Source organism: Schistosoma haematobium, chromosome 3 (assembly GCF_000699445.3).
Source record: "Schistosoma haematobium chromosome 3, whole genome shotgun sequence".
NCBI lineage: Eukaryota > Metazoa > Platyhelminthes > Trematoda > Strigeidida > Schistosomatidae > Schistosoma > Schistosoma haematobium.
The window spans coordinates 16,876,045-17,020,223 of NC_067198.1; the positions used below are offsets into that span (position 1 = coordinate 16,876,045).

Consider the following 144,179-nt stretch of genomic DNA (forward strand, 5'->3'; position numbering starts at 1 on the left):
ACACACCGAAAACTAATTTATTTTGACGTAAATATTTACAGTTTTCAAGGCTCTCTCTTGAGTTAGAACAATAGATATACCTAACAAGGTATCTAAAGATTGAATAGATTAGAGTGTGAGTGGTTTACGAAATTGAATTTTTCCAATCATTTAACATGTAATCATTTTAGATAATGATGTAATCATTTATAAGAACATTTGTCTTAATTTGATTGAATAGTTTCACAGTATTTGGGCGCCGAGTTGATGTAAGACATTAAAGAGAAAGAATGTATTTGTAAGATCTCAGCAAATGAATCTAAAGTAAATCCAACGTTTCACCTGGCAATCTGGTCTAAGCTTTTTCAAGGAAATATTTATTTATTACTTCAAATTCATTCGCTGAGATTTCACAAATATATTCTTCCTCTTTAAAGTAATCATTTAAGGGAAATTGTGATATATTCATTTATTGTAGAACGATAATGCTTATGATACCATAGATTTTCAATTATATATTGTTATTGATTGGTGAATATTAAGTGCTGCCAAATTTATTCTATAAAATACTGTTGTGTACTGTTAATAAATCATATAAATCTAAGATATTCAAAATTTCTAGTTTATTGTTAGTATCAAATAAAACTTCATCTATAGTCAAAGATGGATAGTGGCTAGAAATGGAATCCAGGATGCACGTTTCATGCTATTTGTGACTCGTCAGCTGGATGTACCTGCATCTCAGTGTTGATTTTTACTCTGGGACTCGGACCCAATACCGTTCGCTAAAAATGCCATCGCGTTATCTACTTAGCTACTGGGTCCTGACTTAAGGCAACTTAAGGCACAGAATGCACATATACCAACATGATACTTATCAATTGCGGTCCTAAATAACAATGGGAAGATACAAATAAAAAACACCAAGTGAACTCATCTATAGTCTTTGCTTTTTTATATGTATCGTGCTATTCTCAGTTTTCATTTGATAAGTGTAAGTTTTACAAACGCTTTATCAAAATTCACTTGGTATAGATATTAATTATTTCGACAGATCATCTTTCGTATTGCCGAAAAATTCTACTGTAAGAGTCTGGTGATTTATGGTATCATATAATTGATCTAGACGACTATTCAGTCTGAACAAAAAATGAGATTACAATGTTTTATGACAAAATTTTATGCTTATTTCGACAAAAATCTCAACTATATTACCAGCTAATTATTTAATTTATTAAAGAACAGTAAAGAAATACAATTGTATGAATATTCTTTTCAATAATTTCTCATCAGCTTCTACAATTCTAAATCCAGATTTAAGGCCAGTGTACATCATTTGGAAATTGTAATATGTGAATTGAGAATTGTTGTTTGTTATATCAAATCAAATCAAATCAGATCGTTAATGTTGGAGCTGTTTAATATAAAGTGTTAACTTGAATCAGTTTATAGGTGAAATGTAATTGTGAGATAAATGATCAGAATAAATATGATCAACATGGGGTGGGAGAGAAAATAATGGGAAAAAATATCTAGAATAATATGAATTAGATCAGATATAGTAAGTTTAGGGGTGGATACTGAATAAATTCCTCAAAAAGGTTATTAAGTGTAATGATAATAATAATAACAATCATAAAGGTGATAATCACAGTGGTAAAGATAATAATAATAATATGATAAGTTTGGGACATAAAATGAACATTAATCAAATCACCATATTATAAAATTGATTATAAACTAGTTGGCCCCAAATTTGGCCAGGGTAAAAAGAGTAGCTGAACATATTTCTTTTGGATGCAAGGCTCTGGCTTTTCGATCCGAATAGCATGTGCTTCAGACGTCTGTAGGATTCTCAGTCTGACGGAATTAGGTAGACTGCTGTTAACACGATATATTATTGTGAAAGATTGCTCCATGTTAGCTGTATGTCCCGCCTGAATTAAATGGGTTAAAATGGGGCTGTTAACCGTTTTGACTACACCTTTGCCTAACCACACTAAGAGGTGCTCACGAGCTCGAATTCCTAGAACATCTGACAATATAGCTTGCTCCACAGGAGCAATTGAATTGATAGACGCAGAAAGAGGTCGCTAGTGTAGGCAATTTATCTTTCAACCTCGGAGTGATTATTGGTCGTATGGAGAACATTAGTTGTAGTTTACCCGCATTAAAAGTCCTTTGAATTGATCTGCTTAACTTAAGTCTTAGCACTTCACTCAATGCATCGCCTCTGAATTGTAATCGTATATACAGAGGCTTTTTACTCACGGTTAAACATTCTCTATGTTGTCTTTTATTGGCTATGTTTTTATTTATAAATTTCTTGAGAATAAATTTCTCAAGAATATAAACTCATTTAAGTGGTTATTACAGTAGGAATAAACTGAAGAGAAATTAATGAAAAGAATATTCTTCATTCATACAATTGTGTTTTAATATAATGGGAATTTTTTAGATTACAGGTTTTCCACGGTGGTCTAGCTTCAATTGACTCACGATTTCAACACGTGAACTTTCTAAGATCTCCACAAAACCTATTCTGATAATAACAATCACCTGCTCACTAGTCACTGACTTCAAGAGATACTCCTGGATTTCTAGTGAGAAGTCGTTACCAGTGGAATTCAACCAGGTCTGTTGTGAGATATCAACTTACTGAAGACAATGGTGTATGGTGGCGCAGCTTCGTGGAATGGTTGGAGTTAGACATTAACACCATTGGATGCCGGCTCAGTATTCTAGTTGGTTAAGCGCCTGGCGCGAGACTGGTATGTCCTGGGTTCGAATCTCGCGTGAGGGGTTTGGGACCGTTGATGCGTACTGCTGGGGAGTCCCATACTAGGACGAAACGGCCGTCCAGTGCTTTCAGGTTTTCCATGGTGGTCTAGCTCCAACTGACTCATGATTTTAATCAGTGAAAAAAATAATAAAGAAGTACGGTAGATAGATGTTTCTTCATTTTGAGAAAACTTTCAAAGTTGAAATCACAACCTGTTTGGAATTTCTTCTCAATTTACTTAAGTAAATAATCATTGTAACATAATTATATTTTCTGTAGGTTGTAGAAAGAGATCAATATATTGAACAAGAACATACTATCAATATGTAGGCCGGTAATTTTAATTATATACTTATTTAAGATATCAGAAAAGAATATATCAATAAAAATGATATAACATAAGTAGTATATACTTATCTCATTGTAAATGATAACGTGTTTCATAGATACATTATTTGCTATTAGAATGAATTGGAAGAAGAAAAAAAGAACAAATTAAAATACACTGTTGAAACATATAACATAAATATACAATTCGTAAAGTATGAAAACTCTTCAATTTGGTGATTTAAAAAAAATTTTTTTGGTCCTCGTGAAATTATTCAAGAATTCAAGCAAAACAACAATTTTAGTTCATTTTATGTTCATCAATTTTTGATGAGTAGGATTTTTCCTTTATTTCAAAGCTGTAACCAATGTAAACATAAATGATATATGTGTAGGACAGTTTTACTATGATTATTCAATGTTAGAATATTTAAATAAAAACTAAATAATACAAAATATTCATTTACACATTTTTAGAAATAAAAAAAGAAAAAAAATTTTCAAGGATTACAATTTACAAAAAAAAATTGTTTTTCAAACTGATTAATCTGTCTTAGTCACGATCATAGATTTTCAAAAACAAGCAAACGAACAAACATGAATTCTCACAGATTGAACTCATTAGTCAATTGAAGCTAGACCACCACGGAAAACCTGGAAGCACTGGACGGTCGTTTCGTCTTGGCATGGCGCTCCTCAGCAATGCGCATCCACGATCCCGAACCCCGCGAGATTCGAACCCAGGACCTATCAGTCTCGCGCCAGGCGCTTAACCAACTAGACCACTGAGCCGGCATCCAACGACGTTAATGTCTAACTTCAACGAAGACGGATAGGGCCTGGGTTCGAATCTCACGGGGCGCGGGATTGTGGAGGCGCACTGTTGAGGAGTCCCATAATAGAATGAAACGGCCGTCCAGTGCTTCCAGATTTTCCATGGTGGTCTAGTTCCAATTGACTCATGATCTCAACTATTGAAATTACTATTACCTTCACAAAACCCCTTCTGAAAATAATTTATAATTTAGTAAAACAAAATAATTGTGGTATTTCAAACTAATGAAACTAGGAGAAATGCAAATAATAATTTAAAATTGTTTCCTAATATCTTTGTTTAAATTTAAGTTGATATTTTTATGAAAAGATATTTAACACTATCATAGTTTGTTTGAATCTAGTATATCTCTCTACTAACAGTTTGTTGTAAGGTGTTTTCTGATAATATTAAAATCATTACAGTAGCTTCACAACTTTTAATGGTTGATATACTCAAAAAATAGCTTGAACTCAAAGTAAAAGTAGTTAGTAATTGAATGAAACGGATATATTCAATATAACAAAACCTGAAGAAAATGTAAGGTGGAACATATGATATGCTGTCAATACTTTAGCAGATAAACTAAAAAAAAATAAATAAACATAACGTTTGTTTATCTAGGATAATAATAGTTTAGTGCTTGAGATGTATTTATGTCTTATTCTCTCGATTTCACTTGTAACATATCGAGTATTGTAATATATTTTAGTGTATGCTACTAATGCAAACAGACATAACAGGTATTTGATGTATGGTTTTCACATTTTACGAAAGAACTATGTAATTTCACATTAAATAATAACTTGGTTATATCCACCTGTGTTCTTATTCATTTCAGATATGACAACTTTTAACGTCACTATTTAGCCCAACTTATATGAGTTTGTATTCTATTTATTAATTGTAAACTATTATAAAATACAATTGAATGTGTAAGAATGAATGATGCATTACACACTGGAGCCTGATATTATTTTGTTATCATTTATTGGAATCGATATTGCCAATTTATTTGTATATATAAATTTAAAATGTACTAATAGTACAGTTTTTTTTAAAAAAAGACCATTTTTGTCTAAAAATGTAATTTATATTTTATTCCAAACGATTTAACTATCAAAGGATGTTTTCAAATATTGTTTGGAAAGCCATATCAAATGAATTGTTTCCAGGCACTGCTGACGAGTCCCACAATAGAACGAAACGGCCGTCCAGAGCTTCCAAGTTTTCAATGGTGGTCTAACATCAATCGCTTAATGATCTCAATCAAAACTTAACCATCTCCACAACCCCTATACTGATAAAAAAAATAATAATAAAGCTTTAAAGTATATTACGAGTGGAATTATTACAGAATGCATAGTGTACTTCACTTATAAAAAGAATGCTTTGAACATGAATAATTGTTTAACAAAATTACACTTTAAATACAAACATTCCAAGTGTATTAAACAAAGATATTTTCGATTTGTTTATTGCCAATAAATATCTGTTGAAATACTGGGATTAGATTTGAACTGAAGTCGTCATGTTGACCGAAATAATTATTTTAAAATAATTGAAAACACTATAAAGTTTCGTCTAAATTTGATTGAATAGTTTCACAGTATTTGGGCGCCGAGTCAATGTGAGGCATTAAAGAGGAAGAATGTATTTGTAAAATCTCAGCGAATGAAAAAGCTTGAACCAGATTGTCAGGCGAAGAGTTGGATTTACTTCAAAATTCATTCGCTGAGATCTAACAAATACCTTCTTCCTCTTTAATGTCTCACTTTATAAAGTTGTTTAAACTTCCTATTGAGGATTTAAATTTTTGTTTATTAAAAAGAAACATCCAACGGCTAATGACATAACAAACCACGTATATTTATATTCATGCTGCATTTTATACAGTGATCATATAGAAACTCACTAGTTAACAACAAGGGTTGATATTATTAAGATTGCTCTTTAAATCTAGGCAGGACTCGATATCTGTTTTATCGTGGTATGAGGCTCATCAGTATTTCACACCAACCACTGTGCAGGACTTGGACCTAAGAACATCAATCTTTTCCGTGAGTACTTCACTGTTAGACCACCAACCTGACATCTAATAGTTTTAATTTTTCATTTTAGTCGATTTCAGATAATGTGAACTCAGCTTTTAATACTGTTGATAGGTAACTACTTGAAATACGACATGTTTGAATTTTATTGGTTACGGCTTCTCTCTAAATTTCCGAGAACTGACTGAAAAGTTTAGTTACTAATGAGCTTATGTTTATCAATCCTACTGAACGTTTGTGGGAACCGTTGGGTTCCACCGTGCTCTCAGTGGGATTTGGACGTTTGTGTACGATTACCTGTGGAGATAAAAATGCACAATGTTGAGAGGTTCCATACTAGGATTAATGTGTTGTCTATTCCTCCTTGTTTTTTTAATGGTCGTCTAAATGAAAACAGTTTGTGAGATAAATAAAAAAAATTCTGCATTCTTCACACATCATTTACAGTAAGAGATTTACCATTAGTAGTATTGTAGTGAACATGAACACAAGTGGGGACAATCGGATGTATATAACACTAATTACAGGACTTGTTAGTATAATCTAACAATCATTAGGTAAATGCTTAATTTGCGAAATGTCCACTAATTGTTTCAAAATGACTCAGACCTCATTGTTCTTGCATTTTCATACAAACTGCATCTTGTTTCCATTCTTTACTGTTCGATCCTCTTGTCTCTCTGCTGCTAGTCCTTCTGTTCACGAATAACATCATATACTACTTATGTCAATATAAGTAGCACACATCACAGTATGAATGCATCTTCACGCAATGTTATGGGTTTGAAATAAGAAAACAAATTAAAAAATTCTGAAAAAAAACATTATCAAATATCAATAAGTTATCAGAATGACTATACCACCATTAACCTATATTTTCATTTATTACATCAACCTTTTTTTAATATTTATGTAATGTAGAGCAGTTTTTTTAAGTTTTAAATATTATCCAGGAGACTGATCTTGTCATATCATGGTTATAGTTTATTTTACGAAATTAATCAAATTGTTCTGTGGATCATAAACAAATAAAGATCAATTTTATTATGAATAGGAATTTCAATCATATGATTAAGAATAATCATTATTATTCATTATTTTCACTTCAGTTTTTTTTAATCGCTACTATGGAGATTATTCTTCAGTAGAATGCAAGTGAAAGTTTCAATTGGATTGTCAATTAAATTAAATTATTTTTATTTTATTTTACTAAATGACGGCTAGTTATTAGATTGTTTATTACATTTTAAGCTTATCATTAATTATCAGAATAGGTTTTGTGGAGATTTTATAAATTTCACTGGTTGAAATCATGAGTCAATTGAAGCTAGACCACCATGGAAAACGTGGAAGCACTGGACGGCCGTTTGGTTCTAGTATGGGACTCCTCAACAGTGCGCATCCGCAATCCCGCACCCCGCGAGATTAACTGTTTTATTTTCAACATCTTTTAAAAAATTTTATGAATAGTATACGGAGCTGAAGTCTTGTTTATAAGCATAAACATTAATTATAAATAGTGAAAATTATTTTGGCACTTTATTAAATTAAGAGCAATTCACATGGTGTACTGGAAAGAAGAAAAAAAAATTTTCTTACAGTTCTCTGGTTAAATCATATCAAAAGATATGATTGTTGAAACAGCTTCTTAGAAGCACGACGAAACCTCCAGAGGCTCTAAAGGAGCCGAAAAGTTTCTGTTTAATTAAAGTCGTGGCATGCTACGATTGGATGGTAGCATAACTTGACTCCTTGCGGATTGACTAAATTATAATGATTTTATAACCAACGTTAATATCTATAAATACACATGTTTTTGTCCGTACATTTTTGGTTTCTTACTCACCAATTACTACTCCTTCTTCTTCGGTTTTCTGATTTGTGACTGTGGGGTTCTATACGTTCGAGTGCCGTTAGTTATATATCTCGTTTATCTGTGTTCATCAAGTAGTGAACATAACAATGATAAACAAATTTAATTGTTTCACTTTGTATGAAGTAATTAAAGATAGCCTATGAGAAGTCTAAAAACTTGCAGTATGTATGATTGATTTTTTTTTTGAAAAACTGAACACTTGAATTTAACAATTTTTAAGATTTCTGAATTTGATTAAAAAGCAATCTGTTCTTGTTGATATTACAGATAGACAGTTACAGAATGAAAATCGTGCTCTCTTTAATCATATCAAAGAAATCATGCTTGAAAATTGTTATCTATTTTTTCATCATTTCTACTTGAACAGTTAATTCATTATTTAGTGAACCATGAAAAAAAAATTTAATTTATTGGAAAATTAAATATGAATTAGGTAAATTTAAACAAACACTGATTGTTTTACTTGTTTTTGTACAGTCAACATGATAATCGATAAATACTATCAGTAACTTTTCCTTAAGAATATTTGAACCTACCGAGAACTATATTAACATGTTATCTTTTATGTGACATAAGAATTTTTCTAGAAAAGATAGAAAGCTGTTTCTTCTATTTTGAGAAATTTCATACACACAGTTCCCTTTATTATCTTAAATAGAGCAAGAACAAAGATTGGTGCAGAATAATATGAATTCATTTTATTTCGTTAGGTTCTCATCAGCTGCTTACAACCTAAATTATTTGAAAATCAACATTATTACAGATATTGACATATTTATACATAAAAGGGTAATTAAGAATGAATAAATGTATCATGGTGTAGCGAAGATTCCGATAGAGTTAATGAGGTCATAAAATTTTGTCTCGAATAAATAAAGTTTGAGAGGGAAAGTTCCGGAACATTGAAATAGTGGTAAGAACTCATGAAAATAGATTAATAGTAATAAAGAAAATGGGAATTGAAATCAGTCAGTTATGTATGATGTAATTTAAACTTCAGAACGAGTTGAAGTAATGACGCAATAAATAAATAAATAAATACACAGGGGGTTATTGTTACCAGGGTAAAGAAAGATTTATTATTGTCTCTTTTTGTATACATAGATCTGATTTTAGACGTCTGATTGCTATCGCTTCAGTAAATTTCAAAAGGTTGGAATTTGATTGTTTGTTAATTACCTTGAAGGACTTCAGTATATAAACTTCATGTCCTGTATCAAGTAGATGTCTTGCGATGGCACCGCTGCATGCTTTTAATCACCTTGAAAAACTTCAGTTTATCTAATTGATATCCTATACCAAGTAGGTGTCTCGAGATGGCACTGCTGAATGCTTTTAGTCCATTTGACCTTAGACTTTTCGGAATATGTTCTTTGAATCGGACGTAGGCTCTCTTCTCTGTTCTACTAATGTAACTGCTTTGGCAGATACATGTAAATTCGTATACACAGTTGGTGGTGAGCATTAGCCACCTATACACCAAAGGATTCATTTGTATTTGCTGACGGCATGAATCACCTAAATATTCCTGGTAAGTTTATGGTTTCTTATGACGTAACATCATTGTTTACCATTTACAGTTAAGTTTGTATAATGTTCCTTAATTTTCAATATAATTCTATCTAATCAAGTAAAACTGTTGCTATGAAGACTAAAGTAATTTATATACGTATAACTGTAGTGAACGAAGTCTTGGTGTGGATAGCCAATTTATTGTTTAATACAAAGTCATAGTGTCTTCATAGAATACGAAAACCATAAATTAAATACATCATTTGTATATCATCTATCAGTTGTCTTTTACAAACTTCAACTTTCCTTCCTTATTTTGATTGCGCTCAGTTTTCTCCTCTGTTCTGTTCATTTTATTCTTCTTAATCTTCCGCTCTCAGGAGTCCAATTTCCGATTGCTGCTACATACAACTACATAAGTAGCATACACTACATATAATGACTTAAATAAATGTTTGAAGACAAATGCGTCTAACTATTGTTTAATTTATAACTCATCGCAATTAAATTTCATTTATTTCATTTGTGTCTGAATCTCCTCATTATGATTGTTAAGGGTTGCATTTGATCAATCTTTTTGAGCAGATTGCTTTGATATCAGCATTTAGTTACAAGTTGACTAATGGTTGGCAGTAGAATTCAAGAAGTGCATTTTATTCTATGTCCAAAGAGACTGATTAATTGCAGTCCCTAAGCAATAACAAGAAGATTTTAGAAAAACTTAAAATACATAAACGTAGCATAAACTTGTAATTACGTAGATTTATTATCTCGATAAATAAGACGTTAGAGTCTGAAGAAAAAGGCATTGAACTTAAAGTTCGCTATAAAAAATCAAAGTTGAACTTTCAGAAACATACATTCAAAACAACCGTCCTGGATTTTACTGCCATTCACTAATAAACTTCATAATCAATTAACATTTTATCATAAAGTCTATTTTGTTTAAACAGTTCTTGCTGCAATAAATTTTGTATGTTATCCTACAGTTCAACACTGTCTTCACAGAAATTTATTTTATCTAAAAACTATAACTGATCTTACTTTTGTTATTACTAGGTTATTTTTGAATAGGTAAGCAGATGAATTAAACCCCGATATTTTTCATAAGACTCATTACAATAACTAATAATGGATTATATAATTATTAAATAGTGAAAACATAGTTTTAGATAAAATGCGCAAGCTATTGCAGATAGTCTTACATTGAATTCATATAAATGCATTAAATATGCTCCCATAGTGTCGCTGTATTACATAACTTTTAATAATAATACATTGATTGCTATATTACATATTAATAAAGATAGAATATAAGTTGAAACAGAAAGCATATCTTTGTTGGTTGAAACAAGATTTATTTTAGTATAAAACTAGGAGATTTAAAAATACTTAGTATTCTGTCGAGTAATTAAGATAAAGGTTTTTGCAGTTTTCCAACCTTTTGGGGGTCCGTTTAATAAATGTTAGATAGATGTTACCGATGAAATCAAAGACAGGAACGTTTGTTCCCATTTAGAACTCTCCAGATAAATATACCTGCACTTCAGTGTCGGTGTTCATATTAAGACTAGAAATCGGTTTATTTCAATGCGAATACCAGCACATTTCCCAATGTGCTTCTGAGGAAATGTAGTTGAATTTTAACAAAATCTTGTGACTGAATGACGGCATTAGGTTAATTCGATCAGGATGCCTATATACAGTTGTAGCCCTTAAAGTCAAAAACCATAAAACACAAAAGAATACAAACAAAAGCGACTTTCAGTCTCACAATAACGGTTCAATAAATTTCATTGGTAACTTTTAGAACAGTTTCATTTTCCTTCTTTGTTGGTAACCTGCTATTATTTCAAAAAAGCTTTGGACTTTCAGCTTCTGATTAGAAAATTAGATTTACAAAATTCATGTACTTCTTCAGTATTGAAGTTGTAAAAAATTGTTAGGTTTTATTGAGATCAAGAAAAACTCTAAGTTTGAGAACTACTCAAACATGAAAGTACTAAACTGCTAGTTCATCCTAGTGCGGAGCTCTTCAGCTATGCTCACCCACGAACATATCTCAAGAGATCAAACCTCTAGGTCACTGATTCGAAGTAAAATAGTTTACAAGTTTATCTTCGATCAGTCTTCGAAATTACTTGGCTATCCCTCATTGTTTCCCATGGTTGCCTTCCTCACACTCAGCACAATTGAACCACGACACTATCCGCTTCTCGTAAGAACTCTGGAAGTTTTCTCTCAAAACTAATCATTAGTGAGCATATTATAAGTATCAGTGTGAGGGTTGTGGAGATGATTGCATCTTACTAAAGAGTTTCATTCTCGGACGTCACAGTTATCTAATGCTTCAAGTTCTTTATCAGCGTTATGAAAAAAGAATAGTACAAGATCACTTTTTGGGAATAATCACATCAGAATTAAGTGTAAAAAACTAGCGATGGGATTAAGCATAACTGATTTGTATAAATTAAGCTTTAACTAATCCATCTTAAGTGTTGTAAAAGAAAGATTTTACAGATGATGGAATAATCTGTCAACTCACATAAACAGTTGTATATCTTTCATTAACACATATTATTGTCACGAAACTCTTCTCATATTTGTTAATATATTTTATATACTATTTCTACACTAATATATATAATCATAGTTTACTTTTACTTATAGGTATAAATTGTTCATTATGTTATAGAGATTTATGGCTTACTTAAATATTCTCAATAAATCAACATTAAACAGTGAGTTAAACAATGAAATAATATTACAAACACATGTAATAGATTTATGGTTTTTATAGTATTGGAGAATGCTGATCGACGGCCTATGCTCCATTGAGAGTAACAGGCGTAAGTAAGGAAGTAAATATATTTTTAAAGTTTCATGCTTACTTGCATTTAAGCCTTGAACGTATAACTCACAAATTAGATCTATAATATAGGAGATTGTTATATGCATATGTACACAAAAAAGAAAAATGAAACAGTTACGGATTATGTAAATTAAATATATATTTCTTAAAAGTATAACAGCTTTAGAATGTCACAAAGTAATGAACAGGGTCTTCAATTTAAATTGACAAACAATGGGATAGATTGTACAAATTATTTTCAAATGAGCACTTAGAACGACTAATAAGTGAATGTAATTTTGTTAAGTTTCGTTATTGCTTGAATGCTATTACTGATGCGTCTTACTCGAACGGAACGAAGGATCAATGTTTCAGCGACTCGATAGCTATTCTGGTTCGTTGTTCCCGACTCTGCTAACTCGATCGAGAAGTCTGGGCAAGTTGTAGAAAGTGTATTCTACAGACAAACAGCAGATAATAAGTCAATCAAACACACAAATCAAGCGTATTTATACAATTATTTACAATCGATATTGTCATAGAAAATTTTTAAACATTAATCAGCGAGTTCATTAATTGACCTATTTGCGCATTTAATCGATAGTTCATCAATTGACCCCAATAAAAATATCTAACATTTAATCGATAAAATGATCGATAAGATAAAATTTAAAAATATGAGTTTGGGGATCTATCGTTCCCAACACTCCTCCCCTTTTTTTAAATAGCGGGCTTTCCTGGGGTCAACCTGCATTCTGACTGTTACTCGCCGTTCTCGGATAGGCCACCGTCTGGGACGTGTTTCAGCTTGTTGTTGAGGTTTTTCTTTTGGTGGGGTTGCCGGTAAGTTGAATGTGTCTAGCAGGATGTCAAGAGGAATATTTGATTCTGTTGATGGGCGGTCTGGGGCTAACCGTTTGCATAACTGATTCCGATGGCGTTGCCACCTGTCACTGCCTACCTCAACTTCGTACATGACTCGGCCAACTCTTCTGACCACTCGCGCTTCTGCCCATGGACCATGGGTCGGTCTGTAATCACGGGCAAACACCGGACATCCCACTTTCTACGTGGATCGCTTTTCAAACTTTGTCCGTACTGATGTCGGTGCATTACTTGGATGCATCAGGCTGTGGATCGTCTTCAGTCTTCTTCCCATTAGGATCTCTGCTGGGGACTTTCGCTCCGGCAACGTCTCATTTGGTGTTGTTCGGTATACATTTAAGAAATTTTGCAACGCGTCTGCTGGCGTCCCCTCTCCTTTTGCCTTAGCCAAGGCTCTTTTAAACGTATCCACAAACCTTTCTGCTTGCCCATTCGACTGCGGGTGGTATGGTGGTGACCGAAAGTGCTTTATGGCTAGCCGTTGACAGAAAGACTGGAATTGGCTGGGGGTGAACTGTGAACCGTTGTCAGATACAATGGCATCCAGTATACCATTTCGAGAGAAAATTCCTGTGAGGATATGTGGTGTTTTAATCGTCGTTGGCGGTATGATAGGGTTGATTTCAGGCCGTTTCGAAAGGGCGTCGACTACAACTAGATACATGGTTCCGTTAATCGGGCCTTCAAAGTCGACGTGTATCCTGGACCAAGGATGATCAGGTTGTGACCATGAAACTGGTGGAACTTTGCCGTTCACTTTTGCTGCTTGCTGACACCGCACACATTTTCCGACCAATTCTGTTATATGTTGATCCATTAGCGCCCAATACGCATGACTTCTGGCTATGGATTTCATTCGTCTAACCCCCGGATGACCAAGGTGGAACTGTTTCAGCACTTTTGCACGAAGGGATTCCGGCACGACCACTCTCTCTCCGAACATCAAGCAGTCGTTTACAATGCATAGAGAATCCCGCCGCTGATACAGCTGTTTCGTGTCACCATCAAACTTCTTAGACGACCAACCGCTGGTGACATAGCTCATAGTTCTCTTGATAATGGGGTCGCTCTTAGAAGCATTTTGTATGTCCGTTGCAGATACCGGCAAAGTTCGTATTGCGGTCGTCAGATAACATTCGGCGTGGTCTTCCGCTAGCAGAGATGCGATTACCGTGTTTTCCTCAGCCGCCAACTGGTCACTAATGAGCCGTGATAAGGCATCCGCCTGACCGAATTGTTGAGTGTGTCGGTACTGGATTTCGAAATCATACCCCAAGAGTGCTAAGGCCCATCTCTGAAGACGATTTGCTGAATGAGCTGGAATGCCAGATTTCGACCCGAATATTGCGAGTAAAGGCTTGTGATCTGTGAGAAGCGTGAATCTCCGACCGCACAGGAACTTGTGAAAACGGCGCACAGCAAACACAAGCGCAAGAGCTTCTTTTTCTATCTGGCTGTATTTTTTTCTGCTGGGGTTAGTGTACGGTCTGCATGCATAATGGCTTTTTCCGACGCATCCGGAAACTGGTGGGAGATAACAGCGCCTAGGCCATACGCTGAAGCGTCTGCAGCTACGATGATCGGCATGGCTGGATCGTAGTGTGTCAACAGCAGTTCCGAAATAATAATGGACTTCAGTTTACAAAAGGCAGTGTCACACTGTTTAGTCCAGTTCCAAGAGCCGTTCTTCTGCAGTAAGCTATTGAGTGGAGCGCGAATATCATGCATCGATGGAACGAACGCTGAGTAATAGCTGACAAGTCCCAGGAAGGAATGTAGTGCCGAGACATTAGTGGGAGTGGGAATCAGTTTGATAGCTCGGATATTCTCAGGATCCGGCCTACGGCCGTCGGCATCGAAAATGAACCCCAAGTATTTTACCGACTGCAAATAAAACTGGCATTTCTCTGGGCGTAACCGGAACCCGTTGTCACTGATGCGTTGCAGTACCAATGTTGTGCGTTCTCGTAGCTGTTCTAATGTCGTTGCTACAATTAAAATGTCATCCAAATAAGCCGCGACTCCCGAGATACCTGATAGGATGGTATCCGTTAGTTGTTGGAAAATAGATGGTGCAGTTTTGACTCCGAAAGGTAGACGGTTATACTGGAACAAACCACGATGAGTATTGATAGTTAACAGCTCTCTTGATGCTTCATCTACTTCCACTTGCAAATAAGCATCAGCTAGATCCAGCTTAGCGAAAAATCTTCCCCCAGTCAGCATGGTAAATAGGTCTGCAGGAACAGGCAGGGGATAATGATGTTGTTCCAGAGCTGCATTGAGACCTGTTGAAAAGTCAGCACATACGCGTATCGTGCCATTGGTCTTCTTAATAACCACAATAGGTGCTGCCCATGCAGAGTAGGAAACGGGAGTGATAACTCCTTGTTGTTGAAGGCGGTTCAATTCTTCATCTACTGTTTGTAATGTTGCATAAGGGACAGGTCTCTTTGGGCGAAAAACAGGCTTAGTCCAGTTTTCAATCGAAGTGTTGCTTTCATGGCAGAGCAGCGACCCGATCCAGGTTGGAAAATAGTTGAAAACTGCGTCATTAAGTTCCTCGTATAAGCTTCCAAGTCATGTGGTTGTTGTCGTAGTTGGGGTTGTGATACCAGGTTGCATATGGTATTCAACGGGACATCAGCTAAATTCAAGTGATCGAACCAATCTGACCCGAGCAAATTTAGATCAGCTGGCGTTATGTAGCATACCCCAACAAATGCCAAATCACGGAAAGTAACTGTACATTCCATTTGTCCTAGCAGGTGAAGGCAATTACCACACGCAGTACGAGGCTTTTGCGTTGTACGCTTCAAGTTTGGGCTGCCCATTTTGATCCGTCTTACGAGAGATACTGACATCTGCTGCTGTATCTATTTGCAATTAAGATGAATGCCCACTAATGTTAACAGTAATAAATTTTCTCTGACTTGGTGATGAGCTTTGACGCGAAGATACTAAGCTCAATGAATTGGTGCGGGATCTAGAAAGGGTCTTTTTGGTATTTCTGGACTGACTTGGAGTCTTCTTCGTCAGACAAAAACCATCCTTATGACCAATAACCTTACACTTCTTGCATCGATGTTGATTAAATGGGCAGTTTCGAACGTAGTGCCATGCACCACATTGCCAGCAAGGAGCAGGATCTATCGTCCCCAACAAATTTCGAAGGCGCGTATGAAGGTTTTTGATTGAATATTATGAACAGAAAGGTATTATGTACAGAACCAAGGTGTGTAAATGGTCGGAAACTGGAACAATGACATTAACGCAGTCAATCCGTAACCATCAAGATTGTATTGACATCATCACTGAAGTAAATTAAATTTAAATCACTCCTAAGATGGCTACCAAATATTTATTCACTGATACTCACAATAAACTAAGCTCACAATGCCGGCAATTCATATGAATAAAGTATATGATATCAAGTGGTTAATTTCCTGATCTAAAAAAATCATTTCTGTTTTATATCTAAATGGCTCAAGATATTATGATATGTAGTTAATTTCCAACTAATATACAAATCTTTACATCCAGATGACACTTGTACAATCTCTCTCACTCTCCTTGATTATTTAAATAATTACACATTGACCCCCGTTTTCTTTTATGGATTATTTAACCAAATCTAATAGTTAACAGATTCCCAATTCAAATTTACATTTTCAGAATGGCTTTTGTGGAGATTTTTAGAAATTTCACTTGTTGAAATCATCCTAGGACGAAACGGCCGTCCAGTGGTTCCAGGTTTTCCATGGTGCTCTAGCTTCAATTGACTCCATTTGAACAAGTGAAATTTCTAAAAATCTCCACAAAACCTATTCTGATAATAATAATAATCACCTTCTCACTAATCACTGACTTCACGAGATACTCCTGGATTTCTAGTGAGAAGTCGTTACCAGTGGAGTTCAACCAAGTCTGTTGTAAGATAGTAACTCACTGAAGACAAAGGTGTACGGTGGCGCAACTTCGTGGAATGGTTGGAGTTAGACATTAACACCATTGGATGCCGGCTCAGTGGTCTAGTTGGTTAAGCGCCTGGCGCGAGACTTACATTTTTATTTGCCAATTTTTATCTCATCATCTTATGCAATTGAACCATTCTTAAAATGCTAAATTTCAATCTTAAATTCTTATGTAGTGATTAAGCATAGCTGAATGAATTTTATGCTCAAATCTTCAATAAATCATATAATAATCAACCAATTTATATTCTATATTTATCATTATTATGTTTGTTTATTTATTTATAATCATTTCATTTTATATTCAAATTTATAATTAGTTATTAGTATACAGCTAATGGAATAGAGATATTCTTTGTTCAAATGAGAATAGAGTTATTTAAGTTATTAAATACTTCTTAAGTAAATGTGACATTTTCTAATGGTAAATAGATGTTTGTTGTTACCGTCGTTGTTGTTTTGTTTCTTCTTAATATAATAATCCCTTATGCGTACATAATTACATTTAATAATAATGAATTAAATCTAATGGATTATTATTATGCTGTTTTTACATATTTAATATGAATAAAATTACAATTTACTATTAATTTAATTTCAATAAACAACATTCTATCTCATGTGAATTAATTTACTTAACTTTAAGTAAACAGTCCATAAAACCTTAAAAATAAATATGTAAATGAATCATGACATATAAATTAATGGATTGTCAAAAGAAACAACAACAACAAAATTCATTTATTAATTTGTTTATTTTTATTATAAAATAAGAAAAAATTCATTATTTTATTTAACTATGAAATAAATAAATAAATAATCAAATGAATAATGATTCGTAAGTTTTCATTTCATTTAATTATTTAATTCATGTCAAAATAATCTATAATATTCAAAGAAAAAGAAAAAAAGAAAGAAAAAAAACAAAAAAGTAAACAAATACTCATTTCAATTTACTATGATGTGTATCTAAATCTTCTATATTTTTTTCGTAAGCAATGATGGATAGTGGCTAGCAGTGGAATCCAAGACTCGTCATCTAGATGTACCTGCATCTCAGAGTTGATGTTCACCCTGGAACTCGAACCCAGTAACATTCGCTTAAAACCCCATCGCGTTATTCACTCATCTACTGAGTCCTAATAGACACTTGCTTGTGCGATGGGGCGAATTTTAAATTCAATTGGTATTGTTTGGCTTGTATCGTCCCATTGATGTTTAAGACTGCAATTGATCAGTGTGTTATTGGCATATTTGCTTACTGTGTGCATGCCTTGATATTGCCTTAATTCATAAGCTTTTTTGTAAGCAATGATGGATAGTGGCTAGCAGTGGAATCCAGTTTGACGGGCGTTTCGTCCTATTTGGGACTCATCAACTAGATGTACCTGCATCTTAGATTTGACGTTTATTCTGGGACTCGAACCCAGTACCATTCGCTTCAAACAGACTGATCAGCTGCAGCCTTAAACCTCAATGGGAAGATACAAGCCAAACAATACCAAGTGAACTATATTTCTTTATAAAAATAAATCGGAATCAAAATTATGCTTAAACTTTCTTTTTTTTTGTTTTTTTAGAAAAAAGGGGGAATTTTTTGTCAATTTTATATTTTATTTTTATCTTTCTCCTTTTTTTCTCTCTCTCCCTCTTTGTTCATTATTTTCTATACTCGGAATAAAGGTCATAATATAATGGAAATTAAAATGACTATTATTGTAAATGAATAAGGTTTTATAAACATATATATGATTATATTCATAACAAAATAATTTGATAGATTTATATTTTGCCCTGAAAGAAAGTAAAAAGAAAGAAAAAAAGAAAAAAAAAAGAAAACAAATTTATTAATTAATGATAAATTTGTGGATGTATGTACTTATATTGTTTGAGTTATTGTTTTCATATTATAATGTTTAGTGAAAAGAGAATAATTGTTCAATCATGAATTATCAATAATGAGTATCTGAATAAAATAATGGTTACTGTTAAATACATCATACATAATGCTATAAGTTAGCACCCTAAAGTAAGACACTAACAAAATCAATTATTTCAGGAGTGTAATAAGAAGACGAAGATTATCAGAATTATGTGAATTATATAATAGTGCAATACATTTCGAACAATCTGATTACACATATACTTTTTAACAACATTTATATATAAATATAAGAAGTCAAATAGATTATAAATGGAGGGTAAGAGACAAGGATAATAAAACATATTCGCACTAGTGACTAATGCTCAGTTGGAGAATAGGGTGAAAATCCGGAGGAGTCCCTATCAACACGTCATTGATCGAAACATGAGAGTTCTGGTCAGTCGGACGTCATATGTCTCGTATCGGGACAGACAGTATGCGGAATGTGCAATGTATAGGAACAAAGTGATGCAGATGCACTCTGGATAATAAGTTAATATTACCGGGGTAGGTTTAAGGTAAGAACAAACTGTTTTTGAATACACAAAGGGGATTTGAATTTTCATATGGCTAAGGCTTAGTAAACCTTAGCATACGCTTTTTTACACTTTTATACAATACCACAGAAGCCGAGTTAAGATCAATCTTATGGCCTGTTTCGATCACATGTTTGGCAATAGAGGATGGTGAATGTTTATCGTCTACTCTTATTGGGTTATTTGATTATATTTGTTTCTGCAACCATTTTGGTACATGTTCACACACACCATAATTTTGAGATCACGATTGTCCCTCCCTATGTATGTGTGACTACACACACATTTAAATTGGTAAACACAGTGGGATGTGATACAATCGTTTTCATATCTTTTAGGTTTTGGATGAAGCATGAACCTTGTTCTTTCCTTGACAGTAACATTAGCTGCGCAAAACGTTTTGTTGATGACTGGTTTAAGCCTTCGTTTCAATAAAAGGCTATTTGAATCACCTCTAAATGGTAAGGTGATATAGACAGGCTTTTTCCCGCCAAGGCTACAGTAGGTCTTACTGTACCATGAACTTTCCATCTATTTATGAATTTCAGGGGATAGCCATTTCCCACTAATGTTTTGTTTAGCGACCTAACATCATCATCAATGGCGTCATTTGTACAGATACGATCAATCCTGTTAAATAGGCATCTTATAAAACCCCGTTCGCATTGCACAGGGCAATAACTATAATAGCTATAGTATTGGCCTGCCTACGTTGGTTTTCTAAAAATGGATCGTTTGATTGAGCCAAGAGGGAAGGAAAGCTGGTCGTTCTTCTCTTCTTCGCATGAGAGACTGATATGGTTTTGAATAGTGTTGAGTTTATTCAATAAATAGTTCATATCTTCCTTTCTTTCACAGACAACTAAGATATCGTCCACATATCTCTTAGTTATGCCAAACAAGAATAAAATTATGTGTAATATGAGAAAAACATTTTTAATAAAATGGTATATCTTGAATATTTACGACGATATATATATGATAATGGATAAAATGCAAACAACAATGTTGGTAAGCCAATGAAGTAACATAACTTGTAATCAAATCCGTAGGATATAAAATATATTACAACATTGTAATTCTTCCTATATAATTCTAATAATTTAATGCTTTTAAATAGCATTTGAAAGTTTAGTTTGTTAATACAGTTACAAAATTTTTTGTAAGCAATGATGGATAGTGGCTAGCAGTGGAATCCAGGATGCGTATTTCGTCCTATGTGGGGCTCGTCAGCTGGGTGTACCTGCATCTCAGAGTTGATGTTCACTCTGGAACTCGAACCCAGTAACATTCGCTTAAAACCCCATCGCGTTATCTACTCAGCTACTGAGTCCTGATAGCCACTTGCTTGTGCGATGGGATGAATTTTAAATTCACTTGGTATTGTTTGTTTGAATCTTCCCATTGAGGTTCAAGACTGCAATTGATCAGTGTGTTATTGGCATATATGCTTACTGCGCGTATGCCTCGATATTGCTTTAATTCACAAAATGCATAAATCCTTTTTACCAAAGAATTCCAGTTGCATATTCATTTCAACAAAATATATGTATCAAATCATTAATCAACAATAATAGACAAGATTACAATTTATGGACGAACCAATCAGATATACGATAACACATCTTGGATATTGGTGAGAAATTCATTCATCCATTTGTCTAAATAGCGTTTTTGATGTTTTAGATGATATCAGTTCACGATGAAAATTTTAAATCAAATTCTTATCCTATCAACTGGAAATTATATTTCTAATTCCTCACGCTGTTCTATAACCCTCATTTTGGCTAGTTAGTTGGTGGATATTAGAGTCGCCCAAAGGTCGGTCATAAATTATAATCTTACTAAATAATACATAGATGTTAAATAAGTAACAATTATGTGTTTGTAAGTAAACATTCTTGAATAGTCTCTTTACGTAGCTGGCTTTGTTTTATTGTCCATAAATTACGAAAGAATGAATAGGATAAATATTTTTTTAGGGAAAAATATTAGATAATGATTAAGAACTAGAAAGTACTAGACAAATGTTCCGTTATCCTTCGTTCAAAAGTATACACACAAAACCTTTTCAGGAATTCAATCAAAGAACTCCATTCCCCGAAACAAATAAATGACCCGCAGATATTTGAGTTTGTATCCTTACAAACGTGAAACGTTCTTGATTATTTTACTATGTACAAACTAAATAGCGGTGCTATCATCTCACAATTAGTGAAAATACAAACTCAAAAGAGTATATATATGTTCATAAAAATTATAAACAAGACGAAATCTCTATCTTGAGAATAATTCAGAACATCACAGTTTGCAACAAAATTGAAATAGTACAATACATTCATAACATATTTGAGTATATGAGAATTTTGGCGTGCTTTTATAATGTTTCTTTATGTGATCACATTTATCGCCCCCAGGTAAAGGAACTTGTTTCTTTACGATGTGTTTCTATACAATTTGAAAAACCTTTTTTTAAAGAAATAGAATACTGCTTAAAATTAATATGAAAGTATTGTATAGTTAACAATAAACATGAGTAACTAACTTGACCTCTAAGTATTCTGTTTACTTGTACACAATCAGACAATCTAGACCATACCGATATCAAACACATGGCTACATGAATTGAGAAATGAATGCAAATATATTGATCAACAGTTGTGGATTCTTTCTTTGTTAAAATAAATAAGTTTGCAATAACAACTTATATGTTAAATAAAAGGAACGATTTTTATTGCCCATAATATTACAGTTTCAATAAATTCACTTGGTATTGTTTGTTTGAATCTTCCCATTGATGTTTAGGACTGCAATTGATCAGTCTGCTATTGGCATATGTGCATACTGTACGTATTGCCTCGATATAGTCCTAATTCACAAGCATTATATACAAATATGGATAGTGGCTAACAGTGAAATCCAGGATGCATGTTTCGTCTTATGTGGGGCTTGTCAACTGGATGTACCTGCATCTCAGAGTCAATGTCCACTTTCGGACTCGAACTCAGCACCGTTCGCTTCAAATGCTATCGCGTTATCTACTTAGCTACTTAGTTCTGATAGCCACTTGTTTGTGCATTAGGATGAAGTTTAAATTCATAATTTAAATTATAATTTCATTGTTTATCAATATTCTTTTAGAATTTTTAGTCAAAATAGCTTGCAATTCAGTTTGTTTCTATAATACAAAACTCAATGAATGTAGTTTTTAGTAGTTACAAAATACTAAAAAAAAATATTTTTTTTTCGGTTACTTTTTATTATTAACTCCTAGATAGAAAAGAGAAAAGAAGCTCAAAAAAAACAAGAATTCATCTTGACCTAGCAACTTAATAATGTATATTCAACATCAAATAATGCTTCATTTGTACAATTTTATTGGCTATCAACAATTAGGATTCAAAAGTTTAAAAATCCCTATAGAATATTCAAAAACAATGAATATTTGAAAAGTCATTGTTTCCAATCATTTTTCTTTCAGGCTCTTCATTCATTAGAATTCCATGATTAATGTATGAAATTAGATAAAATATTAGAATATATATATTTATATACATACATATTTCTTATCTCTTCGTGAATATGACCTCTTAACCTTACCATTGACATATTTAGTTCGTATATTTTGTTTAGTATTTATGAATTAATTAATTTGAAGTTTACGTTTACTAATCTATGTGACATTAATCTAAGTAGGACATTGGTATGCGTACGTTAATTAATTTGTTTCATGCAATAAAATAATTATGAAATGATAACTGCAGAACCTGAAAAATTCTTAATTCATTTTAAAAACTTAATAGCTTGTGTAAAATTTTTAAAAAAAGTTTTTCATTCCACTGTTAGTATTCCTTTCATATTTCATCATTAGTTCAGTGATTGTCGTGTATGTGGATCATAAGATACCACAACTTGAATTGGTTTTAATAAAATCTTTGAGTAAAATTTTAGAGTATTTAATTAGATTTTTTTTATAATATTCAGTATATTTCTACATTAGTTTACAGTCAGTATTTAGCTCACATCAATTCAGGGTTAAAAGTATACTTAATTCTAATTCCTACGATTCCTTAAATATACTTCGGTTAATTGCTGAGATCATCAGTCAATTGAAGCTAGACCACCATGGAAAACCTGGAAGCACTGGACGGCCGTTTCGTCCTACTGTGGGACTCCGCAGCAGTGCGCATCCACGATCCCGCTCGCGTGATTCGAATCCAGGACCTACTGGTCTCGCGCGCGAGTACTTAACCACTAGATCACTGAGCCGACTGGCATCTAACGGTGTTAATGTCCAACTTCAACTGATCCACGAAATCGAGCGACACATCCACCACTGTCATCAGTGAGTTATTATCTCACAACAGACTCGGTTGAACTCCACTGGTCACTGCTTCTCACTAGAACTCCAGGATATACATCTTGAAGCCAGTCACTAGTGAGCATATGTTGATTTTTATCAAAAGGGGTTTTTTGTTGTGGTCTAGCTTCAACTGACCCATGATCTCAACAATTGAAATCACTAAAATCTCCACAAAACCCATTTCTGATATTTCATTTACTCAAGAGAATGATGTTAAAACGGAAACACCGACTTACAAAATATTAATTATCATAGTAAACTTCAACATGCCAAAGTGTAAACATGAGTTATTACGTGGGACAACAACATTCATCATTATACTTCTTTAAGTGTTAAGTACCTTTTTCAATTCATCAAAAAGCTATATTCATTAATCATCTTTCCATTCACTTTCAGTGTGATTATAATCCTTTCGTTAAAAATGTTTTGAGTAAACTATACAGAATAACTGAACAATAAATATTTTATAGTCATAGAAAATATGGTGATACTGATAATGACAACAAAACTTACTCATTATCTTCAATTACAGTTATCTTTTATCAGCACTGTTCTCAACATAAAGAAATATAGAAATATTGATAATTAATACTAATCATTTTGTCAGAGCTAATTAAAATAATAATAATTAAGTCTTGGTAAGTAACTATTCAGAATGTATATCAAATGATTGATCATTGATCATTACACTTGTTACCCCTCGTGGAGGAGCACTTGCCGGCAACCAGCATTCTCCACCCAACTTTGTTCTGGACAATCCTTTCCAAATGTTTTCATTTCCTATTCATCCTTTTCATATCTGCTTCCGATTCTCGGTGCAGTGTTCTCTGGTCATCCTCTTTTCCGTTTTCCTTCAGAATTCGAAGTTGGAGCTTGTCTCGTGATTCACTTTGATGATTTGCGTAATGTATGTTCTATCCATTTCTATCGTCTCTTCCTAATTTCCTCTTCAAATGGAAGCTGGTTTGTTCTCTCCCACAGAAGGTTGTTTCTGATGGTATCCGGTCAACGGACATTGAGTATCGTTTATAGACCATTGTCTATAGACACTTGCACCTTTTTGATGTCGGTTGTAGTAGTTCTTCAAGTTTCAACTCCGTACAGTAGAACTGCCTTGACGTTCGTATTGAAGATTCTGACATTAATGCTGGCTGACAGCTGTTTTGAGTTCTACATGTTCTTAAATTGTGGGTATACTGTCCTTACTCTGCCAACCCGTGCTTTTATATCTGCATCTGATCCTCCTTCTTCATAGATGATGCTGGCCAGGTACGTAAAAGTTCCTACTTCTTCCAGAGCATCTCCATCAAGTGGTTAGGGTTCATGTTCTCCGTGTTGTACTCGACGATCATGCTATTTCCTCAGTGAATGTAGTGACCTACTGATGTAGAGGCTTCTGCTACACTGGTTGTCTTAACTTACATTTGCTCTTGTATATGGGATAAAAGTACTTGGTCATCTGTGAAGTCCAAATCGTATAGTTGCATGCAAGCTGTCTGTTGTATTCCGTGCTTCTTCTGAGATGTCGAGGTCTTCATAATCCAATCAACCATCAAAAGAAATAGAAAGGGTGAGAGTAACTAGCCTTGTCTGACTCCGGTCATCAACTAGAATACGTCTGTTATCTGTCCTCCATAAATGCAGTGTAGTTCATCGTATGAATTCCGAATGGTGTTGATAGCTTTCTCTTGTACACCATATTATCGAAGAATGTTCCGTAAGTTTATCCTATCCATACTGTCAAATGCATTCTCATAGTCAATGGAGTTGATGTATAGTCACGAGTTATATTCAGTAGATTGTCCAACGATGATCAGTAGTGTGGTGATTTGGTCTGTGTATGACCGATCATTACGGAATCCAGCCTGTTGACCTCGAAACTGGTCATCTACTGGATATTTCATCCGGTTCGGCAACACTCTATTGAAAACATTTTATAATACCGATAGTGGTATGATGTTTCTTTAGTTCTCACACTTGCTCAGATCTCCTTACCTTGGTATCTTGATGAAGTATTCTTCATTCACTTCTAACGGCACTTGTTCTTCCTTCCACATATCATCATCATCTAGGTAATAAATATTTATGTAACTATTCAATTTGTTCATATCATAAACAGTTAGTGTTTTGTTTTTCTATATTATTTTTTCACTTACATTTATTAAATAATCATATATATATATATATATATATATATATATATATATATATATATTGAAGACGTATGTATCTTGATTATGCAACGACAGACACATTACAGTGATGTTTACATGAATAATGTATATGGGTATATTATTCTCCAATTTCCTTTTCTTTCTCAAGTTCATATTTATGCCTAGTGGAAATTTATTAGATTGATTAAATAGACTAAGAGAAAATAACCACAAAGACGGATAAAACAAAACGTCTATTACATATAAGTAACAAATGTCATTGTGATTCATCATATAACGAAATTATTATTGTAGAGAATAATAATAATAATATTCATTTGAACAACATCTGAGTGATAAACAGAACTGAGTAAATTCTAATACTTTGAATATATATGTAGTTGTTAACTTGATCTCACCCACATAACAAATTATTTATTTACTAAGAGATGTTAAAATTAGATTATCATGTTTTAAAGGTTATTGACTATTTTGAAACTTTGAGTTCTTGATATAAATAAATATACTGTGGTGCATGTTACTTATATTGACACAAGTAGTATATGATGTTAGTCGTGAACAAAAGGTCTGGCAGCAGAGAGACAAGAGGATCGAACAGTAAAGAATGGAAACAGGATGCAATTTGTATGAAAATGCAAGAATAATGAAGTCTGATTCATTTTGAGACAATTGGTGGACATTTTGCAAAATTATGCATTTACTTTATGATTGTTAGATTTTATTAACAAGTCCTGTAATTTTGTGTTAAATACATTCGACTGTCCCCACTGGTGTTCTTGTTCACTACAATACAAACTTTAACATGAAGGGGTTATAGAGATTATTAGATTTTTATAGTTTACATCAAAACTGATCCTAATTAGATAAGTATTAAATGAGAAATGGCACTAGTAATCTATTTTGTCCTAGTATTGGATGCGTAATCTCAGTTTATTCACGATATTGAGCTTCTATCTTTAATTCCCCATAGTAAATAGTTGGCTGATATATAAAAATCATGGAATGCTGGCCTGGTAATCTAGAGCTTAAACATTCATATCGAGTCCGAAAGTTTTAGATTTGATTGTTGATAAGATCATGGAGGTCCACTACTGAAGACTCTTATACTTCGATGAAATATCTATATAATGCTTTCAATGGTTGTATGATAATAATCAATTTATGGTGTGATTATATTTTGACTTTAAGTTTTAGTCGTTCAGTTATCATTCAGTTTTATTAGAATATAATATGGAATATAATGTGGAATCCTGACACCCTATTAACTATTCGATATGTAAAAGTAAGTAATGAAATAATAAAATTAAGTTCATACAAAATTAAAAAATACTTTCAAAAATAATACAATACAGATTAAATAATCAGAAAAAGAATTAAATAAAACCTTTTCATTTTACGTTTACACTTTAGATAGTTGCTGAAATGAGTAAATAAGTGGTTTTCTTAAACCATAGATCATATCGAATGTATCTTGTCTAAGTGAACATGTCTATGTGATCAACGTATGATCATTGAGTTAATAAGTTGTGGAAAAACTTTTTAACCTTAATGTGTTTGTGTATATATCGCAAGAGTATCAAATGTATACTCACCAAACAAATAAGCTATGAAGTAGCTTTCTAAAGTGAGCTGATACAGAGAAGACACAATAACCAGTTGGAATTCATTACAAAGTTAATAATTTCTTACATAAATTAAATATATATCTTCAGTTAACCTGTTGTCCTATGATATTTCAGATGTTAAATAAAAGTGTTGTGAATTTAGTTTTACAATTAATGAAATTCCGTAAACGTATTCCTTATCCTGAACTTTATTTGCAACTGCGTTTTTGTCATCACTTTCAATGTTACACATTCCATACTACACTTTAGGTGTTCCCAATACATAAATGACAGCAAAGTGATATTAACAAAAGGTCATGTAAATCTACACTATAGGAAAATAACATTCAAATAAACATTATCTAAAAACAAACTGAATTTATGTTTACTCTACAAAGAATAAGTTTCATTCACATAAATCATAGTGATTTCTCCAAAATCTCCATTGCTATTCAAAATGTTTATCTTATATGATCAAAATTGTAAGTATTGATTAAATAAATGTCAGAAGGTAAATGACAACTTTGAATCACTTAACACTATGCATTATAAACAAATTAGTAATGTCTGTTATGGAAACGATTGTCAAAAACAATTTACTATCATAAAAGTAATTGCAACGTCAAACGGTTAAGTGTTATGTATTAACATAGGTAAAACGTTTTCATAATGTTCAAAAAAAGGTAACTATCTCAAGTAGTATGTTATTAATTTTCAGACGACTAATTATGATAATAAAAATGCTTACGTTTGTTAACAGTAAGTTTGGACATACGCATCAATTGTAAGGATTTTAGTTACACTATTGTGGGTAATTTTGACTGAGTTTTGATCCGTTTCAAATGGGATATGTACGTCCCGTGAAGGTTGCTTCAATTAAGCTATTTGTCACAAGTTTTTTTCATAAAAGGTAGATTGTAACAAGCAGTTGGATCCAGACGTGAGCATATATACTGAGATACAGGTATAGCCAGTTGACTAATCCGACATAAGGCAGAACTCGCATACAAAATTCCACTGCTAGTCAAAATCCATATACTTTACTTGCAGTTAAAAGTATACTCGTTCACATAGTTTTCAAGTTACGTATTTGTTTTTTGTTTTGGCGTTCAAAAACATAATAGATAAACAAATAAGCCCACAACTTCTAATAGACAAGGTTTGAAACGGAATCAACATTTAACAAAAATTGATACCGGATAGTAAGAGAGCTGTTAAAAATTAATCTTATTTTCAAAGACTTATTTACTAGTTATACTCCACATCTTGTTTCCGGTTTTGTAATCAAACCAAACTCGATGCATATGATATTGGAATTTGAAATTTGAAATATACAGTATAGTCAATTGAAAAATATAGGTGTGCAAAAGTTGCGAAGTTCAAACTACAAATTAAATCGAAGTTAGCTATGTTTTTCTCTGGTTGCTCAGAGGTGTAAAGTTTTTTCATTCCAAGTACATTTGAAGTTGCTTATTGTATACAACGGTTGAATAGGCTCCATTTTTAAATAGTATCATAAATCCGAGGTGAAATATCACAACTTTCGTATCTGTTGTAGTTATAAAGATGACATCCATTTATATCATGTTTAAAAATGGTAAACCCATGTGTAAATTACTTCTACTTCGGCAGTGAAGCTACCAAAAGTTAGTTATCAAATCTTGCAATTGTTTTAAACTAATAATTAAAGCATCATTGGTCTATTCACTACGTATTTATTCTGGATTTGTATCAAGATATGTAGATATACCATTTTTTCAATATCTCTAATTGATGCTCTTCAGTGATCTGGTGTAACCCATTATACACACAATATTTAAATACATTGGTTCTAAATAAGTTCATATATTTTTTAGGCAACTTATTCTCAATATTTCTGGAATACATTTTAAGCAATTCATTTATAGCTTGTTTCTTTAAGTACAAATCAATCTAAACCATAATGGATGTTTGTAGAGATTGTAGCAAATTTGATGTTTGAATGTAAGCCAGACCAACATTGAAAATCTGGAAGCACTGAACGACCATTTCGTCCTAATATGGTACTCTTGGGTAGTGTATATCCACAATCCCTCATCTAAGACTCAAACCTAGGACCTTCAGTCACACGTGCGATCATTCAACCTCTAAACCACCAATTCGGCGAAACCGAAGGTCTTGGGTTCAGGCCTCACGTGTGAGATTGTGGATATGCGCTGTTGAGGAGTCCCATACTGGGACAAAACGGCTGTCCAGTGATTCCAGGTTTTCAATGTTGATCTAGCTTAAATTGACTCGTGAATTCAACTATCAAACCGTAATGTTTATATTCAGTTCATTTAGCGTAACCGTTACAGTAATATACCCGAAAAGTATGCTTATAAATACCTTTCTTGATGCTATAAGATAAGCACAAAATATTCTAGTTTCCTCTAGTTCATATCTAGTACCCTGTAAATTTGCATATTATCACTAGGGATTATCGTATCTATATTCTAAACACCATAAAAATGATAACCTTTTCTCAAGGGATATGAAATTATCATTTCACATATCTTAAGTTTATGAGATATTAAGCTGATGATATAGATAATTATTCACCATACATTCGAACTCATTGGAATCAAATATTTTAATAAATGAACAAATACTAGCTAATTGATGATATTACTACTTATGACCTTAATAGTTTAATTGACGAAAACTATCTGTGTTGTTCTAAACATAACTAACAGTGGTTTAATTGAACTCGAAGTATTTATAAAATAATTGTATTTACTTGAATTATAAAATGTCCTATATCATTTTTATGTAACGATGACAATTCAAAAGTAACTATATAATACATGATTGATCCTTTTTCTTATAATTTGTTTTAAAAATTGAATTAATAACTATTACATACGGAACTATTAGCCATGAAATATCAGTTTTATAGAGATCTTATTTAGATTTATTTCAGAAATTATTCAATTGAACAGTACAGTATGTGGAAATTATAGAAGGTTTTATATGTAATCACATCATATTTATGGATCATTTATAAATTAATCAACAGGAGAATTCCAGAAAAAAATTTGTAAATTAATTGATATATGCAAAGATGGATGGTGACTAACAGTGGAATCCAGGACTAGCGTTTTCATCCTATTTGGGACTTATAAAGCTTGTGATTCAAGTCAATATCGAGGCAATCCGCACAGGATGAACATATGCCAACAAGAGATTGATCAACTGCAGTCCTTACACAACAATAGGAAAATACAAGCAAACAACACTAAGTGAATTTAAATGATATACGTTTAGAATTATTCTATAGTTCCGTACACGTATATATGATATACTTTTAGTTACTTTATGTGTAAAGGTTATTCAACTATCTAATTGTTAAAATACAAAATAACGGAGTTGAGTTACAACTCACAATTGACTGACATAGTACCTGTATATGTCCAAAAGATTGTTTATAGTCTATTTTCAAAAGAGCATATTAATTCTATGAATGATCGGATTAATTTCAACCGATTTCTTTTTATATTCTCAAAGAAAACGAACCGTTTTTTTTTAAAACAATAAACTAGGTTAAATGCTAGGCTGCACTATCGTTTACACTCAATCCTTAAATAATCCTTCATTTGCAAGTAGATTAAACAAAATATTCAGAATAATCAGTATAAATAGTGAATTTATATTAACAATACTTACATTTCAATTCAACTAGTATGTAATGAATATAGTTTGTTCTATCTAATTGTTTCTCACATGAATACAACGCTAAAAGACGGTATCTAGTAGAATTCTTCTAAGTAAAAATAATTGTATTCAATTATACTAACCATAAAATGAGTTATATGTAGCTGATTACTTAGGAGCTGGAAATTAAAATACCTTCTAATGAGTATAAATTGAACTATTCACAAATGACTAAATCTGTTTAAATTAATCCACTGAAATTTCCCAGGTTATTGTGAAAAAATTAATAATCTTTCAGAAATATTTAGAGGTATGTTAGAATATATTTTTGTATTTATTGAGATCATGAACCAATCAATGTTAGACCACCATTGAAAACCTTGGAGTACTGGAAGGCTGATTCGTTCTAGCACGACTCTCCCCACTAGTGTGTATCAACGATCTCGCACGCGGAACTCTAACCAGGAGCCTTCAGTTCCTCAAGCAAGTGCATAACATTTATACTACCTAGCCGACATCCAATAGTGTTGACACCTTATTTGAAGTAAGAGTTGAGGTTGGGGTCCTGAGAGAGGATCATGAATGCCCACTACTGATGATTCCCGTACAAAGACGAAACGACTGTTCAGTGTTTTCATGCTTTCAGTGATCAGTCCACGGTCTCAATAACAAATACACAATCTCCACTAGTCTATACTGATATTTGTGTAGAATATAACGAACACTTAAATTCTGTTGCTTTACTTAACAAGGTTCAAAATTTCATTAATACCATTTTAGTAATCTAACTTGTAGAATAGATCAAATTCTGATGAGTGCTGACAAACAAAATTACTCAGGTTATTTGTGATATATAAGTATATATTATCTAGTTTGATCGTGATTATAATTCATTTTGTGTTATCAGTGGATGACTATAAATTAAAGTCACATATAGTTAAGAGCCGATTCAAAGATTTTTTCTTAATAAACATTTAATAACAATCTTCGAGATACTCATTGTAAAACATACTAATACCTTCATAAAGTAATAAAGTATCTCATCAGTAAAAGGATTTTACTGCATCAGAAATTTATACACATGATTATTGGTATGTAAAACCATGCTTAGATGGTATAGAAATAAGTGGTTCATTTTTTAATAACTTTCATTTCGAACGATATATATTCCACTAAGTAAAGTAAGTTTTGTAACAAAATTATCTTAACTAACAGAAAGTATGCTAAACTAATACATTTTTTGATTTGAAATAACGTTGTCGAAAGGTTAATGCCTTTAATGTATTTATCTAATGTTGAACTAGATATTAATAGCTTTTATATTGACAGGTAATATTACTAAACTTCAAAGTATAGTTGGAAAATAAATAATGGTTTAGTAAACTTTAAGTGAAAGCGAATGTTTTCGTAATACTGTAAAAGTAACCTGATAGTGATAAAAACTAGACAGATGTCTTATGTTCATTTCATTTCTTCTTAACTACTTTCACCTATTTGGAATTAGGTAAATTAAAGCAGGATGAGGAATTATTTCATTAAAAACTTCAATGAAATAATTCACTTAACTAGATTTCAAGAGAAAAATAACCATTGTCAGTAATTGATTGGTATACATAAACGAATTATTTATTATTTTACTAAATAAAACTTTGCCATCTGCCATATACATTTTTGTTGTGCAGAATTATCATGGATTTTAAAAGTTAGATATAAACTTATTATTTGTCTATATATATATATATATATATATATATATATATATATATATATATGCCGATGACATAGTTCTATTTGGTGACACTGACAAAATGCAGAGTCTTCTGACCACTCTAAGCAACAATGCAAACATGTTCGGGATGCGATTCTCCCCCTCGAAATGCAAAATGTTACTTCAGGATTGGGTTACATCGACACCCGAACTAGTGATAGGGAGTGAAGTAGTTGAGTGTGTCGACCGCTTCACTTATCTTCGAAGTCTCATCAGCTCTTGTGGTCTAGTGTGTGACGAAATCTCAGCATGGATACAGAAGGCTCGACTAGCTTTTGCCAGCTTGCGTCATTTATGGCGTAGGTCAGATATCCGTCTATCAACCAAAGGACGAGTTTACTGCGCAGCAGTTCGTTCCGTCCTAATTTATGACAGTGAAACATGGCCGGTAAGAGTAGAGGATATTCGTAGGTTACTAGTATTCGATCATAGGTGTCTTCGAAGCATTGCCCGTATATCCTGGGACCATCGAGTAAGCAATGCAGTTGTTAGGAAACGGGTACTACGTAAGGATGGCAAATTAATTGTTGAAGTAGTGACATAAGCCGCTCTGGCTTTCACTATACGTGCATTGATTTCATCACTCACACCCCCACCAGCACTTATGCAGCTACCTAGATACACGAAGTAAGGACACCAGTCCTACAGTTTAAAAACATATAGAACTCAAAACAACCGTAAACCAATATCAAAGTCAGAATCTTCAATACGAACGTCAAGAAAGTTCTACTGTACGGAGTTGAAACTTGGAGAACTACTACAACCATCATCAAAAGAGTACAAGTAGTTATAGACAATTGTCTACCCAAGTTACTCATCATCCATTGGCCGGATACCATCAGCAACAGCCTTCTCTGGGAGAGAACAAACTAGCTTCCAACTGAAGAGGAAATTAGGAAAAGACAATAGAAATGGATAGAACATACATTACGCAAATCATCAAACTGTATCACAAGGCAAGCCATAGCTTGAAATCCTGAAGGGAAGAGGAAAGGAGGAAGGCCAAAGAACACATTACGTCGGGAAATAGAATCAGATATGAAAAGGAATAAATAACAACTGGAAATAGCTGGAAAAGATTACCCAGGACAGGGTTGGATGGAGAATGATGGTGAGCGGCCTATGCTCCTTCACGAGGAGTAACAGGCATAAGTTAATAAGTAATGTTCGTTATTAAAAATTTGCAAAAATTCATTCTAAGAAATTTTCTTTTGATGACTAAACATATTGATAAGCTCAATGGTTTACGTGATTTCAACACACTTTTATAGGTAATCTATTTGATTTAAAAAGATAATAGCTAAACTCATTGAAGTGAAAAACTTATTTACCATTATGATATCATTAAGAGGAATAATGAACTAAATACATTTTTAATCACGTCACTAGACGATATGATCAGTAAATTTAAACATATTGTTTACTAACATTCAAGTGAACTATTTTCGAATAAATAAGCAGATATCTGACCTGAAAAGCTATAAAATAAATTTTCTTGAAATAGTCTATCAAATGAAATATAAGGGCAAATTAATAAATCAAAGTGATTTTATGCATTTGTTTTCTTTCTTTTTGTCGTTGTTGTTGTTGCTGTAATAGTCAACTGATATCTACCATAAATCATCCCTACTCATAAGTAGTTTTTTAAACAAAAATGCCAAACAAAAGCAACAAAAAAAGTTTAGATTGTTAGTTTTTGACATTGCATTAGCAGATAAATCATGATAATATCTATTCGACTCATTTTTAATAATATGAGATGACCATAAATACGACAGTATGGCAAAGACAAACCCCACACAATGTTCTTTAAAAAAAAACTGCTGTGATTTTTAAATGAGAAAACGTCATACCGGAAGGTTTAGTGAATATTTATTGGTATACAAAAATACCTAGACTATTTATATACATACATATACAGTAAGTACTACTGTAGTGTCAGTTGGTATGTTAAGCTTACATAGTTTATTCTGGCTTCCGGACAAGCCAATTTATTCATTTTTCTTGAGTCACATTTTGACCATCTTAGTTATTCACTTACCAACCTTGGTTGTTTTTATGTAAGCGTATGTGTATACATTTCTTATCTTGATCATCACATGTCTGTAACTTATTATTGTCTAAGTATAAATATTTATTCACGCTTGATTAAATCGAGTTGGTTCACTCGTTTTCTCCATTGCACGTCATGATGTCTTGTTTCATTATCTTCTGACCCATTATCGTATTTGACTTATTTAGTTCTGTTATTCACTAAAGTCGATAATTATATGCAAAAATTGGTGATACGTATATTTCAATAACAATCATAGAATATTGTTAGAGTCAGAATAGGGTGAATAAACTATCATAGTCTCAATAAATTCTTCGAGTTTCTACTCAACTTTAAGGAAATGAAAATTTCTTACATATCATTTAAGCTTAAGTAAACTGGCATTAAATCTATCAGAATGTAAGAAGGTTATATAATGTGTGTTTCTGTCTCTTGATAAAAAAAAAACATTGTATTTAATCATCAAAAAGAAACCAAGCTATCTATTATTTATTCCTGTTATGAAATTGTAAACAATAACAATTGCTGAATTATATTGTTACCCTTTGTAAAACCAAAAAAGAAAACAAACCGCTTAAACATTCTCAAAACTGTCAAATTATGAAACCAGCTAATCACAATATAAATAATATGAGATTTTAATTGAACATTAGCTTTGTCTACATGTTTATACATTATACTTTTTTTTAAACGATTGTACTTTTAAAAAACTTACATAATGATTACTTCTATGAAGGGATTGTTAAAAAAATAATCAATACTTGATCGTTGAGATTCTTTACTTCTTTATGACATCTGTATAATATCCATTTACAAATATGTTTCCTTCATTTTTAAATGTTTCATACAGTGAACATGAATTTATTAAAGAAATCCTTATCAAACAATATTGAATTTTTATTGTTTGCTTGAATCTTTCCATTGATGTTTAGGACTGCAATTAATCAGTTTGTTATTAGCATATGTGTATAATGTGCACATTGCCTCGATATTTACTAAGAGTGCTTGTAAATTAAAGCAATATCGAAACAATACGCACATTATGCACATGTGCCAATAAGAGCTTGATCAATCGCAGTACTAAACATCAATGGGAAGATTCAAGTAAAACAATATCAAGTGAATTTCAACTTCACTCTATTGCATAAGCAAGTGTCTATCAAAACTCAGTAGCTAAGTGGATAACGTGATGGCATTTGAAGCGAGTACGAGTCCCAGAGTGAACATCAATTCTAAGATACAGGTACATCCAATTGATAAATCCTAAATAAGATGAAATGTATGTCATCGATTTCAATTTGCCTATAATTATAATCCTTCATGAGATTTATTTACTGAAGAATATGGTACACTTATCTATAAAGTTATTATTTATTCATTCAAAATGATCAAGTTAGAGATATTTTGTTACACTGATGTTTATTCCAAATTAAACTAAATAAGGCTTTTTTTTTAAAACGCATTCTGATATTCTTTTATAAAAATGTAACAAGTTGATTTAGATATTCCCTTTATTGTTCTTTTTTTTTTTAAAAAAATTATTTTGGAAATTGTCCAATATTGTTAAACATTTAAACAAATTTATTTTTATTATTCTGTATTAAATTTTAAATTTTTCGAAAAATAAATCTATTGTAGACTAACAATCAGATAAACAACAAACACAAAATAATACAGTTTACCGAAAGTTTTTATTTATTTATTTATTTATTTATTTATAATTATTATCTTGATTATATAAATAATATAACAAATAGATGAAGATTGATATGATAAATATTTATTCTAATAATTGATGTAATAATAGATCATCATTGAGAACCTGGGAACACTGGACAGCTGTTTCTTTATAGTATGGGACTCCTCAACAATGTTCATCCATCATTATACATATGAGGTTTGAACTTAGGACCGTCGGTCTCGCGCGTGAACTCTGAACTTTTAGACTATTGAGCCGGCATCCAATGATGTCATTGTCTAACTTCAATTAATTCATAATCTTGTAAAACCATTCATACACTGTCTGAAGTGGATAACTGTCTCGACCTAGCATGGACTAGACCTCATTGGTCACGGTTTTTCACTAAAACTTCAGGAAATCTATCTTGAAGTGCAGTGCTGAGGAGTCTCATAATAGGACGAAATGACTGTCTAGTAATTCCAGGTTTTCAGTAGTGGTCTAGCTTAAATCGCCTCATGAATTCAACTATTAAAATTACTAGAATCTCCACAAATCTGCACTCTGAAAATATTTATTCATAAATATAATTATCTTCTGCTTGCAGTTCGTTGATTAATTAGGATAATCATGAACGGTATAGATAAACGTTTTGTTAGGTCTCTGAAGTTTGACGGGAGGAAATCCTAAGGCCAGATTTCTCACTAATTTATACTGTTTATTGAAATGCATCTGCACTTTTGAGGTAACTTGCTCTCCGATGGGTATCTGTTGTAACGTGTGGACTGCAGGTTTCGATAAGCAGCGTTTTATTGATCGCTTCAGTGACAGTGGACACGTTAACACGTAAGGACGACCTAGAGTCTCGATTGGTCCTGCTTCCCTGTCTAGCTCAGTCAGTTGAGTCCAGAACACAAGTCACAACCTCTGAGATATGAATCATTATATTTCAAACATACTTTGTTTATATACCAATCAAGCATACCACATCGTACCATAAAATAGAAAACATTTACACAATATTTAACAAGTGAAATAAACATCGACCAATAGGAAATGTACATTTAAGGTCCAAGGCCACCATAGACTTAACACGATAATTATTGGTATATTTTTCCGACTATCCTAACACCTCCCCTTTTTTTGAAAGATCAGGAGTTAATATCTGGATTTTAAAATTTTCTGGGTTCATCCTCCCCCACGAAATAATGTTGGGTCCTCATATCCCCAAGTTAAAATTAACTTGACTTTATTTAACACATAATTGTCACATGGAACAGAGAAGTCACTAAAAGTGATTAAGTAGTGCGGACCAATGTCGCTTGATATGAGGTCATCAACGTTCGATTCTTCTGGAACATTATCATAGAATTCCTTGAAAACCTCATTTGTGGATAGTTGATCACTGGGATAATTAACATCTATCAAAATTGTATTAAACTTCTGACTATCATTTGGTGCATCTAACACATTTTCTGGTACAAGGGGATCTAATCTACATCACTCACTTTCATAATTTGAGAACTTCCCATTGAGCTATCTAAGTCATGACTAACCTGTATATTAAATGTAACTACTATGTTTAATGGTTACAAATACAGGCGAAAATACAAATATTTATAAAAATGTTAAAACAGTTTTTTTTTAATACAAAAATGGAACTGAATAACGTTCTTTATTATATTTATGAGTGGTGTAGAATACATTTTTTTTAATATTATCACATTATTATTAACTTTTGAATAGATTGTTATTATGTCCGAGTTAACCTTAAATTATGTAATCTACCGTCATAGTTTATTCATTTACATTATTCCTCACCAAACTTTATTTTTGCTCTTTCTAAGATAATGAACGAAACTATGTGTATGACATTTTCTCCTTATCAAGTAAAAAATAAACTTCTTTATGCGTTCAAAAAGTACTTTCTTACACGATTTTCAGATTTACTATTTTGATATTATTACATAATAATCATATTACTTGTTCATAAAAGGACTATTAAAACATGAATTTACTTTATAATTAATCCGAATCTTAACAATTATTGACTATAGAAGCAATTAAATTATTATATCTTGTTTAGGAACGCTTCATTAGTTTAACCATATATAGGAACAAAAGTATGCACTATTAAAACTTTTTTAAAATATACCTCCTGGATAACACTAATCTTGTACTTCCTGACTTTTAATAGGTTTCTAAATTATATCATATCGTGATGAAAACCATGACTGAAGCCATCAAATATTCTCTAATCTCCTATCCTAGTATCAAAAATATATTCAATAGTGAATTTATTATGTATCAAATAAAATTTATTATTCGAAAGCAGAATTTGTCAAGACAGTTCTATTGTACGGAGCTAAAACTACTACAACCATCGTCGAAAAAGTACAAGTAGTTCTAAACAATTGCTTACGCAAGATACTCAATATCTTCTTCACCGTTTGCATTCCGCCTATTTTCACCTTCGTGATCAGATATATAATTATAAACTTTCTAGGGTAACCGTTCTCCCTGAGAGTATTACGCAAGGCCTTTAGCTCATCTTCAACTATATCAGCAGAACATATAGTGCGTATACGGTAACTAAGGGTTTTGATCAAGTTTCGTTTGTACTGTAGAGATACAAAGCTAAGGAAATGCGTATACTGCCCAGTCCATGTACTTTTTCTGTTTAAGTTCCTTCTTAATGATCCATCCACTCTCTTAGCTAAGCCGACGTCCAAAAAGGCTGTTCGGCCATCACTCTTCTTCAGGTGTAAGCTGAATGGCTGGATGCGCTTCATTAAATCGCCCAAGAACCTTTTGCTCTAGCGTATTATCTTTACAGAGGGTGAACGTATCATCCATATATCTACAGTAAAATGTGAAGTTTTGAATAATCTTTTTTAATGCACCATTTTCTAGTTTGGCTAGAAAAATATCAGCTAGTATAGGGCCCAGTGGTGAACCCATTGCAACACCATCTGTTTGTTTATATATTTCACCGTTGAACTTGAAATTCTCATTCATGGTACATTTGAGTAATAACTTTCACGACATGAATAGGAATAGTAGTTTCGATTTCATCTCTCGTGAACACCTCCCAGTGTGGTTAAACAAAGGTTCGATACAGAAAGTGAACAGTTCGATATTGGCCCATTTATTACAAACTGGTCATAGTGCCAGTATAAACTAATATTTTTCAATTATTTATAAGGTCAGTAATTTTTTGCCAAAGCTTATCAGACTTAAAATCCTTCAAACGGCTGAAGCAGTAGCTACCCGGATGAAGAAACCGAAGCTATGCGTACAGAAGAAATATCTTCAGCCACTCCCTCTCCCCTGGCCAACATCAAGGCCAATTAATCAACAGTAATCTTAGCTACTGAATGATCTAATTTAACTACTACCTTTCTTAGTCAATTGTAATTGTCTCTGTTATCTTTATTCACAAATCTTTGTATTACCATTATTATTATTATTATTATTATTATTATTATTATTATTACTATTAGTTAAACATCAAAGTATTTTGATTTAGTAATCTTAAAGTATCATTCACACCCATCATACTTTATTGCATCGGATTTAATGTAAACTTGTTATCGTAGATATATTCCGTGATGAATTGATATACTTGAAGATAACAAGTTTTAAGATTTTCTGATTTCCAATAAATTTCCCACTAGATATCAGTTGGTGTTGAAATTTTCATTAAAATTTTAATTTGTATTAGTCAACAAAAGTGTTATTTTCATCGAAAATGTTCAGTACCTATGAATTTATTTAAATGCATTTTGATGGATGCTGATTTATTATTTTTTTAAGAATTCAAGTTATATATGTCACAAATAAAACCAATCTGTATAAAATAGTTTTCTACAAACAAGCTTAAGATTTTTGAATGATTACTATTAGAGGTGTGTTTTGTGGAGCCCATCATGAAAAACCTGGGAGCACTGGACGGCATTTCCGTCTTAGTATAGGACTCCTCAACAGTGTGCTCCACGATCCTTCTCCGCGGGATTCGAACCCAGGACCTATAGGTCTCGGGCACGAACACTCAACCGTTAGACCACTGAGCCGACATCCAACTTTTTCTAAAATCGTTGGATTCCGGCTTGGTGGTCTGAAGGTTTTTTTTCTGTTAAATATTATTTTTCAGTTCACCAATGAATTTTCTTAGAAAATGTGTACCTTTTTAGATATAAAATATTAAATCACATCTTTTAACTGCGTCATGTGTTACCAAACGTTCATCAAGAATGATACACACTATCTTGAAGTAACTATGTATGTATGTCGACCTCAATTTATCGTATAATTTCGACCTAAATTATACAGAATACTCGGTAATACAAAAAAACACCGTTGGAAAATGTTCTTTTAAAACTGAGTTTTTGCATGTTAAACATTAAATGTACTATTTGAGATATAATTTGTATATGTAGAAATAAAAGTATATAGAATTAGGTTAGCAACATTAGTCTCAATTTCATTTAGTAAAATGAATTGATGAACATTTATACTGTTGTAATGCTATCTTGTTACAAAGGTCACTTTAAGGCTGTATGAAAAAAAGAACATTATTGTCATTTGTTCGGAGATATCAATCTTATTCTCTATATAAACTTTTATGTATGACTCACTCCCCCCACCCCAAAGAAAACAAGAAGACGGTAAGTAATCAAATAAATTATCCAGTAGTATAGAATTACTTGTTGTCATTTATAAAATATTCTACATTTACTTGACCAATCAAGTTGTATGATAGAAGGTAATGAACTATTTCAAGTGAAATCATTTCATACAACTATAATGTTGATAACAATTAGATGTTATCGTGAATTTTACTCAACTATGGGTACGTAATTATAGTAAAAGAGTAAGTTAATGAGGTATGAAGTTGTAATAATTTTATGACACAAATAAAGTTGTGAGAGTTTCTTAAGAAACTATGTTTGAAAGAAGGTTCTAAAAACATAAGTTATCATGAAATATTGAGAAAATAGATAAAAAGTTTACTCAACTAAATTAACAGATAGCAAGGTTAATGATATTTAAGTATGGAATGTATCGAGTTATATTTAGTTGGTTGAAGTGAAAAACAATGAACTGGAAAAAAAATGGTTGAAATGTAGTTTAGACGGAGGTTTCAAGTTTCATCATATGGATTTCAAAATATTAATTTCACGTATATGAAATGTTCAATATGTCTTTGTTTGAACGAGCATGAAATCTATGTTTTTAGTTGTCTACCGGCTGTTCAGAAACATCAAAAACCAGATATCTGAATTGAATTATCTAACTTATGACGTTGAATTAACATATATATCTTAAATCATATAAACAAATGTACTCGGAAATGTCATTCCGATAACCATCTGATAATTATTATATTAGTTTAACAGTAATAATGTATAAATTGACAAGATAACTCAATTATGAGAAAATCACTTAAACAAATTAATATATTGATGATGTCACAGGTATTCAGTGTTTGACAACGCTTCTACCAGTAACACCTTCTAATATATTTCGTTCCCACCAAGAGAAATCAAAAGACAGAGTCGAGGAGATCGGAAGAGTATATTTGGCGATGACCAATATATCGGAATTCTCTGATCTAATCTGGCTAGCGATTGCGGTTGATGTTGAGCACGGCGTTACCACACGTGATCTGGTGCGGATGCATGACCGAGCGCCTTCAGCTAGATGAGTCCACTAAAACATATGGTCAGCATCCAATGTCGAAAACTTACAGAGCTATTAATTTTGGGGATTTATTTACCGCTAAGTGTAGCAGCGTCTGGTCGTCTTTCCTTACTATATGGGACCGAGGTACAACATAGTAAAAAAAAGAAAAAGTTACAACGAAAATTTCGACTCCTCGTAAACTGCATCGTTCTTTTCCAGCCATCCTGGGAAAGAAAGTGTAAGTGCATGTCGAAATACACTCGTATGTGCGTAAAAACACAGTGTCGGCGAAAAAAATGGAAAATAAACTCAAGCACACGTAATAGCGTTAAAAAAACAATTTTTTGTCTTTTGTTTTTTTTTATAAATAAAAATAAAAATATATAGGCATATTAAAATTGTTTTTTCTTAGATATTATATATCGTAAAAAGAAAAATCGAGATAATATAAAATGTCGAGTAGTGCCTTACGTGCAGTAGTCGTTTAAATGTTCTGGAAATCTTACTCTTCTTCCAGAACGCGTCGTTTTAGGTTTATTTTCAGATACATTCGGAGTATCATCGCTAGTGTTGGTTGTCGGTTGAGGAATTATGAGTGTAGGAGTCGTGTTGTGCTATTGTACCGAAGGAAAGTCGACGTGAATAGAATTTCCTTCTAAATACGCTGCTTTTAAGCGATCGATGCTGATGCTATCGTTTGTTCCGTTCTTATCGACTATATAGTACTTAGATTCACGTTGAAGAACTTTGAAGGGTCCTTCGTATGCTGATTCGAATGGTCGTCGATGCGAGTCTCGACGAACGAAAACGTGTGTACTATATCGTAAGTCAGGTTGAACGAAAACATCGGTTGATTGTGGTCGAGTGGAAGCAGGTTTAACTGAACACATTGCGTTTGTAAGCCTGTTCGTGTAGGAGGTTAGATCCATGTTCATTGAAGAGGATGAAGGATCCACGAATTCTCCTGGAAGTCGAAGTGTCGTTCCATAAATGAGTTGAACCGCCGTGTATCCAATGCCAGCTTTCACTGCATTGCGAATACCTAGTAAAACAAGTGGAAAAGCGTCGGTCCACTGTGAAACGTTTGCAGCTGATAGTGAAGCTTTTAGTTGTCGGTGAAAACGTTCTACCAACCCGTTTGCTTGTTGGTGGTAGGCAGTCGTTCGGAAGCGAGTGATTCCTAAAAGTGTGGTCAGACGACGGAAAAGTTCAGATTCAAACTGACGTCCGCGGTCTGTAGTGATGGTTGAAAGGCTGCCGAAGTTTGCTACCCATCGTTCGACGAAGGCGCGAGCCACTGTTTCAGCAGTGATGTCCTTGATAGGTACTGCTTCTGGCCATCGAATGAAACGGTCTACGCAGGTTAAGAGGTAAGAGTATTCATTTGAATCTGGTAAAGGTCCTACCAAATCCAGATGAACATGGTGGAAACGAGCATCGGGAGTCTTAAATGAGCCTAAGGGACATTTATTGTGTCTGATAACCTTAGATTTTTGGCAGCTTACACAGGAGCGTGCCCACTCCCTCACGTCTTTATTCATGCCAGGCCAGCAAAACCGTTCTGCTATAAGCTTGACGGTTGCACGAACGCCTGGATGAGAAAGTTTGTGCAATGTATTGAAGACATTGCGTCGATAATGTTTCGGCACGATTGGGCGATCCCTACCTGTAGATGCGTCACAAAGTAAGGTTTCCCTACCTGTTTTCGTCTGTTCAATGCGTAGTTTGAGGGTTGTGGTCGATAACTCGTGCTAAAGATCAGTGTCTTCTTTTTGAAGCTCGGCGAGTTTAAGAAGGTCGATTCCTTAAAAACTGTTCAAGGAAATTATGCGAGATAAGGCGTCTGCAACTACATTGTTTGCTCCAGAGATGTGTTGAATATCTGAAGTAAACTGCGAAATTTAGTCCAGTTGTCGAGACTCACGGGGAGAGTACTTGTCTGAAGGAGAGCTTAACGAGAAAGTGAGCGGTTTATGGTCCGTGAAAAGAGTGAATTCACGGCCTTCGATGTAGTGTTGAAAATGTCGTACAGCACAATACATAGCTGGGAGTTCCCTACCGAATGTGCTGTACCTTGATTCGGTGTCTAGCAACCTTCTAGAGAAAAATGCCAAGGGTTGCCAGGAGTTGTTAACCCATTGTTGTAAAACTCCTCCGATTGCCGAGTCGGGTGCGTCTACTGCGATACTAATGGGTGCTTCGGTGTCCTGATGAGCAAGCATTGTTGCTTTAGCAATCAGTTCCTTAACTGTGGAGAATGCTTTTCGTGCGTTGTCGTCCAAATTAATGGATTTCGCATTTCCACGAAGTTGGTCGGTTAGCGGTTTCATGAGTAATGCGCATTTCGGTATGAAACGTCTATAGAAACTTACGAGGCCGTTGAACGTGCGTAATTGCTTGACGGTGGTCGGTTCTGGGTAATCCAGAATGGCCGCCACTTTGGTTCTAAGAGGTCGGATACCTTGAGCATCGATAGTGTGTCCCAGAAAGTCTAATGAGTCGGTTCCAATTTGGCATTTCTGAACGTTTACAGTAATGCCATGTTTTTGTAATCGTTCGAAAACAAGATCCAGATGCTTGAGATGTGTTTCTCTGTCCGGACTTGCGATTAGGCAGTCATCAACATACGCATGTACGAAGTTGAGACCTCGAAAAACGTCGTCTATGAATCTTTGGAATGTTTGAGCAGCGTTCTTTAGACCGAAAGGCATTCGCAAAAATTCATAGAGTCTGAAGGGAGTTATGATAGCTGTTTTCGGTATGTCGTCAGTAGCCATAGGGATTTGGTTATACGCTTTAACCAAGTCGATTTTCGAAAAGACAGTTGTACCTTTCAAGGTAGCTGTCAAATCGTGAATGTGAGGCAACGGGTAACGATCGGGAATGGTTTTCGCGTTCAATCGCCGATAGTCATTTCCAATCCTTGTCAATCTTTCGTGAAAGTTCAAAGATGAATAGGAAATATGAGAACTTGAAAAAGACTAGAAAACTATTTGATATTAGATGCGTACAGTTTATCGAATTACGATTAGTGGATAAAACGGTACTTGTTCATTATTTCATTGTCGAAATTCGTTAAAATATTATCGTAAAACAATGAATGAGCTCAGTTATCAGACTTGCATATATTTAGATTATATTAGACACCTGTTCGAAGACCTTGAAATATATCTATTCAATGTGCTTCCTTGTGTACACAACCTGTTAATACGTAATGTCGACATCAGCCAACATTCATCAACAAAAATCATATACAGTTAAATAAAAATACATGCTAATCATCCTAGAAATCCACTATTTCATCTGAATTTTTATTGTGAGTGTCAACATGTTTGAAATGGGTGCACCAACATTTCAATTCACATGTGTGTTTCGTAAATTACAACACATTATTTCGTTAGATAAAACATTTTATCGAAAATTTATGCCACTAATAGTCTATCAATAATGAGTTTATTCAGTAGGTAGTATTGTAGATTTTATCACTAGTTCTACACCACATAATAGTCATTATAATGAAGTACTTATAGCAAAGACTATTCAAAGACATGTTGTACGGTTTTAGTTGAAAAATTATAAACATAAAAGTTTTTCACGTCTTCATGGTTCACCAAGACTAGTCGACTCTAAGTATTTCCATAGTTAAAATCATGAAATAATACTTCCGGGAAACGCATTTTCTCGAATGAAGTTATTTCTCTATTCATCAGTCTAACATTTACTGAAACTAGACGCTACATGAGTAATTATATTGTTTCTAACAATCTAGTTTTAAGTCTGCCAACTGACCAATTGAGAGGACTATTATAGCTAGAAAAGACACTTGTGTGGATCAATCCAACAACAAAGGCAAACACAGTTGAAAGATGAGAACTCACTTCACCATCCACAGACGACCAATTTCACTAACCTAGTTCGTTTAACAACTTACCATAACCACCCATTACTCTCTGTCTCTCCCATCTTCTCAATGTTCATTATGTGCAAAATCATAATCCTAATTCATTGGAAATAACATTGCGAGGCATAACTGTGAGGCCGGTTATACAGATCTAGAGAATGATGTTCCCCAACAGAAACATATATTTCGTTTGATCAATTTTCTCTTTTCTACTCGGTGATGCGATGGGCTCCGTTCGATACCCTCATATTTGTACATTAAGTAAGAGAATTACAGGGATTGCCAATTCACTCGGATTTATTTGATTGAATCAAGTGACCACACTTTTACCTGGTTCAGTATTTGCTTTGAAATCAAAAATATTATTTTTACAATAATAGTGCAGATTATCTGAGAGCGTGATAAGCAAATATTTCGCTTTTGACCAGGGTTTTTCGTAGAAATTTCAACAGATATACAGTTGCTTCTTCGCTCACCAAATTTTGTGTAATTATGCAAAAAGTATGGTATACTTTATTGTGATGTGCGTGTAATGTAAAACTTTTTTTATTTAATAATTGTCCTCTTCTAACTTTACATGTGTGTGACGAACAATCACTCAGGCAAATAGATCATTGATGGAATGGAACTGCCACTTTACATAAGGTTACTTTTGGATGTTGAAAACTAAATGAAAACAAACAATTTGATTGCCGATTAATAGAAAGTCCAGAGTCGGCTATGAATAAGCATTGTACTATATAATTGCAAGTAAGTTTAGTGGTCATTTTCTTTTACAGTTGATTGATTATAACGTCCTGTTCATATAATTTTATGAGACTGGTAAATTATTCTCATTACATAATCTTTAAGACCGTTTGTGTATATTTTAAAACTAATCACTTCCATTGATTATCTCATCGTTATCGAATTTCTTAACGTCGCGTTTCTTTGATTAGTAAATATATCTTTGCACGATTATCTTATTTATTTGGCTGAACACCATCATATTTTAAGGAATCGAATACATTTTAAATTGTTAATTGATAGTGATTTTTGATCATATTTTTATCAGCGACATCTTTATAGCTACATTCATTCATAATTGTTCATTTTTTGGCAGTAGGTTTATAAAACCATCGTTCATTTTCATGGTTATTTAATTACTGCATGGCAGATAGTTTCGACGTTTTTAACAGCTACTTTCTCGTAGAATCGCCTTAAAGCTGTAATCTAGCAACACTAGTATGCACACAAATCATCAGTCTAGACAACTGAGTAAACCGCCTTTAATCTGATAATGGCATGCTCGCAACTATTCCGGCGCTATCAACCATTAGCATTTGTATTGCATACATAAGTTTATAGTCACTCTCCTGGCAGTAACAACCTCTGTTTTCCATAGGCAATCAATGTTCTTTAAGCCCATTTACACGCAGCTATCGTTGTTTCCCATTTACCAACGACTGTCTCAACTGAACTTCCATCATATATCTGCAGCAATATGTTGCTTAGTTGATGAGCCTCGCTTTCATCGTTTACACTCATGATATTCCAGACGCTCCAATATTATCTGGTCACTAAGTAGTTTGTTCATCTTATTTGTTTGCTCACATATACATAACTGCATGCTTTGTCATTCACTGCTCCTAAACATCGCTCGAATAATGCAATTAGTATATATTGTCATCGGACAGTAAAACCAGAACATAGAGTTTAGAGCTGGTCTCTCAACCACAATACAAGAAACATTTCACTCACACGACACTTCTCGATAGATTCAATGATGCAAACTGATCACCTACACATCATTAAACGAATTTTTGTGAGAAGTTAGATTGTATTTTGGAAACTTGCGAATTGTTAAAATATATCTGATGTCTTCCGACTATTGTCTGACACTTAACTGATTCGTAAAAGTTTAATGTCTTTCAGTTGTTGTATGTGAACCATGGAATTTTCAATCCATTATAGATTATCATATTCGTACGATTATAAAATTTAAACCCATGCTTTTCCTTGTAACAACAAACCTACATGCGACTATTAACCGCTTGATAGGACAATACGATTTGCTTGAACCGGAACACACAGAACACCAACTAATGTATAATTGAAGAATTCGAGTACGACCGTTTCGGTCAGTTTTCAGAACAATTGAGATTGAAGTAACATTTCTGAGTAATAACTGGCTCAAGTGAGAGTACATCATTCTATGGCAATAGTAGAATTTCTGTAATGGATTTTATAGGGGTATAACCGGATTGATATTCGAAGACGCTGAGTCAACTGAGAGCCGCTGGAACCAACGTAACATAGCAAAGCATAATTCTCAGTTGACTGGATTGAAAGCTTCATATCGTTGAAATAAAAATGCTTAAAACTCCTTCATAGGAGATGATTATTCATTAAACTTTACCCATTCTTTTGAATCTCGGGGGAAAGATGAAAGCTCTTGTGCATATTATTACAAGTATGATCAATAATTTACATGGGTCGACAGATGAGATGTTACTCAAGTAGGGTTATAAGAAAAACAAAATCAGTGCAAATAAATGGCAGAATATTATTGCAGATATATTAACGTGCCAATAATCAGGTTTATGTATTATTAATTTAACATGAGTCCACAGTTTTTATAGTCTGTTCAGAGATGGCACTGGGTTTATTTTGTGACCTCGAGAATCACACACCTGGTCCAAACCCACCATTTGTGTGTCAAAATTGGTGTGCTGCTAGATATATATGCAGTAAAATTGTTTATTAGATTTATGGCTGTTATAAAGTAACTATTGAAAGGCCCTTGCTATATCCTGTAACCGCGATAAACGCGTAAATTGGGTTTGTTTCAGGTCTGTACAGAAGCTCTATGGTTGCACACTGCGAAAGTGATGCAGATTAATCACCGATCACGTAAATCGCTTTATAAGATCAGTTATTCACTGTCATTCATCTTTTGACTACATTGTCACTGAATATCAAATATTTCCTATATGTTTACCAGCAACTGGTAGGCCGAACAACCTGCAGACTATTAAGTAAGTTGGTGGTCAGATACACGCGTATTCCCACAGATCATTAGTCTGAGCAGTCAAGCGCATCTCATGAATGCCGACAGTATGGTCACAACGATCTCAATGCTGGTGATGGTTATCAACGCAATCTCAGACATAAATTTGCAGTCATACTCCTAGTATTGTCAATTAATGCCCTCATTATAAATCTAATGTTCATTTATCGCATCTCTATTCACTGATAGCCATTATTCATTCTTCAACTATTCAAACCGATGGTCCATCACATTTCTGCAGTCACTCGATCTTACAAATTACAAGCTTTGCTACAGAACTGATTTCTAATCGTCGAACTGTAGGTCCATTTAAACATGTTCACACATAAATATACTTTATCCTTATACCATGTCGGTACCACATTAATGTGTGGGCAAGAATGATAATGATTGGTTGTCTGCTTAGTCAGACATGTAGATAGTCTGACAGGTGTTAGATGAATTATATATTACCCTATCCTTATTATTATTATTATTATTATTATTATTATTATTATTATCGTGATCCACTTATTATTGATTGTTCATTGTTGTTGGATTGTGTCGGGTTTTGGTGTGGAAATATATTCACGTTGTGGTCAGACTAATCACGTGTTCTTGATCTGAGTTGTGTTGAAGTTCTGTAGAATAGACACTGGGTGGGAATCTAGTGTAGATATTCATCTAAGGTACACTAACGTCCCATGCGTGTAAAAGTGAAATCCCAACCATTATAATATTAGACGAAGTAAAACAGAGCGTCATAACACATACAGAATTTCACCATGTTAAAATTCTGCACTTCTCACCTTCTGAGGGTTATTAATCTTTTCCAAACATAAAACATAGACAATTTATCATGCTTTGTTTTCACACATACGAATTACACTTCCTAACATGTTATTTTTGACCATCACACATGCATGCTACCAACGACGGTTAATTTCTTTGAACGCAAATTAAACAGCTTATGATTATGTGCCCACTCGACAGTCAAAAGATGTCCCGCAAATTTTTTACTTAGTGAACGATATTTTAGTACTATGTACCTATCCTTCCGGTATTGTGGTGTGTGCAACTGATGTCGACAGGTATGTGTAGTATGTATCATCAGTCGAAAGTAAAATACCTGGTGGTAGGAGGTTAAGAAGATCAAAGAAAACAGAGCGAGAACAGAGGATGATTATTGTAAAAATGAGGGGACAACCAAGTATAAGACAGTTGATTAATACTTTGCAAATGAAGTGTTTACTGTATTCTTCTCTGAATTTAGTAAAGGATTCTGTAATTTTGTGTTCAAATGCATTCTATTGTCCCCATTTGTGTTCTCGTTCAAGACAGTATCATTGTAAGGCACTATTTCACCACCTGTCAAACTTTCTTAGCATATTTTTTGTGTGCATTTTATCTTTAAAAACGGTTACTTTTACTAAACCTTTGCATTTTGTAGGAAACTGGTTATAGCAGATTCTATTACACATTATTTATCCTAGCTTTTGAATAGACTCTAGTAATTCAGAAAATCTGTGACTATTAGATAAATTTTATCTTTCTAAGAACTACTTTTTTTCATATGAAATCGCGACGTCATGCACGTTTACCTCATATTCATGTCCTAGTAATTTGACCCTTAAACATGTGTGCTTGCGTGCATATCTGCACATTTATGATTTTTTCAAGTGCGTTTTCTTGTCTCACTATGCATTATCTATTTTAGTATATTTTCACCTTATTGTTAAGTGATGTTTTTAAAATGTCTGAGAAGCCTTTCTTCACGTTGCACATTTTGCCGTCTCTCTATGTAAAAGAATGTCCTAAATAGACTCTTAATCTCAATTTATATTTGGCTATTATGACCATTATTGTCCTACGGGGTTAGTCTAATAACATACGGAATTAAACGGAAGATTCATATTTTATGATTTATCATTTCATCATAAAATGGGGCTACACAGCAGAGTCTAGAGATCTTTTATTTCTTAGGTAACAGATTGATGTACCTTCAGAATAGACAATAGTGCAAAAAATGTAGGCCAATAATCATATCATTCCATAAGAAAGTGTCAGGTTTCTCCAAAGCTTTCTTTTCCAAAGTGGATTGAGTCCCAGTACGTCACGTCTGGATGTGTTACTTTCGACTGTGGCTCATTCCGTTAAACTCAGTTGCTATCGCATGTTCCACCATCCAATTTTCTCCGTAATCTAACGAATTATTTTTGTGGTATTATCCGTTATTTCGTTTGGCCATCACGAGCACTTACGAACAAAGTGCCCTGTCAACTACTGTGAGTTAAGGCCGACTAGGTGTTATGTTCGTTAAACTTGAATGCTACTACTGACTCGTCTTACTCGGAATGGAACGAGGAATCAAAGATTCAGAGAATCGATAGGCTATACTGGTCCGTTGTCCCCGACTCAGCTAACTCGATCCAGAAGTCTTGGTAAGATGTAGAATAGTGTATTCTACAGACAACCAGAAGATACCAGGTTCATCAAGCACACGAATCAAGCGTATTTATACGAATATATAGAATCGATATTGCCGTGGAAGTTTTTAAACATTTAATCGATAAGTTCGTCAATCGACTGTAATTGAAATATTTAAACATTTAATCGATACGTTCGTGGATCGACTATGTGCGCGGGTGGTAAGAAATGCCCAAGCGTACATCTCCATACAAGCTCCACATAGATAAAATTACAGAATATTAGTTTTGGGGATCTAACGTCCCCAACACTCCTCCTCTTTTTAATAACGTGCGTTTCTGGGGTCGACCTGCATCTTGACTGTTGCTCGCCGCTGTCGGAGAGGCCACCTTCTGGAACGTGCTTCCGCTAGTTGTTGAGGTTTTTCTTTTGGTGGGGTTGCCGGTAAGTTGAATGTGTCTAGCAGGATATCAAGAGGAATATTTACTTCGGTTGATGGGCGGTCTGGGGCTAGCTGTTTGCGTAACTGATTCCGATGGCGTTGCCACCTGTCACTGCCTACCTCAACTTCGTACATGACTCGGCCAACTCTTCTGACCAATCGCGCTTTCATCCATGGACCATGGGTTGGTCTGTTGTCACGGGCAAACACAGAAAATCCTGCTTTGTAAGTGGATTGCTTTTCAAACTTTGTCCGTTCTGGTGTCGTTACATTACTTGGACACATCAGGCTGTGGATCGTCTTCAGTCTCCTTCCCATGAGGATCTCTGCTGGGAACTTTCGCTCCGGCAACGTCTCATTTGGTGTTGTTCGGTATACATTTAAGAAATTTTGCAACGTGTCCGCTGGTGTCCCCTCCCCTTTTGACTTAGCCAAAGCTGTTTTAAAAATATCCACAAACCTTTCTGCTTGCCCATTCGACTGCGGGTGGTATGGTGGTGGCCGAAAGTGCTTTATGGCTAGCCGTTGACAGAATGACTGGAATTGGCTGGGGGTGAACTATGAACCGTTGTCAGATACAATGGCATCCGGTATACCATTTCGAGGGAAAATTCCTGCGAGGATTTGTATTGTTTTAATCGTCGTTGGTGGTATTATAGGGTTGATTTCTGGCCACTTCGAAAGGGCGTCGATTACATCTAGATACATGGTTCCGTTAATTGGGCCTGCAAATTCGACGTGTATTCTGGACCAAGGATGATCAGGTTGTGGCCATGAAACTGGTGGAACTTTGGCGTTCACCTTTGCCGCTTGCTAACACCGCATACATTTCTCAACTAATTCTTTTACATTTTGATCCATTGGCGGCCAATATGCATGACTCCTGGCTATGGATTTCATTCGTCTAACCCCCGGATGACCAAAGTGGAGCTGTTTTAGCACTTTTGCACGAAGGAATTCTGGCGCAACCACTCTTTCTCCGAAAATCAAGTAGTCGTTTACAATACATAGCGAATCCAGCCGCTGATACAGCTGTTTCGTGTCACCATCAAACTTCTTAGACGACCAACCGTTGGTGACATGGCTCATAGTCATCTTGACGATGGGGTCGCTCATAGAAGCATTTTGTATGTCCGATGCAGATACCGGCAAAGTTCGTATTGAGGTCGTCCCCAACACTAGGCAACCATTACTCGTTGTGAATTTGACGTACGTGACCTTACACAGTTCGCAGCACTATTATTTCATCACTAATGCGAATGTTTCCCCTCAATTTAGGCCCCATTCGAAACAATATGGTATATCATTCACGTAAATAAAAGGGACCTAACAATCATTTCTTGATGTATCTGTAGGGCCAATGAAGCGCCCTTGAGCCCTAGCCAATTAATTTGCGAAGTCGAGCCTCTTTAACGTCGACTTAAAAAACACTGGTCATTGAGAAATCCATTGTAGCGGTAAATAAATCCCCAAAATAAATAGCTCTGTAAATTTTCGACATTGGATGCTGACTACAGTAGTTTTAATGGACTCACCTAGCTAAAGGAGCTCAGTCATGCATCCGCACCAGATCACGTGTGGGAACGCCGTGCTCAACATCAACCTCAATCGCTAGCCAGATTAGATCAGACGATCCTCGATATATTGATAGCCTATCAAATATATCTTCTTTATTTTGATTTCACTTGGTGGGTGCGATTCATTTCAGAAGGTGCTACTGGTTAAAGTATTGTCAAACTCCAAATGTCTGTAGCATCTTCACCATCAAGCGTCGTCAAGGTCAAAGATAGCCAACGGTCACAGAAAAATTGGACGCCTCGAAGAAGCGCATGTGAGAATGGTTCAGGTTTCTCCTTATGTAATTTAATAATAGTTTGGACGACTAGTTTGGGCGATCTGATTCCATGATTAAGGGCTCTCCTGCATGTAGTATTACTACAGCTAATCCCGGTCAAAGGTCCAGATGAAGGGGGGTTTGAAATATGGTCAGCAACCACATCCCATACAGAATAGCCTCACTGGGAAACACTAACCTAAAATGTGGCTTGGGTCATTAAATCTGTACCCTGAGAGCTAAAGGACTTTCATTTAGAAACATTATGACGCCTTATGGTGGAAGCAAAGGTTCTTCGAAAGTCACGAGCTCGATACCCCTTCTAATTACCAGAGAAACAACTATTATAAGTGAACGGAACGCTCAGGTAATATGGGAGACCAGAAGTACCAGCCAGGTAGCTGCAAATATGAGGGAATACAGCTTTGACGTGCGCGGGAAAAATGAAATCCAATGGACCTACTCTGGAAGAAAAGAATGGCTTCGACGAAGGTGCTGTTGTACACTAGTCATAAAAAGATTTCACAACCACAGACGCAAGAAGCTACACTCATTCTATATGAAGAAGCGCAAAAAGCACGCATAAGATGTGAATCTTGTGGACCCAGAACCACCAAAGTATCCTTCGAAACACTGAAGGGGGAATTATAATGAATGTCATACAGTGCTACGAACCCACCAATAAACGTGAAGAAGACAGAGATTATTTTTATAAAAGGCTGCAGAAGACCCTGGAACAGTACACAGGAAACGACCTGACCATTCTGCCGAAGTCTGGATAGACAACACTGGGTATGAAGACATCATGGGACGACATGGGTTGGGAGAAATAAAGGAGGATTATGAGGCATTTGCAGATTTATGGGTATAGGTTGCATCGTATTCTCCCGTAAAGTTTTACAGAAAGCTATATGAGTTTCATCGTATCACACTACAGAGAACCTGGTCGATCGTATATACATCAATAAAAAAATTTAGATCCATGTAAGACGTAGGAACCAGGAGAGAAGCTGATATAGTTAAATGAAGCACTGACAAAACGAAATCTCACTACTGTGGCTACCAGTGTTGTTGAACTGCATGAAAGATTAGGTAGACGGCAAACTTCGAGATCGACAGGCTGTATTCCGTAACAATTAGCCGTGCACTGACCAAAATACAACATTACTTGTCATTGTTCAACAGTAAATTGAATGAAACTCATCACCATACAGAAATAACCTAGATTACGAGAAAGCGTTTGAAGGTGTAGATAAGAGAGCTTTATGAAGACTTCTTTGACACTGTTATGTACCTGAAAAAACCGTAAACATCATGCTGAACTCAATCGATAGACTATTCATCGATGCTGCACATTAGCGGTAGCCTATAGATGCATTATGAGTGAAGACCAGAGCCAGACAAGGCTAATTGATGGTTGATTAAATTATGAAGACCTTCACATCTCAGAAGAAGCACGGAACACAGTGGACTGATTGCATGCAGACAGACGATTTGGACTTCGCAGATGATCTGGCCCATCTATCCCATATACACCAACAAACGTAAGTCAAGACAACCAATGTAACAGAAGCCTCTACATCAGTAGGTCACTACATATACTGGGGAAACAGCATGATCGTCTAGTAAAAAACGGAGAACACCAACCCTAACCACTTGATGGAGATGCTCTGGAAGAAGTGGGAACTTTCATATACCTGGTCAGAACCATCGATGAAGAAGGAGGGTCTAATGCAGGTATAAAGGCACGGATTGGAAAAGTAAGGACAGCAGTCCTACAGTTTAAGAACATATAGAAATCAAAACAACTTTCAACCAATATCAAAGTCAGAATCTTCAACACGAACGTCAAGGCAGTTCTACTGTACGGAGTTGAAACTTGGAGAACTACTACAACCATCGTCAAAAAGGTGCAAGTATTAATAGACAATGGTCTATAAATGATACTCAATGCCCATTGACCGGATACAATCAGAAACAACCTTCTGTGGGAGAGAACAAACCAGCTTCCATCTGAAGAGGAAATTAGGAAAAGACGTTGGTGGATAGGACATACATTACGCAAATCATCAAACTGCATCACGATGCAAGCTCCAATGTAGAGCCCCGAAGGAAACGGAAAAGAGGATGGACAATGAACACACTGCACCGAGAATCGGAAGCAGATATCAAAAGGATGAATAGTACTTGGACAACCACGTCGGGTGCCTCTGATTTGTATGGCGGAAATTTGTCTGGTGTTCCTTGTAACAATGTTTATGAGTTTAAATAAACAATGAAATAACTAACGTGGATTATTATTATGTGGAATTCGGTTACTGTATCTACCTTGATGATCGCATAGGACGAAAATAATGTTATTAAAGATGTGCATTAGTAACCATGGGTTAAGGAAACAGAGCGGTGCAACCACCGCGTCCGCATATCCGTGATTTGTAACTGGCTTGTATGTCATGATTATCCTTGGCCATGACGATGATGGACAAATTTGAAGATGGCACAGGTATTCAGTGTTTGACAACGCTTTTACCAGTAACACCTTCTAATATAACTCGTACCCACCAAGAGAAATCAAAAGACAGAATCGAGGAGACTAGAAGTTGTATTTGACGATTGCCAATTGTAGATCACCAACATAGATGATCTATCTCGAAATGATTGCAGGCCTACTCGAGTTAGATGTGAATGGTGTGATAAAGTAGCTAACGTCGAAGTCACACCTCGTGGTCAGCACCTTACGTGGACTACCCCATTGACGTATCAAGGTACCATAGATGCTTTGAAGACTGTACAACACAGAAGACGTTATTACAGAAATATATTAGTTAAGGTAGATACAAGCGAAAGTAAGACCACTGCCGCATGGGCCAGTCCATGGCACATGATTAACTAATGCGCGTCGCTTGTACATGACCTTGGCAGGGAGCGATGATCTGTTCGACATTCAGTGATCCAACTGCCGGATGATTTGGCTAGGGCTCAGTGACATTTTACTGGCCCTACACAATATATCGGAATTGTCTGATCTGATCTGGTTAGCGATGGCAGTAGGTGTTGAGCAAGGCGTTCCCACACGTGATCTGGTGCGGATGCATGACTGAGCGCCTTCAGCTAGGTGAGGCCACTAAAACTAATGTGGCTAGCATCCAATGTCGAAAACTTACAGAACTATTTATTTTGGGGATTTATTTACCGCTACATTCAATGACCTAACTGCCAGGTGATTTGTCTAAGCCTAAGTGACTGTTCGCCGGCTCCACAATGATAAAATATCACGCCGTTTAAATCAACTATTTGCTATGGCCAGTCTGTGACACATCAGTCAGTTAGTTAGCACCACAGCAAAATTAAGTTTGAGTATCTACCACATAATGTTTTCTCGTAAGCTTGGTGGTCAAACCATTATTGTCCAACTCGAATAGGCCACGATCATTGACGTAAATCATCCACATTTATAATCTAAAAATCAGGCTCTTCACAGATTCTCGGGAAAAATATTTTCTAATTGCATTTATTGTCCAACGATTTTTAATACAGTTTTCCAGCCGCACTGAAGGACGTTATCTGACCTTGAAGCGATTGTTGTAAGCATAAAGATAAAGATAAATTGTCTGGCCTTTGACAAAAAACCTACTTGACTTCGATTACCACAGAACGTTATTTGTAAGTGGGTATACCTAATGTGGTCGAAAATACAAGGTTTCAACGACAGACAGTAATTTCCAAGTATATGTGTTTGTCAAAGAAACTGGCTTAAATTAAAGGATTGTTTACATTCGAATTTATAAAACCTTTCCGACACATGGGTTTGTAAAGGTTTAATCTTGTCAGCGCCTTCGATTAGCTTATTTAGCAAATAGTGTTATTCAAATAGCTACAGTTTGTATATTTTGATATTAATACCATGTCTATATATGTATGCTTGACCACATGTTACAGAATACGCACATATCCCTCATTCTAGCTTAAACGTTAGTTGCTTAAAAACTTTGATGAGTCATTCGTCCTCCCGATATACATAGGTGCGTTAATCTTATTAACTGGCTCTACTCTTCATTCGCTTTTTGTTCGACTAATAATTTACCTCTTTATTTACTCGCATTAGCATTTCTGCTGGGATTCGCTTTGTGTGCTTGTGGCTTAGTGATCTGTGCTATTCAATAATAAACTGTAGCTGGTGCATCATGTTGCATTCTGAGATTCATACACCGTTGGGATTTATTTAATAACAGTTTTCGAGGCGATTGGTTTACCAGGCGTAAGAAATTGTCTAGGAGATAATCCACTACAAATCGGCCTGATGTACGTCATTTTTTAAACCGTGTGATTTACAGTTATATCTAACTGACCTTTCCTGATTGAGGTTGGAAGCTTCCTATTCACGTTTATTTACGTGGGGGTTATTGTAAATTTGTCAACTAAAATGATAGTAATTAGTAGTTCGTTAGCGATATATATATGCTCGGTTCTGTCACACTAATGTTAATAACTGGGTCCACCTTTTTAAATAATAATCCTGTAGGCCGTTCAAAACACTCAAATAACACTATAATGTTGTATAAAGACAAGGAGTTCTATGGTTGATATAGTAAGCAAGGCCCAGAGTTTGAAATCGAAGGGAATTTGTTGACTTTTAACCGCAATATTATAACTAGATCTGAGTTTATACTAGCTTCGAATCTGTTGCTTCAGTGCCTCCAAGTAGTAGGTTATTTCATGGACTGCAATCCTAACCTATGGTACTTACACTGTTGATTTGGCTACTTTGACACAATAATGTCGTTAACCATGTGGTTGCTTATGGGATTGCGTTTTGGGATCACTCTGAATGGATCTGAGGAGTATGTTAATCAATAATGTCCTCCAAACGGTATACTTCCCAACGCTTTATGGCTGTTTGTCTCTCACAGACAGAATACTGTGTGCTTGGGAGATTTAGGGAAATGTAAGCTTCTTCTGTAGATTCAGATACATACTAGAGATAAGTGACACTAAATCTTGACTCCTTTTCGTTTTTAATTAAGTGCGACTAGGTCGTCATATCTTTTATGTGGACATTTGGTATATGCACACATACTTCTTGTCTAGTCGCTATCTTTAGTTTTATGAATCTTGTTATTTTTTATTCTTTTGACTCCGTTTTAGTTTTTTAAGAGACAGGAAAGCCTAAACCAGTGAATGTTTGTGCAGATCTCTGTTTCGCTCCTCCTTTCAATTTATTTCATACATCTTATATTCTTATGCATTAAGACAATGTTCACGTTTTCATTTCTCACTAAGCTACATGTATATCCAGTTTTGATCAAAATCTTTACTATTTGTTTCTTTTAACATAGATCGAAAACGTCTATTCCAATGTCAGACACTCCTGGTGTTATTCCTAACATGCCTATTGGTTCACATCAGTCATCTACTAGTGCAAAGTCTAATACAACTAAACGAAAGGAGATATATAGATACAATGCTCCTTGGTGTATTTTCAGCATGAACTGGTCTGTCAGACCAGATAAACGCTTTCGTTTAGCTGTGGGTAGTTTCATTGAGGAGTACAATAATAAAGTCCAAGTAATATACCTAGACGATGAACAAGGAGAGTTCGTTGTACAAAGTACGTTCGCACATCACTACCCAACGTCAAAAATCATGTGGATCCCTGACACAAAGTGTATTTTCCCTGATTTACTTGCCACAAGTGGTGATTACCTTCGTGTTTGGAGAATAAATGAAGATTCTGAAGTTAAAAATGAATGCTTATTGAATAATAATAAAAATTCGGATTATTGCGCCCCACTTACTTCCTTTGATTGGAATGAAGTAGACCCGAATATCATTGGAACTTCTAGCATCGATACTACATGCACTATCTGGGCCCTTGAAGTAAGAATCATGCAAATACCATTTGAACTACTTTACCGACTTTCCGTATACACTTATTAAGGGGGGAAAGTGTCTTGAGTGACAGAGACTTATTAAACGCCAAGTGATTTCACTAAGTAAACATAGTACACCTCTTGCAACTGACTATCAGTTTTAGAATTACGGTCAGAATCAGTTTTACTACTTTGTGGAGCAAAATTTCACCCATCTTGATATTATATATTGATAAGCCATCTCCCCTAAATTAAAAATGTCTCTACCAGGAAATAAGTTACTTTGTAAGCAATGATGGATAGTGGCTAGCAGTGGGATTTAGGACGCGCGTTTCGTCTCATTTGAGACTCGTCAGCTGGATGTACCTGCATCTCAGTGTTGATGTTCACTCTGGGACTCGAATTCAGTACCATTCGCTTCAAACTCCATTGCGTTATCCACTCAGCTACCGAGTGCTGATAACCACTTGCTTGTGCAACGAGGTGAATTTAAATTCATTTGGTATTGTTTGGTTTGTATCTTCCCATTGAGGTTTAAGATTGTAATTGATCAGTCTGTTATTGGCATATGTGCATACTGTGCGTATGCCTCGACATTGCCTTAATCCACAAGCTTTGTAAGCAATGATGGATAGTGGCTAGCAGTGGAATCCAGGACGCGCGTTTCATCCTATATGCCAATAACAGACTGATCAATTACAATCTTAAACCTCAATGGGAAGATACAAACCAAACAATACCAAATGAATTTAAATTCACCTCGTTGCACAAGCAAGTGGCTATCAGCACTCGGTAGCTGAGTGGATAACGCAATGGAGTTTGAAGCGAATGGTACTGAATTCGAGTCCCAGAGTGAACATCAACTCTGAGATGCAGGTACATCCAGCTGACGAGTCCCAAATAGGACGAAACGTCAGTCCTGGATTCCACTGCTAGCCACTATCCATCCTTGCATATATGCCAATAATAGACTGATCAATTGCAGTCTTAAACCTCAATGTGAAGATACAAGCCAAACAATACCGATTGAATATAAGTTACTTTAGTTTTCGAAAATATATGGTGCTTAGTGCGTCAGACACTGCACTTGTCCGAACTTCAGTTCATGCACCAGAGTTTAAAACGTTAATATGAATCGAAGATCAAGTACTTAAATCAGTCTCCTTGGTTGTATTTTGTTTAGTTTTGTTTCATTTTAACTGATGAAAAATACATAGAAAATAGAGCGACAGACCACCATTGCTTGTTGCCCTGAAGCTCATCGATCGTCTGATAATTTACCTTCGGTACGGAAAAAATCTCTGCAAACTAGGGGTTTGTTTTTGAAAATCGTTGTTTCATCTTTTGACCTGGTCTGTGAAGTGTTCAAGAGCCTATTTCAGTCGGAGGCAAGAACGTCAAAACGGTTTTCCAAAACTCTCGTTTACATTACTTATACAATGTAAACTAGCGTACTGGACCACTTTAAGGCTAATCTTCTATAGAAGATGTTTTGTTGTATTTATGAAACTTGTTAACAGTTTCTTTATATAATTATCTATCTTAACTGTTACTTCAAAAGACGGAGCAGGTGATCGGCCATACAAATGTCGTAAGTGGACGTGTAGAATCTCAGTTGATAGCCCATGACAAAGAAGTATATGACATAGCTTTCAGTCGTGCTGGAGGCGGGAGAGATGTTTTCGCCAGTGTTGGTAAGTGGTTTTATTTTCAACCTGAATATTTTCTCCTGTAATTTAACTTAACAGAGTCCTTGTCATTTCCCCATGAAGAACTACATGAAACTTTAAATTCCTACCTTATGTTATTTCAACCAGTTACAGTGATTAAAATGCAATCAGTTTATAATTTTCTCACTTTACAGCTCTATACAGTAGTCAGAACACTATTATGGTACTATCTACCGAATACATAACATAATTAAGCAACATATTTTGAAATTGAAATAAGCAGTCCAGAAATATTTGAAAGTGAAGGCACTCAATATATATTCATTTATTAAGTATTTGGGTCATATTATTTTATATTTTCCGAATTTAATGATTCGGCTTTACTAATTATCAGCTTTATACCATTAATGTCCTATCTATGTACAGATTGTGATTTATTATTTATGGTACGTCATATATAACCACAGAATTTTAGGAGAGTGAATAATACGATGTACTCGCCCGGTTTACGAAGCATTTCGAACTGCAAACGAAGGAACAGGTGATAATTTTGTGAACTACCGGTTGTTAGCTTATATAAGCATGATGTTAGCTGGTTCTTTGTTAACTGTGATAATCAGCAAAATTCTAGTAGTATTATATGAACAAAAGTACTAAATTAAATAATTATATGTTAGGGATAACAGACAAGCAACGGCCATAAAAGTCCTAAGGTGAAGTAGCTGTTATAACAGGCTGAAGTGAATATCTCTTGATCTACGTATGATCAATTATGAATAATGTGACGGAACTACTGGTGGGATGTTCCGAATGAACAGATACCAGAGAAAAAAATAACTCGTCATTAAAATATGAGCCATTCTGTGTAACAATGACGTACTCACCTGCAAACATGAAATGAACTTGATTATACATCACTTTTCAGAAACACATGACTAGTGTGTAAGTATCGCAAGCCATCCATCTGCCTGATCATCAAGCTCACTTATTCCACACCATAAAGGTTTTGGTTACTTTTCTTCTTTACCAAATTAAAGAGCGTAGGAATATGCATTTATATATATATATATATATATATATGAGATGTGACAAAATAGAACCGTGCATGCTTAAAACGGGTCAAAATCGTATTTGTCAACTTGTTTTACAATCGTTTAAAGTAATGTTATGTATTACTTTGTTTTGTTAAGTTCAATAATATTATTATAAGCGACAACTCAGATACATTCCATGTGGTTTTCGCTTTAGATCATCGGTACTTTCGGTTTCTCCATTAAATTGTCATATATTTCGTAGTCCAAATACAACTGTCCATAATTCCATGCTATTCTGTCTCAGGTAAAGTAATTGGATTTTGACTGATCATATTTTTTAGGTGCAGATGGTTCTGTACGTATGTTTGATCTTCGGCATTTGGAGCATTCTAATATCGTGTATGAAGATTCAAATCATTCCCCACTTTTACGCTTAGCTTGGAATAAGCAAGATGCAAACTATCTAGCGACATTTGCAATGGACTCCGTAGAAGTAATTTGTTTTAGTTATTCACTTTTTCACCATATATTCGATTGATATTTTCATAATTGGATAAAGCACTCTAGTTTTTATAGGAACACCTGATACTATGATAGTTACTAATGATGTTGGATTTTGTTAATAAGTCGAATTGTTTCGTAGACTTGAATAACTTTTTTATTATGAAAGTATCAATGTAAGATCCTGAGGATTATATAATCGCAGACCCGATTGTAATATGTATTACAAGGTATATTTTGATGATAACACGTGTCAGATGGCTTTTATACGAACATTATTCGTTTTATCAACCAACTAACTAGAAAACGCATTCTGTACTAGATCTAAAAACGACGGCTTCTGCCAATGACCAAAGACATTTCCCTAAAATCGCTCAATAAGAAGTTTTCACGTTTATTATTATTTACACTACTTTACACTAATCTAGTCGTTATTGTTCTTTTTTCTTTTACGCTCCTTATCTTCTTTTTCTCTCTTCCCATCCTCATTGTTTTGTGTGGCGCATATATATTTGGTGCTCTCTTGTACCAATATTTACGTGTTCAAATAAAATAATTTCACGTTTATTACTGTTCAAAGGAAGATTACTAGGACGTTATTTATGCACATCTTATCACCGATTCGAACAAAGCGGCTATTTTGTGGACAGAAATTTAGAAAATAAACGTGTATAACGAAGGTAGATGCTAGATTACCTTGATACTCAAAAGCTGGGACCTTTTGTTTTTCATATAGCTTGAATGCCTTATTACTATTTATTTGTTCGCTTTCTTTTTCGTTCACACCTTCCTCATTAAGTTGAATAGATTACTGAAGTTGAGATGTTACTCAAGGGGAAAGGGGTAACTATCTGAAGCAACACACTTTCATAGGAGAAAGAATTATCCACTGTCCCGTTTGTCAATCTATCTCAGGAATCTTCTTGTTAAACCTGCAGTAACCCTATAACTCTTATGTAAATATATTTTCATTTTTGGACAGCTCTTAATCATTCAGATAGGATGTGACTAATGAGCCATCCTAGTAATCTCATATTTGTTATAAATAGCATTGACCTTCACTACATGTACTTCCTTTTTCCGTGCTTAAGGCGTCCGAACATTGCCTCACGTACTTCGGTTGTGAAAACCAGGGAAATTTGTACTTTAAGTCAGAAAACATTAATGTACGGGTGGTTGGCCATTCTAACACACCTCAAATGGCTATGCAATTTTAGAGACCTACTTTAAAGTATATGTCGACAGATGTTGATACATAATATAACGAGATAGAGTAAAAAGTTCATTTACGGTAATTGATTCAGGAACGATGGTTCGCTCAAATCCAATTCTTTACAATTGCATTCATGTTTTTACCGTCTGTTTGCACAACTCTATACCATTACTTGTAGATAAAGTTAAGATTATTGTCCCATCCTCTCATGTGAAGTGAAATAATAATAATAATTCCGTTCAATATATGCTTTGATCTCTTTCAGTTTATTTCAACGCTCACTTTGTACAAAAATGCAATCACATAATAGAAATGGGCTTACAGTTAGTTTTAAAGTAGTATAATATACAAATTTCAATTTAACCCACTCTTATATAAGTGCAGATTCATATACTAAACGTTAAGTTACAATCTGTCCCAAATGTAGGGATACTACCCTTGATAAAGCTTTCGAATATATACCATAGAGACTCAAGGCAGAATTCAGTTATCGTAATATCATTTATATCTTTGGATAGATGAAACGTGTTATCGACATATGAAAAAGCATACTTGTTTTGTAATCAATTGGTCACTCTCTTTAATTCGCTCTAATTTAGTAGCTATTTCGATTTAACAATTACTGAAAAGATCTCAGCCTCTTTGTTTTGCACAATATGCTTACCTATCTTTCAGTATACTGATGTTCTTTTTGGATTTATATTGTTTTACAACCGCAGATAATTATTTTGGATTTACGTGTACCATGCACTCCAGTAGCTCGTTTAAACAATCACAGAGCATTTGTAAATGGATTAGCCTGGGCACCACATTCAAGTTGTCATTTATGTACAGCATCTGAAGATTGTCAAGCTCTTATCTGGGATATTCAGTCTATGCCAAGAGCAATAGAAGATCCTATTCTAGCATATACAGCTGCCGGTGAAATTAATCAAATTCAATGGTCATCAACACAACCAGATTGGATAGCCATTTGTTATAATAATTCGTTAGAAATTTTACGAGTATAATATTTACTGTTTATTTCTTATTTTATCAACTGTTTTAAAGGTGTACTATAATTAAGATCAAATATTATTTCTTCCTTTATGCTTACTAAGTATTGTACGTTATTTTCACGCGTTTAATTATTATTCTTTTCCAAATATTCTGGATAATTTAACTGTGTACTATTATCGAGATACATGTATTGGTTGAAGTCAAAGTTTTGACTACATATGAATCAATTTCAAATGTTGTTTTGTACATTCACTTGGAAACATTTGTGTTTGTCTAATCAATTTATAAAATTTCTTAAGAATTACCATTATAAAACAGGAAGTTCTACAATAATAGTTATATTCAGCAGGATCTGTGAGACAGAAACAAATCGATATTTACTCGATTTTGGGAAAATGACAGACAAAATATGATCGATGTAAGTTATCTTTATTGGGTAAGAAGATTCGACTCAAGTTATGCTGTCTCTAGTAAATAGATGCTACCCTGTTGTCTGCAATGTGCAAGGATATTTGTCCACAAAATATAGTTACGGCTCACTGTTGGGTTATATACTAGTATTTCTATAAACGCCGCAGTACTACACAAGTAACACAAACTTCAGTGAGTAGTAATGGAACACCAAAAGTGGTTAAACTGAGCTGAACGAATAACTCAACTATTTACTACAGTCAGTAGTTTAAATTAGATCCACATTTTTTATTCGTACTTTGTTTTATTCAAAACATAGATTGAAGCGAGATTACTGTCGCAGTGATAAAATTAATATTATTCCTATGGTGTAAACGCGTTTGACTTCAGTGCATTATGTGAGATGGTGGAGAAGATTTGTAGCTCAGGTGGATGATTTTGGTGGAAGTTTGTGCTGATGATGTCGTTCAGAAGAACGATGAAAGCTCCACGACCAAACCATCCAGCTCAGAGAACAAAACTCCACCAAAATTATGTGAGACGTTTGGAAGATAGCATATTAGTTTTTCTAATCATTTAGCAATGTGTAAGAGGAGCTTTTCAACGGACAAAAAGACGGAGATATTTTTCCACAATTACATAATGTTTGTAAACGCTCATCTGCAAAAACTGTTCAATGTACGATAATCATACAATTCGCACTCAAACTACTTGCGATCATACCAAATGTTTCCAGTTTCGAGAAATTCCAGCTCTACTATTTCAATTTCTAAATATGTTATGTATTCAGTACATAGTACCATAATAGTCTTCTGACTACTGTATAGAGCTGTAAAGTGTAGCAAGCCCATTCACATCAACCTTAATGTATTCTCCTATTGTTTGTAACATACAGGTAATCAATAATTTATCCACACTAGATTGACACTCAAAAATGTATATGGATATTTAACTCACACCCACTCGTGGTTTCACAGTGTGTTTGCTCGCTGTAAGCTTGTGGATTTTATTTATCTTTAACAACAAAAATATCTCTACAACTGGTGTTCAGGCTTCTGAATAATCTCGAGTAAATCCATAATCCTACTAGGAGATTTAGCATACCTTAAATACTAAGTTGACGGGACACCATTTATTGGGGTTAGATATAGAGGTAACTAACCCTCAGCAAAAGTGAGAAAATCATAAGCTGATTGCACTTTAATCACTGTAACTGGTTGAAATAACATAAGGTAGGAATTTAAAGCTTCATGGGGAAATGACAAAGACTCTGTTAAGTTAAATTACATGAGGAAATATTCAGGTCGGAGATAAAATCGCTTACCAGCACTGGCGAAAACTTCTCTTCGGAACGACTGGAAGCCTTATCATGTGCTTATACTTTGAAGTCATAACTTTGATCTCAAAATGTCTAATTGTAGACCGGAAAATAAAATTATTTGTTATTCTTCAAAACACATTACTCATGTTCCATGTGACTACGATGACCACAAATTTAGGGAGAACAATCCAGCATCAAGTAGTTAAAGTTAGACAGAAAAGGGGGATATCATAAGAGATCCAAAAAGTGAAATAATTGGCCGTAGTATGATGAAAGTAGATCTAGTCTGTATCTATTTTTATCATTTAAAATCCACCCAGGACAACTGCAAGTCCGTAAGCAAAATATTTTCGGCTTGGATTTTAATAAATTTTGGATTTGCACTACTGTCTACTAATTCAGCAGCCAGGTAATTGTTTTTAAAGCGACTAGTTCATTATATATTGTCGCTAATTATATACGACTAAGAGTTTCCTAACTTCACATTTAAATGCGCTGGTGTTTATGTAGTTCTTAATGATGTGAAACTCGAATAAAACAAACACTTCAGTATTTATGGTATGCCTGTTAGGATTCTGAAGTTCCAAAGTATTCTTGGAAATGCTTGATTATAAACATAAAAACGCGCTGTTCCAGAATGTAAAATCAAAATCTACATTAATTTGAAATATTTAAGTTTGAACCGAGGAAATAAATCTTAATTTGTTGATATTCAGTTTGTATGGTGCCAGTTTCGGTAGCAAGTCAGTATTAGTCAAAGAAGTACGGAGTATTTGAAGCCGCTTCATCGCATTCTCAGATTCCTGGTATCCAACGTCTTTTCGAGTAATTGGTTCGGTAAACAGTCTCTTTGTTGAATACTAATGAGTTGTCTCAGGAGAAAATCTAACCGCTCACCATATTATCTGGCGTACGAATGGGTTGGAAGAAACTTTGCGGCGACCGAATCAAGGCATGATATCAATCCATGGTGTCACTGACAATTTGACTAAGGTTCGTTAGTAGACCCAGATCTTTTTGAATGGATTCTAGTTAATAACTGTCATCGGTAATTGGAGACGTTCAGTTCAGAATTAGTCACAGTGACGCAGATGCATTTAGACTTTATCTTCCGCTACGTTTTGAGTTTTATTATTATTTCGTACACTTTATTCCTCAAACTCATTCTTATCCTTCGAATAGCAACCTCCAATATTTAGTGTTTCTTAGTATAATCGGTACTGATATATATTTTTTAATTATCATTCATCTCCCCGTGTTGATGTGCTATGGCTTCTTGGGCTGATGCTTATTTCTGTCAAACTTGTATGGTGATAAAAACTGATTTAAATAAGTGGTATGTCAATTTTTTTTTCAAGAACTATTGAATCCATTAAGTTCTTAGGAAACTCACCTTCAGTTAAATTAATTTTGTTAAAGATTTCAATGAAACTAATTTTATAAATAATACTCAAAACATTGGGAAATAAACAGAAATAGTTTGATGATTAACTATGAATGTTTATTTTAGGAAGTTTTATACAATGAATAAATAAAAAACAGATTTCACATTTTATCCAATGTTCCGGTTATAGTAATATACACATTCTAACTATTTTTCACAGGTAATTATGATCTAAAAAAGGTGAATAGTTATCCTTGTAATTTTATTATTAAGGACTTAACTCTTGGAAAAACTGATAAAAATTCATTTCTGACTTGATATGATTCCCAAAAATTTGTCAAATGGCGTAAACAGGAATTAGATTTCATAAATACACGAATCTATAAGATAAAGGTATATATATATATATATATATATATATATATATATATATATATATATATATATATTATAAAATTTCTATATGACAATTAAGATCAATGTATACAAGAAAATACCCCCCAAAAGTATCGTATTACTGTTACAACTGAGAGAAACTTGTAATAATTAATACTGGAAAGCACTCCAGTTTCTATGATTCATATAAGAACATCGAAACCGATTGAAGATGAAAATCTATTTCATTCACCAAAACACGTTAACAGTTGCTGTAACGGTGGATAACTGGGACTGATTATTTGAACCTGTGAATCGCATGACCCAAATAAGAACATAGAGATTTTAGACGAGGATTTATTTGACATACATTTTGTAGAGTGAAACAGATCTTTGTCTGCAATCAATTTTCGTATTCTATTGTTGGTGGTGGAGATCGCAGTGATTTCCGGTACCAAACACTACAAGTTATTCCCAGTTGCAATGACTATCTGTAGCTATCATTTTCATTTCCTTCCTTTTAGTCTTGCGGGTTTATTTTCATGTCGCCGATGTGAAAGTGTAGTATGGTGAATTAATATACAAACATTTGTCTTAGTTTATGATGTGTTTAACTTTCAAGTCCAGCTGATTTCCATTTGGCACCTTTATAAGCTGTCAATTTTTGGTAAGTTAATCAATACTACTAGTTGTTTGAAGTTAGTTTTGATCAGCGGTGAAATGGTTTATACTCTAATAAAAACACGTCAGGAAAAACTTACCTTATTCGAATTAGGTAGCAGGAGGTGGCTGGGTTCAGGCTTGTAACCTGATGGTTGGGAGGTGAACACCTTAATTACTGAGTCACCACTATACAAGTACACTAGTAAAAGTTCGTTAATGCAATATAAGTATAAATAATAGTTTGACAAACTTCATAACAAGTCTAATAAATTTACTAAAGATGCTTTGAGTGTATCACATTCCAATATTTAGAAAAGTAAATAACGAAACGTTCAATATTTTTCTAAAACGAATGAATTCTTAATTTGTATAGGTAATAATGTAAATAATTGGCAACTACTGTATGGAAATTAGAGTTCGGATTTTTAGTAGGTAATATACACACACCAGACAGAAAGCGATGAAAAAACTATTAGCGTTTCGATAATGGATCGACGAGAGAGGAGAGTTACGACCGCCCGAGTTTCTGAAACTTGTACGCAGTTTGAACTTAATTGTCAATGTAGCGTATTAAAGTGAGAACTAAAACAATGAAATGGAACTCACTTTTTTACTGTTATGAATCGCAGCTTCAATAGCACTAAGTACAACTCTAATAGAATACAATGAATTCGTGTCCAAATGAGAATCCAATAATATATCACGAAAACAATTGATAACGTTAAAGTCTGAATAAAAATGTATAAACACGTAGCAATCGCGATTATTTTAGAAAATATATGATGACTGTGAATACATAAAATAAATAGATACTCCGATATCACACTGGTCCAATAAATATTAGCATTTGATTTCAAAGTCATCTGTACTTTATTTATCGAGTTATATAGATTTTTAAGACAACCATTTAGAGAATTCGAAACGAATCAAAATGAGACTTATCTCATAAAAAAAATCACACGAAATGGGTGTAAATCACTTTAAATAACTGGTAGATATATGTTAGATATGCATATAACATGGAAGAAGTGATATGGAGTAGTGGAGAAAACTATCAACGACAGATACACAAGGAACTATTCGAAGCAATTCACTTAAGATACCGTTAAGATCTGATATTTAGTAAATGAAAATCATTTCAAGAAAGTGAGAAGTAAAGATATTACACATAACCAAAGGGTTAGAATTTAACTACAGTATCTCCAAATAGTTCGAGATAATCTCTACTTAAATATTCGTTCTCTCGACCATAACTGCTAGCCTTGATGGATTGATCGGGGGTTGGCTATCTTAATAACTCGATCGAGCTATATTAGCTATATTAATTTTTCCTTTAGGTACTACCATGCAAGAGAGGTTTGATGCAAAATGATAAAACTATAAGCAGGAACTTTAAGTCCGAGAGTAACGTCGTGCAACTGATTAAAATTGGGTTCGGCAACAAATGTTTCAGATAAAGACCATTTACAGCAATAACGTCTCCTCACAATGAAAGGAAGGAGTTATAAAAGGTTGACCCTAAAAATGTGAAACTATTTAACCCCACAGACTTTCTTTATAGTGTAGAACAAACACATCCAAAACTTCTCGCTAAAGTTGTGTGTGGTCGTCTTAAAGCAGTTACTTCATGGCTTCTGCACTCACGCTTTCAGCTCACTACGAACATTACTAATACAGACCCCTTCCCAAGTTCCTCAGAAAAAATCATTCACAATGTAGGCAACTGAAAAATAATTACAGCCGTTTTGACCAACGCTCAAAATCACCCACTATTGTTGTTCTGAATAATATCATCAGTGCCTGTATGAAACAAAGCTCTGTATTGTGGATGAGTTAGTTTTCTTAGAAGTACAACATGTAAAAAAACAGGATATATATATATATATATATATATATATATATATATATATATATATATATATCAAACGAAGACTAACTTGCAGTTAATAATTTCGATTTCAAAATACTGTGTGTGCATAAATTCCGCAAGATTACTAAAGCTGTTTCACGATTATCAGGTTTACAATGATTTATACAATTGATCAAAATTGTGGGTAAATCTGAAAGAAATGTAAATGTTTTAAACAAAAAAAAATAAGTGCGAGACATTACTGTTATCATTCATACAAAACTTACCGATTTAAATAAAATTATTAAGCACTATTGTACTCTGTAGTGTCAGTTATTTGTTAAGCACATATGCTTTATTCTAACTTTCAGACAGCCTAATCTATTCATTCTACTTGAGTCATATTTTGACCTTGTCAATTATTCGCTTATCAGTCTTGACTGTTTTTAAATGAGCGCATATGCGTGTACACTTCATATCCCATGTCTCATCACATGTCTGTAGTTTATTTTGTCTGCCTATAAATATTGAGCAACGCCTGGCTAAAAATGAGTTGGCTTACCAGCCATCTCCCCTGCTCGTCATTTTGCTTTGTTCTATTACATTCACTTTACATACAAAATATATGTATTCAAAGTCCATTCTTGTCAATTGAATTATCTAAATTCCGTTATTGACTAACGCGATTCAAGTCGATGATTGTATACGAGGATAAGTGATAACAAACATCATTACGATCTAATTGGAGTCAGATCCACGGGCCACTAAAACTCCATAATGTTGATTTTACCAATCCAATCAAATCAATCATTTTACAATCATGATGGAAGTGTTTTACACTGTCACGAGACGTCAGAAATTCAAATTTCTACTCATTAAGATGTCACAAATATATCGTCTTATTACTAACTTTCTATCTAATGCTCAATTTATTTAAAATTATTAAGTCCAACTTTACTTGGTATTGGTACGTACAATCATTCCACGTTCGACAGATAAATTAATTATTGGTACCAGTTTGACAAATGAAATCTTACCATAGCTTATGTAATCCGATAATCAGATCATTTATATTTTGGGTTTGAATTATAACCACGTCAAGAGGCAATATGAACAAATCAAAATTATTGTAAAACACATGCTTCTGGATGATCGGTGAAACATTGAAGAAAAATAATAATTAAGCATTTACAAATTAGTCGTTATTTTGTTATCATAACAAATAGTAACAGGAAATGTAAGCTGCTAATTATTGTCCAACAATAACTGCAAAAACTCATCTAATTGTAATAAATAAGTATTGGTTTAGTTTACTTATGATTTTTAATCGGGTCTGTAATATCATATGTAAAAGTGATGAGTACATTATTATCTTTTGAATGTATACAATAAAAAAAAGTTAACTACACTATTTGAGGAACATGAAACATGTTATGTCCCACAGAATAATGGGAAATGGTATTGGAACATCGGAAACATCAGATTTACAGTAAAAAGATAGTTTAAAATTTCACTTCTAAAATGCCACGTCATATATAAGAAAGATAATAACAAATTCGCTTACTCGGTTGATTAAATAGTATATGTTGTCCATCTTTAGTGAATGATATATTAAGGATCAATTGTAGCCAAAGGGTGAGTATAAAATGTCCACGACGACTTTTGATCAGTGTACGTGGGTTCAATTCTGATATGTGATTAAGGATTTTAGACTAAAAATAAAGAATAAATGCATCATGAATAGCAAAATCAAAATAGTGACAAGTTAATTGGTTGATAGTCCAAAGAGATCATGGTTCAAGGTACCTTTTATGATTGTAGGTACTGAGTGGTAGGTCCAAAACCGAAACGAAATACCTGCTCAACTACTTTCCAGCTGAAACCATTTCAAAATAGTAATAATTGTTTAATATTGACTGAATTATGAGCGATAATGTTTTCTCTTCAATCAACATATCTTAATAATACTAAGAAGGAATAAAGTTCAAACATTTATAAATGTCGAACTTGAATTTCTGTCTGGTGTTAACAAAATGATAATCAATATATCTTAGCTTACTTGACCTACCTTTTATCATAGCGTATTAAAATGAAGCCTTTTTGATGTGGTATTTTTGTAGTTTCTAAAGATAAACTACAGAATCTTCCATCATTTGGCAAATTGTTTACAACAAGTCTGTGGAAGAGACTTACGTACCTGTATCAGTTAATAATTGTTTTGTTTAAAATCTAGACGTTTTTGAACTTATTCAAACAGGACTATTTTTTCACGAAGCTGCATTTGTAATTATTCAATTACATTTAAACCTAAAATAATACACATATTATCGAAAACAACTAGTGAGGTTCAATCATATTGATTGTGATAGTTTCATCTTCTTTCGGTGTAAAAAGTCAAAACTCATAAACGAAGCAATAATTTTATTTTTATTTGTTATACACCGATTTCAAAAGTGTGTTGTACGAAAGCAACAAATAATGGCGACGTCGTGCAGAATGTTGATGAGACACTTACGATTAAGCATCAAGATCCAAAAAAGTCAAACAAAATTGTCAAGACATTGAGCAAATATTCTTCTACTATATCGAAACTATGAATTACAAGTCTTAAAGCAACTACAATACTTTTAGACTACTGAATCGAAATCCAATTTCACAGATTTAGCATTTTCACTTTAAATTCAATATATTGGTATTGTCATCTGGTGTCAGCGGTGCGGATAACTATGTAGTGAACGAGAACTCAACTGGGGAAAATCAGTTTATTTTTTAATGCGAAATTACAGAATTGTGAAAACCATACATTAAATGCATGATTTTCACACCTTATTTCAGTTATCCTGTACGTGTTTTATGATTCTTTCAATTCTGTTGTTAGTACAATTGCTCGGTATTTCTCTTCCTATTCTCTTCAATTTAATTTTTTGCTAGCAGGCATTCCACTTCCGATTGACGCTACATACTAGCTAAGTCTGTCAGCATAAGTAGCATGCACCGCAATTAAAGCATTACCAAATATTAGTTTTGAATCTATCAAAGAGTCTAATTATATGGCTGAGATACACGCGAAATCGAAGTTCGTAAAACAGCGATTTATCTAAAAAGCGTTTCTTTATTGAGTAATATACATAAATTAGTTACAAATCTCATTTTGTGGGGTGCCTGTGGCGCTTAGCATGTCTTTAAATATGAAAGAAAACGGGATTCCTGCAGTTGTAACATAAAGAATAATAATGACATACGATAGTGCGAGTGACAGCTGATAGCTGTGTCTAATGTAGATAACAGTTTTTCAACAAGCAAGAACGGAACCAAGATCAAACAAATATTGAAATCAGTTTAGGTGTTGTGGAGATTGTAACGTTTTTAACTGAGATCATGAACCGATTGATGTAAGACCAGCATTCGTCCAATAGGACGAAACGGCGGTCCAGTGCTTCCCAGGTTTTCAATGGTGGTCTAACATCAATCGGTTCATGATCTCAATAAAAAAATATGGAAATTACTGCGTTTAAACAAAGATAAAGTAACTACATAAAGCCGTGAATAACCGCTACAGGGATTGAAAGAACGTAATTCTAATGACAAACATAATAGATGTATATATTTTAGAATATCACACGAAAAAAACGCGTAGAAATTGCTAAGAACATAACTATTTACTGAACAGTAATAAGTAGTATAAAACAATAAAGAAAAAGAGTCGACGGGAAAGGAGTAAGGACAGAGAACGTAAACAAACTTAACAATCAGTAAAACAAAAAATGTAATAAATTAAGCAAACACATTCAAAGAACAGTAGCTTTCAGGCTCCTGATAAGTAGCGTCCTACAGCGATTTGTTTTTAACTTAATAAATATTATGATTTAAAGTAGATCGATTGGTATTTTAACTAATAATTTTAAGGTCTTAAATATTTATAAATATATAACAAAAAAAGATTCATCGTTGTTTTAAAGCTATGCCCTATATATTATAAAACAAGTTACCTATATGCTATAATATCTTTGCGTAATATGAATAACTAATAAAAATGTAAACATGAAAAATCCAGTATGAAATATAAGTAAAAACTTACTTTTAATAAGAAGGATTTTGTCTCTGGTGCCCATACCATATTAGCTAATAATTGAAAGATTAACTTATATATATCTTCTTGATGTGTACTTGTACTTTGTTTATTACCTATTATATTGGTGCAACAATTAAATTGGTATGCTTTGTTAATGTTTCCTGATGTGTTTGTATTACATTTTTTATTTGATTCGGTTAATATGAATTGATTGTAAGTTGGAATTAAATTACATAATGATTGGATAAAAGAACTATTTATTGTCAAGGAATTCGATGCATTGAATAGTATAATGGAAGCTTCTTTTTTTGTGCACATATGTTATGCAGAGTAAAAAAAAGGTTCAAAGAAAACATCATTAAGTATATCATAAAATTAGCATTAAAGAGATAACATTTTGGCAAATTTTATTCAAATTGAGGATTGATAACTGTACTAAATCTAATTTCGATTAATGATATATCAAAATGATGAGTAGTTTTGAATCGTAAAAGGAATAACTTAATTGTGTGATTTAATGAATGACTTGAATTTTATATAATAGTGAACGGTTGATATATTGAATTTTTTTAGCCAAGTCCTACATTTCTAAAACCTTTGGCAACTAAATCACAAATAAAAACGAAATGAGAAAATATGAAGGATGATTTATTCCCAAAAGAGTTTCGTTTTCTCTAATCATTGAGTATTTCATCAGGTTTACAGTGAACTTGTAATTCCATAATCATACAGGGAAGATATTGAAATTTATAATGAATTCAAGACTAGATGAGTTAGATTAAAGAAAATTATGATGAGTTTATAGAATTATCTAAGAAATCATTTTAAAACACTAATTGGCTAGAAATACTCTTGGCCACTTTCAGGCTTTTGCAGAAGCTTTTAAAATCAATATGACAACTGTTTCATAAGACTTTAAATAATACATCTAGAAATAAAGATTAAATATGCATCATTTTATTCAAAGTAAATGTAAGTGACATCTATCATCCTTGTAATTTCGAATTTGATATTTTCATTTGTCATATTCACTAGAATAATACATCCGAGTTCGATTCAAGTCATAGACTATCTTGATTTTCCCAGAATATTTATATATGAATATATATTTTAATAATGAATAGTTTAACAATGAATAATAACTAGCTGATGTTAGAAATAACTCATATTAAAAGAGTTAAACTCAGTAACAAATGTCAATTCTCGTCACAAACAATCCATCGGTTATTTGACGATTAAACAATAAGGGACAAGGAAAGAGGTTATGCGATAACATATTAGTTACTTACGTGTATTACAGCTGTAATACACAAATCTCAGAGTATTTATACTAGACATACATTAAACGCATGTACGATAATAAATTGTACTCTCAATTCATTCAAAATCGAACAAGTCTATTCTCTTCGTCATTCCTTTCCAAACAATTCATTTAAGAAAAAAACATACTTATGATCAATGTCAATGGGCAGAAAATATTAAGCCATTTATACTGTACAACTTCATTATTTGAAGCCAAAGCCGTTTGGATACATTTTATTCACCTCAAGTATGTTTCGAATAAAATTGGAATGCGATATAGTTTTAGAAAAAAGGGCAATTTTATTTCATGTGATTTCAAATCAGTAATCAGCATTAGTCAATATAGCTGAGAGAGATGTTAGGTAAACTGAGTAAAAAGCTATTCACTTTAGTCTCCCTCCGGAAAAAGATAAAATGACGGTGATAGAAAGAAAAAAAATTCAGTGGTAAATAAAGATATTCACTGAAGATTGTATTAGTGTTATCATATTTGATGAGAAATCTAGAATAAGTTGTTTTAACATTGAATACCTCAACAATACATTACTATTTCTTGATAAACTATTGTTTTCATATTTGCACATCACCATATGGTCTATGAAAAGCTTTAGGTTACAATCCTATGACCCTTCTTTGTAAACAACGGAAATTAGATTAGTGTACAAACTACATTTGAACACAAGATCAAAGTGCTTAAAAGATGAATCCATAAAAATGTATCAAAATTTATTTAGAAATAAAGAAATGAAATGTCATATATTCAACTCATTAAATGATCAAATTCACTGCTATACCGTCTGTTTTAGATATGTCCCCTTGAATGTTACTTGAGCCTGCAGTCTGATTCGATTGAGAAATTATGTATGGATTAACTTTAATTGTACTTGGAGGATTAACCAAAACTGAAGAAGCTCGTGGACAGTCAGCTGTTAAATTAGTAAGTAGACCAAGTATTGTACGTAGGATTCGTAAATCTTGCAAAGCCAAAGGCCAAATACATATAATCACCTGTAAGACAGATAATAACAAATGCGTTCGTGCACTGGATTCTATATGAACCATTTGTGAACGACATGGTGAATTAACACTATTTGTAGACTAATTCAATACAAAGTAAAACTGGAAAGGTATACTAACATTTGAATGTGCACAAAACGTGAACAAGGAAGATGTGAAAGTTGAAAAGCCGGGAAAACTCTAGTTACATCGATTCGATATTTAAAGACTGGAGAGATTTTACAAACCACCATCTAACTCGACGTCCAATGTTAAGTGGTGTAAGAGGAAGTTGAGAAAAGCAAAAGGCGGTCAAGATAAGACGTTTCATCAGATGACAAAGATACTGAATGGTGGGCTGAGCTACATTGGTCGATTCAGACTTCCTGATTAGGGTCTGTATGATAAACGCGACCATTGTTAGAAGATGTTAGGTGATATGGCTCGAAATCAGTCACAATGGAGAAGATTCATCCAGTCTTTATCTTAATCTAGATCCTGAGCTCCAATATTTCTTTATAAATACTCTTTAATTCTATCTTTTGCGAACTATATTTTCAGTGCCCAGTTCTTCTTCTTATCGTTGCTAATATATTATTCCGACTCCTTTATTATTCACCTTGTTAATTTCATTTCGTTTTGCTGTGGTATAGTTACTTTAGCAAGCGCATATATATGCAAGTTTCTACGTTAATTTTGACTGGGTGAATGACTAAGATTTTACTAAACACAATGAATCTAGTTGATGGAAAATATTTTTTAAAAACCCTCAAAGAATCAAACAATATTTAAAATAATAAACGAAAAATTATATAGTCAATCAAAACTACTAACATTCAAACTGTCAATGTAGAGATACAAATAGTCATTCTTATGGCTGCCAATATCACCGTTAAAAAATAATTCCATGAATTTAACGGATGTTTCCTCGTAATGAGTAAATTAATAAAGTTATTTCAATTCGATCGCAACCATTATTCAAAATTATATGTTGCTGACGATTTAACATCAGACATGTACAGCAAAAACCTCATGATATGTTGAAGCGATCTAATTGTGTAAATATTTAAATAAATGTTACTGGTTAAGATCCGTTTTAACTGACTAATTATATTCATCGCATGTATTCATGAGCCTTTATAAAAAAAGTCGTCAAAAGTAATGCAAAGTTAATTACCGAAACGTCTAGATAACTGAATGTGAAGTTGATGAAACACAAATAATGCCTGTACCATGTTCCCATCAGAAATATGATATAAGACAAACTTGAGATCAAAATACTTCAACAAGATTTTGGGCAGCGCAGAAAAAAGGTTGACAGCAGAAGTGCTGTATATATGGAATAATCAGAACACATTAAATAGAAAAGATATAACTCAATAAGCCACATCTTGGCAACTACCTATTAACAAGTAATTTACACCTTATTTTGATTCATCCTGTTTATATCACAAGTGGCTTTATTTTAACAAAAAAAGTAATTTTGATGTTTTAACGTCATAACTATGCATTTGATGTGTCTCGTTTTGAATACACTTTGACGTTCAAGGTTTTTTCATTGTATTAACATTTTTAATAAACAAAATGATTAATGTGTTTGCTAGTAAACAGAGACTGAATTAATTCACTGAATTATAATTATTAATAATATCAATATATACACATTCATTTTTCTTCGTATTGTAAACTTGTTACATCATTCACATGTTAGTGACTTACGTTTCCCTACACAACAAAATAAACCTTCGAATATCTTTGAATAAACTTGTAGTGCAGATTTGTTTATTAAACATTCATTAATATTTTTTATTTCTATCATGAATGACCTGAAGAATTTCAGACAAGACTGCTGAATGAAACGTTAGAATTACTTTAGTTTCAATCGCTGAGATAATTACAAATATAATTCTTATACGTCATGTTGAATACTGTTATACATATTTTTTGAGCATTAATAAGCTAAATGTATATATGATAAGAATTCGTGCATAGAATTCTTAACTCCAACGAATGGGAGTGAATAAAGGTATTCTTATTATTGCATGGTTTATCACTGAGGTGTGACAGTCAGTTATTTACTGATATATGATTCATTTTACTTAAACAATCGCTTTTCTATTACGAGTACTTGCAACTTAGTTGTATGAGTGGATTAACGTAAATAAGTGGCAGTCGTGTAGATACGTTACAACTATGAGTTTCGAATTATTTCGGTTATTAAGGCAAAAAACGAAATCAATAAATCATAGACTAGCTTTAATGAAGTGAAAATATTAATTCGCGAAGAAATTTATGGTTCATTTAAAATATAAACTCTAAAATCTTGAGATAATTTTAATTCGAATGAAAATTTCGTAAGGGAGTACAAACATTGATCTTACTTGAATAATTCCTGATTCTATAGCACGCATTCTAGCCTCCGGACACATGTAAACAAGATTATGTAATATTTCTAAATTTGCGATCATTTCATCCGAAAGTTTTAGCCATGCAGATACTGTTTGATGTCGACGCTCAGCTTTTCGATCTACAGATACTCTACTTGATAAAGATTGCTTCGAATCACAAGAAGCTGATCTGTCAGATTCTGAATTTACATGAATATTAGTACAACATAGTTCCATTTTTGCTCGAAGAAGTTGCAATTTAGCAATCGACTCTTCTAGAAAGCCATCTAAATTGAACAGAAACGAAACAAACTGGCATTATATATCACAAACAAACAAACACACACAATAGCACAGTATTTGATATGAAATCAAATTACATATATCATCATAAAAATGTGTCGATGATAGTGGATTGAGTAAACAAAGGTATCGTTATTCATGAATTGTTATGAAATATAGTGATGAACAAAATGATTGACAAAGAAGTAAGACATGAATTTTCGGTGGTTGTTTGAATCTTTGCGTCCAACTCTGCTGAAAGTAAAAATGCTAAATCCCTCTCCTCAACATATATATACGTCCAAACTACCTAAGGGATTGGAAGCTCATAGCCTTATCAACTGAGTTATCACCTGTAACTAGTACCTCGCGCACAACCACAGAATAACTCACTCAGAGGATCCACCACACACTACCAATGCCTCACAGTTATCCATGACAAGATATTTTCAGTTTGTAAATATCTTAGGCCATTCAAATTCATTTTTCAGAGAAGCAATATAATATAAAGCATATAGCTATGTACTATATTCAACCCTTGATAGAAAAAAGAATGCCTCATTTGTACCACGAGTGAAAAGGCTTGACAAACAGCAATCAGGGATTTCACATTTAAATTATGATTTTATCAGTTGCTAACACACTAGAGTAAGGAGTACAGAATAGATGAAATGGTTGATTAGTTCAAACACTAGAACACTTATATTGCCACTTCATCTACTAACAAAAACTAGTCAAGAAATGTCCTCTAATTGAAAGGGAAGATATGTATAACACGTATTTTTTCAATGATAGTTCTCATGTTTAAAGGATTCGCAGTTATTAACTTATCTTCATCAGATAGAACCATGTCACCTACGCACTGCAAGTTGATGAGTGAGTTTTCAAGTTGACATCAATTTGGAAAACTCCAAGTGAGGGAACGAAAATAAAAATTGTTACATACTTTTTCGATCGACAGAGTTTAACATCGACTGACGGTCGAACAATACAACTGTAATCGAACGGAAGTAGATATAATTAGGTGAAAGAAGTCGAAAAATAAAAATATTTCCAATACGTTGGCTCTATAAACGATATCAGTATCAGTTTAGGGAAGAATATGAATTACAAAGTTTATTTGATTGCCAATAAGTATACAGTCAAAATTAATGAAAGAAATAATAGAGTAATGTTTACAATTGTAGGAAATGCTATCAGTGACCCATAAACAGTAACATTACAAACGCAAACAATAGCCGATCATAGTTCTTATATTAAACCAAAACAGTGTTACATAAATATGTGGAAATAATGAAGAACGTCTCATTAAACAAATTAGTAACCAAGTAAACTTATATCGGATTACCTTCAAGAGCAGTTATTTTGATTGCATGACAGATTCCAATTAGAGTACGTAAGGCATTATCAATAGCTTTTCTATAGTTAATTATAACTGTTATTGAGTTATGACTTGATAATCTAGGTGATGTTCCATCCTGTGAAAAACAAAGACTGGAATTCGATAACTGAACTAAACGTCTAGTGAGATAAATAATATCATTCAATGATTTATCAGAACTTGGATGTTTTGATTTAATCGTATCCAGCGTGTATTCTTTCTCTAGACGATTAAGTACAGGATTCAAAGAAACAGGACGTTGATGTGACATAATAACCACCAACAATTGTAATGCTACACGAGCGTGAACACAGAATCTATAATTATGAACAAATAAACACAACAAGCATATTATTAGGTGACAACAATTTATGGTAATGATGTAACCGAGTACGAAAGATAAATAGTATGATAGTACCATCTAAAACACACTAATTAATTTCATTCGATAGTTATAAGAACTGTATAATCTTAAAATATCTTCCATACTGGATAGCAGTAATTTAGTATATTCGAACAACAGTAAGCGATAGTCTCAAACAAATACAAGCCTAGGAAAAGTGTGCACAGCCAACCTTACTACATAATTTAGTGCAGAATGCTATGTTTTGTGAAACGAAGTTGGGAAATCTGGATTTGCTGCACAACTTATTGTTATATCCCAATAAGAATAATGAATGGTAGTTTTTGGATCCATTTGTGGACCAATACTATGAGTATATTTTTATCGTATAATTGTCATGTAACTAAACTGTTCATATTTATGTCCCTCTCATTGTGAGTTTTATTTTGACCTATGAACTATTATTAAACGATTTACCAGTCTTGAGTTATGGCCTGTCTGTTAATCACTACCTCCTTCATTCACAGTCACTTTTGGCCAAATATTGTACAAATGTTATTTTCTATTTCATGGTACGTTGTGGTCTGTCTGGTTGATATATAAACCGAGTATGTTTGAAATAAATGATTCATATTGCAGAGGCTGAGATTGGTGTTCTGGACTTAACTGGCTGGGCTAGGCGGGAAGCGAGACCAAATCACGACTCTAGGCTGCTCGCACGTGTTTTATGCGTCACTGGTAAAGCGTTTTCGGGTTCTACATTAGACTAATCAATTAAGTATAGAATGGAGACTCACTATAATAATAAAATAATCTACTTTATCACTGAACATCAATCAGTTTTCTATCTAACTTTCAGATCAATTTGAACACTAAATTATATGGAAAACTATAGTTTTTTTGAGGAGGAAAAGAATTATATGGTTTATACGGTGATTGTCTGATGATACTAGTGAAAAGTTGTTATCACTATTATTACTACCTTTTCGTGAACGATTCTTAATGGATGAAACTTTAGTTTATTGTTGAGTAAATTAGATCCTCTTACTGTCTCTATCAAGGATCTTATTAGCTAGGTTCAGTCTAATAGAATGTAAGTCTAGTTAATATACATTAATCTATATACATGAAAAAGACTTTATGAACTTAAGGTGGGTTTATTTAGCTGAAATTAACACTGGCTACATTGCAACTTAGCCGATGGAATTCGATCAGCTCTAAGGGCCAAACGTGACAATGAATATTACTCAAGGACTAACCAGTTCTATAGTAGGTCCACTGTACCTGTAATATCATTTCTAAGATCTGTGTTTTTAATACCAGATGACAAATTCACGAGGAACATTAGTTTTCACGATATCATAGATACGCTGTCATGACAATTACCTTAATCTAGAATTTCCCATTAATTTTCCTCTAATCATGTAACATTAAGCACAGAAACAATTTGAGATTGAGTCAATTAAACTAGTGAGCAAAAAGCAATTTGAATGATAGAATTTAATCGCGCTATATACTAAATAATACAACCTTAGTTACTGTTAGATATTTAATAAGTCCCAGCATATTAAACAATATAAGACTATGTTTCAATATTTTTTTGCTTGTATCCTAAATAATAACAAATAGATATAAACGAAGCTTTGAAGAAAAGCATACTCACTTCATAGAATGACAATATTTACATTCTTTAGATATTTCTAATTCAGCTCTATCAATAAATGTGAGAATAATATCCATGAAGTTAGGTAGCACATTAGTTAAAGGTTTTAGAATTAAGCGTAAATTTAAGCCTTTTGTTTCTTCATTGTCCGAATAAATTAATAAACAGGTTAAAAGTGAGAAAATCTCTTGCCACAAAGGAGCCATAAGATCAATATAGCCTAACAAAATAAAAGAGGAAATTAATGTAAGTTTAAGATTTAAATGCAATGAAAAATAAACACAAAATCAAACTACACCGGTCAATTACTGAGTTCGTCTAGTCTTTCTATGCGAGTCGAATTTCGCCAATCAAGTTACAGTACGTTTACTAATTCAAGTGACTGGATATTGTGGACCTAAGCTTTTGCTAATGAGCACTCGTCTGAAAGTTGTACCTGTAATCTTGAGGAAACTGATGCTGTCCGATTCAATTAGACGAGTGGCTTCATTGAAAATTGATCTATATACTTCGGTCAACATTAGGGATTAGATAAAAATAACACTGGTCATATGACATGAATTAGTGACCAGTCAGTGTAAATATCCAACTCCTATAATAGGTTGGCTGCAGCCCAAATAGCTAAGCGTTAACATATTGGACTATTAAGCTGGATTATGCATGTTCGGATTAACAGAGAGCATCAGTTTCCTCAAACTTCCAGACATGTTATCCCTAACTAGCACGAAACCTAGACCTAATGTTTTTTTGTCAATTACTTTCAAAAATAATCTAATAATTCGACTGTTCGAGAATGTTAGAACTAATAAAATGACAAACCAAGTTCATGAATAAGGGTTTACCAACTATAGGATTAAGAGTGGGATTAATTGATATATCAGTCACTAAATAAACGTGGTTACGAATACCCGTTTTTATAACGTGTTCAGATTTACTGACTGATACAAGGACGGTTTACCTTTTAATATTTTAGATAAATAAAGTTAGTAAATAAATAAGATGTATACTTACTTATTGGAATAGTTAAAATTATAATTATCCGTGTTAAAAAAAGAGAGTCAGAAATTAGATTCATACGACATTCTTCATTCATTGCTGCTTGGCAACGTAAAATATGTATACAACTGGCATAACATTGAATTAATTGGTTGCATGAGCTTTTTGAACTGAATGATCTACTTAGATCGCAGTTTATATTTTTGTTATTAATAATATAATAGGAAATAGTACTTTCTTGTATAGCACATTGTAGCAAATCTGTAAAAAGAGAAATGAATATTTTGGAATTCCAATTAAATGCTTAGTAGACGGGAGTAAAATTAAATGAAGTACATTACTATCAGTAGCAGTAACCGTCTGAAATTTTATTCAGTTGAGTATTTAAAAATTCATATCAAGAATCGGCCGTCTACAATTACATAACAATTTATTCACAATACTGTTGGGTTGCTACAACGAAGGACTTTTAACTCGGAAGTTAAAAGTTAGAATACAACTTCAGTTCAAATTTTCTTTCAGTTCGAAGAGTAGTTTCCTCATGTAACGAAAAAACCTTATGTCTAGATTGTGTGAAGTGAATTTCAAAATATTTTAAGGACATGTTTTATAGTTCGTTTGTGAGAGCGTCTGGAATCAATCCATTAGGAACACCCTAGGTTTTTATACTTCGAGACAAGTCTAAACATATTGATCAGGGTTCAAAAAAACTGATTACAACACGATTGAAATTATTAATGCTTAGACTACGAACATGCAGCTAAATCAACTGTGTCATGAGGTCTAAATTGAATTTAAAAGCATTCAATGAAAATGAAATTAAAATGGTACAGAAAATTACTTGGGTCAATTATATTCATCAATAATGGATTGATACGATGTAGTTTCAGTTGACTTAAAATAAATTTGGGTAAATGATGCATCAAATTAATGAGCAAGTGAATAACTGTACTCAAAAGGGAAGGTGTACAAATGCATGGAATATGCGATGCTGACGAAGTATTAGATATAGCATTATTTGCAAAATTAACAGATTGACTTGTGCCAGTTGTTTCTGTAGTTGTTATTGTTGAAGTAACCGCCTCCTGTATGTTATTAAGTGTTGTTGCAGTTTTCGTCAATGTTGAAGATTGCAGATTAGTTAAATTAGTACCAGGTAAAGTCTAAGCATACAGTAAAACAGATGTATCAAGAGATATAATTTATTATTATCCAGTTGGATTTTTCTCAACAAAAAAAATATAAATAAAATTGAAAAAAAAGAAAAATGCATATGTAAACACCAATTAAAACTATTGTATCTCTAACTTAAATAAAAATGAATAAATTGATTCTCAATACTTATAATTCAAGATCTAGATATTTTGATCATTTGAAACTTCATAAATAACATTGTGTCTTGGACAAGCATATTAGTTGAAAAAAGTTTTATATTTAGAATTACTAAAACAAAACACCGCAAAGAAAAATACATTATGTTCACTAAATAATTGAATGATTACAATTCAAAGGACAGATACCTCAATTTGGTGAATGATCCATATTATCATACTTTTATAATACTCTTGGAGTTTTTTCCCTGTATAATACACTGGTCATGGCTTCTCATCAGAAATCGCAGAATTTTCTCACGAGGCTAGTCACTAGTGAGCACATGGTGAGCAAAATGGTAACTAACAATCCATGTCGGGTACAAACAGGTGTCTACCTCAGTACAATGTAAGATGGTCGCGCAATCTCGTGGATTGGTTGGGGTTAGACATTAAAGCGATTGGATGCCGGTTCAGTTTTCCAGTAGGTTAAGCGTTCGCGTGCGAGACTGAAGGCCCTGAGTTCGAATCCCGCTAGCGGGATCGTAGATGTGCACTGCTGAGGAGTCTCACAATAGGACGAAACGGCCGTCCAGTGCTTCCAGGTTTTCAATGGTGGTCTAACATCAATCGGTTCATGATCTCAATCAAAAAATAATGAAAGTGAATTGATTTGGAAGAAAAACAACAAATTCAAGTAATTCATAAAATATTTCATTTCCAACCTTTTCAATATTGCTTTGAGATGGCATGGTAAGTCGTTGCCATTGAGATAAACTGAACATTGTTTGAGGTAAATGTGAAATGACCAAACGACAAAGATAGTTAAAGAAGTCTTTCGAAACTAATAATTGGTGTAATGCAGGTAACCCGATGAGGTAAAACTGAAAATTAATTTTGAAAAAATACAACAAGTTAGAAATGGGAAAATACTAATTGCGTGACTTGTGCATTCTCTTAATTTCACATGCTAATGTGTTCATAATAAGGCATTTTATTCTTCAAATACAAACTTTTGCACTCCGCTTTTAAACACTGTATGCTTTAGTGTTAGTGATATTATCTAATCACCCAAACTTCAATAAGTGAAACTCTGTATTGAGCTCATGACTTATGGGGCTAGAAATAAAATTCCTTAACTGATGCTTCAAAAGAATATCATATAGAATAGAATCAAATAATTAGATATATGAATGAAAAGTATGGGTTTCAATTTTTGAATAACCCAAATTAGTAACAAAATAAAAGTTAGTGGCATATGGTCAAAATCATACTAAAAGGATATTAATTTGGATTTTTTATCACGCTTTCATATGTAACGCTAGTTACCATTACAAAGACTCATCACGTAAACAAACTGATATCAGGTAACATGTGAAGTGATTGAGTATTAAATTGAAACAAATTCAAGCTGAGTTATAACTAACTAGATAATCTAGGCAACTTAGGACTTTGTTAAACTACGGCATATACATATAAAGTAGATTAAACATATTCTTCTTAACCATTATTGTCGATGACTACCTTCGAATTGATCAGTCATTTCAAAAACTAAATAAATTAAATGATTAGGTTGATACTTAAGAAGCTAGTATTTGAAAAACATTACCATCAGTTTAAAAGTCATTTACAACCCGATAATATTGGATAACAGATTTATACTGGCATAAAAGTTCATAAAGTGACTTTTTCACTTAAATTCAAACTGATTTAAATAAAAGACTGTCACATTTCATGAGTGGCTTTAGTCGATGAACCGAACTTAGGAACAACGTCGATCTGTTTACGTACAATCTAATAAGTTTCGCTTTGAAACACAAAATATCAAGCGTTCTTACCTAAAGTGAGTTAACAGTAAAATTTAAATTCAGAGATTATCACATGTCTTTCATTTTGATTAAATAAGAAATCGGAAACAATGACTTAATGCGACAATTCACAAACAAATTTGAATAGGACATTCAACTTACATTGGCATTAAGATCTGAGTAAACAGGCATAGTAATATTCTTTGGTGGTTTTGAAACACGCACTGGTATGAATTGCATTTGATGATCTACCAAAACACAAGTAAACTCATATCAGAACACAAAATACATACCTATACTGCTCATCATGTTCTCTGGAGTAAACAATTCATCTGTCCATGGTTTTAAAACATCCATAAGCTGTGTAATGTTATCTCTTAGCTGTTGAGAAGATTGATCTGAATTGAGAATATCTTGCAACTCTACAAAAGGCTCATTAGAATCATGAATATTATATCCAATATTATTTGATGTTGTTTGACTTCGTAAAGTAGCTGAATTGAATGGAATACGTGAAAACTGAAATTTATCGCATAGATTAGTTTTTTCTAAACAGCCTGACGTAAATTCATTTATCGCTGGAGGGAAAAACATCACCGAATCCCTTGGATTTAAAGGCAGAGCTGTCAAATTAATAAGTAGCTGTGCAGCCATTATGCGAACCCAGCAAGATTCAGATGAATCCATCAGAAAATGGAAAGCCACCTCCCAAATAGCACCTGGAGATGACCATTCAAGTGAATGGACAGACAGAAGTGTGCGTGTTTCTGTAGAAATATTGCGCGTCAGCAAACGTTGTAACCAAATAGGAACTAAGCATATACGACTAAGAATTGATAAAGCTAGAGCCCGAACCTGTACATGGGAATAAAAAATGATCAAAGTATAAAATACCATTATTAATTAATCTCTATCAACAAGTGATGAAAAAAAAGGATAATTTAACTGTAACAGTTTTGATTAAACGATGAAGTGAGTAAAAATGTCTACTACTTTTAAAAAACAATATCCTTATCGATTGATTGCCAAAAGAAGTCGAATATCATATATTTTAACTAAGAAAATAATAAAACATCAGTTTCGAAAAGCGAAGATAACATAAGCGTCTTAAAAACTAACAATTAATTAGAGTTCAAATGAATTTTTAAAGATCTGCATAAAACTATGGTAACTGAATAAAGTCGTTGTCTGTTTACCGAGGTAAAATAAAAGAAAAGATGCTAAAGTGTTAGTCAATTGTTTCAAAGATTACATTTAATATCGCATAATAACAATTTTTATTATTTACACTTAGCAAATCATTTACTACATACAAAGCTGGTTATTCAGATCACACTTACAAATTAATTAATGTAATCCGATTATACTATTTTGTCACCACGATGCAGATATATCCTAGTGTTGATCGTAAATTCCACTGTTAGCCATAATTCATCAATTTTAAGTCTTTAAGTGCTATTGTTACTAGACGTCGAATTCTTACTAATACTACATTTACACCATAATCTAGTATTAGACACTATTAAAGATATAAACCTTGAGTTTATAAGATGAAGGAAAAAAAAAGCAAGAAAAACTACTCCTACATTTACCTCTATTCGGCGATAGGTTAAGCTTTTCAAAATCCACTCTTCATCAATCCAAGATAAATATTTATGAAAATTATTCATATGATCATTATTATTATTATTGCTATTATTTCTATTACTATCTAGTAGGACATCATTTAAATCTAATTGTTGAATAAATGGTTGAACAGATAGTGTATGAATTAAATTATTTATTACAGTTAGAAATAAAACAATATTAGATGACCCAATATATGAATAATTAGCTTGATGATTAGGCTGTTGAATAAATGCTGAAAGTAATATTGATACATGATTAATTAAACGTCCAATAATTTCACCATCATTTAAAATGTGAACGATTTCTTGAAATTTACTATAATATAGAGAAAGAAATGTTAAAATTAAAATCATAATGATATAATATAAAATTCAGCATGGAAATCACTTTTCAACGAACTTGTTATTAGATTCTTTGGTTAAAATTAGTTCATTGGGAAAACATCCCTAAGTTAAATTTCATGTTCTTTTTATGTGTAAAAGTAATTATAAATCTATTAAAAATGTGACAGTTCATGCAAAATCAATGTAAGATGGTGATTAAAAGTAATCGACAAGATAACCTGGAGCTAAATTTCGTGCCACTTGATACTCGTCAGCTAGGTGTACCTGTGATCTTGAGAGAAGTGATGCTCCCTAACGAATTCGACCCTGTATCACCAAGTATAACAGTTAAAAATGTTACTGCTGATCTACCCTACAAAATGAATATATGTGTTTTTTTTAAAATTTCAATTTAATCTACTGCAAATCAGTATCCATGTGAACTTAACCTTTTTCTTACATATTCATTCGAAGGACAGATTAGTGCTATTAACTAGTTGTAAAACCTTGATAGATAAAAGCATCTTTTATCGGAACACGATACGTTTACCAACTGAGTGATCTCTCAATAATTATGTCTATAAAAATAATACTAACTGGTGTACTTCACCTTGAAACATAGCTTTGGTATGAAAATTCATAACGACTAAATTATCTAAACCAAAATGTGTGAGGCAGTATTTTAGCTTACGATCTAGTTGTTGATATTCAAATGCTTTAATTACGTAACAGTTGAGTCAGTCTAGTGAAAAAAGTATACCAATGACATTTCTACAATGTATTCAAGATTAGGACACCGATATACATGATAAACGACATTGTATGATTTCTCACGAAAATTAATATGTGCAGAGTGGTTGGAAAAACCAAATGACAAAAGCTCAAATATCAGAAAAAGGAAACTAACTGTAGACAACCTATGGGTTTTCAAATATTTATTATATAAAATAGTGATAAACCTATCAAACCACTTAGCTTGTAAATTAAGGCAATATCGAGGCATACGCACAGTATGCACATATGCCAATAACAGACTGATCAATTACAGTCTTAAACCTCAATGGGAAAATTCAAGTAAAACAATACCAAGTGAATTAAACTTCACCCCATTGCACAAGCAAGTGGCTATCAGGACTTAGTAGCTGAGTGGATAACGCGATGGCGTTTGAAGCAAACGGTATTGAGTTCGAGTCCCAGAGTGAACATCAACTTAGATGCAGGTACATCCAGCTGACGAGTCCAAAACAGGATGAAACGCGGGTCCTGGATCCCACTGCTAGCCACTATCCATCTTTGCTTATAATGCTGTTTGTTCTAGTTTGAATTATGACGAATGAAATAAAAAAAACTAACTATCCAACATCATCCAAAGTATCTACATGTTTCTATTAACAATAACATCAGTCCAAAATTATATGAACGATAATTTCAGTAAGAAAACAAAAGGTGAATAGATGGAAAAAAGCCTATAGAGTTATTCAGGAGAGTCCAAGTTTATCTAGTTCTTTTTTTATTATGAAAAGTTAGCTTATTTCTTAGAAGATAACTTGAATAACCTTTTTTCGAATTTATATCCTTCTTTATATACCATCTTTGTTAATTATCTGATTATGTATTATCATTTATAACTTGCTAATTTTTGTGCATTAATATCACACATGTAATTTTATTATCTAAGTAGAATTATTCCATTTCAATTTTCAACTTCTATTCAGAATATAAAGTCAGTCTGAAAGTTCCTTATTCTCTATATTCTTATATATTAGTATGACTTAATAACAATGAAATGTTATCTGTTTATTGTTGATTTATTTATCGAGTTCATCTTCATATTAGAAGAATTTCAATTATTTTTATTCAGAATTGGTCGTTATACAAATTGCTTCTATATATATTTCTTTTCAATTTACAAAGAAAGAACTTTAATTTTAATTCATTTTATAATATTATAGCAACTCCGCCCGGAGTCCCTCTGGGGGCTACTGCCGGTCCCAAGCCCGGACAAAGGAGGAGGGTTGAGTATGGGGTTAGCGACCCCATCCCGTAGAAAAATAACTCGCTAAAAAAACGCTAACCAGAAAAATTATTCAAAATAATATTATAGCAACAAATTAATTAATTCACTATAATTTGAATGGAATAACGAAAAATAATATGAATAATAATTGAATTACGGTGAAGTTAATTGAGCCAATATACTAGCCAATAGATTTAGTCGGACTAGATCAGAGAATGGAGAAACAATAAATTCTTTTAAAGTATTACAAGCCCATTGAAAACAAACTTCATACACTTTGAAATCACATATATTATGTAATCTAAAATAATAGAAAAAACAAAAAACAACTTCATTATTTTAATTTTATAATAATTAAATACTTCTGAAAATCTGTGAAGAACAATTATGATAATTTAATGTAGTAAAATATTTAGTGAAAAATGTGGACTATTATGAAATAACAATTCAAGGATTAGAATACACGTTAACTACTCATTCCTTAGAAGAAATAGCTAGTATTTTTAACCAGTATATTTAACGTGTTCAACATACAGTTTTACAAAAAAATGCAAAGGTGAAAAACGACTGAAATTTAAAAATCAGTATCTCCCAGTTTGGCGTTGGGGAGATCAAAGGTCCTAGATTCAAATCCCGCGTACGGGATTGTTGATTCTCGCCTGCTGAGGAGTTCCATATTAGAAAGAAGCGGCTGTCCAGTGCTTCCAGGTTTTCGATGGTTGTCTAGTATTAATCGATTCATGAATTCAATGAAATATCTTCTAATTGAAAATTTTGGGCTAATATTTATATGAAATATATCTCCAAGTATTTAAAAAAGTAGAAAATTCAGTATCCCGTTGAGATCATTTATTATAGCGTCAACTTCGTACTATGAAGACATTCATTAACACAATGAAGAATATAAATGGGAGTTAATACTTTCATTTTTAGTAAACTGTAGGAAAGATTGAAATTCTTATTCCATTATGTATCAACGTCGATAACAGGTACATACACAATTAGAACCCATGAGTAAATTTACATGTCTAATGGTAAAAGTACTGACTTGCTTTCTTACTCTCTAAAACCTATACAATCTAATGTCAAACACGATTTTACTTTTAATTTTATTCAGAAATATGTAAAATACTGAGTAAGTAGTTCATAATTAATTGTCAAGAATATATTAGATAATTTAAAGTTGTAATACAGCTTGGATCATAAGGCTCACACTATAGTCATACTAATATTTGAAGAATTCATTGAATAGGAAAATCATTAGATCAACTGTGAAATTAAACTCAATACTATATGGTTCTTAATTGTTAATCATTTTGAGAATAAAATTATATTCCGATTATTTGATTTCTCACAGGTGAATATTGATAATTAATAGTTCTTTTAATTGTTACTTAACAAAAAGCAATGAATTAGCTATCATGCTGAAGACAATTTGAAAAAAGTAGAACTATGCAGAATTATTGTATACCTTTTTATCACCTAATTAATGGATGCCCAAATTACTGTGATTTTATATTCTCTCCTATTTGTAAGCTTTTCATTAACCCATAAATCGTTATTGTTACTATTCCAGATTTGTAATTCATAAATTATATGCTTATATCGCCTCATTTGTAGCACTTATGACTGAGTTGTGCATTTACGATAATTCCTTATTTGTGTTGTTGTGCAACAATACAACTCTTCCGAATAACAACAGGTTAGATTATATGAGCCTCAATACAACTCAAGAATCTAATCTTCTTAAGGATATAACACTGACATAACATGTCATGACATAATATACAGGTACTTTCAAAGTATAAATGAAAAAAGAACATACTGTGATTCAGAATACTTTGTGAGTATACTATTGAAATTTTTATCTTCTATAATATTGTTCAATTTACCAATCGTATTAAACAAATCACTTAATAAGCAGGGCAAAGTATGGTAAATTAGGTGTTTTTTAGCAGATACTAATCGTGGACTGTCTGTTTCACCAACTCCAGCTTTCGGTTGCAGAAGACAATAACTCAAGGGGCCTTGTGGATCCCCTATTAGAAACATCAACCAATCGCACATATATTCCTGAAAAATCGACAAAAAAAGTGGAATTCATGAAACAACGACTAAATGAATGTTTACTGAAACTCAAATGTATTACGAAAGCAGTTAGACTATAATACTGGACAAACGTAAAGCGATATTAAAGTGACCTTGAGAAAATTTAACCAGTTACGTGGGTTGAAACAAGGTTATAAATAAGTGTGAGGAAGTAGGAATAAAAAAGAGATCTAGAAGTTAAAGTAAGAAATTAGAATTAGGGTTTTCACAATGAATTGTTATTTTTCTATACGAAAGAATAAATTCCATGCCAAAATCCAAAACTTGCTATTTTAAACTTTTATGGTTCATCCATAAGTTATAGATCTACAGTTGGTAATCATTAGAAAAACATCTTACCAACTTTGATATAATTAATGCTTTAAGTCAGTTGATAGAATCAAATAAATCATAAAGATTAAATAATCTTTATTACTCAGTGACTGATCAACTTAAAATAGACATGAACTAAATCAGCTGAACTTTGGTGGTCCAAAAACGGCGATACATATAATGTCGAAATGAATAACCAAAATAATTCATCGGTAACGGATATTTATTCATTTGTTTTTTTGTAGCTAACCGGACAAATAGAATATTTAACATCCAATTCAATAATCATCTTATATGTTATTTGGTTTACTGATTTATATTCAAATATAACATGAACGTAGATTGTTCTGGCAACAAATAAGATAATGAGAAAAACTATTACTTAGATCATTGCTAAACATTCACTTAAAACACTTTTATTTTTACAGTCATCGGTAAACTTGTATTTTTTACCAGTAAGTATTCTGAATCCCTACAATATTTAACCATCAAAAGAGACCGCAATTTCATAGAACATTTAAACTGCATTCATACATATGTGCAATTACTTAGAACATGACTCACGATGTACTTATAGTAGTGCAAGTGTATTTATCATTTATCTGCCGCTAACTTTTAACTATTAATACTTTCAATTTCTCAGATTTATTGCTTTGTGAAAGTGTTGTGCTCTCCAAGTTGGATGGTTTAGTTGTGTTAAGGAGAAAATACAATTGTTCTTTTATTTTAGCTTACTTCTTAACGCAGCTCTGACATCTCTGAATGGCGAGAAGCGTGTTGCGCCGGAACGATTTTCAGATGGAGAATACCTGTAGCTCAGGATGAGAATTTGGGGAATCTCGTGTTCACTGAGTTAACTAGAACCACTAAGCTCAGAGAACAAAAAATTCCTAAAGCCCTAATTGTGAACTATAAATACTCTTCATCATACCACTTTCAATAACACAGATTACATTATTGCTTCAGATTTTTACTACCTATTCGTTCATTCCTTTTCTATTACCTCGTTTGAATTGTAACAACTTGAGCTGATGCATATTTTTTCAAGGTCCCAACATTATTTATGATCGATTAAATTGCAACAAGTAAAAGACTATGTATTTTTACACAAATCAACTCACTGTAATCACATTCATTTAATGTAGATAAATCAATCAATCTATTGTACAATAAGTAGTTGATATTAAGTTGTAAAATCTTATGAATATCATTTTACAGAATTCACAGAATAGTAGTAGTAGTTTAATGGTATGATCTGATTCTATTTCATTTTAGTTGTTATATGAATGAATTATAATAGTATTAAGTGATATCTGTTCATTTTAAAACAAATTAGATAGTTCGATAATGCAATGAGAAGAGGAAGTTTATCAGAATTATATGATATATTTGGCCAATACATTTCGAACAATCTGATCACACGTATACTTGTTAAGAACATTTATATATGTGTGATCAGATTGTTCGAAATGTATTGCGCAAATATATCACATAATTCTGATAAACTTCATCTTCTCATTGCATTATCGAAATTCATCAAAGGGACTAATTGTTTTAAACTAATTAGATAATTATAAAAGCACAATAAATAATTCATGAAATATCTCTCAAGTATTTTGTAAATAAATTAAATGAAATTTCAATTAGTAAAACTGATTACTTTAGATGAATTTGTAAAGTAATTCAAACTGAACGGAATTAAATGAAGTCCAACTTCATGAAGAGCACACAATAATGAAGCAAGTAGATTATAATCAGATGAACAAGATGGTAAAGTAGACATAAATCGATCAAGTTGTGCATAGATCCACCAACAATCTTTAGACTTGTTAGACTCCATAATTGGATTTACATTATTTGATGAATCATGACTATTGATATCTTGACATTGATAATATTGTGTTTTATGAGCTGATAGAGATCGATATAAAAATCCTAACGATTCTAGTAAATGGGAATGATTAGAAGCGCGACGAATACATGATAAACTGAGTAAAAAACTTGAGGCTGGATGACTGACAAGTAGTAGAGTAACATCCAAACAAGATAATGAAAATTGACTGAGGAGACTGAAAGTTTTGGAAAAAAAATAACATGACGATAAGTCAATCACATTAATACATAATGCTTAGTTAATTAAACTGATTTTAATACAGTAACAATTTTAACATTTTAAATTTATCATATAGAAATAACTATATAAATAACCTTTCAACTGAGCAGTAGATAAACGACAACTCGTAAAAGAATAGACAGAACGAATACTAAACATGTAGAGGAAAAGAAAGTCACTGATGAAGAGAAAAGGAAGGAAATACTTTAACAAAACATCAATTAGTCATATATTTGAGACCGGTAACACACAGTCTTTTGCAGCTGTAATAAAATAATATAGAATGAGAAAATATCAATCTCTTGATGTTCTACTGAAACTTGTTATCAGAAGAGTTCAACAAGAAACAAATAACTATTCTAAGGAAACTTCTATCACTTGAAATGACTGCTTGCAGAATTAAACTTAATGAAAGCTGAAAATAATGCAAACAGTGCCTTGTATAGTGAAAATTTAATTTGTCCGACAGTTCCCTGAAACATTTCTTCGGTTGTACTTCATAGAAAGACAGCACGGAAAACCATTTTTAAAGAACATTTCAAGATACTTCATCACAACTTATTATTATTTAATACATTCCAGTTCGTTATAACTTCCAATTGAATATGAATAGGACAACGGAAAAATGATTTTCTTATCTTCAACAAATCATATATGACATTTTTATTTGGCATACATTTTTGACAGCAAACATAACTGCAGAGTAGATAACTAAGTCAGTGAGAAGTCCTCTCATCACGATATAAGCAATGAATAATATCTAGTTAGTCATATGTAGTTAATTGTAGTACTAAATAAAGTACAACGTAGAGGGTTTGGAAAACCAAATGTCAAACCAAAAAGGGAAAAGATTCACTTCAAATAAAAAATTACAATAACAAGATTACTTCAATCAAAAATGTTAACGCTTTTCTAATACGTTTTCAACGGAATTTTGATGTTGTATATATAGCAATAATCTAGACAGTTAATTAGATTCCAAAAGAATCCTAAATAATAATAAGTAAAACATAGGGCTATAAGAAATGTTTGGTGTCAACGGTCAACCTGTTATATTAGTTGCTGAAGTAACGAATGACATAATAGCGACAATATGTACTATTCAAGACTTATTTCGGTACAATCGCAATTAGTTTAACAACACACTTGTTTGTACAGGCAAACAGAATCACCGGCTATTAACTAATTTAACTTCATAGATTACTATGTATTAAGGTAACAATTTGTCTCTAATTACCTGATTCTTTTCATTTCTCAATTTTCAAGTAAAGTTTAATCCCATAATCTCCAGTACACTTTTCTTAATATTTTTCTTTGCTGAAAATTTTTTTTAAATTAACATCAAAACCAGCTGCATAGTACAATGAAATTAATAGGCATGTGATTCATTACTAAGTGACAAGTGATTCTAAATGATTATGCTAAACCTTTCAGTTCATAATATTAATTACACAGAGAGTTAATTTACAGCATGGATAACAGACAAAATAAAAACTTACGGACTATATTCACGTGCTCTTTTTAGACACATATCCACACTACACGGATCAACTGAGGTCGAATTCGGAATAGAATCGATCATAAACAAAGTATGAGAAATAAAATTAGATAGACCTTTATGACAAGCAAAAGCCCAAATAAATTTGAAATTTCGTCTCATTAAACTACACAAAACGTTTGTATTTTGATCTTCACTTGTACAGTTGGCTAATTTGAAAAGAGGCTGAAAACGCCCAACTAGTTCATTCCCATTAGGATCACGCAATTTTGAGCGAAATGAATAAATTGGGCATGTAAACGGTAATTGATAGCCAGCTACAACTTCTTGAGGTAAACAAATAGGACTTCTGGTAAGAGAATATAAAATGAAAAATAAACTTTCATCCAATTAAGAGCACAAAATTCATTAGGTATTCACATACAATGAAAACTGTCGACTTACTTACTTACTTACTTACACCTGTTACTCCTCGTGAAGGAGCATAGGTCGCTCACCAGCATTCTCCATCCAACCCTGTCCTGGGCAATCCTTTCCAGCTCCTTCCAGTTGTAATTCATCCTTTTCATATCTGCTTCTATTATCCGACGTAATGTGTTCTTTGGCCTTCCTCTTTTCCGCTTCCCTTCAGGATTCCAAGTTAGAGCTTGCCTCGTGATGCAGTTTGACGATTTGCGTAATGTATGTCCTATCCATTTCCATCGTCTTTTCCTAATTTCCTCTTCAGCTGGAAGTTGGTTTGTTCTCTCCCACACAAGGCTATTGCTGATGGTATCCGGCCAATGGATGTTGAGTATCTTGCGTAGACAGCTATTTATAAATACTTGTACTTTCTTGATTGTGGTTGTTGTAGTTCTCCAAGTTTCAGCTCCATACAGTAGAATTGCCTTGACGTTCGTATTGAAGATTCTCACTTTGATATTGGTTGAAAGTTGTTTTGAGTTCCATATGTTCTTCAATTGTAGGAATGCGGCCCTTGCTTTGCCAATCCTCGCCTTTACGTCTGCATCTGAACCTCCATGTCTATCGACAATGCTTCCCAGATATGTGAAGGATTCTACATCTTCCAGAGTTTCGCCATCAAGGGTGATTGGATTGCTGTTCTCCGCTTTGAATTTGAGGACCTTGGTTTTCCCTTTGTGTATGCTGAGGCCTACTGATGCAGAGACTGCTGCTACATTGGCTGTCTTTATCTGAATCTGTTCACGTGTACGTGATAGGAGGGCTAGGTCATCTGCGAAGTCCAGATCGTCTAATTGGTTCTGAGCTGTCCATTGTATTCCGTGTTTTCCTTCAGATGTCGAGGTCTTCATAATCCAGTCGACCACCAGAAGAAAGAGGAAGGGAGAGAGTAAACAGCCTTGTCTGACTCCGGTCCTTACTTGGAATGCATCTGTCAGCTGTCCTCCATGCACTACTTTGCACTGTAGAAAACTGTCGAAGATATATAAATTTCTTTACCGAATATTCATATGATATTGTCACTAGAAATTAAGTGTTTAATCTTAACCTATTTTTTGTCAAAGAGTACGTTCAACAATTATGACGAGAAGTGACAATACGTTATCTCCACTGAATATGATGAAAAATAAACATTGTATTATTGAACATCACCTATCATGAAATGCCTTGATATATGTACATATGTACATGTTTTCGCATTGCATTAAATAAAAAAAGTTCAAATCTGTTATCTGATGATTACTGAAAACCAGTTATATATTTAGTAGATTGAAACATAGAAATTATGATAGTAAACTCTAAATAAAAAATACATGGTGAATGTATACAAAATAGAAATTACTCGTTTGAAACTTGAATAACTGGAGTGAAAGCGATCAAAGTAATTAGATCAACAAAATCTCGATGTAACGTTTCCGAACCAGGAAATACGCTCATTACTAAACAACAACAAAAAATTGACAAAGAAATGTGTAAAAAAATTGTCATTGTAATAAACCTAATTTAAGTGTCATTAAAACAATAACGACAACAAAAAAACACAGGTATATTAAACTTCCTGATGATTGAAATTAAACAAATATAATGCCTACACATGGATATGATGAACATTTATGTTATGATAATAAGAAAAACATAAGAGTCAATCTTTATGAAATGATCAAAGTTACTAACGAAACACTAATGATTAAATAATAAATCTAGGAGAATATAGTAAAATTATCATCTTTATCATAAACTACAAATTCGATATATATATATATATATATATATATATATATATATATATATATATATATATGTTTCAATGGGTGCATTCCCTTTACTCATTTGTAATTTCACCAAATACAATCATCCATGTCATATGGTTCACCACATTATAATATACGAAAATTTTGAGCCTCCAGAGGATTGTGTCAAATCAAATATACTCAAATAATATGTATCATGATTTCAAATTATTTGAGAAAATGATTGGCTACCTTGTGATTAACTGATCAGAGATATTCGACCAACAGAAAGGTCTACACAACATGATACTGGTTACGCAACTGATACTACTAAATGATCGATTTTCGTATGACTCACTGATAAAAAAGAGTACCAGTAATGATCAAAGTACATGTTCATAACAAACGTTAGCATTTATTATTTCAAAAAATTATAAGTTCGACTATCGTCAAAATAAACATACAATAAATTATGCTGCATAAGAAATCTGGTTCCCAAGAAAAAATAATACGTGTTGATGTATCCCATATGGCAGTCAAACAAGCTAAATGAACCATATAAGGTAATAACAAAGTAATAGATGAGTTTGGATTGATTGTTGGATTGAAAATATTTATTTCCGATGGATTTTGTTGAATTGACAACAATAGTAATTCATTTGCAACTTGATTAAACCAACTAACTAGAAACTCAGGTCCGTGATGTACACGCCAAGCTGATAATAGTACAGGACCTGGATAAATAACAATATCAATAAAAAAATTTAGCGGTAAATATAGTAACTATGATAGTACAGAGTTTACTTTTAAACACAACCATCATATCGGTATGACAAAAATTATTACAGCACTAATTCAAGCTGCTCTTTATTTCAAAAACAAGTATCACTGATATTACTAAACACAGAGTTTCCATCTCTTTTCAGCATGCTATCGACGAAATAACAAGATTATTTCCTGTAGTTACAAGCTTGATATTACTGACCTCATACACAAACAGGTGCCGTATGAATTTAGAGAGTGGCAAAATCAAAAATAATAGTTATCGACGTCACTAATGATGATTATCTGACACGAAAGCATATTAGATCATGCTATGATATGTAAATTGATCCACGTTGCATTTAGGATAGATTAATAATAATAACACAATCTATCTGAGATTCCCCAATTTATTGGAAGATATTAGTAATTTCAACAGTATGAAGACTCAAACAGTAAGTGAGGTGAACTTGATGAGTAGCTAACCAAGTAGGTTTCCAAATTTTGATTGAAATATTTTCATAAGTGCTAAACACTTCCATGACTAACTGGTTGTTTTTTTGTTGTTGTTAGAATGCGATTTTCTTCTATTATGCTTTGTGAATAAGGGAAAAACAAACCTAATGTTTCTATATAATGGTCAATCAATTAAGCTAGAAATATCAGTCAGTGCTTCCAAATTAAATGGCCTAAAGGTAGTGCGTCGATTATAAAGCTTGGAGGTGTCTGGATCTCACCTTTGACGAGATTGCGGATCCCCATTATTGCTGGAAAATTCGGAAACTAAACAAAGTAGGCTTCAAGCGCTTCAACATTGTATTTCTTTTACTTACACATAATAAATATAACTCACATATTTAAATAAAAACTAATAAATGGCAGTGGTTAAAGCGAGAGAGAGACAAACTAATCATGTAACATACGTCGAATAAATATGATCACTTGTTCAATAGCTGCTTTTCTAGCCGTCAGATTTATCTGATCATCCGCCAAAAGCTTCATCATTTGAATTAAACACTCAATTGGTTCTAATAATTTATTTCCAAAATCTAATGATGTGATTTGTTCACGATTCAAAATAAGTGGAAGCGGTTTCGAATTGAATTGTGTCATTAATTGACTTCGTAAACGTTCAGAACATGAGGTAGAATTAAAGCAAAGAACTGGTGTATCTGGTTTATAAATATTGTTTTGGCTTGATTCACTGCCTACTTGAATACCATTCTCAGTAACTACATGACAGTTATGCAAAGTTGAAGATATATTATTCATATTTCGTTCATTCAGTATGGTAGAATTAGGTCTATATGTTAGATTTCTCCAATGAAACTGTAAACACCAATTAATGACAACAGCAGCTTCAGAACGTACTTCATTAATAGGATGCAATAACAGACGACAACATGACGTTAAAATGTTCATCAAACTGTGCTTCTGAAGAAAAAAATGTATTACACAATTTATTGAGAAATAAAACTAGCTAAACACTTATATGGTAGTTGTAATATACCGTAGTTTGATAATAAAAAAAAGAACTACAAATGTTGTGTTATTTAAAGAATTTTTTGTAGACATTTTGTGTCAGATGGTCACGTCAAATTTCACATATAAAAGTAGGTTACCAATATACATTTAACTTTTATTTATCAATAAATTACTCTGAACTTATTTTTAGCATAAAGAAGATATACTTAGATATGTCAATGAGTTTGCATATAAGGATATAATAATGACACTCTGAAAACAATATGGATACTGTGTTACCATATTAAACCAATATAGCTTCAAAAATGTGAATTTTAGAAAGACAATCCATTCAGTGAATAACAACTGAAACTACCAATTATACTTTCAAGCACGATAATAAAATATAAAACGAAATGAAGAAGATATAAAATATTCATAACTGCAAGGTTTCAGTTGTAGACGATTTCTTTTAACTTGCAAAATATTTTAAACGTTACTCAGATGAGCACAAATAAACTAGTCATCAGATGAAAACCATACTGTATTCAATCTCAATAAGACCAAGTGATCAATTGCAATTTCATTGATTCGGTTTTAAGCAACAAATTTAGTATATAGGTTAATAACATTACAAAGGCGCCAAAACGGATACAAGTGAAGCATGGTTCTTCCCAGTGATCCCGAGGTTAAAAACAAACCAGTGGAGAAGACTTGGTCAAAGTACAACACTAATATAGAGAAAAACGTCATCTGTTTGTTTTCACTGTCAAAACTACTTCCATTCAAAATAACAGGTGGCCCAATTGCGTATTGATAATTACTAAGGAAAAGAATAAACAGAGTAAATCTCTCAAACGTATTCGACGAACAAGGAGAGAGTCAACATAAAACAGTTATTTCACTGTCTTTAAAACAGAACGTTCGTAGAATAGACTTTTGATGTAAAGCAAAATACTACAAGAGTATTGGATTGTTATTAAGTAAAACCATGCTTTAAGTTTGAAATCTTAGTAACAGAGCATAACTTACATCCAAATTTTGTTCTTCCATCTTCTGTCTCCCTAAAGGACTCATAAGACCCAAACACCAGTCTAGCGCAACACTACCAAGAGTGTTTAATTTCAAATCTGTTGTTTGAGGTTCTTTAAAAGCAAATGAACCCAAAGAAATAGTAAGTGGTCTGAATACTGTTATCGATGGACTGGGTGAAGCCGGTTCAATTAATAGATGGTGTAATTTTTTCCATCCTGTATCACTTATATATTCATATGAATTTAACAATAAAGCGAATCCTTCACAAGCTAATGAAGCTACCTGATTAAAATAAGTAGAGTATTTTTAAATGAAATAATTAATGAAGCTTCATTACGAATATAGTTTATCTTAGTATTAAAATAACTATTATATGGTGAGCATGTTAATACATTCATTATTATTGCATGTAATTTTATACAAACAATCAGCTTGCAACGAATCACGTATTGTCTGGTTATTTTTATAATTCTAATTCACCTCAACAGAAGTAAACAAATGAGTTCCTTTAGTAAAGTAGGATTATTCTAATGACAAACCAAACAATGGACATTTGGCTGGTACAAGCCAAAAACGTTTTCCGTAAACCTAAAGGATTATATTTTAACATTGATATTATAAATCAATAAATAAAATAAAATAAATTTAGCAAGTATAAATTAATGTACTTGAATTTAAGTCATACATTTTGTTAATGAGCTATAAAAACTACTCGCCTACCTACCCACACTGAACTAGGTAAAATAAAGTTAGAATCGGTAATTCGGAACATTTCTCTGCATACATGTTAACTATTTGTTTGACAATCAGCTATACATATTAGCTGAAATACTCACAAAGGTTCGCTAGTAAATGATAAGAATGATTAGACAGTAAATAGGATGATCTGTATTCTTGGCCAGTTACATGGTTCTTTTACTTGTTCAGGAATAAGTATCCACGCAGACTTAACTCAATTAGACGAATCTGAATTAAGTACGAAAACCTAAATAAATTAGTTATACTAATAAAGTTATTCGATAAACTAGTTGTCCAAAAATTGTGTAGTCATAGTGAATGTTTAATACAAATAGGCTTTTTGTAATTGTTCAACTGTAACCATGAAATTTCTCCTTAAAACTATTCTCCGGAAAAATTTCAAAGTATGCAAGCGAAATATACAAGTAAACAAAATCTGGAATTAGGTAATGCTTTATGCAAAAGAATATCACCGGTTAGTGCTTCGATAATGAGTTTGAGTAGTATACAAATACTTCATTTCGATCAGTCCTTTAGTTCATTAGTTCACCTTATTTGGTGAAGCATACTGGTCGGAACTCGGATTGTTAAATGAGTAGATCCTAATGAAAACTTTACCGATATCGTTATCATAAATATGAACAGTGTGAAGATAAACCAAACATTTAGAGAAAAATCACTGTTTCTTTATTTCTAATAATCATTTTTCTAATGTATAGTTTAACAAGTCAACTTGAAATTATGTAACCAAAAATAATAAATTACTTCTGGATTTTCATCTTTCAAACCGAAATTAATCCATTCACATAGAATCTCATCTTCCAGAAGAAAATTAACAGTCTCCAAAGAAGAAGATGGATTTGCAGCAAAATTTGGATGAATAGCAACCTATCGAAATATGTAGGGTACAAAAAACATTGACGTTATCACCAAATAGAGTATTTCATACAAATACATCTTCAAGTATGAAAGATGTAGTAAGTATTACGATGTTTTACTATGACATGAATGTCCTTCGGGCTCAATTAATACAAACTACGTAACGCTCACTATTATTCATAATGGATTGATAAACAACTTGTGGACATAGATTCTAAACCTTAGTCACATCTAATTTAAAAGTTAGTTCTTCACCATGGATTGGACAATGGCTAAACAATAATCAAAAACCAGGAAGCAATGGACAACTGCTTAAGATTCCTAGTATAAGGGTTGTGGAGATTATTAAGTTTTTGATTGAGATCATGAACCAATTGATAATAGACCACCACCATTGAAAACCTGGAAGCACTGGACGGCCGTTTCGTCCTATTGTGGGATTCCTCAGCAGTGCGCGTCCACAATCCTGCTCGTGGGATTCGAACCCAGGGCCTTCGGTCTCGCGCGCGAACGCTTAACCTACTGGACCACCGAACCGGCATCCAATGGTGATAGTGTCTAACATCAACCAATCCACGAAATTACGCGACCAACTTCCATTGTACTGAGGAAGATACCTGTCTCTACCCGACATGGATTAGCTCCACTGATCATGGCTGATGTTAGACACTATCACCATTGGATGCCGGTTCGGTGGTCCAGTAGGTTAAGCGTTCGCGCGCGAGACCGAAGGCCCTGGGTTCGAATCCCACGAGCAGGATTGTGGACACGCACTGCTGAGGAATCCCATAATAGGACGAAACGGCCGTCCAGTGTTTCCAGGTTTCCAAAGGTGGTGGTCTAACATCAATCGGTTCATGATCTCAATGTTTAAGATTCGTTATAAATGCCCACACAAGAGCTCTCATAAGATCGAACAAAAGATATCTAGGTCTCGCAAACTGGCCAGTGTGTTGAGATTATATATTTCACATTTCCAACTTCAATCAGTTCACTAACCATGTGCTCTTCCTTAGGTAAATTCCTGGAGATTTAATAAAGAACAGTGACCAGTTAATTACGACTGCATTAGGAATAGGACAAATATCAATGGTCGAATTGAATGGTTGTTACACAATGTTATAAATTGACTGAAGGTGTGAATATGAGCTACTGGATACTAACTTAACGGACATAAAATTCGAGGTTTGTAAATGAGCAAAAACAAGTAATTCCCTGATTGGCAATTATTCATCAACTAATCTTGATCTGTGAGGAAAAAATAAACTCAATAACTGTATTCACCAGAAATCTCAATATTAATATACGACTACTGTACAATATATTTCAACGCTAAAATAAAGATTTCAAAATGTGAATTGGATCATGCTAAAACAAATAAACCGAAACATTTATACTCGTTATTTTCAAAGATATAATAAAACTAACTTTCAGCAGTTTAAGTATTTGAGAATATGTAGCCTTACGAATAGCTACCAACTCATGGCTAAGTAACCGAAGTAAGACAAGTTGACCACGCCATAAAACAGTTGATGATGTATTTTGATGTTTTACATAGCTGTGAATTTATCAAAGAGAGAAAAATATTATTTAGTATTTACTTTAAACATGAAATGATCAGAAGCTACAATACAGTTTTTTTTGAAAAACAAAAGAGCTTAAAATAAGCATATTATAAATGGAAAATATATATACATGCAATTATCTGGTACCTTTTGCAAACTGTTCAAATCAATAAGTTGGACTGACTTACAGTCTACACAGGCAATTACGCTACACAATCTAGTAATGAATAAACACAAAAAACATTCACTCAATACCATAGAAATTTTGCTTAACTATCTTTGCTGAATATAGTATAAGTGACGATGAACGAAATGAATAAGTGATGGTTAAACAGTATAATTAGGACGTATTCAGTCGACTGAAAACAGCAATGTAAGATAAGTTGACTTGTTAAAGAACTATATTTACTTTATTTATGTACAATATATAATCCCAATATTAGTTTATACGCTTTGCCATTAAAGGCTAATAATACTACATAGATAAAATTAAAAGAACATTGAGAGCTGGAAAACATTTTTGCCGCAGAAAACATGAACCTCTCAAATGTATGACGAGACTATGTGCACTCAGCTCATTGCAATCAGACGTTCCTCAAATGCTGTCATAGATCAGTTTTGTCTACTTCTATTCTTACTGTAACAAGCACAGTAAAACGTTTGAACTACATTTCTTCTTTCCTGAAATGAACGGAACTACTTCTAATACATGGAAATAAACGCCATAGCCCATGCTATAATAGAATTTTCGCATACAAAGATAATCCTTTAATCATTAAACATGAATCCTCTCAAAAGTATACAACACAAGAGTTATTTTTAAAGAAAATTATCTTCATAACGGACAAACGTTGTGCATTTCAGTACAGTGCCAACAAAACCAATTAATTTAATCAATCCACAACCTTCGTCTCCAATGACCATGGTGTTAATAAGAAACACTAGTGCGAAAAACAAAGTGTACGAGTATTTAAAATAAGACTGACAGAATATGACTTGAGAACCTATGTCTGACAAACCGAAAAGCTCTTTCATTGAGGGTCACCATATTCCTCTTATCAATTAGTTATTATTCATGAGATAATACTCCAACTACTCTAGACTACATTGTTTAAATAACTTATCTTGATTGACCAACTGCCTATCAGGAAGCTGAACAGTTTAATCTAGTGCACAAAATGCATCAACATAATTATTATAGCCAGTTACTACAGAAAATAGATGACAGGGTTAACCAATATCTGTTGAATGTATGAACAAGTAACCGCATTCCACCGTCTAGTAATAAACATAATGATTCATCTATCACCGAAATCATGCTAGCAGTAACGGAAGATCAACTCAGTTATTAACACGGTAAGAAGTAATGTTTTTTTTATTTTAACACATAGATATTGGTACAAGGAGGTACCAAATGCATATGTGCCACACAAATCCCATTTGATTTGTGTGAGAGCTGTGATACTGTCCGGGTGCCCAAACCGAAGCAGATGGTTTTCTTAGGGGGCCACACCCGGAGCCTTCGACATGAAGGTCTGATCCACAAGGCAATGGAGCATCGTAAAGAGATGCAGTCCCATGGTAGCCGGCGACCAACAATCTGCTCATACGCCATTTGTTCCTTCAGGATACTGGAGCCCATGTGTACCATTGGTTTGGAATCAGGGTTTTCCAACTCCCCTAGGTGGACTCTCCATGTCCACCAACCCGGTTAAAGCGCCGGACATTCGCTTTTCGTCCTCTCATTTTTGTAAGCAACATCCCCACTACGAGAAGGCAATGAGTAGGACTTCCCTGGCAGAGGCTATATACGCGTGGACATGTGAAAGCATTTCGAGAGGGAGTGGAGTCTCCCCACTCTTGGCCGTACCAGGGCATTTGAGGGCTATTCAGTAACAAACTTAACTATTATATATGGATTGCGAGGAACTACCAAAAGTGAGAAGATAAGATTAAAACGAAGATGCCTTCCAGAACTAGGTACATCAACTGATGATACAGGTATTGCACGTTTTTCCTTTTCCGAACAAAATGCTTTTAATAGGTCGAACCACGAAGTTATCTGATGTCGGACAAAATGATCATTTTTATAATTCAGCAGAACTATATGGTGAATAAATATGTTTCCAATTCATAAAGATTAGAGCAGTGGCTCAGTTATCGATGTGTTAGGCTTTCCACTTATTTCGGCTTAGGCCCCCACTCACCCTTGGGATATGGCTTGAAGTACGTGAATTCATACCTAGTAAGTTAGATTTGTTCACGGAAATAATTCTTTTAGTTTATAACAATCTAAAAATCCAAGAAAAAGTAAAGAGTTTGGAACTTACAATTGACTCAGAAACTCTACAAAGTTAGAAGCGAAACGAGTTGATCCGGTGATTTCAAGTGAGTTCACAGCATCCACAGCCAAATTCAAATTGGTTTCATTAATCTATCAAAGTAAACAACCATCTAAGCTAGATTTTATTATCAGTGCAGAATGATAAATAAAAGCAATCAAGTTAGCTAAAACACTACTTCAAACAATCAACTATCTTAATCATTCTTATTTTGAACTCTAATTATTTTCTATCAAAAACAATAAATATTTGTTTTAAACAAAGTAAAAATATTTTTAAATAACACTTAACGAGAATCTAAAACGTGGTACTTAAAAAACTAAAGTTTTAGTTCAATATTAAGATATAATCAAATGATAAACATATAACATAAAACATATAAGTAATGTATCTAGTCCAAGGAACAGGTACCTTGTCATTAGAAGTAGATAAAAGTGAAATTTCACTGATATCAAGAAAATCAATCAAATGAAAAATAGATGTTTGAAGTTGTTGTAAAAGTAACCAAGTTGTGTAAATTGTAAAGTTGAATAAAGCTACATAGGCTGGTAGTCCAATTTTTTGTGATTCGTTTCTAGGTTCTGGGTTAATTAGTAATGACATGTCCAACAGAGCAACAGATAACTGGTTTTTAACATTGGTGGGAAGAACGGCCAATGCCTAAATGGACAAAATCTAATTAGTTTTAGCTGTAAAACTTATAACGTTAAACAATAAAACATCAAAAAATACACTAAGGTGAAATATACAGCTCATTTAACCCCCGGAAATTTATAGAAAATAATAACTTAATAATAATGGTAAATAACAATCACCATGAGAACCTTGAGTTTTCATCCAATTTATTAGTCTTCACCACTTTATCGATTTCAATTTACTTTATATTACAAGTTAATATTAGTCGAAAAACCGCTAGAAACTTTAGAGTACAGAGCACCTGTTTCATCTGGATAGAAAGAAGGCTTGTAAATTACTCAATGAGAATCGATAGACAAATATCTTCTAATCTAATGCGGCTTCTAAAACTGTGCGAGTATGTTTTTATTTATTTGTTTCTTACCTAGACAACTGGTTACACTGGCCCACTCCATAATGTGAGAGAACATCAACTTATGCCATGTGATTATCCCGATAGCTGAATGTCTGACACTATATTCTGATAGCGATTTGGAAGCCATTAATTATTAAAGGGGAAAAAACAGCTGTCAAATTTTAACTAGCCCGGAGATCAACTAAGAGATTTGAATTTCATGTTTAAATCAGTATATATCATGCAATAATTATTTCAAAACAATTTGAATTTGAAGTAGTCTGGTTCATTTTATCATGAAAACTATCCGAACAGAATAATCTGGTCTTTAACTGTCTACCATTAAAAATGTCAAGTTTTTTTAATTTAATGAGTTTAATATAATAATAATCATGATTCTAACTAATTAATAAACATACCGTTTCTGGAGTGAATAAAGAACTAATCAATTGAAATATTTTAGTAATCAAACCAAAATAAGTTTGTCGTTCACATTCACCGGGTAAATTAGCTTTATTAATATAGTTGACCATCTCAAAAGTATTCCAACTTATGAGAGATTCCATGATTGTTGCATTATCATGAACTTGATTGGTTGAATAAAGGGACAAAATCGAACCTAACTGTTCCATACATGTATAAAAGTCAGGTGGCTAAATAAATTACGCAATAAGATAAAATAGAAAAACTTAAGTTTTTTATCTCATTATGCAATAAAACTTAGAAATATTCCATTAAAAACTATAGTAAATTCGAATCTAATATTGTAAAATGGTTTAAACTAATGAAACCATCTGTAGAATATAAGGAAAAGAGGTTGAATAATTCAGTTCTAAAGTCAGTATAGTGTAATTTTATAATGTACGAAAGTTTATACGATATTTGCTGACTAAATCTTGTAACTGTAGTCCAGGTCGTTAGAATGCTATGTTAAACAATGAAATCAACTAAAGTAAATGAAAAACATGAACTGTAATATCATTCGAGTATAGATTGAAGTTACAGTTTGGTAATTCGATTAAACTTCATTTCAAATTCATTTATTCTTTCTTGTAAAATACCAACATTCAAAATGGAACATTCACATATTAACTCATCAATTATTTAACATTTCTTCCTATGTGGTATTATTTAACTGAAGGCGAGTTGAATAAGCATTATCGAGATGTCACCATAAAAAAATATGGTACGATATTTGGAATTAAGACTAATTAGATTGAGTTATTCAAGCCCTAGAGTCAGTCAATCAGTCAGTCAGCTACAACGTAGGATCAGGCAAATATATGCATCGTTCCAAGTTGCCATATCTAAGTAGCATAACAAGATGAACGTCAAATTCATAGAAGCAGTTACTTCAACGGTAGTAATATATAAAGGAAAGATTGCATATAAAAATATGATACAGAGAGAAATAGTTAGTTCGTAGAAAGACAGGTATAAAGTAATTTTTATCTCACGGTTGAAGAGAAGACAAATAGTGTATACGCCCACACCATTGTGATAGATTCTGAGCCATGTCACCCGACCGTTGCTGCCACCTTGACGTGGTGGTCGGTCTTGCCTATGATAATGAACCACTCGGGCTATACTGGCTGGAACAGTCGTTCCTCAGGGCCCTACCTTGCCAGACAGGTCGGTGAGACTAAAAGCAGTAAACCCAATGTCCAAGGGCAAAGTGGTACTGCTGACTGTACAGAGGTGTGAAGGCAGTAAGGTATTTCCTTCAGACAACCAGCATAACAGCGATGCTGCCTTCCCACAAGAAAGGGTGGGGTTAGAAAAGGTCAACCCTACAAATGCGCACCTTGCCTTATCCCACGGACTTCCATCTCCGTTGATAAAATCTCAACAAGTAAGGAGCCAACACAAAAACTACTCACAAGAAGGTTGTGTGTGACCGGTCTCAAGAATTTGTCCCTTGGGCACTGCGGTCACTCTCTCAGGTCACTAAGATCAACTCTAATCTAATTTTTTTTTCAGGTACCTTTAGAAGTGCTAGAGTTTTCAGATACCAAGTTGAAAACGGCTAATTCAAAACATATAGCGACCACGAATCTTTTTTCAAAAATTAGTCATTATGTATGTTGTTCTACGCTTATTTTTCCTGTAATTATGCTAATTAATCTCACAATATATACATCTTATAATCTGAACTTACCAATTCAGAAGATTTAATAAGGTCAACAGCAGGAGGAACAATTAGGAATACTACGTTGGTAAATGACATATGGTTGCTTGTTTGATTCTTTTGACAAACCTTGTCATATTGATTTGTATAACGATGAGGAGATAAACTAGTCAGCAACAAATTGATCCCAACATCGAGAAGGAGTAGAAAATTAGACTCCAATTTGTATTCCCAGTCATGCTTACTACAACTTGTATTGATGTGTGATGTCTTACAGGCATTTTGTTTTGTCGATTGGTTACGATAATCTAGGACTGTTAATAACCCACTACCTATTACGTTGAATAACTGGAAGCAAAAGTCTAGCATTGAATAAGACTGTTTCTGTACGTCTTCGTCGGAATATCGAACTCTTGTTCCTGGAGTGGTAGATCCACAAACTCTAGGTTGTGTTGAATCATTGATGAACGTAAAAAATGTTTGCTCAGTTTCACTGAAGAGTTTGGAAACAATTAGATTTTTATGGATAATACACAGGCTATAGATAATTATGTACGAATGTCATAACGTGAACGTATTGAAATCAAGTGACCAAATATCTAACTACGTCAATAAATAAGAAAACTAGTCACTTTCCATCTTAGAGTAACCGCATAGCAAGCAAAATAACACTGGTTTCATAGGCTTTAAGTTTAATTAGATTATATATCCTTATGTGCAGCTTCGCTTACTTATGTTTTGTTTTTATACAGATGAAAAGTCATTGAGAACATTCAGTTGAAATAAACTAAGCTTACCACAAATGTTCAAGTGCTATAGTGAATTTCAATGGCCTGAAAATACTAAAAGCAGGGAGTGTTGTAGCTGTTTAAATCATTATATCACATAAAATCACTTCGAAAAGAATAAAATAGTGACCAGGCATGATCAATACATATCTTAGTTAACATAAACGATTCAAGTTCACAACCAAAAATCTAAAATAAAACTTTCACGTTACTACTTTACAGTCCAAAAACAAATAAATGATACTAGGAAACACTGAATTAAGATTTCGGAATATTACATCTTATCTGAAATTGAAAATATTAACTACTGGATTACTACTCAGTAGCTGAAATTCAGCCAATTATGCGACAAAGAATGAGTGCTTCTCAAAACTTGAAAGCCAAATGGAAACAGACGATGGATAATAGATGATGGAGAACTTACCTTTTACTATTATTCAGAATAGACATAAACAATATAAAAATTTCAAGATCAATGAATAAATCAATGTCAAATGGGTCAAATTTAGTCGGTATCCGCAATGACTTTGTGGGAAATTGAATATGATAATTATTATTATTGAATATAATGCAGAAACAATCAGGCATAAACTGATATTGGACTTTTATCAACATAAACGAAACATCTAGATGTATACCCAGCAACTGTGGTACCGTGTATGGATTGTGGCTAGCAGTGGAATCCAGAGCGCACATTTTCTTTTTATTAAGGACTAGTAAAGTGGATTTAATTGCATCTCAGTCTTAGTGTTTATGAAGGGACTTGAACCCACAACATATCTATTATACAAAACTTATGACAATATGGGTAAATCTAGGCGATCCACACACAACGTAAATTTGCTCATTAAGACTGGTTAAAACTCAATGAAGAATATTAACAATAAAATAATTAAAAGTTCTACAGATTAGATTGGATGCTACTGTGGTTTCGATTATGAATTATTTTGGTCAGCATCGACGCACAGTTTAGCGTAAATGTGCGTTGACCTACTGTGGTGTGTACTACGGATATCGACAGATACAACTGTTGTGCGTGCTACTTATATTGATATAAGTAGTATATGATGCGAGTCAGGAATGTAATGTCTGGCAGCAGAAGATGGGGAAGATCAAGAAAGGAAGAGCGGGAATAGAAAGCAATTAGTATGGAAATGCAAGAACAACGAAGTTTGTGACAATTATTGAACATTGTGCAAATTAAGTATTATAGTATGGTTTTTCTATTTTACCAAGTAACTCTGTAATTTTGTACTAAATATAATCCGATTGTCCCCACCCGTGTTCTGTTCACTACACAAGTAGTATGTTTCACCATTCGGAAGTGGAATGACTGGCGGCAGAAGGTTAAAGTCGAAGAGAAGAGGACGAGAATAGAGACTGATCGGTGTGGAAACGAAGGAAGAATCATGTCTGAGACAATTGGTAGACATTTTGCAAATGAAGTATCTACAGTATGGTTCACATATGTTACTAAGAAACTCTGTAATCTTATGTTTAGGTACACTTATTTTTCCCCATTGGTGTTCTCGTTCACTACAATAGTTTTCTGTACCATATTGGCACGATGAAATGAAGTGAACAAGATCAACACCAAAAGAGGATCAAATAGTAATAATGGGTAAGACCGAATATTGGAATGTTTCGAAAAGACATTCGAAACATTCAGACAGTCCATTTGATTATCAAACTCAGAAATGTTGACATACCATATATACACTTACTGTGTTCCCGAAGGGCCAGAGGACGGCATCCGGTCACCAGTTTCTGAGGTATGTGTTTAAAAAATCAATAGTATGTTTTCTTCATTATTGTTAATTTTAAATCGAAAAACAAAATTAATATGTACATATCTAAAAAAACATCCAAAGGTTCAATGAATACTAAAGATAACTACCGATCGAAGCATTTACATGGAGATCTTTGTTTATATTTATATATTGAATTTTGACCTAAAGCATCACCCTAAACGAGTTTCATACAAAATACATTTAGTCTATCAGTGGCGAAATATGAGATATACAGATTTTACTGATATAGTTACTAACCATTTAGACTCAAGTTCGTGAAATAAACTTAGTTTTAAGAACTGAACTATATGAAAAAAATCAATCTATTCGGCGGGTTTTATTGAAGCCCATTAAGGAGCAACACTAATTTTAAAAAAGGTAGACCAGGAGTGACAAACTCGAAGTAAACAAGCACGGTTTAAACCCAAAGCTTAAAGTACTGGCAAAGTTCTTCATTTTTTCGCTAAACATATATACAAGCCAACTTTAATTTTAACCAAGGTTTTTAATTTCACTCTTTTTTAATGTCTAAGACTGAGAGCTCTACAAAATAAGTGTTCAACTGGTTTCAATCACTAATAATCCCAGTTTGTAGGAAATGGGAAGAATTTTGTGTATTAAAGTTTCTCATAACGCTTAATCATAAACCGAAAATTTCGAGTACACTTAGTACCATTTACTGCAATTCCGTATGATATTTGAGAGATCAATCACTTGAGAAACTTCACTTTATTTGCTAAAAAGTCAAAAACTGTGTTCTTCTATATATTCACGAGAAGTATGAAAATGGGTGTAAAAAGTAAACACTAAACTACCAATATGATTGCAAGTTAATTGAAGTTGTATAAAAATGATCAACTAAAATTATTTTTCTGAAATATCCAAGTCCACCTATTATATAGACAAATAAGTTGTCTTAAAAACCCACCCAAAACTAAAATCAGATTTGGCTTTTAGAATTCTCTCAAAGCGAAATTCAATAAACCTAATATTTCACTTTTATTCCTCGTATTCCTTCTTATTGTATAAGTTTAATTCATATGGAGAATAGATGTTTGTTTACTTCATGTCTCTAGTTGTGAAAATCTGAACAATTGCCTTCTCCATTACCCGAAACCACAGGCATGTATAGAATCTTATAATAAAACTTATGAGCCATTTTTTTAAGAAAGGTAAGCTTACGACTTGAATATACGTAATTGTTAGGATCCAAGTGATAATAAATTCTTGTGATAAGAGCACGACAAAGGCTAATCAAACAACTGGTAGCTGAATAAACGATCTCCAAATTCTTTTCATTTAAAATTCGAAAAAGATTCTACATAAATAGAAACACATGTAGTGATATAAAAATTGGCAAAAACGTGATGGATATAAAATGTGTAAAGTTAAAATTATTACACTTTAGTAAACTACAACATAATCATGTTCAGTATGTTGTCAGTAGCATTTTGAGAAAAACCTCATTTATTGAGGTAGAATTCAGTAAAAATATATGCGTTGTGACGTAAAGTACAAAAGAAGGATTCTGTGAGAGATAAGATTAATAAGTCAGTCATTCTGTCATAAGAAACGTGGAACCCGGCAATATGTGCATCGATTCAAGTTTCCAAACTATATCAGCACGGCAAGATTCTAGATTAGTAAAAGTAGTGACGATATTGAGTGCAAAATACATGGTCCAAGAAAAAGATGTGGACTCTTGAAGTAACAAAGATTAGGATAATTAAAAGACCTAGAGGCTAAGGGAAGACAAGGAGTGAATGCATCTGCCCCATAGCAAAGAATTCTGAACTATTTTATTCAGAGTTTCTGACAGCTAGTTGTAATAATTGCTTTGACCACAACCAGATGGTCTGCATCTAACTATATGACTCAGTTCAACGGTTAATGACGTTATGTAATGATGTAAAGTTTTAGTTTGACCGATTCTTTCCTTCTTCGAACCTACTTCTACACCAGACACGCGCATAGAGGTAAGTGGCGGTTAGAAATATATAATACATGTCCAAACCTCCACAACTGATCTGGTATCCTCACTAAGTACCCAATTTCTGACCTCAATATTCTTCACTTAGTGACCCCATAACACACGATCAATGATTAGGAGACACCTATGATCAAACAAAAATCGTCTAGTCTTGACAGTCACGATTCACAAGCACAACAATTATTAAGTTATTGAAACTTACTAATCAAGTGACAATTCGCGCACATAGCTTTCAGTAGGGAAGATAAAACAGGATAGAAAATATCAGAAAGTAAGTATAAGATCAAGAATAGTCCGAGAGCGTTCAGTAATATTGTATGTACAAAAAGAAACGTTTACAGTATATACGAATCTGACCGCGATTTTGAAGTATGGTCAATAACCTCTTAATCTGGTTATTTGCATCATTCTAGGACCTCATTTACGTAGTTCTGATACATCAACAGATGCAACCCCAACATAATTCCCTTTTACTCTTCAATGTCACTTCATAAAACTTAGCTTTTTATAACCTGTACCAAATTTATCAGCGACTACCTAATAAAAAAGAACTAATCTACGATCAAATTAGCATAAAGAGGATTTCAAAAATAACCGGCTATCTACACATCACTAGTGGCTTTTCTACTCAAAGGTTAATCTGTCACTTCCTCAATGGTATAATGATGTTCCTATTGTCCCTACTACCGGCTAGACCAAAGTACAAAAACATCAGTTTGCCTAAAGACAATTTCTTCTTGTAGTCAAAATATTAGGATATCGAGCATGGTTAAAGAGTGATACTCAAGAAAAAAACCTTATGAAAAAAGGTAACTTATGCAGATTAAGAGATAGACCAGAAACTTAGCACTTCATAGAGCTGAAGTCACCAAAGTACTGAGATATAAAATGTTAACTTATGCAACAGAGAAAACTGTCTTTTACCTCTATGAAATCAGTTCTTTGAAGAAATAATTCAGCTGGGAAGTCTTTAAGTACAACATCATGGAGAAAGCGAATACCAGAAATACAAATATTAGGTTCCTTTGAACAGATAGATCTGAAGAGTCAATTCTTCGAAAAATGAGAATAACCTACTTTAAAGTTGTGCATAAAACACCAACATCGTCTTTTGTAAGCACGACCATGGGAAAATATAAGAGATGATTTCCTAAAATAAGGAAAATATCAAACTAGTTCGGACTGAGGATCAACGTACATAGTTTGCAAAAAATATATTTGCAACATCAGTCAAACTGAAAATCAGTCTCATGAATTTACTAATAGAAACTTCTGATTGAATACACTAGGTAACATAGTTCATAATCATCTCATTTCTGAAGACGAATTCACCACAAGCCATATTTGAAACCTTGAACAGTCTCATCTTATTTATTTTCCCTTTTCGGCTCACGGTAATGCTGCCAGCTCAAATTTCCTTTGCGTTGTGATTTTCTGTTTGTCCTGTTTAGGAGCTTAACAAGTTAAATATGAAGCGTCTAATAACCCCAGTTTCTTATACCACATCTATATCACATTCTAGTAATTAGGAAGTCTAACCCTGAATACATGTAATATTGCTATTATATACGATGAAGGAAGATGAAAGACGAAACTTATAATATAAATAAACAGAATGTAACAAAAATCGTTTACAATATCAGTGTAATTACATTTTTGCCATAACCACACAGTGGTGGAAATAACCTAATTTGGTGGTGAAACTCACAAGAAAGTTGTGAGTTACTTTTAAAAACATGGTTTCATATACTTTTACCTAGATATACTAGCTATTTTGCATAAATGAATCACTATTGTGTTACGAACATGCACAATTAGTACTGAACTTACGTTGTGCTACGAGGAAAAACGATACTTCAAGACATTTTAACCAACTAAGTAACTTAAGTAATTAAGGTTTTTACCGAAACTATCAGCCATCTTTTTCACTACCTAGATCATGTATTAATTTAGAGTCCAGAAAATGTATTCTCATCTGATGGTTAATTCAACGTCGATCATCTCCATACCGACCCGGATTGATTTAATGCACTTTGAATTCTACTATGTAAAGACAACTGTTTGATCTCGTTCAGTTATATATCTTTTGAACATCTTATTAAGTTGATGTTAAAAGTCGTCAGTCATTAGGTAAGATGCTGTAAATAGTTTCTACGACTGATCTTCACAAATTTGGAAAAAAAGACGAGTAAATTTTTCCTGGTGCTAGCAAAGCACAAACTCTAGTTTTGAAGTAAATGAATGAGGTACGTTTGTTTTATGAATGTACATAAACCATGATCATTAACGAGGACTAAAGGACTTAACTACTTTTTTGCCACCTAATATATATTACACCAAGTTACTGGGTACTTCCCATCTACTTCATGAAAGCAAACTAAAAACTTACGACAGACTTGGTTGAATGAATAGGACGATGTAAAATGGTTTAAATCTAAGTTATTGGTATTTCCTTGTGTAACAGATAAATTGGACGAACCTTTACGAGTTTGCAAGAAATCTGGTGAAGTAGGCATTACAAAATTGGATTCAGTAGAATTTAGACCACTGTATTCTTGTATTCCTGTTAGAGTGTTATTCTTGAAATCTCTGGTTGTTTCAATTAAGGACGGATCCTCAGTAATCAAAACGCATATGTCATCAATATCCCTTTTTAATTCACTGTTTGATGTCGAATTACGCATCTTTGTGAGCACAGAACATCCTCCAGCTAATGCTAAAAGTGTTTTGGTTTCGGGATTCTAGAACAAAGACTAGGTAATTAATCCCAAGCCTTACCAGAAGCAGTTTTTTGAGTATCGTAAATATGCGATTGGTTTCAAAAGATGGACTCTGCTCCAAAGAGGACAGCAATACTTTAACAAGTTTCGACAGACACTTCTTATCTGATGGCAATAAACCTCGATTTAATTTCGACTGAATATTGGCTAAAGTACGACATCTGATCTCTTCTACAGGATTATCTTCTAAACGAATCAAAGTTTATTTTTACGTCACTTACTCAGTTTTTCGATGAGAAGGTTGAACTGGTCAGTATTACACATTCGGAAAGAGTGACAAATTTATTTGCGTCCTTCTCACTATTAAGTCGTATTTCCGCAAAAAGTGTTAGAAACCAATCAGATTACTGTATTTCTGATGACCTTAAGAGTAAAGAACCACTTTTTCCTTGGGATGTGTAATGAATTTAAACCTGACATTAGCACTCCTAGTCCTAATCTTCAAGTTGTTTTATCTGGTAGCTTCGTTACTGCAAATCTACCATCCAATATTTTTTGCGCACTATTGTATATACCAACGGATTCGTTTGCATTCACTTCTTGTTTTTTAGATAATGTTCCAGGTATTTGTTGATGATTAATCGGCGGCGTCCTAACCAGTCTGATTCATTACTTCTAGCAGTTTTGTAGTTATTAATCGACTTTTACATCTTTTGGTTTGAGTGGGTAGGTTTGTCTCAGGGAAGTAGGAATCGTGGATACCAGCAGCTGTCGCATTACCGTGCATGAGGTTGGTTAATTGAAATGTGGAAATAATAAAGTGATAATTGGAGTGCCCTGAGGAAATGACTGTCTCAAGAATAATAAATAAGTCAATTAACTGGTAATATATAAGAAAACGGGATCGAAAGAATAAAGGGAAAAGTGGACGGTAATAAGAGACGTAGGAAATAATTACTGATATATAGTAATGATAACCGTGACAATTTATCGGAAATGCATGAGACGGCTGGTCCAAGAGAAGGATGGTAATTCATTGATGAGTACGATCTCGTCAAGTCTCTTCTTAATGATAACCACTGATGGGGTTGTGGTCGCTTCGGCTGGAAGTGCCTTTTGAATGGAGGCAGCTTACTTTACCTAGGCCTGCTACCCCTTGTGGAGTAACTTAGGCCACCCACCAGCATCCTCCATCCAACTCTGTCAATGGAAATCCTTTCCAGATGTCTCCTGTAGCCATTCATTCCTTTGATGTCTGCTTCCGATTCTCACCGCAGCGTGTTCATTAGTCTTCCCTATTTTCCATCTGCAAGTTGGCGACTGCTTTGTTATGCGGTTTGATTATTTCCCTAATGTATGTCCCATCTGTAGCGGTAAATAAGTCCCCAAAATAAATAGCTCTAAGTTTTCGATATTGGATGCTGACCATATGTTTTAGTGGACTCATCTAGCTGAAGGCGCTCGGTCATGCGTCCGCACCAGATCACGTGTGGTAACGCCGTGCTCAACATCAACCGCAATCGCTAGAAAGATTAGATCAGAGAATTCCGATATATTGGTCATCGCCAAATATACTCTTCCGATCTCCTCGACTCTGTCTTTTGATTTCTCTGGGTGGGAACGAAATATATTAGAAGGTGTTACTGGTAGAAGCGTTGTCAAACACTGAATACCTGTAACATCATCATTGGTGAGACCGACGTGATCTGGTACACCTAATTGCAACTGTAAGTCTTTTCTAGACTGCCTGGTTGAAACGAAGGATAATGATTGTTTAAAAATTAATATATTCCGAAAGCCTACATATTCGGGAAAATTTTTTAGATTTTAAGTCTGCGCACCCACACGCGACCAAAGTGACAGTGGCCAAAAATTTGATCACCAGAGTCAAAAAACTTGTCACTGAACCGAATGATATGAAAATGGAAATGAATCTAGTTGTATCCACTCTATTAATGAATAACTATCCGAAAGGTTTTATTAAAAGAATAATTAAGAATGAAGAACGGAATGATATTTTTAAAAAAAGAGTTAAGCAAGATTGGATGAACACAGTAGTGATCCCATATCGTAAAGGTATCTCAGAAGACATCAGAAGGATTTTAATTCGTCAAAATATAAGAGTATTCTTTCGAACAAACAACACTCTAAGATCAAAACTAGTAAGAATCAAAGATCCAATACACAAGGATGGTCAACAGAATTGTGTTTATGAAATCAAATGTAATGATTGTAATGCAACGTATGTAGGTGAAACATCAAGGCAACTGAATGTGAGGGTGAAGGAACACAAACTGTGCTTAAAGCACATTCCTAAATCCTCAATTGATGTAAAAAAGCTTGAGAACAGATCAGCGATAGCACTACACTCGATTGAATCGGGTCATACAGTTGATTTCAATGGCACGAGAATCATTCAAAAAGGATTTAATTCTTACAAAGAACGACTAACAGCCGAAGCCCTACATATATGGGCTAATTCAAACAATATTAATAGGAGAGATGGAATACAACTAGCTGTCCCATGGCAACTAATAATTAATAAGTAAACCTGATCTCCTTTTTGCCATTTGATATATTTATGCCATAGTAACTAATTGATAGATAATACGCTCAATGATTCAAATCCGTTATCTTATCTGAATATGTTAAACAATTGACTGGAACATTAAAATAACACACACCTTCAATTACATATACATTCCTCTTTTATTTTGTTTACTTATCTTATTTATCTACATTTAATGCAGGCTTTGGCATTTTTGATTCATTTCATATATAAAAATGATCTGTTTTTTCTTAATATGCACAGCCCGTAGTCAATATTTAGTTGAATGAAATTCTTCCCACATCACTTGCGTATAAACACATTCTGTTATCTTAACACATACCTTGTCCTTATGTGTACAAAACAATTTGTCATAACCTTGAATTTACTTTGTACTCCTTAAGTCATTCTATGGCCTAGGATAACACGACAATCTCTTATTCTTTCTCTCCTCTTGATTATTTTTCAAATGAACTTTTATTTGTTTGACCTCTATTAATTTTCATATAAACATGTCTCTTACACATTAATACAACTACCTTTTTAAAAAATCCTTCAAGTTGATTGGATGACTTATTCAGTATACAGTAAACCGAAGAACCATGTACCTATTTATATTCGATAATTTTTGTTGTTTGATTATATTTTCCTTGAAAAAGCTTGGACCAGATTGCCAGGTAAAACGTTGGATTTACTTAAAATTCATTCGCTGAGATTTTACAAATATATTCTTCTTTTTAATGTGAGTCTGTTCCTTGTTGGGATTTTTGTATATCATTGCCTTATTTTTTATTTTTTTTAAACATTGTGATTTTTTTTCGTGTTTTTTCACGGATATATATATTTTTTCCCCTCGTTCATTATCGTACTTCATACTTCATCATGACTGAACAGACACCTAAAGTACTCAAGCTTAAGACTTTGTCCCCGCCTTCGTTTCAACTGATGCCTTTCTGGCCCGACAACATCGAAGCCTGGTTTTGCTACGCAGAAGTCGACTTCCACGAGCACGGCGTGACCGACACACGTGCACAATTCCTCGCAGTAGTCAGGGCACTAAGGCGCGAATTCAACAGGTACGTAACACCTAGTATGTTTACTAGTGATGTTTTCGATCCTTACGAAATCTTAAAACGCTCGATTCTTAAACGAGGAGACCTAACCGCTCGACAAAGGTTAGATCAACTCTTCAATAACATCGACCTGCAACACGGTTCTGCGACGGACATGTTGCAACGGATGAGAGAGGTAATAGGCCCAAGAACTTTCGACGAAGTTCTATTCAAACAACTCTTCTTGTCAAAACTTCCCCAACAGGTGCAAGCAGTTCTGGTCTCGTTCCAGAACAACGGCTTAGACGAGCTAGCTGCATCTGCCGACCGCATTTTAGAAATTACGAAACATTCTACTACCGAGGTACTTTCAGTCAAAGAAAAACCTCAAACGACTCAGAATGATATAACCGAGTTATGTCACACACTCACGCGTTATCTTAGTCTTCGTACCGACCGTAAGAGATCGCGCACCCCACGTAGAAGCATTTCACGTAAGCGATCTGTTTCTAGACCACGAGAGACAGATAACCCCGACTGGTGCTGGTATCATAACCAGTATGGAAATTTTCCAGAAATTGCAGAAAACCCTGCAGTTTTCCTAACACGAAACCGAGTGACTCGAAAAACTTCCAAGCCGGCACGCGTTAACGGCAACCGTAGCCGGCGAACATAGCCGTCTGTTATACGTCACAGATGTGACAACGAGAGTTCGCTACCTCGCCGACACTGGCGTAGAAGTTAGCGTTCTCCCAGCAAATCCTAACGACCGGCTTCATGAATCGACCCTAAACGTACAGGTGGCAAACGGAAAACCGATCGCTACGTATGGCAAAAGGTACGTTTACCTTAACGTGGGTTTACGCAAACCCATTCACTGGATTTTCGTTGTTGCTGATGTTTCTATGCCAATCATCTTCTACAACACCATAATCTGATAATCGACACGCGCAAACGGAGGCTAGTAGACGGAAACACTAATTTGTCCGTTTGCGTAACTTCTTTTACTGGTTGCAGATTATCCCCAGTCACAATTAAGAATATGATAGACCCACTTTATCAGCCACTTCTCGATAAGTATCCTGGGATACAACAAACGCAACCGAGATTACCGTGTGTAACCAGCAACGTTACACATCACATCACGACTACAGGACCACCTGTATTTTCTAAAGCACGACGACTAGCTCCCGAAAAACTAAGGTTAGCGAAAAACGAGTTCGACCATATGATAGACTTAGGAATCATACGACCGTCAAGTAGCCCATATGCATCTCCGTTGCACATGGTCCCTAAAAAGGACAGCAACGATTGGCGTGCAACTGGTGACTATCGGCGATTGAACGCGAAAACCATTCCCGATCGTTACCCGTTGCCTCACATTCACGATTTGACAGCTACCTTGAAAGGTACAACTGTCTTTTCGAAAATCGACTTGGTTAAAGCGTATAACCAAATCCCTATGGCTACTGACGACATACCGAAAACAGCTATCATAACTCCCTTCAGACTCTATGAATTTTTGCGAATGCCTTTCGGTCTAAAGAACGCTGCTCAAACATTCCAAAGATTCATAGACGACGTTTTTCGAGGTCTCAACTTCGTACGTGCGTATGTTGATGACTGCCTAATCGCAAGTCCGGACAGAGAAACACATCTCAAGCATCTGGATCTTGTTTTCGAACGATTACAAAAACATGGCATTACTGTAAACGTTCAGAAATGCCGAATTGGAACCGACTCATTAGACTTTCTGGGACACACTATCGATGCTCAAGGTATCCGACCCCTTAGAACCAAAGTGGCGGCCATTCTGGATTACCCAGAACCGACCACCGTCAAGCAATTACGCACGTTCAACGGCCTCGTAAGTTTCTATAGACGTTTCATACCGAAATGCGCATTACTCATGAAACCGCTAACCGACCAACTTCGTGGAAATGCGAAATCCATTAATTTGGACGACAACGCACGAAAAGCATTCTCCACAGTTAAGGAACTGATTGCTAAAGCAACAATGCTTGCTCATCAGGACACCGAAGCACCCATTAGTATCGCAGTAGACGCACCCGACTCGGCAATCGGAGGAGTTTTACAACAATGGGTTAACAACTCCTGGCAACCCTTGGCATTTTTCTCTAGAAGGTTGCTAGACACCGAATCAAGGTACAGCACATTCGGTAGGGAACTCCCAGCTATGTATTGTGCTGTACGACATTTTCAACACTACATCGAAGGCCGTGAATTCACTCTTTTCACGGACCATAAACCGCTCACTTTCTCGTTAAGCTCTCCTTCAGACAAGTACTCTCCCGTGAGTCTCGACAACTGGACTAAATTTCGCAGTTTACTTCAGATATTCAACACATCTCTGGAGCAAACAATGTAGTTGCAGACGCCTTATCTCGCATAATTTCCTTGAACAGTTTTTAAGGAATCGACCTTCTTAAACTCGCCGAGCTTCAAAAAGAAGACACTGATCTTTAGCACGAGTTATCGACCACAACCCTCAAACTACGCATTGAACAGACGAAAACAGGTAGGGAAACCTTACTTTGTGACGCATCTACAGGTAGGGATCGCCCAATCGTGCCGAAACATTATCGACGCAATGTCTTCAATACATTGCACAAACTTTCTCATCCAGGCGTTCGTGCAACCGTCAAGCTTATAGCAGAACGGTTTTGCTGGCCTGGCATGAATAAAGACGTGAGGGAGTGGGCACGCTCCTGTGTAAGCTGCCAAAAATCTAAGGTTATCAGACACAATAAATGTCCCTTAGGCTCATTTAAGACTCCCGATGCTCGTTTCCACCATGTTCATCTGGATTTGGTAGGACCTTTACCAGATTCAAATGAATACTCTTACCTCTTAACCTGCGTAGACCGTTTCATTCGATGGCCAGAAGCAGTACCTATCAAGGACATTACTGCTGAAACAGTGGCTCGCGCCTTCGTCGAACGATGGGTAGCAAACTTCGGCTGCCTTTCAACCATCACTACAGACCGCGGACGTCAGTTTGAATCTGAACTTTTCCGTCGTCTGACCACACTTTTAGGAATCACTCGCTTCCGAACGACTGCCTACCACCAACAAGCAAACGGGTTGGTAGAACGTTTTCACCGACAACTAAAAGCTTCACTATCAGCTGCAAACGTTTCACAGTGGACCGACGCTTTTCCACTTGTTTTACTAGGTATTCGCAATGCAGTGAAAGCTGGCATTGGATACACGGCGGTTCAACTCGTTTATGGAACGACACTTCGACTTCCAGGAGAATTCGTGGATCCTTCATCCTCTTCAATGAACATGGATCTAACCTCCTACACGAACAGGCTTACAAACGCAATGTGTTCAGTTAAACCTGCTTCCACTCGACCACAATCAACCGATGTTTTCGTTCAACCTGACTTACGATATAGTACACACGTTTTCGTTCGTCGAGACTCGCATCGACGACCATTCGAATCAGCATACGAAGGACCCTTCAAAGTTCTTCAACGTGAATCTAAGTACTATATAGTCGATAAGAACGGAACAAACGATAGCATCAGCATCGATCGCTTAAAAGCAGCGTATTTAGAAGGAAATTCTATTCACGTCGACTTTCCTTCGGTACAATAGCACAACACGACTCCTACACTCATAATTCCTCTACCGACAACCAACACTAGCGATGATACTCCGAATGTATCTGAAAATAAACCTAAAACGACGCGTTCTGGAAGAAGAGTAAGATTTCCAGAACATTTAAACGACTACTGCACGTAAGGCACTACTCGACATTTTATATTATCTCGATTTTTCTTTTTACGATATATAATATCTAAGAAAAAACAATTTTAATATGCCTATATATTTTTATTTTTATTTATAAAAAAAACAAAAGACAAAAAATTGTTTTTTTAACGCTATTACGTGTGCTTGAGTTTATTTTCCATTTTTTCGCCGACACTGTGTTTTTACGCACATACGAGTGTATTTCGACATGCACTTACACTTTCTTTCCCAGGATGGCTGGAAAAGAACGATGCAGTTTACGAGGAGTCGAAATTTTCGTTGTAACTATGTTGTACCTCGGTCCCATATAGTAAGGAAAGACGACCAGACGCTGCTACACTTATTAAGCTATCAGAAGAGTGTTTACCAACGACAAACTCGTTGTGTTTAAACTTCTGGCTGGCCACGTCTTAGGGTCGTCACTGCCCCACTAGGGGGGAGTGATCTGTAGCGGTAAATAAATCCCCAAAATAAATAGCTCTAAGTTTTCGACATTGGATGCTGACCATATGTTTTAGTGGACTCATCTAGCTGAAGGCGCTCGGTCATGCGTCCGCACCAGATCACGTGTGGTAACGCCGTGCTCAACATCAACCGCAATCGCTAGAAAGATTAGATCAGAGAATTCCGGTATATTGGTCATCGCCAAATATACTCTTCCGATCTCCTCGACTCTGTCTTTTGATTTCTCTGGGTGGGAACGAAATATATTAGAAGGTGTTACTGGTAGAAGCGTTGTCAAACACTGAATACCTGTAGCATCATCACATCTATCAAGTTCCTCATATTTTCATAATTTTCTGTCCAGATGGAAGTTGGTCTAGTCTCTTCCATAGTAGGCTGTTGCTTATGGTATACAGTCAATGGATATTGAGTATCTTACGTAGACAGTTGTCTATAAATACTTTTTTTGATGACGGTTTTGATTGTTCTCCAGGTTTTAGCTCCGTATACTGGAACTCTTTTGACCTCCGTATTCAAGATTGGGACGTTGATGTTGGTTGACAGTTGTTGTGAGTTGCATATGTTCTTCAACTGTAGGAATGCTGACCTTATTTTACCGATCCTTGAGTTTACGTTTGTATTAGATCCTTCTTATTCATCGATGATTCTGACCATGTACGTGAAAGTTCCCAGCTCTTCCAGTGCTTCTCCACCAACTGTAGATGATGGCAAATATTAGTGAGAGAGAGTGGGAGCGTAACTGAGTGTTCACCCTTTTATATGCAATCTTCCAAACGTTATCTCATGGAGCTCGGTCTTGATGTTTTGGTTTTATTCCCGTATTGGAGTAGCTTGGCGTACTTAATATGTTGTATGTCACCATCAGATCACCTTTTATTCTCATACAGCTCAACGATAACGATAGCAGGTGTTAGTGCCTGTCCTCGTAAGATTCGTGTTTTACCCAATCATACACTTAGTTCCGGGTTTATACAATTAGTCCAGGAGATTTATATCTTTTTTGAAGAAATGAGGTGCAAGGACATTTCGAAACTTAAGTTGAGGCAGTGCGCATTCTTTAAACAGCTTGAGGAGAAACTCTGAGGTGACTGAGTAGAGTTGCATTTGAATAAAGTGAACAGTTACGTTTAACTTGACTGTATCCTCCACGAATTTTGAGCCAGTGTATAAGTTCTTTATAGTTACATGCTCGTGATCACGCTCTGAAGAGACAATCGGGAGTGGATTTCTATGGCAGATGTAAGTCTTCTGCGCTAAATAAAGCAGAAAGTTCATGAAATAATATTTCGATATGTTAAGCTTCACCCCGTTGTCTAATGCCCATTCCTCTTTTATTGTAAGGTTCTTTTTAAAACCAAGTGGATCATTTTCAATTTTATAGATCTCCAGACATTTGTGTCGTCTGCACAGATCAGTACTGCCAAGCCAACTTTGTCTAACAGGTTGTTAATAAAGATTAAGAACAGGAGTGGACCTAAAATTGTTCCTGATGAAACTCCTGATATAGAGACCTCCAAAATCGTGTGCCTTCTATTTAACTTCATACAAAACATCCTATTCCCTGGTGGTTTTCGAGCCGGGATAAATTTGGATTAGTGAAACACATCTTTGCAGCCTTCACTATGAGTAGTACATGAGACTACGTGTCAAAGACTTTCGATAAATAGAGGAATCGTACATAACTCGGTACCTTTTAGTCCCGGAAGGTCATCCAGGTTCTCCAGGCTGTGAGAAGGCTTTATGGGGAACATTGTTTTTACTCATGAATTCGCTTATTTGCTCACTGACCAGTCCTTCCATTAATTTTGACACTACTGAGAGTAATGCCTCTGAGTTCTACGTGCTGGGTTTTCTCTACATCCTCCTTTGAAGATTGACGTTTAATGAGCTTTCATTCTCTTGCCAATTGATGTGACATAAGTGACTTTTTGAACTGGTCACACACTGATGTTTGATACTGTTTCAGTATTAGAGATCGGATGTTGCCTAACACGCAGACATCTTGGCCTTTTGTATTAACCCAAGAGTTAATTAGACAACTCACAGGCCCACAACTAGCTCTAATGTTGATAGGTGTTCTGTGCCTTCAAGCTTCTAGTTTAGTTAGTCCATTAAGTTGACGTTACAAAACTTTGCCACCTTTAAATTATTGAGGAATTGCCTCTCGGCCTTTTGAAAGTAGAGATACTCTGGTTTATAGGCTTTCCCCTAATGATGATTCGGCAGAAATATTAAGAGTTAGTTTGTTATTCGGTTGTTAGCTTGCCTTGAACACATCTCGTATTGCTGCGAACATCAGCGATGAACCTACTTCTCAATGTCAAGTGAAAGCAACAATCAGAATACTTTGGTGAGACTTTTTATTTTTACTGGGCTCTTTATTTGGTCTGTGACAAAAGACACATACCTTGCTCAACCCAGAATCTTAGGTGTAGCCTAGATGAGGATTATTCTCGTCCCTCCGAAGTAATTGGCTTGTGACCATGTTAACCATAACTGTATCACAGTCACTACTTCGGTAAGTAGTCACCAGGTAGTAATATTCGGGAAAACCGCGGGTATAAAAGCTTTAGCATCACATGTACAACCTCATAGTATGATATCCCAACAAATTCTGCTGTTAATGAAAGCTCTATTTGAATTGAACTGCAGCATATCCAACATTTGTGTCATGTACCCTAATTACAGAAATTAAAATATTCGGAACGTCTCTGTACAGTGCAGTTTTTAAGTAGCCGTATGTGCTAGTCCATGGCGTGTGACCAATTAATGCGCCTTGCTTGTTCCTGAAATTGACAAGGGTCGGTGAACTGTCCGACACTCAGCGACCCGAATGCAGAATGCTTTGTCTAGAGCCCGGTGACATTTCGCTGATCTTGCATTACCATTATCAATAACTTTGGAACTACCTTCTGATCATTAGAACTAGATTTGTGGTTAGCCTTTGGTTGGTAGGACCATTAAAAATCTATATTTTAGCTCACATCATTTGTGATCAGTCTTCAGGAAACGTGGTCGAAGTTTTAGGTAGACATATATTTGTGGTTAGGGCCCAATGCCACTACACTTCGGGCTTACCCAATACAGAATTATGGTCTACTATGATATTAGTACTGCTGTAATGGTAGACCTGATCCTAAGTTTGTAGATTTGTCATGATGTAACTGCCTAATCTATGATTTCTTACGTGGAAGTCACATCATTGTCCACACCAACTCATCGCATCGCAACAATCACCAATATATAATGGAGAAAAAACTTGGGTCAGAGATAAAACAATATATTCGGTATGAATGAAAGATTATGTGACAACACTTAGGGGTAACTACGCCTGCAAGGCCGAGCCATGCCGTCCGATCAATATGAATAAATTCAGTTCATTTTCCCCGTCTTCTCCATCGTTGAGTTTTTTCCACGTTCAATGTAAAATATCAACCTTTCCAGTTGTCTCGTGTTCAGCTTTGAGGGTTGTGTGGTAAGGGCCCAATGCCACCACACATTCAGCTAAGTAGTGACCTTGTGGTAGTGTTGAGTCGCAGTTGACTATGATCACCACTGCAGATCGATTACGTGCCAATTGCCAGGTTAAATCCCCCCGTAGGATAACTATTAGAAGGGCAGTTTTGGGTTGTAGTTAGGATATATTTGTTGGTGATCTTGTGGTATCGAAACAATATTGAAATCATGACGAAGTTTACAGACGAGACTACCGTGCGTACGTAAGTTCAAGACACAAACAACGGAAAAAGTCCGTTTTTGGTACAGTTAAACGAAAAGGTACACTAAAACAATCACTAGTACAGTTGGTTAAAATAATTGATGTTTCCATTACAACAATCGCGTTCTCTTCATATAAGTAAATCACCACAACCTAATAATCGAAAGACGGATAGAGATGCCACAAATATTCGAATTGTGAAAACGTCTTAACTAGTAGCACCCTTATAGTCGAAGTATGCCAACCCAGTAAATCAGGAATGAAGGAGTCCAAAGATATATTCGGAAGGCTATTGGTGTGTCCAAATGGTTCAAATAGTTGTGGACGGAATAGAAGAAGCTTTCGCTTAACAGGCTTCCGTGTCTAGTAGCAGGGGATCACCAAATCCTCCAGGCAGGAACCTAGGTATGTTAACAATAAAAGAGGAAAAGAGATTGGTAAATCATAATGTGATGCTGTTCTTGGTCCTTAAGAATAGGTCAAGTTGCCTCTTGAAGGACTCCTGAGAAGTCGCTTGGACTAGCTCGGCTGGCAGCGAATTCCAGCTTTTGACAACTCTTAAGGAGTAGAAATTGTGTCTACATTCCGTCTTGCTATGTTGTGTTTCCAGTTTCTGGGTGTTACCCCTTAGGTTGTTATTCGAACTAAGCTTAAGTAGGTGTTTAAGAGGATGTCCAGAAGTGTTAAGAATACTATAAGCCATTAATAAATCACCTCTAAGACGCCTATATTCTAATGGGTAAAGGTCTAGTGAACGGAGGCGTTCTTCGTAAGGCTTAGATTTGAGTCCTCGAACTGATTTCGTGGCTCGCCGCTGGATACGCTCCAAAGTGACCTTGTCCTTTTGGAGTGAGGGGGGGAGTACTATGTTTCCGTACTCTAAATGGGGACGGATGAAACTATTGAAGATTGTGTGGAAAGTTCTTCCGTCAAACTGGCCAAAAATGCGCCTCAACGTTACCAGTGCAAGGTTTGCTCGGAAGGCATTTTTGTCACAGTTGGCGTAAGACTTCAAATCATAGGGCACCAGGACTCCTAAATCTTTTTCGACTTGGGATACTACTAGAGAGGAGTTTCCTAAGTTGTAACTGTAGTTTGCAACATGTCGCAGATGGACTACTTTACACTTTGAAGTGTTAAAGGTAAGTCCGTTATCGTCTGCCCAACTTTGAAGTCGCGTCAGATCCTCCTGAAGTGCCTGTGTATCGTCTTGGTTGCGTATCTCTCTCCAAAGTTTCACGTCGTCGGCAAAAAGTAATAAATCTGACGTTACCTGTTGAGGAAGATCATTGATGTAGATCAAGAAGAGAAGAGGCCCTAGTACTGAGCCCTGGGGGACCCCACTAGGACATTCCATAGCCTGAGATAAAGTGAAATTAACCCTAACCTTAAAGTGTCGATTTTTTAGGTATGAAGTAAGCCAATCGATTAGGGGTGGTTTGATACCTAGTCGTTTGAGCTTGTTGATAAGACACAAGTGATTAACCTTATCAAAAGCTTTTGAGAAATCAAGGTAAATGACATCAACCTTTCCCTTGCAATCGAGGATGCTTGTCCATCTGTCCACCGCAGTCAGCAGGTTGGTTATACAAGAGTAACCCTTCCTGAAACCATGCTGTTGGGGTGAGAAGAAATTTAAGGACAGTAGATAGTCATTTAAACCGTCGCATATCAGGGACTCCATGAGTTTTGAAGGTAATGACAGAAGAGCCACCGGCCGATAACTTGAAGGTTCATTGCGTCGACCACCTTTGAAAATTGGTGTGATGTGAGCCAACTTCCAATTTTCCGGTAATTTGCCTCGGCTAAGCGAGTGAGAAAACATCACGCTAAGCGGCGTTGCCAGGATTGGGGCTGCCTCCCTCAGTATGGCAGGATGAACCGTATCCGGGCCAGGAGAAGTGTCTAGTCTCATGTGCTGCAATTTCCGGAACACCAAGTCAGCGCTTAGGTCCACTTCAGAAAGTCCTGTGGAGTTGGAGATGAAACTGTCGTCAGTAAAGTTGATGTCAGCCGGTTGAAATGTTTGAGAGTAATGTGCCGCCAGAAGGTTAGCGGCGTCGCCATCGTTGTTGGTCGGGCCGTTATGACCTAGCAGTTGAGAAACTCCTGTTTTGGCTTGACGAAGAGAGGCTGCATAACGGAATAAGCTTCTAGGGTTAGAGGCGAATTTGTCCATAAGCTTTGTTTGGTACTGAAGCCTGTCTTCTCTTATAGCCTTCGTGCATATGTTCCTGATATGTTTATATTGCCTATACGCTCCATCGTTATTAGTTCGTTTGTATTCCGCCCAGCAGTGCCTTTTGCGGCTTAGCAGGCGAAGGGTACGGTTCTTGATTACTGTAGGTGGCTTGCAGCTTTTGGGAACCGTTTGAGGAACTGAATGGTCTGTAGCACATAAGAGCGTGTGCAGTAAGAAGTCCCAATGACCATCCACATCGAGTTGAGGGTGAACATCACAAACCACCTGTTGTAGATAGTCATGTAGAGCTGGGACATTCAGCCGTTTAAAATTCCAACGCAAATTATTGTTGGGATACCTTAGCTTAGTTTTGATGACAAAACTGAAGGCTATGACGGCATGATCGCTCTTTCCCAGAGGAGCCAGGATTGAGAGGTTGTCGACTAGGAATTCTTCGTTAGTGAATACACAGTCTAAGCGCGATGGTGTCTGACAGTTTCTCCAACGAGTTGCCGACCTCACGTTTTCATATAAGCCCAAGTCATCGATGAGGTTGTAGAACCGAGCTTCAATTGAGTTGTCGCCTCCAGTGTACGTGTGTTCCGCGAAGTTGACTCTAGGGAGATTAAAGTCCCCTAGAATCAGGATGTGTGTGAAACCGAGACGGATAGAGCGGGATAGTCCTTCCAGCATACGACTATCGTACTCGATGTCGGCAGTTGGCTTTCTGTAAATGACTCCGACTAGACACCTCGAAGTACTAGACAATCTTACAGAGCACCATATGGATTCCTCAAGATTGTTAAACTCGAGGTTGTGAACTTGGTGCACCTCCAAGCAAGAGCTTATGTATAAGGCTACTCCGCCCCCAATTCCTGTTTTTCTGTCGTTGCGGAACAAAGTCATCCCAGGTAATGCTAACTCTTGGTCCGAGAACTGAGAAGATATCCAGGTTTCAGATATTCTTATCAGATGGGCCTTATTAGCGTTGCTAAGTTCACACAGTTCATCCAGTTTGTTTGGTAGACTCGCGGCGTTCATATATAAGCAGTTTATGCTTTCAATTTGGAACGCGTGAGCTTCGTCCTGTTTTTCTGTATGAACCTTATGTGAATGGACAGGTAGCCCACCTATATGAGGTTTGCCGAGGTGGTAGGCCCTTTACACGTTTTTTTATCGTTTAGACAGTCCACAAGTGGAATGGTCAACTCCAACTTGCCTTTGTTCTTGGTCCTAGCTTCGTATGGCCTATCCGGGTGCATGTGGATTCCAGGTGGCAATCGACGTCTATTAGCACGAAATGCTTCCAGAACTGCAGCCGCCATGTGGGAAGATGGGAAGGTTATCTTCATTAGACGGGGTCTAAGATCACCGTCCTTCTTGGCTAGTCTCGTCACATGCTGAGTCAGTATGTGTTTGAGCCTCAAGGACTGTTTGATGAATTTCCATTCCCTGATGTCAGAATGTGATTGAGTAGGGTCTGCATTTTCCGGTATACCTTGAACAATTATGTTTCTACCGCGGAAAAACTTCTCGCGAGATTCTTTAGGGATGTTTCGTATGATATTGCGCTCAGAGTACGGTATGTCGGGCAATATTCTTACGTTACCATCTGATTTCAGCAAGTGACTTGCTAGCAAGACGTCCTCTACGTCGGTAGCATTCTTAAATGTTACTCGGAGAAGCCTCGGGTGATTTAGATGCTTAGAATCCTTTCCTCGAGTGAGCCGGGTGACCGTTAAAGGCTCTATTCTAGGAAGTTCAAGCTTCTTGTTCAATTCACCTCAGAGCATCCTGTCGTTTTCGTCCTGCAGACTGAGAGGAAGGTCAGGATTGTCAACGAGGTTCATGATAATGAGAGAATCGTCACGAACTGTTGTTAATTTACCAGGTTTCACGATGGGTTCAGGTTTAATAACTTGTTGTTTGGAGGTCAGTGTGCGTTTTTGAATCTTGGGCTCTTTATTGACCGGACGAACAGTCTTGGGGGTAGACTGTGCGACCAAATCACCAGTTATTTTCCGTGCAGCAACACTTGGGTTGCTCGGCTTAGGCGGTGATGCCTGGTTCTTTTGGGCTCTCTTAACGTGGGTCGAATCACATGCAGGGTTTATGGGAACCACTGTTGTGTCCAGGGACCCTGAGCTGGGAGACCCGAGTTTGCTTAGGGAGTCTAGTACTGTCGACGTAATGATGGTGCTGAGCCTCAACACGTCGTCATTAGTGTTGATGGATGCTCCATCGATGGTATGCCTGTCGACATCCCTATTTTTGAGTCCGTCACACGCTCTTGTTTGTCGACCGGATTTTTTACTAGTGTTATCCAAGTTAACTGACAACTTGTTCCGAAGACCTGTCAGTAGGACAATGATGTTACTCAGCAAGACAACTGCGTCCGTGCTGCACGTGACACATACCCACTTTTGGTCTGACTTGCTGAGTTTGTTGTAAGAAGTTGCTGTCAGATCTGTGCATGTTTCGTGGAACCAACCTTTGCAGTTGTCGCACTGCATGTCAGTTGTGACAGCAAAACGGCATCCCGGACGTTTGCATGAGTTTTTCATGACTGTGTTGAAGCAAACTATGTTATAGATGCTTTCAAGAGCCTAAGCCTTTTAAAAAAAAACACTAAAAAGCACACTGAAAACGGACAAAAATGGACAAAACGAGTGATATAAACTGAAACTAGTCTATACGTGAAAAACAAAAAAAAAACCGAATAGTAAGCTGGGGCAAAACCACAGGTAACTATTTAATATAGTGAGACTCAAAAAAAAGTAATCTACCGAACGTATAGCTCAGGATAGATTCTTTAGAACTGAAATGGTACTTTTGTTGCGTAAGAACACAGCAAAAGTTTGATAAATGCAAATCACGTTAGGACTAAACTTCCCGTTCGAAAATCGCGCGTATATAAGTCGGGGGAACATTTTGTCTAAGCTGGCCAGCAGTTGAAATGGAAGCGTTACACGGCATATACCCTCCCCACGATCTGATGCGGGTGCGTGACCGGGCACCTTTGGCTAGGTGGGTTCAATAAAACTAATTAGGTTGGTATCAGACGTCGAAGACCTGAAGGGTTATTTATTTTGGGGATTTATTTACCGCTACACGGACTTAAGGGCTATTAATTTTTATGTGAAGCACTTGTAATTCCATTCAACTAAATCACATGTTCTCATTAACTTGTTTTTAAAGCTTACCTTTTTATTCAGCATATTCCTAAGAAGGGTTAGTTACTTAATGTATTCTAAATACTCAACAAATAGCTAGGATGAAAGTTAGGAAGTGTGTAACTCATTCTCTAGGTTCATGGACTGCTACTAACTCATTACATAAATCTTGAATAGTGTTGTAAATCACCAGCGCAGATGCTCTATGTCGAATGATTGAGGGTCTACTAAAGTAAGACGGGAATGGTGTAACGAACCAGCTAACGTCAGAGTCACATCTCACGGTCAGTATTTTACGTGAATTGCTCCATCGACGTATCGAGGTACTAAAGATGCTTTGAAGACTGTACAACACAAATTATGTTATCACAGAAATAAATTAGTTAAAGTTCATGGCGAACGATTAACTGTTGCTCATTGGTCGTCCTTGACCTTGACAGGGATCGATGATCGGTTCGATATTCAGTGACCCAACTGCCGGATGATCTGGCTAGGGCTTAGTGACATTTCACTGGCCCTACAGCGTTGACACAGTCGCATTAATCAATTTCTTGATAATGTAAATTATTCTTATTCTGTCAGGTTAGTTATTAGTGTCACAAGCTATCTTAACAGAAAGACAAATATAAGTGATAGATTTTGGCGATCTAATAAGACAATGAGATGTTAGGACTACGTCATTTTAAACCATACCAATAAACGTAAGCGATTCAAGTCTCACACAAAAATGTAACATGGGCGTGGCATTTTATTTATTCATTTATTTAAGGTTAAGGAGAATGTGAACATCTGACAAACCTTTCAAAACACCATACTCACCCTACTATTGTTGTGAATTATAATAAGAATTCTCAAATACAGTCAAAATGTCGCAAACGCAATTTAATTAAAGTGTGTACAAATAATAAAGTTAGTTGCATCCTGAAGCTTACTCTGCTAAACAGTCTAGCTCAATATAGTAGCACTTATGTTGATAGAATGAATTTCAGTAGCTTAAGTGAATCAATTAAATAGCTAATCAAACTACAATGGATTTCATTTTATTTAATCAATAACAGAACAGTTGAGAGAGTCATTTAAATTAGGATTTAAAAGAGCCACCAGTAGTTTCGTACGCTCAAGTCATTAATTTCTAAATACTGCATAAAAGTAGCCAACTTAAACTAAAAATAGATTTTAACTGGTAAACCGTTGTTCTAGATTAGGGACGATGGGTTTTACAACAACTTAGGGGATTTATTATGAGTACAGTTCAAAGGCTATGTAATAAAAACCAGGAAAAAGGTGGTAAGATTACGTGTGACTAATAATCAACTAGTGTACCATAACTAAGTATTTATTTATTTGAACACATATATATTGGTACAGGAGTACGCCATAACTAAGTGGATATAATACAATGTCGATAATTCTTATGGTTAATGTGGAAACAATATTCGTAATGTAAAAAAAGTTAAGGAACATAAATGCACAAATGTGAATACCTTACAAGAAAAGGTTAAAGTAAATATATAAACTGAAAGTCAGGAGTAAGCATTCCCTATTCTCGATATGTGGAGCTGGATCAAATAAATAAGACTGACACGTATGCCTTACACTTTAGGATCTAAAGGTTAATCCATTGACACAATTGTCCACCCAAATATTTTCCCAATTTGACAATATTAAGGATCCATAATAAATCTGGTAAACTTTCTTACAAAAATTTATAGTCTATATTGACACACTAAACAGTAGTACTTTGCAACTTTCCAACTGATTATAGATTTTCAATAATATTCAAATGACTGATAAACAGAGGACGGAAAAATATTGTGTTGGTGAATTCACCTATTTGGAATTTTAATGCCACTGCCTCACAGCGTTTGTATCTAATATGTCTCTGCAGCATTATAAATTACACTAATATTTTGCGCTATTTTATTTGTGACTCAATTCAATGTTTTCTTGTTCTAACCCCTTACAAATGATCTGAAAAATAATGGAGTTTAACTGTTTTCTTTGTTTAGGATATGGCAAAACCGTAGCCTAGTTATATTTAGATGTCCGTTCTTACAATCTATCTCGGACTCTTATGTGCTCATCAGATTTTTTTCCCTGAAACACTACAAATAAAGGTCAATATACATTCAATGTAGCACGATCTCCGCAGAATATAGAACAAATGCGGTCACCTTTTTATTTTGATTAGTTGTATTCATCTTTAAATGTTTCTGTCCTTCATTTCTTCATAGCTATGATATCCATGTGTAATAAGCAAGATGAAATATCCATTTCGTTGATGTCGAAACCACATCCTCTTGAATACGTTTGTTACAATGAGCATTAGTTAAATAAAGCTGCAGAAATGTTTTCAGGAACAGATTAACTACAATTGTACGATATGTTCTTTGGGAACTAGGTAAGAACAGGAATGATTTCTGGCTTTTCGCTTGGAAAGCTACGAAATTTAAACAAATGATCTTTACGAACGGACAGACAATCTGGACTGAGTAAGCTGAAGCAGGTGGTAGGCTGATAAAAGAAATTTCAATAGAACAGTTCTTATGAAATAAGAATTAGGTGATTAATCACGTAACGAAGATCAATCAATGTAACGGTAATTTCAGGTCTAGCTGACTGAGTCCCCAAACAATATGATTGTATTCAAAATATTTATTTCTAAGAAAACTGTTGGGTCTTTTTCAACACAACAGACATTAAGAGAAGTGAAGGGTATATAACAAACTACTGAACAAAATAGTAATTAATTAATTCTCGTTTTGTTTTCAATGACAAAGACGAAAAACTTCATCTTATCTATAACAAACTACGACTACAGTAAATTAGTAAAAACATCTCTAGGACTTTATCTGGTAATTGGAACTGAAAATCTTAAGTCAATACTAAAAACTCAATAATCTCATCACTAATTTTCCTTAAGACCGGAATAGTTTTTATTTGAAATTATCACCTTTAACTGATTTCTCCTAGGTCAAAGTCAACATAATATTATCAATATGATTCTACACTTGAACAGACTAGTAGGTGGAAAAATAACAGAAAGGAAAACGATCGAATACATAATGATAAACGAAAACCGGGTTTCGTATTCGTAATCCTCTACATCACTCAGCATTAAACCCAATGCATTGTGATGCCACTTATCTTTACTATGTCCAGATTGCCAATTTTAACACACACCAGCAGTGACATTCGTAGGCAGAGCCTATTTTTAAAAATGTCGTGGTAGAAAAAGGCTATCACTGACCCTATAAAAGTACGTTACTTTTAAGTGCTTTAATCCAATATAATCATGATATCTTGAAGAAAGGAATCGTCTTTCAATAGGGGTTCCTCTGTGGATAACCTGTCATCTAAATGCTATATGGAGTGAAAATAATTGAACCGTGAATAACCCTGCCCATACTGGAATATGATCAAAAACATGTGTGTTTTGAACTTGATATCTAGTTAATTTCGAAGTACAGATGATTTGTGGTTGTCTTTAGATCAATATCAGTGTTTGTAAAAAGTGGTACTACACAAATGAAGAATGGTAGGGATTTATAAAACTTACTTCATGTGGAATATTTCTGACAAGTTCATATGATCAATCAATCACTGAAGTGAGTAATACCGGGGTTCTATGAAATAGTTTTGCCAATAAGTGACAGGTTCATTCGAAATCCTAGTTGTTTTCCATCTGTAATCAATCAATTACGCTTTAGTGTATAATCAGTAATGTTATTAGCACTAATTGTATCAGTATTTAGACGAATAGGTGATGATTTTCCCACTAGCTTAAAGACCATTTTTGATTTAAGCCTCATAGTATGTATAACTCATAGATGTATTATTTTATTTGAACACAGATATTGGTACAAGGAGGCACCAAATACATATGCACCACACAAATCCCATTTGATTTGTGTGAGAGCTGTGGTACTGTCCGGGTGCCCAAACCGAAGCAGGTGGTTTTCTTAGGGGGCCACACCCCGAGCCTTCGACATGAAGGTCTGATCCACAAGGCAATGGGGCATCGTAAAGAGATGCAGTCCCATGGTAGCAGGTGACCGACGATTAGTTCATACGCCATTTGTTCCCTCAGGACACTGTAGCCCATGTGCATCATTGGTTTGGAATCAGGGTTTTCCAACTCCTCTAGGTGGACTCTCCATGTCCAACACCCTCGCCACGAGAAGGCAATGAGTAGGACTTCCCTGACAGAGGCTATACACGCATAGCCATGTGAGAGCATTTCGAGCGGCAGAGTGGACTCTCCCTACTGTCGGCCGTATTAGGGCATTTGGAGGCACTCACAGATGTACCTTCGTAGTGCTTCACTTTTTGGTTTATGTGGTTGTGGTGTTACACCAGATGATTTGATCTAAGCATATGACATTAAATACACGAATTTTCATATTGGAAATAAGCCTATATTTAAGATAAGTTCGGTTAGGCGTTCTTTCAAACTCAGTGCTAATATAAGGTTTACCAGGCCATTATATTCTAGTGATTATACTACTCAGTGTTACTTAACAATTCCAATCACAGAATTGAGACAAATGAGTAATGTCTGGAGGTAAATGGTTGAACAATTTATATAAATACGCACCTAAATCTTTTGACGATCCCATTATAAATTCAAAAAGGTTTCTATCTTAACAAATTCACTTTTTAAAATAAAAACATACATAAAAGCAATGAGAAAATTCTTTGTTTACATTCAAACACAGACACAATCACAAAATAGAAAAAGGGAACTGAGAAAGATGCGCTAAAAACAGGAAAAAACGAGACGAAAAGTGAAAAGAAAACAAACAGGCAGGCAAGAGCATACGTCACATTTGAAGAGATGGAGAAAAATGATGTAAAAATTAAAACTGAGCAAGTGTTTTAGAAAACAAGATAACTTGGAGCCAAATCATATACACATGAGAGTACTATGTTGAAGAAATAGGATTGATATCAACTATCATTTACAAATCATCCCTGGATTCTTTCCCTGTGACAAAATGCACTTCCCATTCATCATTTAATGAAAGATCAGGTTTACGAACAACAACAATGCGTGGTACGTGTTTAAAACCAGCAGAAAAAACAGAGGACGGAGTAATGGAAAACCCTATATTTCTTCGTGGTTTATGGGCATCGATCACAGTAATTCTTTCCAAGGGACTACTGAACCCAACAATAACAAAGCGTTCAATTTTCGGTATAAAAACATCATCTTTAGGTAGTACTATGGAAGTTTCACCTGGTAATGGTAAACGTTGTAAGCGCAATCGTCCACCATGCACACCTGCACCCGTTGGGTCGACAACTCGTTGGTAAATAATTTTGAAAAACTGGGCATTTGATTTAGAAGTTGAATGGAAATCATCTATGTATATATAACCAACAGCATCAGGCTTCTGAGGGTCCAAACAAACAACAAATGTATAGGGATCACTACGCATAAGCCATGAAGAACGACGTATACGCTCTTTTCGTGGTATAATCCACCCACCTCGATAAAATACAGGTATGGAATTTATCGTTACTGGATATTGTGTCGACTGTTCACCTGCAAATACCTACAATTAAATATAGGAATTTCATATGACTTTTTCTATTGATAAATTTAACTTCGCACGAATAACAAATACAGGACTTTATCGAATCGACCAGAACAGTTTATGATAGGACAACAAACATAATTCATTGATTTAACAATTAGTAAAATGTAAGCTTTAATGACATTATTATGTTAAATAACAGTTATAGACACATGATATTTTATTTCAAAACATCAAAACACATCCATATAATGGTTTCTGGAGACATTAAAAACCTTAACTGATAATTATATAGATACCACTGACAAGGTTTAACTTGATAGTTTCATATAAATTGAGCATCGGGTAGAATTTATTTATTTGAACACATAAATATTGGTACAAGAATGCGCCACACAAAACAATGAGAATTTAAGGGGAAGGAAAAAAAGAGAGAATAATAACAGAGATTGTTCTAAGGTGGTGTAATAATAATAATGGTAAAAATGGGGGAACGGAAAGGTACAATCAGAAAAAATCTTTCAGTTAAGGAAGACACAACCACATTTTTTTTGGAGAAGAAAGTAAAAGAAGGTTACAGTAGAATCGCTCTTATGGCTTCTATTCTGAACCATATCTGATAACGTCTCTAGCCACTGTGTCGCACAATCTCTCGGACCCCAACCAGGGAGTCGTGAAGGACCAACACAAGCCAGTCCTTTGCAGCTTTCTTCCATACCCCGACACCATGTCATACACTAACCACCTTCGCTTTTTCCAACCAGTCCCAGAGTCGGCAAATAATGCACAACGTGGAATTCTCTGGAACCACATTCGTAGAACATGTTCAAGCCACCAAAGTCGGTGTTTCAAGATGTTGACACTAATTGGATTATCGTCTCAGTGCCCGAACACACGATGCCGAACCTCTGCATTACTGACATGGTGTTGCCACTGGATGTCAGCAATCCTTCGGAGACAACGATGATCGAACACAGAGAGTCGTCTAACGTCCTCAACTCAGAGAGACCAGGTTTCACAAGCATAGAGCAAGACTGCTCTCACCGACGCGTTGTAGATCCGACCTTTTACAGCCAGACTAACATCACGAAGGCGCCAAAGATGGCCCAGATTGGCATAAGCCGCTCTGGCTTTCACTATACGTGCATTGATCTCATCACTCACACCCCACCAGCACTTATGCAGCTACCTAGATACACGAACTTCTCGACTACTTCTATCTGCTCATCATCCAGGTTGAGTACAGGATTAGGATCCTGCCAGTCTTGTAGAAGTACTTTGCACTTCGAAGGTGCAAAGCACATACCATATCTACGGACACTGATTGCCAACTGATTAAGTGCGGATTGCATGCCTTGGGCATTATCGCACAGTAAGACAATATCATCCGCATACTCAAGGTCGGAAAGTCTTTCTCCAGGCAACAGATCCACACCGTCATTACTTACTGTTATGGATGCAGAATAATGTGCCAATCATTATCATGTTAAGCCTAGTGATGTCCTTGGACGTTAAATGGACATTTCCTATTGGCCATTATTTATTTCATCCGTTAAATATTGTACAGATGTTGTTTTCTATTTTTATGGCACGATGTGGTATGTTTGGTTAGTATATAAATGGAGTATGTCTGAAATACAATGATTCATATCTCAGAGGTTGTGACTTGTGTTCTGGACTCGACTGACTGGGCTAGACAGGGAAGCGGGACCAATCGAGACTCTAGGCCGTCCGTGCGTGTTTACGTGTCATTGAATCGATCGATAAATACGCTGCTCTAATTTTTCCAGTCAGGGACACAACAATTAGCACAGGGTAAAAATCAACCCAACTTAAAGTCATAACACTTACATTCATCAGAGCTGTTTCCAGAATGTCATCGATGGCAAAGTTGAAGAGGAATGGTGAGATTGGGCAACCCTGCTTAACCCCACTGCTCGAATGGAACAATGGAGAGAGGTGGTTGTATGCCCTCACTCTGCCTGAGGTGTTTGTATATAGAGCTTTTAGGATGTTAATAAACTTCTCAGGCACACCCTTCTTCAATAGACAATCTCAGAGAACAGTCCTGTCTAACGATTCAAAGGCAGCCCTGATGTCAAGAAACACTACGATTGTTGGCCTGTGATAAGTATGACGGTGTTCTAACATTTGGCGGAGGGTGAAGATATGATCAATACATCCTCGACCCGAACGAAACCCAGCCTGCTCCTGGCCAGTCAATCTTTCTCGGGTTTTGAACAACCTACGAAGTATGACGGAATCTAATAGCTTGGACGCAATCGGAAGTAGACTTATCCCCCGATAGTTGTTACAGGAACGACGTG

The 144,179-nt window shown here is 34.5% G+C and overlaps 4 protein-coding genes across 5 annotated transcripts in view; 1 reads left to right on the forward strand and 3 right to left on the reverse strand.

Moving 5' to 3' along the window:
• Nucleotides 1-13,450: 13,450 nt before the first annotated feature.
• On the reverse strand, nt 13,451-17,289 carry MS3_00000062 (uncharacterized protein). The gene has a single exon (XM_051207985.1). It carries the CDS (start codon nt 15,301-15,303, stop codon nt 14,524-14,526), a length of 780 nt encoding a protein of 259 aa, XP_051069105.1. The 5' UTR covers nt 15,304-17,289; the 3' UTR covers nt 13,451-14,523.
• Nucleotides 17,290-57,684: 40,395 nt separating this feature from the next.
• On the forward strand, nt 57,685-67,621 carry DCAF7_1 (ddb1 and cul4 associated factor 7; the record flags this gene model as incomplete). Of its 2 annotated transcripts, XM_012938627.2 has the most annotated exons (5): nt 58,929-58,981; nt 59,477-60,017; nt 61,572-61,704; nt 63,056-63,207; nt 65,148-67,621. In XM_012938627.2, the coding sequence occupies 5 exons, from the start codon at nt 58,929-58,931 to the stop codon at nt 65,436-65,438; spliced, it is 1,170 nt and encodes a 389-aa protein (XP_012794081.1). In that variant the 3' UTR covers nt 65,439-67,621. The 2 variants fall into 2 exon arrangements, with proteins under 2 accessions (XP_051069106.1, XP_012794081.1); XM_051213159.1 differs by adding an exon at nt 57,685-57,724 and having other exon boundaries at nt 58,246-60,017; nt 61,572-63,018; nt 63,056-67,621.
• Nucleotides 67,622-68,668: 1,047 nt separating this feature from the next.
• MS3_00005128 (uncharacterized protein) lies at nt 68,669-119,836 on the reverse strand. The gene is made up of 36 exons (XM_051213160.1): nt 119,676-119,836; nt 119,453-119,640; nt 119,154-119,415; nt 117,752-117,824; nt 117,599-117,713; nt 115,867-116,002; nt 114,619-114,661; nt 112,137-112,599; nt 110,398-110,631; nt 109,360-109,608; nt 108,937-109,040; nt 106,470-106,599; nt 104,928-105,050; nt 103,422-103,706; nt 101,849-102,359; nt 100,628-100,897; nt 99,776-99,872; nt 97,973-98,320; nt 96,021-96,429; nt 93,765-94,012; nt 92,097-92,240; nt 89,563-89,914; nt 88,264-88,825; nt 88,133-88,218; nt 86,888-87,046; nt 85,694-86,015; nt 84,868-85,113; nt 83,857-84,076; nt 81,818-82,167; nt 80,182-80,474; nt 77,599-77,812; nt 75,509-75,804; nt 72,995-73,142; nt 71,519-71,641; nt 70,188-70,309; nt 68,669-68,923 (listed from the first exon to the last, which is right to left on the reverse strand). Exons 1-36 carry the CDS (start codon nt 119,716-119,718, stop codon nt 68,792-68,794), a joined length of 8,100 nt encoding a protein of 2,699 aa, XP_051069107.1. The 5' UTR covers nt 119,719-119,836; the 3' UTR covers nt 68,669-68,791.
• A 20,405-nt stretch (nt 119,837-140,241) lies between these two features.
• The window catches only part of MS3_00005129 (uncharacterized protein), a 17,619-nt gene continuing 13,681 nt past the window's right edge, over nt 140,242-144,179 (reverse strand). The window contains exon 8 of the mRNA XM_051213161.1: nt 140,242-141,870. Coding sequence (XP_051069108.1) covers nt 141,274-141,870 — 597 coding nt within the window. The 3' untranslated portion in view covers nt 140,242-141,273. The remainder of the gene's footprint in view (nt 141,871-144,179) is intronic.

Bases quoted from the DNA above. Each gene is read 5' to 3' on its own strand.
- MS3_00000062 (XM_051207985.1), bottom strand. From the start codon at position 15,303: ATGCTGACTGGGGGAAGATTTTTCGCTAAGCTGGATCTAGCTGATGCT.
- MS3_00005128 (XM_051213160.1), bottom strand. From the start codon at position 119,718: ATGTGTAATACTGACCAGTTCAACCTTCTCATCGAAAAACTGA. The intron at 119,416-119,452 runs GTAAGGCTTGGG...TCTTTGTTCTAG, and splicing joins TACTCAAAAAACTGCTTCTG to AATCCCGAAACCAAAACACT. The intron at 84,077-84,867 runs GTAAGTATACAT...TTATTTTGTTAG, and splicing joins AATTTTAACTATTCCAATAA to GCTATATTGATCTTATGGCT.